This window comes from Bombina bombina, chromosome 8 (assembly GCF_027579735.1).
Source record: "Bombina bombina isolate aBomBom1 chromosome 8, aBomBom1.pri, whole genome shotgun sequence".
Classification (NCBI taxonomy): domain Eukaryota; kingdom Metazoa; phylum Chordata; class Amphibia; order Anura; family Bombinatoridae; genus Bombina; species Bombina bombina.
In genome coordinates this window covers 80,609,231-80,753,409 of record NC_069506.1, presented here as the reverse complement: position 1 = coordinate 80,753,409, position 144,179 = coordinate 80,609,231, and the positions used below count along the sequence as shown (strand labels likewise).

At 39.4% G+C, this 144,179-nt stretch overlaps 1 protein-coding gene across 1 annotated transcript; it reads right to left on the bottom strand.

The window, feature by feature from the left end:
* Positions 1-32,503: 32,503 nt before the first annotated feature.
* SLC45A1 (solute carrier family 45 member 1) lies at positions 32,504-107,780 on the bottom strand. Its single transcript, XM_053689884.1, has 9 exons — positions 107,697-107,780; positions 98,427-98,840; positions 69,702-69,794; positions 69,289-69,513; positions 47,783-48,516; positions 45,135-45,288; positions 38,869-39,045; positions 35,091-35,296; positions 32,504-32,928 (listed from the first exon to the last, which is right to left on the bottom strand). Exons 2-9 carry the CDS (start codon positions 98,818-98,820, stop codon positions 32,662-32,664), a joined length of 2,250 nt encoding a protein of 749 aa, XP_053545859.1. The 5' UTR covers positions 98,821-98,840; positions 107,697-107,780; the 3' UTR covers positions 32,504-32,661.
* Positions 107,781-144,179: the final 36,399 nt, after the last annotated feature.

Here is a 144,179-nt window from a genome sequence, read left to right as displayed (position 1 = left end):
GTGACTATGAATCCCAAAAAGAAAATTAAATTAAGGTTGAAAACTAACTCCAAAGTAACTTGTAAGACCTGGAGCTCCTCAAACACACGTCCTACCGCAACAGCTATAGGCTCCGCCACCCACAAATCTTAACTTTTTCATGCCAATTGATATTGCCACAGCTGGGACAACAGTAAATAACATGTGCGTCACCACAGTCTCCGAAGCTGTTGTTGGATGTATACAAAAACACTGATAAAGTATTCCTTTAGGAGCGCTAAGAGATGGCTACCGGAACACTCCAGGAACTTCACAAGAGTGGCTGTATTGTGTTTCTGGTGATGTTTGAGACATCTGGGTAGTGTACAGGGAGGGCAAAAATCGTCTCCATCTCTGTGCACCACAGGACAGGACGTCCTTGTCATCCATAAGCACATTAAATTGCTGGCATTTTCGTTGCTTCAAGAAGTTCAGTTTTTGTGGTGATAGATAGTACAGAATTAAATAAACTTTGGTTTCCTACCATACTCAAGACAATCTTGTATTTCAAAATTCGTACTTGCTGTGGGAAACAGTGGCCTGTCCATACCAGGAAGATGATTTAGACAGAAGTAACGAGCTCTGCTTGCAGGTGACACATGTTTATCGTCAATCATCAAAGGGGTTGCGTGCAGAATACGGCTGATGGCCCCTTATTCACATGTTTGTCCAGAGCCACCACATTTGCAAACAGCCAGAAGAAAGGTCGTTTCTCACCAGCCTTAAGTTGAGCTTCATTTACCAAATGCTGATATTCAAAAAAATAGACAAACAGTGCCTTAAATAACACATTTGCGATATGGATTCACCAGAGCAAAGTCATTGCAAGTAGTAAGTTCCCACGATAACAAAATTAAAATGCCACAACTATGCAATCTTCACCTTCAGATTATTATTGTCACACTCCATTGTACTCCTCTGCCCAGCTCCCTGCTCTTGTTTTTGTTGAGGGTCCTGGAGCCTCTGCTGAAAAGGCCTATGGATAATAAAGTGTACTGGGTGTCTGTTCAATGTTTTTTTTTATTTCCCGGTTGCAAGTAATTATCTCAGTGTTTCTAAAATCAATGCCTTTACTGTAATCTTTTATTCAAAAGGATGACATATCTCCTCTTTCATGCTGTTGTTTCGGTTGAGGCTCCGGGACCCTCGTATTAAAAAGGCCTGAGCATAAATAAGTGTCACGGCTGTGTAATCAATGTTTTTTTCTAATTTCACGGTTGCAAATAATGATCTGTGCGTTTCTAAAATCAATGCCTTTACTGTAATCTTTTATTCAAAAGGATGACATATCTCCTCTTTCATGCTGTTGTTTCGGTTGAGGCTCCGGGACCCTCGTATTAAAAATGCCTGAGCATAAATAAGTGTCACGGCTGTCTAATCAATGTTTTTTTCTAATTTCACGGTTGCAAATAATGATCTGTGGGTTTCTAAAATCAATGCCTTTACTGTAATCTTTTATTCAAAAGGATGACATATCTCCTCTTTCATGCTGTTGTTTCGGTTGAGGCTCCGGGACCCTCGTATTAAAAAGGCCTGAGCATAAATAAGTGTCACGGGTGTCTAATCAATTTTTTTTTCTAATTTCACGGTTGCAAATAATGATCTGTGGGTTTCTAAAATCAATGCCTTTACTGTAATCTTTTATTCAAAAGGATGACATATCTCCTCTTTCATGCTGTTGTTTCGGTTGAGGCTCCGGAACCCTCGTATTAAAAAGGCCTGAGCATAAATAAGTGTCACGGCTGTCTAATCAATGTTTTTTTCTAATTTCACGGTTGCAAGTAATGATCTGTGGGTTTCTAAAATCAATGCCTTTACTGTAATCTTTTATTCAAAAGGATGACATATCTCCTCTTTCATGCTGTTGTTTCGGTTGAGGCTCTGGGACCCTCGTATTAAAAAGGCCTGAGCATAAATAAGTGTCACGGGTGTCTAATCAATGTTTTTTTCTAATTTCACGGTTGCAAATAATGATCTGTGGGTTTCTAAAATCAATGCCTTTCCTGTAATCTATTATTCAAAAGGATGACATATCTCCTCTTTCATGCTGTTGTTTCGTTTGAGGCTCCGGGACCCTCGTATTAAAAAGGCCTGAGGATAAATAATTGTGTAACGGGTATCTAATGAATTTTATTTTTGATTTCACGGGTCATATAAATGATCTCTGGGATTCTAAAATCAATGCCTTTCCTGTAACCTATTATTCAAAAGGATGACAGTACTACCAAAATACAGCCAATGAAGGGCCTTAGGAAGACTGAGCCAAGGTTGGATTGTAGTATTTGGTTAGGCTAATCATGATGGCCATGTAGACCACCACCACCGAGAGTCCTGGAAGTAACAGGGATGAGATGAAAGAGCTAAGAATAGTAGAACTTGAAACAACAGAGTTAGCCATGGGTGCTAGTGCAAAACCGCTTGGCTTTTTTTTGGCTTTGGGTGCGGCTATTCATGCAGGCCATATAGAGCTGCCACCATTCGGTGTCGTATCAGCTATTAAACTAATAAGAACAGTACTACCAAAATACAGCCAATGAAGGGCCTTAGGAAGACTGAGCCAAGGTTGGATTGTAGTATTTGGTTAGGCTAATCATGATGGCCATGTAGACCACCACCACCGAGAGTACTGGAAGTAACAGGGATGATGAGATGAAAGAGCTAAGAATAGTAGAACTTGAAACAACAGAGTTAGCCATGGGTGTTAGTGCAAAACCGCTTGGCTTTTTTTTGGCTTTGGGTGCGGCTATTCATGCAGGCCATATAGAGCTGCCACCATTCGGTGTCGTATCAGCTATTAAACTAATAAGAACAGTACTACCAAAATACAGCCAATGAAGGGCCTTAGGAAGACTGAGCCAAGGTTGGATTGTAGTATTTGGTTAGGCTAATCATGATGGCCATGTAGACCACCACCACCGAGAGTACTGGAAGTAACAGGGATGATGAGATGAAAGAGCTAAGAATAGTAGAACTTGAAACAACAGAGTTAGCCATGGGTGTTAGTGCAAAACCGCTAGGCTTTTTTTTGGCTTTGGGTGCGGCTATTCATGCAGGCCATATAGAGCTGCCACCATTCGGTGTCGTATCAGCTATTAAACTAATAAGAACAGTACTACCAAAATACAGGCAAAGAAGGGCCTTAGGAAGACTGAGCCAAGGTTGGATTGTAGTATTTGGTTAGGCTAATCATGATGGCCATGTAGACCACCACCACCGAGAGTCCTGGAAGTAACAGGGATGATGAGATGAAAGTGCTAAGAATAGTACTACTTGAAACAACAGAGTTAGCCATGGGTGTTAATCCAAGACTGCTTGGATTTATTTTTGTATTGGGTGCGGCTAATCATGCAGGCCATATAGAGCTGCCACCATTCTGTGTTGTATCAGCTATAAAAATAATAAGAACTGTACTATCAAAATACAGACAATGAAGGGCCTATGAAGACTGAGCAAAGGTTGGATTGTAGTATTTTGTTCGGCTAATCATGATGACCATGTAGACCGCCCGTAACAGGGATGAAAGTGCTAAGAATAGTACTAATTGAAACAACCGAGTTAGCCATGGGTGTTAGTCTAAGACCACTCGGCTTTTTTTGGGGTTTGGGTGCAGCTAATCATGAAGGCCAGATAGACCTGCCACCATTTGGTGTTGTAACAGGTATGAAAATGCAAAGAACAGTACTACTTAACACAACCTACTTACCATGGGTCCCAGAGCATATGTTTGGTTGTTATATTTTGTAAGGGTAATCATGCAGGCCATATAGACCTCCACCGATAGGGTGAGTATGAGTAACAGCTATTAAAATGCGAAGGACATTACTAATTAACACAACATAGTTACCATGGTTCGCAGACCAAGAGCAGATGTCTTATTATTATATTTTGTATGGGTAATCATCCAGGCCGTATAGACCGCACCAAATAGGGGGAGTTACAGAGATTAAAGTGCTAAGAATGGTAGTACTTAAAACACAACCTTGTTAAAATAGGTAGCAGACCAATTGTCTTATTATTATAATTTTTCAGGGTAATCTGGCAGGCCATATAGAACTCCCCCAATAGGGGGGGGGGGGGGCAGGGATTAAAGTGCTAAGAAAAGTACTAATTAACACAAGCTAGTTGGGTCCAAGAACACATGTTTGATTATTAGAATTTATTAGGGTAATTATATATCTAACAAATCTATCTATTTCTCTTCTATCGATTCTATCTAACTATCAATCTATGTATATCTATCTATCCTATCTATCACTATCAATCTATCTTCTGTCCGGGATGTTTTGAGACAGCCACTTTGGGAATGTTAGTTGATATAGACCCATTATGGCTTAAAAGCAGACTCTGCATCAACTATGTAATTTTCCATGGGAGTTTTGCCAGGGATCCCCCTCTAGCATGCAACAGTCCAGGTGTTAGTACCCTTGAAACAACTTTTCCATCACTATTGTGGCCAGAAAGAGTCCTTGTAGGTTTTAAAGTTCGCCTGCCTATTGAATTCAATACCGGAAGTTCGAGTCCGCCGTTCGCGAACCGAATATTTTAGGTTCGCGACATCACTAATCAAGACATGTAGTTTATCATTTATCTTGTTCATGCAACCTTATTTATATAGGTCGCACGAAACGCTGTTTGAAAACATTGAACAGGGATATATGAATCATGGTGTTTCGGGACATTTTGCTTTGACCCATGGCAAGGATCCAAGCAGCCTGAGAGTGAAAGCCATTGATTGGATTAAACCACATCCAAGAGGAGGTTACCGAGTACACCTACAGCAATATCTCTGAAATTTCCTCTGCAATTTTCAAGCTCACACCTACTGCAATATCTCTGAAATTTCCTCTGCAATTTTCAAGCTCACACCTACAGCAATATCTCTGAAATTTCCTCTGCAATTTTCAAGCTCACACATACAGCAATATCTCTGAAATTTCCTCTGCAATTTTCAAGCTCACACCTACAGCAATATCTCTGAAATTTCCTCTTCAATTTTCAAGCTCACACCTACAGCAATATCTCTGAAATTTACTCTGCAATTTTCAAGCTCACACCTACAGCAATATCTCTGAAATTTCCTCTTCAATTTTCAAGCTCACACCTACAGCAATATCTCTGAAATTTCCTCTGCAATTTTCAAGCTCACACCTACAGCAATATCTCTGAAATTTCCTCTGCAATTTTCAAGCTCACACCTACAGCAATATCTCTGAAATTTCCTCTGCAATTTTCAAGCTCACACATACAGCAATATCTCTGAAATTTCCTCTGCAATTTTCAAGATCACACCTACAGCAATATCTCTGAAATTTCCTCTGCAATTTTCAAGGTAAATCAGACTGATATCTCCAATCAAGACACTGAGTGTTTTTGTTTTTCCTTATATCTGTTGGGCTAATATGGACTTGGTTTTAACCTTTATTATTGTACATTTTAATCTTCCCTCCCCCCCCCCTCTACTCTTTTCCAAGACACACCTCCCCCTATTCCTTCACTTTATCAAATGGAAGTTTTACCTTTACCACTCTCTTTGTTACAGCTCACACCTACAGCAATATCTCTGAAATTTCCTCTGCAATTTTCAAGCTCACACCTACAGCAATATCTCTGAAATTTGCACCCACTAGCCCCCGAAGCCTCCCTCCACCTCCCACCCTGGTGTTTACCTTAATATATAAACACCTCCTAACAGCAATTAGGTGCAGCTGTCGCTAACGAACCAGGTTAGAGACAAAAATTTACACTCACAGCCTCTGTACTGACACTTTACCATATTCTGTTACACTCTCCCAACCCTCATTTTCTTGCCACACACTTCACCCACTCTCAGCTTACCCTGCCTTATAGCAGACTTATTTCCCTTACCTTTCGTGTCCATTACCTCTCCCTTAAATTGTAAGCTTGAGAGCCTTTCTACCTGCAGGACACTTTGTATTTAAAGTGAACTACTAATGATTGTGCTCAAGGGCAGGGCATTCCTCTCCTTTTGTATAACTCATTATTGCACCTACAACTGTAATGCACCCCAATACTGTACTTGTTTGTTTGTAATGCATCCTTGTAATGTTTTACTATTACTTGTATAGAGCTGCGTAATCTGTTGGCGTTTTATAAAAACCTGATAATAATAATAATAATATTCACTCTCAGGCAGCGAGAAACCTTTTGGATATATTCTCTTGACTCCCTGGAACCAAGGGGGATGAATAGGGATATAGATTTAACTGCTTTTATAGTAGATCAGTAGTAGCTATCCTGATGGTAACAAATCCCCTTGGCTTCTGGGAGCCCCCTTTTTTCACCTATATGTGTTTTTACTAATTGCATAAAGGTGTATATTTATACTAGTGCCTTTTTATGAAGGTTTTCATTATTTTATATGTTTTTTATTAAGGAGAATAAATGACATTTTGTATCCTTTTAAGGTTATATTGTACACTATTACTGGTTGATTGAACAACCGGGTTTACATGAACCTATCGTTTTCTGTAAGCAAATTTTCCTACTCCCCATCCCCGCACAGTCAAGTAATCTGGATAACATCTGGCCCAATTTTTTTTTGCCATTTCACATAATCTTTGTTCACATTTTTGTGTGTCAGACACAATCCTTGTAACCCGTTTGAACTGACTTTTAGGTAGGGCCTTAAAAACATTTGGTGGGTGATAACTAATATATGTCAATGAACTGTTTGTATCTGTTGATTTTACATATAGCTCTGTCTTCAACTCACTATTCTAATTGTACTCTGTAGTGTCTAAAAAGTTAACATTAATCTCACTTGTAGTCAAAGTGAATTTCAGACCTGACACTGAATTATTTAAATCATCTACAAATGCCAATAGGCTACCAATATCGCCCGGCCACACGCCAAATATGTCATCTATGTACCTCCACCAGGAGGCACCATAGAGCATGAACAGACTATGTATATGCACAAAGGGCAAAATTACATATGCGATGCCGGCTTTTACACGGTTTTGGTATCACATATACAGAGCCGCATATAAATGCGGCGCGTATATTTTACCTGTTGTCTGCAATTTTTACTCCCATAAGCTAACATAGAACTGCGTCGCAAATCGGTATCACATATTCAGCGCACGGACTTACGTGGTGAAAATGGAAAAGTTTTACTCCATTTTCACCTTGCCACACATAGGCAGGCCCAGCAAGACTTGTGCTGAGTATGTGAGCCCTGTAAACCCCTGAAAATAGTAACTAACACCTAACTCATGCGCAATATCTATCTACCTCCTGAAAATAACTAACACCTAATGCAAATCAGCCAATAGGATTTCAGTAGCTCTCATCCTATTGGCTGATTTAAATTTGAATACTCAAATCATCCAATAGGAATGCAAGGTACCCCATATTTAAAGCGTACCTTGAATTCAATCCTCAGTGTGTGGCGGTGATCGTACGAAGAGGATCTCAATGCTCCATGGCTCCGTGGTCGTCGGTCTTCAGTTCCGTCATCGCCGGTCTTCAGTTTCGCAGTCACCGATCTTCAGTTCTGCGCTCTGCTCCGTGCTGGCTTGTTCCTGGAAGAAGATAGAAGATATCGCCGCTTGGAAGCAGACTTCACAGTACCTATCTGGGAATTAGACTTAGGCTTTAGGGGTTAATAGTTTAATTCAACATATTGCGTTGAGGGGGGTTGTCGGTTTAGGGTTTAATAGTTTTATTATTAGTTCCGATGTGGGTTTGATGGCGGATATAGGGGTTTTACATGTCGGGGTTTATTTTTGGGAGCCGGGTTAGACTTTGTTTTACGGGGGATTTTAAAAAATATATATTTTCTTAGGCGCCGGCAGTTTCTAAAGTGCCGTAAGTCTCTGGCGACTCCAGAAATTTGTATTTACGCTAATTTCTGGACATCGCTAGTTTATCCGACTTACTTCACTTTGTGAACTGTTTGCGGGGTTTATGCAATACCCCGATGTGCGAGGTGAAATTACGGGTTTCAGTAGTTAGACTGAAGCTTGCGCTGCATATGTAATCTTGCCGAAAGTGTTCTTTATAACTGTTTATAAAAATATTGCCATATGTCAGGGCAATATTGGAGCCCATGGCAGTCCCTTGCTTTTGTAAGTAAAATTTAGAGCTAGAGGTTTTCCAGATTATTTGATTGAACAACAAAAATATGAGATTATGGATAGAAAAAAAACAAGATAAAACAGTGGATTGATTCATCTTTGTTACAAAGTGTAATGATCTCAGCAGTAGAATAATGAAAATATTGAGGAAACACTTTTGTGTTTTAAAAGAACTCAATCCATTTGTTTATTCATTTTCTAAATTTCCCTAAGCCTGCCTATAAGAGGAATAAAATGAATGGTTCATATAGAACCAGTTGTAATCCCTGTTGCAGTAACTTTAATTTACTGGTTACAGGAGAGGTTTTTTTTATTACCCTACAAAACTACATTTAAAATGAAACAATTTTTAACCTGCAGATCCAGTTATATTATATATTTGATAAAGTGTCCGTGTGTTTTGAATTATGTAGGTGAGTCCTGCAGAGAAGCAAGAGAACGAATCATGGAGCACAAATTTAATATTAGATGCAGGAATAAAGATGCCCCTGTCTCCTCCCACATCTTGGAAGTTGGACATAACATCAGTCAACTTCGCTTTCAAATTATTTAAAGGGTAGATTGCCCTAGAAGAAGAGGAGACAGAGAACATCTTTTAAATATGAGGGAAATGTACTGGATTAACAAATTGGATAAATAAGTCTCAAAAGGCCTCAATAAATATTTTGACTGGACATTATTCAGATGATAATTTATTACATTTTGGAGGAATCTGCAATTTAAAATTTTGCAATTAGGTTAGAAGTTGTGCTATGTAATTCTTTGTTTCTTGTTTTTAATTTTTGTAAATATACTTAAAAGGTTTTTTATTATTTTTACTTTAGGGATGTGAGATATGTATGTATAATACCACCAAGATGGCGTTGTCCATTTAGAAATAGAATATGCAATATGAAAATGACCACAAGATGGTGATATTGTACAATAGGATGTGGATGTTCACTTATTTATTTTGGAAGTATAAAAGAGAGCTTTATTTGTATATACTGTATGTAGACACGAATAAGTACCTAGTATAGGCCCAAAACATTGTTACTATTGTTTTGTACAGTGGACCATGAAAGAGAAATAAAGGTCCCTTTTTAATTTTATCTGAGGCTGGAGCTATCTTCATTGAAACTAAAGGTTTGGTGCTGTTTCCCATACTTTTGAATTTTCAACTATTAATGGTGACTAGGGATGGGCGATTGTTTTGCAACATTTGAAACACATTCATTCGTTTGTTTCAAATTTTTAATGTTTGTACAACATTCTAACATTTGTTTAATTTAATAGTATTTCTAATATTTTCTTTAAATGTAATATTCTTTTCGAATTTTTCTAATAATTTGTTTTGAATTATGCAATATTCGAATTAGAAAAATTCAAATCGATATACTTATAATAGTATTTCTAATGCTCTCTTTAAATGTAATATTCAAATTATACAATATCTGAAATAGAAACATAAAAATTGATATATTTGTATCAATTATGTATCAATTTTCTAAATTCCCTACAATATCAACTATTGAACCTTTTAAATAGTATTTTTTAAATCGAATGTTACATTCTAAATTTCAAATGTGGATATTCAATCAATATATGAACATTCAAAAACAAAAGTAATATTCATTCTACCAAGCGAATTACACTTTCAGCACATCCATAATGTGTGACTAGAACAAGGGCATCTACAAAAGATACTCTTGTCAACTTGAATTCCGACAACACTTTAACTTCTAATGTATTAGCCTTATTCTTTAGGAATTCTGATACCGTTTTTTTTAATTATTATTAATTTGCTCCATTAACAGGTTAATGTTTTAAGTGTCTAACAGGTTAATGTTAGACACTTGAAATTTAGCATCTGCATACTTAAACCCAATTTTTATCTTTCATGATTCGGATAGATCACGCAGTTTTAAGCAACTTTCTAATTTACTCCTATTATCAATTTTTCTTCATTCTCTTGGTATCTTTATTTGAAAAGCAGGAATGAAAGCTTCTGAGCCGGCCCATTTTAGGTTCAGCACCTGGGTAGCGCATTCTGATCGGTGGCTAAAGGTAACCACCAATTAGTAAGCACTATCCAGGGTGCTGAATAAAAAACGATCCGGCTCCTACACTTTACATTCCTGCTTTTCAAATAAAGATACCAAGAGATCAAATAAAAATGTATAATAGAAGTAAATTAGGAAGTTGCTTAAAATTGCGTGATCTATCTGAAACATAAAATAAAAAAATGTGGGTTTAGTATCCCCTTAAAGCAATATAGAAGAATATAAAAATAAAATGGAATATAAATATTATAAAATAAATATTGTACAGCTTATGTTTTTTTGTTGTTTTGTATTAAACTAGCAAGAAGGGGTGATATATTTATTGTGCAAGGCACAGTCCTCAGTGACATTCACATTATATTAGCCACCACTGGATGTTTCTGAATGATTAGGTTATATGTCAGGTCCGGACATATAGTGCTATCACTATATGTTTAAAGGGACACTCAAGTCAAAATTAAACTTTCATGATTCAGATATAGCAGCAATTTTAAACAACTTTCCTATTTACTTCCATTAACAGAATGTGCACAGTCTTTTTATATTTAAACTTTGAGTCACCAGCTCCTACTGAGCATGTGCAAGAATTTACAGAACAATGCATTTGTGATTGGCTTATGGCTGTCACATGGTACAGGGGGAGTGGAAATAGACAAAACTTTTAAAATTGTCAGAAAAAAAATCTACTGCTCATTTGAAGTTCAGTTTTTTATTTATTATTAAATTTTATATATAAAAAACCTTTGTTTCGTCTGTTTACTCCTGCCCCGATCCACTTCCTTATTTGGCCCTGTTGACGTAGCGATCGCTTCAACCAGCCCGCCGCGTCACTACCAAGCTCGTGCACAAGACTGGTTTCAAACTGCGCATGCGTATTGTAAGAGCATTCGCACATGCATGGCAATTTCAAAGAACGTAGCACTGTTACATTGTATTCACAGGAAACAACAGTTTCAGTGCTATTCTACGCTCTACATTTCTTCGCTTTATGCGTGTTACAATATGACAACGGAAAGCATACAGCGTAATACGCATGCGCATATCATGCATGCGCATGAAGTATTTGACAAGAGCCGCAATTAGATGCATGCACTATTGTTACCGATGACGTGGGTAGAAAGGGGCAGGACGCCACGGGGAAGCAAAGGAATTGGAGAAAAAAGACAAAAAAAATGTCAATCAAATGGGGGAAGATGTCGGGCGGACAGTTGCGGTGAAACGGAGGGTAATTGAGAAATAAAAAATACAAGTACAAAATTATTTATAAAGATTTTGATGAATGAACATGATGTTTATTTTACATGTTAATGATACTAGGATCGAGTGAGGCGGACTTGACCTTCACTTTAAGATCACAAAAATAAATATATCAATATATTGATATATATATATATATATATATATATATATATATATATATATATATATATATATATATATATAAAACTGTTGGTACCCATATGCGCCTCTGGAAGCGCAAATTTCTGGCAATAACAGTTTCTTCTTGGCGCTGAGCCTTTGAAAAATTAGTTAGAAGAAGAAAGTACTGTATCACAATATGTAAAATCATGTATTATAATGGTGTTCGCTTCAGTCTGTATGGCGAAATATACAACACGCAATTGAAGCCGAAATTTCAGTTCCCTATTGGCGCAAAGCAATGATAAATAAGAAACTGGGCATATTTGTAGGTCAGGCTGTTAAATTACGCCTATTACTAATGTATATTGTTGCACTCGGAAGCGCGTCCATGCACCTAGGCGAATGCAAGCGGAGTGCGAAGAAGTTTCTTTCAGATTTGCGCAATTATAGGTGCAGAGTGCTTTGATGAATATGACAATCAGTTCGTATGCGCTATTTTGGACGGAATTAAAGGAGAATGGCTTTGATAAATCTACCCCTAAGTGCTATTGCATTGTCTTGTTATTGTCATGCATCTAACCCGCTCATTGCCGTGTCGCTGCGGCTCACGGATCTCCTCTGTCTCACGTCACGTTGGCTAGCAACGTGACGCAGTATCTGACACACCTCCTGATGTCAGAGTCTCTCTGCCTTCAAATCTCGGCGGGAGATTTTACTCGGGGCCCGTTTGTTCTCTCCCTTCACGCCAGACCGGACCTGAGTGAGTATTTTTCTGTAGTCTGATCCTTCCCTGTCAGACTTTCCTTTGCCTGATCCTCTCTTCTGTTTATGGAGACTATTGTCCTTAATCTGAATCCTGGAGTCAAACCTGCTAAAAGGAATACTTCTCTCAGTTTGTTTGCTAACCTACTTAAAGGGACATTTGCTTTATTCTAACCTGCTAAGAGGAATACTTGACTTTGTTTGTTTGCTAACCTGCTTAAAGGGACATTTGCTTTATTCAAACCTGCTAAAAGGAATACTTGACTTTGTTTGTTTGCTAACCTGCTTAAAGGGACATTTGCTTTATCCAAACCTGCTAAAAGGAATACTTGGCTTTGTTTGTTTGCTAACCTGCTTAAAGGGACGTTTGCTTTATCCAAACCTGCTAAAAGGAATACCTCTCTCAGTTTGTTTGCTAACCTGCTTAAAGGGACATTTGCTTTATCCAAACCTGCTAAAAGGAATACTTGACTTTGTTTGTTTGCTAACCTGCTTAAAGGGACGTTTGCTTTATCCAAACCTGCTAAAAGGAATACCTCACTCAGTTTGTTTGCTAACCTACTTAAAGGGACATTTGCTTTATTCTAACCTGCTAAGAGGAATACCTGACTTTGTTTGTTTGCTAACCTGCTTAAAGGGACATTTGCTTATCCAAACCTGCTAAAAGGAATACCTGATTTTGTTTGTTGATTAACCTGCTTAAAGGGACATTTGTTTTATTCAAACCTGCTAAAAGGAATACCTGACTTTCTTTGCTAACCTGCTTAAAGGGACATTTGCTTTAATCAAACCTGAGTGGGTCACATACTGGATATTTCTCAGTGTGTTAGGGTGTGTTTTACTTTTCACGCTAGCAGTTGGGTTGAATCCTGGGCTGATCCTTTACGGCTGACAGTTATCTTGCATTTGTTGATTATACAAATCTACTGTGTTGACTGGTCCTTTAATCACACCTATGCCTTATGGCCCATCATTTGAAAGATTCATTGTAAAAGGGGTGGGGCATGAGCAAAAGTGGGGCCTAATTGGTTAGTAGGTGGAGCCTGGGGACAGTGTTTTGATAAAGGTGGTGTTAAGCTATGATTCAACAGGGTTTCAGAAGTCCCAGACAAGGGCCTAGTTTCCATTGAGGTGGTAAATTGTGGAAACTGATGATAATAACAGTTTTCTCCATTAAAGTCTATGGACAATTTTTAAGTTACCACCAGTTTCCAAACGTTGCCACCTCAATGGAAACTAGGTAAAGGTGTTGAAATGGAAAGGGCTATATTGTATTTATGTGTAACAATGGCTGGTGCAGAGTCTCCAAACACACTCCAAAGGAAGAACAACAGGGTGCAAGTTATTTTTTTTTGAGTATATATATATATATATATATATATATATATATATATATATATATATATATATATATATATATATATACAGTCGTATACAAAAGTTTAGGCACCCCTGACAATTTCCATGATTTTCATTTATAAATAATTGGGTGCTTGGATCAGCAATTTTATTTTGATCTGTCAAATAACTGAAGGACACAGTAATATTTCAGTAGTGTAATGAAGTTTATTGGATTAACACAAAAAGTGGCATCAAAACGAAATTAGAGAGGTGCATAAATTTGGGCACCCCAACAGAAATATTGCATCAATATTTAGTAGAGCCTCCTTTAGCAGAAATAACAGCCTCTGGACGCTTCCTATAGCCTGTAATGAGTGTCTGGATTCTGGATGAAGGTATTTTGGACCATTCCTCCTTGCAAAGCATCTCCATTTCAGTTAAGTTTGATGGTTGCCGAGCATGGACAGCCCACTTCAAATCATCCCACAGATTTTCAATGATATTCAGGTCTGGGGACTTGGATTGCCATTCCAGAACATTGTACTTGTTCCTCTGCTTAAATGCCAGAGTAGATTTTGAACAGTGTTTTGGGTCGTTGTCTTGATGAAATATCTAGCCCCGGCGTAACTTCAACTTTGTGACTGATTCCTCAACATTATTCTCAAGTATCTGCTAATATTGAGTGGAATCCATGCGACCCTCAACTTTACTCAAATTTTACTGTGGGTAGCAAGTGTTTGTCTTGGAATTCTGTGTTCTTTTGCTGCCATGCGTAACGCCCCTTGTTATGACCAAATAACTCAATCTTTGTTTCATCAGTCCACAGCACCTTCTTCCAAAATGTTTGCATACCTCAAGCGACTCTGTTTGTGGCATGTGTGCAGAAAAGGCTTACACCACATCACTCTCCCATACAGCTTCTCCTTGTGCAAAGTGCGCTGAATTGTTGAATGATGCACAGTGACACCATCTGCAGCAAAATGATGTGGTAGGTCTTTGGAGGTGGTCTGTGGGCTGTTTTGACCATTCTCACCATCCTTTGCCTCTCTGATATTCTACTTGGCCTGCCACTTCTGACCTTAACAAGAACTGTGCCTATGGTCTACCATTTCCTTACACTGGACACTGACAGCTTAAATCTATGCGATAGCTTTTTGTAGCCTTCCCCTAAACCATAATGTTGAACAATCTTTCGGCTAGATTACAAGTTGTGCGTTAGGGTAAAAAAGCAGCGTTAAGAGGTCCTAAAGCTGCTTTTTTACGCCCGCTGATATTACGAGTCTTGAAGGTTTAGGGTCACCGAACACTTCTTTGGCCTTTTTTTTTTATTTTGGGTCTTCAATAGCGCCGGTATTATGAGTTTGTCCTGGGAGGCCAAAAAGTAAGTGGTACATCCTACCCTGTCAAGAGTCCTAATGCATTTAAAAGTCAGTAGTTATGAGTTTTATGGTACAACGCCGTAACATAAAACTCATAACTAAAATGCTAAAAAGTACACTAACACCCATAAATTACCTATTAACCCCTAAACTGAGGCCCTCCCGCATCGCAAACACTATAATAAAAAATTTAACCCCTAATCTGCCGCACCCAACGTCGCTGCCACTATAATAAACATATTAACCCCTAAACCGCCACACTCCCGCCTTGCAAACATTAGTTAAATATTATTAACCCCTAATCTGCCAGCCCTAACATCGCCATGACCTACCTACACTTATTAACCCCTAATCTGCCGCCCCTAACGTCGCCGCCACTATATTAAAGTTATTAACCGCTAAACCTAACTCTAACCCTAACACCCCCTAATTTAAATATAATTTAAATAAATCTAAATAAATATTCATATCATTAACTAAATAATTCCTATTTAAAACTAAATACCTATAAAATAAACCCTAAGCTAGCTACAATATAACTAAAAGTTACATTGTATCTAGCTTAGGGTTTTTATTTATTTTACAGGCAAGTTTGTATTTATTTTAACTAGGTAGAATAGTTATTAAATAGTTATTAACTATTTAATAACTACATAGCTAAAATAAAAACAAATTTACCTGTAAAATAAAACCTAACCTAAGTTACACTAACACCTAACACTACAATATAATTAAATAAATTAACTAAATTAAATACAATTAGCTAGATTAAATTAAATTAGCTAAAGTACAAAAAAACCCGAACAATAAATTACAGAAAATAATAAACAAATTACACCTAATCTAATAGCCCTATCAAAATAACCCCCCCCAAAATAAAAAAACCCCCATAGCCTAAACTAAACTACCAATAGCCCTTAAAAGGGCCTTTTGTGGAGCATTGCCCCAAATAAATCACCTCTTTTACCTGAAAAAAACATACAAACACCCCCCAACACTAAAACCCACCACCCACACAGCCAACCCCCCAAATAAAATACTATCTAAAAAAACCTAAGCTCCCCATTGCCCTGAAAAGGGCATTTGGATGGGCATTGCCCTTAAAAGGGCAGTTAGCTCTTTTGCCGCCCAAACCCTAACCTAAAAATTAAACCCACCCAATACACCCTTAAAAAAAACCTAACACTAACCCCCTGAAGATCGACTTACCGGGAGACGCTTTCATCCAAGCTAGTCCAAAGTCATTAACGAAGCCAGGAGAAGTCTTCATCCAAGCCGGGCGAAGTGGTCCTCCAGATGGGCAGAAGTCTTCATCCAGACGGTATCTTCTATCTTCATCCATCCGGCGCAGAGCGGGTCCATCTTCAAGACATCCGACACGGAGCATCCTCTTCATCGGGAGTCTTCTTACTGAATGAAGGTACCTTTAAGTGACGTTATCCAAGATGGCGTCCCTTAGATTCCGATTGGCTGATAGAATTCTATCAGCCAATCGGAATTAAGGTAGAAAAAATCCTATTAGCTGATGCAAAAGATTGAAGTCCTATCCAATCAGCCAATAGGATTGAGCTTGCATTCTATTGGCTGTTCCAATCAGCTAATAGAATGCAAGCTCAATCCAATTGGCTGATTGCATCAGCCAATAGGATTTTTTCTACCTTAATTTCTTGGATGATGTCACTTAAAGGTACCTTCATTCGTCATTAGTCCGTCGGCAGAAGAGGATGCTCCGAGTCGGATGTCTTGAAGATGGACCTGCTCTGCGCCGGATGGATGAAGATAGAAGATGCCGTCTGGATGAAGACTTCTGCCGGTCTGGAGGACCACTTCGCCCGGCTTGGATGAAGACTTCTCCCGGCTTCGTTGAGGACTTCGGCCCGGCTTGGATGAAGACGTCTCCCGGTAAGTCGATCTTCAGGGGGTTAGTGTTTAGGTTTGGTGTATTGGGTGGGTTTTATTTTTAGGTTAGGGACTTTGGGTGGCAAACTGCACTTTTAAGGGCAATGCCCATCCAAATGCCCTTTTCAGGTTTTTTTAGATAATATTTTATTTGGGGGGTTGGTTGTGTGAGTGGTGGGTTTTACTGTTGGGGGGGTTGTTTGTATTTTTTTTTACAGGTAAAAGAGCTGATTACTTTAAGGCAATGCCCCGCAAAAGGCCCTTTTAAGGGCTATTGGTAGTTTAGGCTAGGTTTTTTATTTATTTTGGGGGGGCTTTTTATTTTAATAGGGCTATTAGATTTGGTGTAATTAGTTTAAATATCTGCAATTTTTTTATTATTTTCTGTAATTTAGTGGGTTTTTTTTTTACTTTAGCTAATTTAATTTAATTTAGCTAATTGTATGTAATTTAATTGTATTTAATTTAGTTAATTTAGTTAATTATAGTTTAGTGTTATGTGTTATTGTAACTTAGGTTAGGTTTTATTTTACTGGTACTTTTGTATTTATTTTAGCTAGGTAGTTATTAAATAGTTAATAACTATTTAATAACTATTCTACCTAGTTAAAATAAATACAAACTTGCCTGTAAAATAAAAATAAACCATAAGCTAGATACAATGTAACTATTAGTATTTAGTTTTATATAGGAATAATTTAGTTAATGATAGGAATATTTATTTAGATTTATTGTAATTATATTTAGGTTAGTGGGTGTTAGGTTTAGGGTTAGACTTAGGTTTAGGGGTTAATAACTTTAATATAGTGACGGCGACGTTGGTGGCAGCAGAATAGGGGTTAATAATATAATGTAGGTGTCGGCGACATTGGGGAAGGCAAATTAGGGGTTAATAAATATAATATAGGTGTCGGCGATGTTGGGGGCAGCAGATTAGGGGTTCATAAGTATAATGTAGGTGGCAGCGCTGTCCAGAGCGGCAGATTAGGGGTTAATAATATAATGCAGGTGTCAGCTATGTCGGGGGCGGCAGATTAGGGTTTAATAAGTGTAAGATTAGGGGTGTTTAGACTCGGGGTTCATGTTATGGTGTTAGGTGTAGACATAAATTTTATTTCCCCATTGGAATCAATGGGGCTGCGTTAAGGAGTATTACGCTGCTTTTTTGAGACAAAACTGCTCGTTAGCACCGCATAACCTCTAACGCAAAACTCGTAATCTAGGCGCTTGATTTTAGGTAATTTGAGAGTTGTTTTGAGGCCCCCATGTTTCCACTCTTCAGAGGAGAGTCAAAGAGAACAACAACTTGCAATTTGCCACCTTAAATACCTTTTCTCATGATTAGATGCACATGTCTATGAAGTTCATGGCTTAATGGGCTCACCAAACCAATTGTGTGTTCCAATTAATCAGTGCTAGGTAGTTATAGGTATTTAAATCAACAAAATGACAAGGATGCCCAAATTTATGCACCTGCCTAATTTTGTTCTGATGCATATTGCACATTTTCTGTTAATCCAATAAATCTCATTTCACTACTTAAATATTACTGTGTCCTTCAGTTATTTGACAGATCAAAATGAAATTGCTGACCCAAACACCCAATTATTTATAAATGAAAAATCATGGAAATTGTCAGGGGTGCCTAAACTTTTGCATACGACTGTATATATATATTTGTGTGTGTGTGTGTCTAAATATGTGTATGGGTATATGTATGTATGCATGTATGTATGTATGTGTATATATATGTGTGTCTGTAGACATGCTTATATTATATACCTAAACATAATATGTGTATATATACACATATTAACACATAAATATATGAAAGTATATAATCATATACATATATATTTACATTGCGGTCTATGGGAATACACAGTTCCCATAGACCGCAATGTAAAGGCACTTTTCAGTGACGTTTTTTCTCTAATACTCCACTCCCACCAACTTTAAAGCCCCAAATCTGTCTAGTGCAGTTTTTTTTAATTAAAAAAAAAATGCTACATTTAAAAAACAAAACAAACAAACTACAATGCCCTCTATTTTAAGGGCATTTGGGGCACTTTTAGAAAATTAACCAGAGATCGCAGTAGCAACAACCAACCACTTGTAATGGCTGGTTAATATTGCGCTCCCAAAACGGGCAAATTATTTAGCGCTCCACTTTGTAATCTAGCTCCTTACCTGCAATTAAAGGTGTTTAGCTTCACGCAAAAGGAGGCTTTTTCAGTTATTTACCAGTGCTCAGCTTGCATATTCACCCAGAAATTTTATCTGGCACTTTTACTGCAAGTATAATTTGTTTAGATACCCAGACTCGTGTATACGGTGGGACATTACACAACTGGAGCTTTCCTAGTCTTTTTTTTGCCCTTTTTTAGTCATCTCTCTGGCAAAGGTATTCAGCTAGCTGGAGGTTTGCAAATGACCCCAAAGTTAACACCTTTTAGATGCAATATTATTGTGAGTACCAAGTTGTAAATTATTGTGAAATTGTATAATTGATACTATTGACTACAGATTATTTTTATTATCATAAGATATTTGTAGAGTGACGACAGATTCTGCAGTGCTACAACATGGGTCTAATATGTATGGTAACAATTATGGGAGATAAAGGGATTAAGGGTCCTGCCACAAGCTCTCATAAAGGTGATCTACAAAAGAGCTAGGCTTGTAGGCTTACATGCTAAGGGGGTTAAAGGGACGAGAAACTAAAATAAGAAAATGTTAGTGTATATTGTATGCATCTCTCAACAGTAGACTCTTTTAGGAGCGCTTGAAAGTTTGAGAACTAGGGTAGAGTCTTGTGGAGGCAGAGAGTTCCACAAGATCTGGAGAAGTCTTGTAGATAGTAGGAGAGAAGGAGGTCATGAGCAGAGAAAAAGGGGACGGGATGTGAGATATAGGAGATGAGGTTGGAGATATAGGGGGAAGCAGTGTTGTTTAGTGCATTGAATGTCAGAGTCAGGATTTTGTGTTGTATTCTGGAGGTTAGAGGAAAATAGTGAAGGGATTGACAGAGAGATGCAGCAAGCGAGGAGCGACATGAAAGGAAGATCAGCCGGGCAGAGGCATTTATTATGGATTGTAAGGGAGATAGATGACAGCTAGGGAGGCTGGAGAGGATGAAGTTGCAATAGTCAAGGCGGGAAATGAGTAAGTCTTAGTTGTGTCTTGTGTGAGGAAGTGGCTAATTTTGGAGATGTTTCTAAGGTGGAAGCAGCAGGAATTAGCCAAAGACTGGATATGGGGAGTGAAAGAGAGATCTGAGTCAAGTGTGACCCCAAGACATCGGGCATGCGAGAATGGGGTAATGATGTTATTTTCAATAGTTATAGAAAGTTGGAGGGTAAGGATTTTGGAAGAGGGGGGATGAGAAGCTCTGTTTTGGAGAAATTCAGCTTAACCCTTTCACTACCAGTACTTTCAGACAAAAACTTGCACAAAATACCAGAGCATTTTTAGCATTTTTGCTATCACTCAATTTAAACAGAAATAGAGCCTTTGTTTTTTAATTTTTTTTTATTTACCTATCAAATCTATATATTTTTTTTTTAAGTAGACAACCCAAGGTATTGATCTAGGCTTATTTTTGTATATTTCATGGCACCATTTTGTTTAAATGTTTTTATTGATTTTTCATATCAAAACATCATAATACAAATACACTTCAAACAGGAAGCAATACAGGTTCAATCTGTAAAAAATTCACATTCGTTATATACTTATCGGGATTTTACTCCGAATAATATTATTTTCATATCCAACATAGTATCCTATTCCAAACAGATAGAAACAACTCTCACACAATATCTCTTCTACCACTGGCCTTTTATATGGCAGTCCGTCCTATCCTTCTAAACCTTTCAATATGCATAATATATGGTTCTCACATTTCAATGAAACGGTCTTTAGTGTTTAAGAGTTCTGCTGTGGCACTTGACATATTGTAGTGGTATTCTATTCTCTTTTCAATATACTCAAATGAAGGGATATCCATCTTCCAAAACTTAGCTATACACATGCGCGTGACAGTACAGATCATATTGACTCATTTAGAATGCCTCTTTAGATGTCCTTCTAGTGGAAAATGTAAAAGGGCCTGTTCTGGAGAAAGGGCTATATCTGCTTCAAATATTATGCTTAAGTAATTTGAGATGTAATCCCAAACCGCTTGACCCCCCAACAATGCCACCACATATGTAGATATGTCCCCACTTCGTCACATCCTCTGTAGCATCGATGATGCGCACGCTCTTCATCTTTAACCTATCTAGTGGGATAGATGTACCACCTGTGTATTACTTTGAGGTAGTTTTCTTTTAAAGTAGCATTAGGGGAGAGTTTAAGACCTCTCTGGATATTTTCTGTCCATGTCTCTACTGACCAAGATCTGCCTAAATCCTTTTCCCATTTTAACATGCCATAATTTTTTTAATCTTTTTCTTTGACATTGAAAATTTGGTATAGTAAAGTAATTATGCCCCTCTTGTATTCTTTAGATAAGCCCAAAGACTCATATGCAGTGTTATGCTCTCTCTTTGTGTTTCCTAATATCTCCTGTACCCTTGATTTGAGTTGTAGGTATTGAAACCATAGATTTCTATCAGGTTCCCCTAGTTCTTCATACTGCTTAAAAGTTAGTATCTTACTATTTACAAGTGTATCTGCAATACGATATAAGCCCTTATTTTCCCATTTTCCCTGAAATTGTGAACTTATTATTGACTTGATGGGTATTAAGGGTATAGCCTGAGATCGGCTATTAATAATTGTATGAGTTCTGGTCAATTTGTCCCATAAAATGATTGTGTGATGTATTGCCACATACTGTCACGGGGGTTGAGGTCTGTCTTGTTTGTCTGCCCATAGCAGTCTGTCTAGTATGCCTACCTCCATGATATCAGTTTCTAGTTGAACCCATTGTTGAGTCTTTGTTGTTTTATGCCATCGGATGGTTTGGGCCATTCTAGCTGCATAATAATAAGATCTTAGGTCTGGGAGCCCCACTCCTCCCCCTGATTTATGTCTGGTCAGAGTGTCCTTATTAATTCTTGCCCTTTTCCCCTGCCATATAAATTTGAGGATTTCCTTCTGCATCGTTTGTAACTCTGATAACGGCACATTCATTGGGAGAGAGCAAAATAAATAGAGGATTTTAGGTAGTATCGTCATTTTGATGGACATAATCCTTCCATATAATGACAGTTTATGTTTAGCCCAATTGGTCAACAATGTCTTAACCTGATTAAATATAACTTTATAATTTTCTCTGTAAAGACTGTGCACATTTCTTGAAAGGTAAACACCTAAATATTTGATGGATGTTTTTGCCCAGGAGAAGGCAAAGTTAATCTCCAAAAGTTTTTTCGTGTGATTAGGTAGATGGATATCCAGGGCCTCACATTTACTCTCGTTCACCTTATAACCTGATAGTGGGCCAAACTTACCAATCTCTGAGTATATTACTAGGAGGGAGAGTAAAGGTTTAGTGACCGCAAGGATGACATCATCCGCAAACAGTGATATTTTGTATTCGTTTACACCTAATTTAATTCCTGATATGTTGGGGTTGTCTCTAATTCTCTGGGCTAATGGTTCAATACACAGTGCGAATAATAACGGAGACAGTGGGCAGCCCTGTCTAGTCCCATTTCTGATTGCTATTTGCTTCGATTGGTATCCCGACAGTCTTATAAACGCATCTGGAGTATAGTACAACTTTTTTAACCCCATGTAGAATGGACCCCTTATTCCTACCTTATTTAGGACTGCTAGCATATACTCCCAATTGATTCTGTCAAATGCCTTCTCCGCATCCAGGGTAAGGAACAGAGAAGGCATTCCTTTATTTGATGCTAGATTTATCAAGTCTATAATCTTTCTTACATTATCTGGGGCCTCTCTCTGAGCTATAAATCCTACCTGGTCAGTATTTATTAAATTTTTTATGTGGATAGCCAATCGGTTTGCGAAAATTTTGGTGAAGAGCTTAAGGTCTTGATTTATTAATGAAATTGGCCTATAGTTTTGACAATATTGTTTACATTTCCCCGGTTTTGGAATAACTGTCACCCTTGCAGTCAACAAATCCTGTGGTATATCTATGCTGAAAAAGATAAACACAGCGCATTCCTTCTAAGAGTAAAAGTTTTTATTTGAACAAAAAAGCGCTAATAAAATCACACTTACAGAATAAAAGACATTTCATGCACATAATACAATATGTAGCCAACCGCTCTACTCCGCCGTCTAACGGATCATCAGTAGGACAGGAACTGGATGGGATAAGCCACAAACGAGACTGGCGCCAGTAAGCACCCGTGGGCACTTCCGTCTAACTGAATAGATCCGGAAGCGTGCGTGACGTCGAGAGTTGATGACCTCAACGCGTTTCGTCCTATAACGTTAGGACTTTCTCAAGAGGATGGATGTCACTCATTGAGGTCATTAACGCTCGACGTCACGCACGCTTCCGGATCCATTCAGTTAGACGGAGTGCCCACGAGTGCTTACTGGCGCCAGTCTCGTTTGTGGCTTATCCCATCCAGTTCCTGTCCTACTGATGATCCGTTAGACGGCGGAGTAGAGTGGTTGGCTACATATTGTATTATGTGCATGAAATTTCTTTTATTCTATAAGTGTGATTTTATTAGCGCTTTTTTTTGTGCAAATAAAAACTTTTACTCTTAGAAGGAATGCGCTGTGTTTATCTTTTTCAGCATCTCTAATCTCGGACACTCTAACAAGGAAGTTTCCTTCAAACCACAGCTGCTTCGACCAAACAGGCACGGTTCAAGTGTGACACAGTACTTGGAGTCTCATTTGAGCTACATATTACCGATAACTACGGTGCCACAACAAAGAGAGGAGGGGGACAAAATCACCTGATTCCAAAGATTTTCACATCGACCTTGCAACTTTGTGGTCGTGAGTACCAGGACTATTGACTGACTTTATAGGATTGCCTAGAGATACGGTACTGTGCAACCACATTGTGCTCATCCCTCCTCCTTTTTTCCTTCCCTTTCATCATCCTCATTGACTCAATCCCTACCCATTAGCTTTGAGCATCATATCATCCTCTCTGAACATCAATATTTGTTATTTTAACTACCATTTGATCATTTTCATTCCTTTACCGCAATCATTGCTTGACAGACTGCACGAAGTAGGGAGCGCTGATTTCCTTTGCTTTTTAGTCCATCTTTTATCCTGTGGTATATCTATGCCTTGCAAAATATTATTAAAAATAATTACGGGGTGGAGCCAACTATCAAACAGGGCAGACGCAGGTTTTGTGAGCTCCTGCTTTAACAATCTTTGACAATCTTTAAAAGCTATTTAATCACCCTAAAACGCTACTCCTGCAAAGGTGACACCAGCCCTTATCATAAGCATAACAATCCACACTTGGGAGATTGACTGAACCTCATATTAACCCAGAATGATGGACTCTGAGATCATTGAAGCCTTCGCCATGCTGAGTTATCGCATGGATACGCAGTTCAGCATTCTACTCAAGTGCATATCACTAAAGAGTGAGACAACTCCTGATGTAACAGCTGGAGATATTAACATCTCTCACCCTTGGACTGGGACTACATACCGGCAGGATTCAATGGCTGACCCGGACATCATTATCCTCCCCCGACAGCCTGTAATCACATGTGACCTCTCCGTTACTTGCCTCGCTTCTGCCTTGGAGCGGCCGGCCGAGGTAGGGGCTCAGGTAAACTCAACTCCGTCTATTACTATCGAGGATGTCCCTTCCAATGTCTGGGACTTACCAGCTACGCACCCGCCCCTTCTTAAAGAGGAGACCGATATAGAGGGGAGAGAACGGCATTTAGCAGCAGGCTTGTGTAACTGGTTTGAGCTGTGGCCTAGTGATATGAGCAACGAGCCTGGGCACTTACCGCACTGCAAATTACCCTGGCACAGAGATAAACCAAACCGGGACTTGAGTGATTTCACTGCCCTCCAGAGCCCTTACTTACCTATCGGCTGCCATTTGATCCCTCTACTCCGAGCCCAGAGTTTAGCACATGGGACACTATCTGGAAACAGGCATCATTTCCAGGTTCAGATATCCACAACGCGACAAATACAGGAGTTGTTGCGGACTGGGATAGGCTAACAACACTTACATATACAGAGAGATGCCATCTTGTCTGACACTGAACTTACCTCCCAGTTCTGCATACCAGTCACTTAAACTAGCGTTTTATGCATATAGCCCTATACCTAAAAAAGCTGAATGTTATATGACTTTTTGATAATGGTTTAACTACTTGTAATATTTATGTTCCATCTACAATTGAGATACCCTCTCTATACCTCATGCAACTTCAGAAAGTCTCACCCTGCACTAGCTGTGAGACCTCCATGTAGAGTCCTTAGATAATCACCTCAGTTATTAATATTTATTCATCTCTAATTGATGTTTGAGGGTGATGTGGTTTTGTTTATGATAATTTTGCTGGGCTTGTTTTTTTTTTTTTTTTCCTTGTTGAAGATAGTTCCAGTTACCATTATATCTTATTCTAAGATGAACCCTTGCTTTACTGGGCTCTGCAGGAAGTTTTGATGGGGTAATATAATGTTTATGCTTGTTTCTCTCATTGGCTATTGCTAGTGGGGATCTACTGTTATATAATATCCTCAGCAGAACTAGCTCTACGGTACAGTACAAACTCTACCACTTTATAACCCAGACTATTATGCCTGGGTAAGATACTAGCCTGTACTAGCAATATAGATACAAACCACTATCCCACCTTATTACTTATCATATGCAAGCTTATTCATTCTTATTGTTTTATGTTTTTGAAGTTCACATAACTTGAATATTTAAATTTTGTTATTTGGGCCTTATAGTTATGTCATGATAAACCAGCTCACATTCCTCCTTATTTATTGTTGCATATTAAGTTTATTTGTTAGCTAGCAATCTTATCACACTATATGCCATTGCTATGGCCTTAGGCTAGTGGAAGTATAGCTCCAGGAAGATTGCCCTCTGACTAACATCTCCCCCGCATATTCTTCACACTATTCCACTTTTATATGCAATGAGTATTTTCATCCTCCTTCTTTGAGTCCCCCTCCTCATATAATTAAATAGCCCTTTAGCCTACACCTCTATAACGTGTGTAGCCCCAGGAAGATTGTCCTCCGACTAACATCTCCCCTACATATTCTTCACACTATTCTACTCTTCTACGCATTTTTGGTCCCTGCATACAATTTACCTAGGTACCATACTAATATTTAAGCTCCTGAAACTAGTATTTACCTTATTGGAGGTGCAACACCCTACTCTCTTTAGCTAGTATATATACCCTTGTTTTTATTTTTATGCTCATCACCTGTTACTATATAGTCTAATAAGCTTGATTTTTGTCCATATGTCAGAGTCTCAAATCGTGCTGGCCTCAGCTCCTAGTGAAACCATATTCTTTTATTTTAACATTAGCTTAGCTAGTAACTTTGAATTACACATATTCTATAGTATGCATACCACTTCTCTATAATTTATCTGCCATGAGTATTTTCATCCTCCTTCTTTGAGTCCCCCACCTCATATAATTATATAGCCCTCTAGCCTACACCTTTATAACGTATTGATTGGCTCCGCCCTCCCATCTCCCCTTTATTATAAGCGGCTTTGGTCCGCTGCTCCCCCCCCCTTATATACAGGCCTATGGGAGGCCTGACAACAGCCAACTCCCTACCTCTTACTTTTATTTAACTTCTAGAATGCCTTTATTGCAGAGTGGGGACCATTAGTTTTCAGTTGCAAAAAAAAAAAAAATGAGGCAACTATATATGTTCCAGTCACACATGTTTTTTATTTACAGTTTTACATTTCATATTAGAGATCACAATAGCAGTATTACAACTTATGTTCATCCTTATTTTTCTGTTTTTGACCTAGCTATTTATCTCATGCCACTGATCCCAACTTCCATACATGTATGGCACTACTATGGATGGGACGCTGTGATAACAAATACTATTCTAGCACACCAATGTCTTAATTAATTCTTGTTTACTCTTCATATGTGAAATGTATAAGTTTTTTTTTTGTATCTACTGTTCTGTGATTGGATATATTCTTTACGTTGTTAATTTTCAATGCCTCAATAAAAAATTATTTTAAAAAAAAAATAAAAAAAATAATTACTAAATGTGGTACTACAGATTTTTCAAGGTCCTTATAGAAGGAGCCTGGAAACCCGTCCGGGCCTGGGGCTTTATTTCTCTTTAATCCTTTAATAGCTAGGTTAACCTCCTGTAATGTTATAGGCGCATTGAGCAAATTAAGATCTTCTTGGGATATTTTTTTTAATGTGCTACTCTCCAGGAAATTATCTAATTCTTTTTGTTTATCTACACCAAGTTTAGGTTGTGGCAAGTTATAAAGTGAATTATAATAGTTAGCAAATTCATTAGCTATCTGTCGAGGGTAATTGGTTACTGATCCATTTGCTAACTGTATTTGTGGAATAGTGGAAGCTCTGGTCATATCTTTCAATTTGTTTGCTAATAATTTGTCAGGCTTATTCCCATACGTGTAGTATCTCGTATCAACTGCTTTGAATGAGGAAATCACCTCTTTGTCAAGTAACAGGTTGAGTTCCTCACTTTTCTTTTTTAATACTTTAGATGGGCCTCCCTTGGGATTTCTCAGTGTCTGTTCTCGAATTGTGGAGCTCTCCTTCCTCAAATGTTCTATTGTGTAATTATATTGTTTTTTAACTTTGGAAGATTCAGCTATAATCAGGCCCCTAATGGAAGCTTTCAGAGCACTCAAATTATGTTTGGGTTGGATGTAGAGCCCTCATTTATTTTCATGAATTTGTTGATATGTTTCTCAATTTGGTGTTTAAAAACTTCATTCTGGAATACTTTGGGATGCAGGGTCCAGGACCTTACTCTGCCTGGATTTAACACTCCTTCTAAATCTATTCTCATCATATCATGATCTGACCATACACAACTACTAATAGTAGCCTGCGTAACTAAGGGTAGTATGATTTGACTTATTAATATCAAGTCGATTCTAGAACGTGTGCCATGTACTGATGAGTAATAGGTGTACTCTTGGGCTCCTCCATTTACTGCTCTCCAGCTATCCAATAAGTTGTGGTCTAGTAGTAAATCCCTTACGATTTGCTGATCTGGGGTCTGTCTTCTATGCTTTTTAGAGTCCGTTGATGTCCTGTCTAATCTATCATCTAGAGTCATATTAAAGTCGCCCCCCATGATTATTTTATATCTCTTCCAGGATAGTAATAGCTTGCTTACTTTGGTGAAAAATGGCCCTTGGTGATCATCAGGGGCATAAATGTTCACTAACAGGATTGGTGTGTTATGTATCAAGCCCCGTACTATGAGGTATCTCCCTTCCCTATCAGAGATTATTTCTTCCTCTTTAAAGTTAAGGGAGGCATGTAAAAGTATGGAGACACCACATTTCTTCTTATTATTGATAGCACTCTAAAATGGCTTTCTTCCTCTTTATATTGGAATTAAGGCCCCTGGCATTATGTGAAATTATTCTAATCTGCATATTGTTTTTTTTATTTCTAAGCTTAATAGTATTTAGGAGGCCTTTATACCTGTAGTCTAATTGGGCTGAAGATGTGGGACCTTTGCACGTTGGGAGGATACCTTCATATTTGGAGTCTCTTAATGAACCTGTTTTTCGTGACTGCTGTAACTTAACCTTTAGAACCAAACAATAAAACATACAACAATTAAATATAACATTCAAACTGGGTGCCTTAAACTGCACCTGGGAAATTGTTGACCTTTTGGTCAGTATTCAACTCTGGAGTAATCTTCTTATAAATTTCTTACTTTCTATCATCTGACATTATATTGAGGGAGAAAATATAGCAGCAAAAAGGAAAACAATAATAGAGATAGACAAAAATAAAAAACAAAAGATAGAGACTATACAATTTACCATTACAACTTATGGACTCATGTCTCTTTCACGTATACCTTACAATCAGTCCAACAGTGGGAGGCAAAGTTCCTATTATTTTGATCCTTATCACCATGACTTTAAAAGGATGCCTTCCTCAAGGAACAGGAGGATTCTCTTCGTTATTGGAGTTCTGATCTTCACTGGAGGGTGTAGCTGGTTTTGATTTTTTTGCATTACCTTTTTTAGTGACCACAGACCACTCTCTGTGAGGTATTCCTCTCACTGTCTGCTGTGTGGCCTGCTTCGTAGGTTCTTCCATTATTATTTCCAGCTTGTTCAGTATTATTTGTCCTTCTTCCAGAGACGAGCAAGAGTATAAGGTATTCTGGTGAGTAAAGATCAACTTGAAGGGAAAGTTCCACCGATACCTTAATTTCTCTCTGTTAAGCGCCTCCACAATCGGCTTCATTTCACGCCTCTTTCTCAATGTTATGGGAGATAAGTCAGTATATATTTGGATATTGTGACCTTCATATGTGATAGACTTAGCTTGTCTTGCTGCTTGTAAAAGCATTTCCTTGACATGGTTGTAATGTAACTTAATTATAATGTCTCTGGCTTTGGATTGGGAGGGTCTGGTGAGGGCTCTGTGGATTCTATCAAATAGTAATATGCTGATTTCTGTATTTAGAATAAGTTGGTGAAATATCTCTGTGACATCTGCTTGGAGATTTTTGTAATCTTCTGGGAGATTCCTGATTCTCAAATTTGATCTTCTAGATCTGTTTTCTAAGTCTTCCACCTGCTCTTCAAGCTTTTTAATATATATAGCATGATCTAGCAGGGTGTGTTTGATTTGGGGAATCTCTTCCGTGATATCATCAATCTTGTTCTCTAGCTCTGTTGTCCTTCCTCCAATTTCTCTTATGTCCTTCTTGAGGTTATATATTGCTGTTTTCAATTCTTCATGGAAGAAGGCTTTGATCTGGGTTAACAGTTTGTTGTTTGGGATATCCTTTCCCACTTGGTTATCTTCCTCTGTTGGTTCTGCCTCAGTAGGTAGCTTTGTTGGAGAGGCTGCTTTATCTATGAGTTTAAGTTTAAGTTGCGACTTGGATAAGCAGTCCTTTACTGTTTGGTTCCTGCATTTCATCTTGAAGAATCACTCCAGGTTGAATTTGTATATGTTTAGTCAAACATTGCAAGCTTTAAATATCTCTCCAGAGTGTTGCTAATATTTCTTAGTATCTCAGGGTCTTCTGTTCCAATGTCAACGTGACAACATTAACCACAGAAAGTCTCGCTAAAAGTATCCCAATCTCGCCTTGGTGAGGTGCAGAATCAAGTTAGTGAGATGTGAGATGTTATCTGCTGTGGCTTTTTTTTAGAACTACTTAGGTTGAGAACCCTGAATCTGATGTTAGTGACTTCTCATGCTCTCTGCCTATTTAGGCATACAGTTAATTAGTCTGCAGCTTTTGGTTGCTTTCTGCTTTGTAATCTTCCCCAAGTGTCTCTCCCCTATGCTGCAGGGATGCTCCGGTTATGGTATAAACTCACTCTCTAAGCAAGATTTTATGATAAAGTGATATAGTGAGTAGGTGTGTAGTACAATCTTAATAATGATAGTGCATCTAAAATGGCGACTTTCCCGCCACTCACGCTTATGTTGCTGAGCCCTGGTGCAGTCTAAAAAGCATATATGTAGTTTCCAGAAGATATTGTCACCTTCTTTTTGCCTGATCCCCTCAGCCCTCACTTCCAGGCAATAACTCCTGAGGCCTCCTCCACCTCCTCAATTATTATACCTTCCGGTAAGCTGCTCCAATTTAAAAGCTTATTTTTGGCTTGTTGTAGCCAATCCTTGGGTCCACTTAGTGTAATCTGGCCGGTTGGATGGTAGGGACTTTAGTTATATTGATTTTGGCCCCTTGCTGCACTTCTTCCGGCCTGAGGTAGGCCGCATCCACGGCCTTTCCTAGTTTTGCCCTGGTCCTGGGAACCGGCTCGCTCGAAAATGGCTCCAAAATATCCGAAATTTGCCCTGCTGCTTCCCAGTAGTGTCTAGAAGCACACATGACTTAATGTGTAGAGCTAGCAGTGCCAAAACAGCTTTAATAATACTCAATTTTGTAATCTCTGCATGGAGCTCCAGCTAAAGGCTTCCTCTCAGTTTGCTGGCTAGATCCGCCCCCCTTCATGCCACCATTTTATCGCCAAATGCCAACAAATAAAAAAATGTGGTTTCACAAACTTCAGGTTTCTCACAGAAATTATTTACATACTGCTTGTACAATCATGGCACAAATATTTGTAAAAGTTTCTCTGGGATCCCCTTTGTTCAGAAACAGCAGACATATATGGCTTTACCATTGCTTTTTGGTAATTAGAAGGCCTCTAATTGCAGCTGCGCACCACACTTCTATTATTTCCAGGAGTGAAGGGGTTAATTAGGTAGCCTAAAAGGTTAATGTTAGCTTTAGTGTAGAGATTAGCCTCCTACCTGACACTCCCAACCACCTGATCCCTCCCAAACAGCTCTCTAAACTCCCCCACCCGCCCCACTGGTAACCCCCATCTTAGGTACTCGTAGATAGTCTGCCAGTATGAAAAAATAAGGCGCTTTTTTTTTTTTTTTAAATAAAATGGTTTTTTTTATATATATTTCTCCAGTGTTGGTTCCAACCTCACCCCCCAAACTCTCTAATCCCCCTCTAAACAGCTCTCTAAACCTCCCCCCTCTAACTGTTAAGCACCATCTTAGAAACTGGCAGCTGTCTGCCAGTACCTATAAAACCATTTTTTAAATATTTTTTTTAATAGTTTCTGTAGCGTAGTGTAACCCCCACCTACCTCCCACCCATGATCTTTATTTAGTGGGCCCCCAAACCTCCAGATCCCCTTTTCTGTAGTGTAGCTGCCCCATCCCTCCCTGATCCTTTTTTTTCTTTCCGTAGGGTAGGGACCCTCCCACTTCCTGCTGGGTCGTCCATCCACCACCCGACTCCCATCCACACCTCCTGCCGGCTCCAGCAGAAGATCGTTACAGACAGTGACACACACAGTGTCACCGTCTGTAACGATCAGGCATCTGCCCTTATATGGAGGCGGAGCACCGATCAGCCCTACGGCTCCATATGCGGGAGATGCCTGAAGCTTCAGGAGCTCCAGCTCTCGGCTGTGACTTAACACCTGAGAGTGCTGGAGCATCCTGAAGCGACAACGTATATATACGTCATGCGGTACGATAGCCAAAGCACCGCAAAACATATATATATAGGTAGTGAAAGGACACCCAGGATGAAATATTAGAAAAAGACAGTTAGTGGCATAAGTTAGTAAGGAAGGGGGTAGGTCTGGAGCAGCGAGGTAAATTTGGGTATCATCAGCATACAAATGATACTGAAGCCCATGGGACTTTATTAAGGAACCAAAGGATGGTGTATAAATTGAGAAGAGAAGGGGACCAAGGATAGGATCTTGTAGTACACCAACAGAAAGTGGTAAAGGGTCAGAGGATGAACCAGAGAAGGTTGCAGTAAAAGTCCAGTTAGGGTTTGGAGCAGCTCATTTTAATATCTAAAGGAATAAAAACTCAGACATACCCCCATTCTGTACAGTAAATGCATATAAAGAAAGCTTACCAATAGATTTTGTGATACAATTTTCTTTTTATTTTGCTCAGTATTTTAGCTCATATTTTATGAAATTATAATCAGAATATTTGGCAAAAAAACAAACAAACTCAAGGCAACTCAATATCCTTTGAGTGTTTTATTTCAAGTTTTAAAAATATTAATGTTCATTTGTCAGATATTGATCAAAAGAGGTTGCTGTTCTTCTTCATAATCTCCACTTGGTGGTACTTCATAGATGACAAATAAGGAAGAATAGAAACAACCAACAAATGATATGATGCTTGAAAAATACATCACGCCATTAGCACTTCCAACCATGGAGGTTAAAGGTCCCATTATAACTGAAACAAGAATCTGAGCCAGAAAATACTGACAGCTTAGCAAAGATATATCTACACCCATTCCACGTTTGGTTCCGTCCGAGCTGGACCCCACAAACTGAAAAATAAATAAATATATAAATATAAAAATATAAATTCTAAAGTACTTATAATAAAGTAAAATAATTTAATATACAATGATCTGCAACATTTGTGTATACAGTATTTTACAATACAGTTAAAAAGAATAAATACTTTATTCTTTTTATATCCGTGTATTATCTAGATATTGTCCTGTTAAAGTTAGTGTATTTCAACTTGTGGTGTATATATGGAATTTTCCAGGATCATTGCTTAGGCTAAAAGCCATAAAGAAGTCTATTGGTTGCATTTCTGTATCTCTTAAAGGGACAGCACACAGTAAATGTTTCTATCATTTAATATATCCCCAATGATCCATTTACCTGCTGCAATGTATTAAATGGTTTACAAATGTCTCTATTACCTTTATTTTGTTATTTGAAATGTATGCTTTTGCCTGTTACATCCCCACCTATACTGAATAATTCAAATCTTAAAGGGATATGACACATTTTCTTTTGTGACTTAGATAGAACATACATTTTTTTAAAAAAAGTTTCCAATTTACTTATTTTATCAACTTGGCTTCTCTCCCATGGTATTTGTTGTTGAAGAGATACCTAGGTAGGTGTTTGGTGCTCCAGACATGTGCACGCTCCTGAGCTTACAACTCTGCTTTAAAAAATAAATAAATGATAAAAAAAAAAAAAAAAAAAAATGATAATAGAAGTAAATTAGAAAGTTGTTTAAAATTGCATGCTCTATCTGAATTATGCAAAAATGTGGGTTTCACATCCCTTTGGGTAGTGTTTATAGAAAAGTTATGTAAACAAGAAGGTTTAGGACAAATTAAACTCACAATGAGTGGTTGGACAGAGATAATAAAATACACATTTTTCATTGTCCTCTCTAAGTATAGAGAAATAGGATATGGAGGATATTGTTTAAATACAGATAGATAAGCTAATGAGGTCTGCTTTCCCTGGTAGCGCAGCCTCTTTGATTAAGTTGTGGTTTCAATTAGCAGAGAGGGATATTTAACGTACAAAATATACCTTTTACATATGTTTTATACTCAGCTGGTATAAGAAGTCATTGTAAACACATTAAGTGGAAACCAATTTTTCAGTATAGTGCCTCTAAGTCTTTTGTATTCCTCAAAATAAGTTGATTATTCTCCTTAAATAGTATAATAAGCATCAATTACTATATACATATATACTATATACATATATACAGACACACACACAAAATGTGTTCTCTGTCTACACATATGATTCATAATAAATTAGCTACATGGATATTTTAAAACCTGTCCCATTAGACAGGGCCATTATTTTCATTTCTAGGGCCCTGGGCAAGAGAAATTGATGGGGACCCTCAGCCCAGCCCTCTTATTTCCCTCCCCCTATATGCCCCGCCCCTGTCCCAACAGTCATTGTGTCCTATATAAACAATAACACTATATATTACACCTGATACCATAAACAATTCTTCATAAACTAAATGCAGGGTGTACATTGCACTCTCATATCCTTAACCCTGATGACCAAAGTGCAGGGCTTGTGCACCTCTCGCTTTGCTAAAAGGGCCGGCCTGCCATTAGGTATAGCTGAGAAGAGGAGTTGACAAGCACGTACAATAAATGTCACACACAGCAACGTACAGGGGTTGTGCACAATTTACAGACCCACCATTCTCTATGTTAATTAAATTTGCTTATACTTTGTAACTCTAAGTGTATGACTAGCACTTCTATACAAATCATTCAGTTAAAGGGACATGAAACCCAGCATTTTTCTTTTATGTTTCAGACTGACCAAACCATTTTAAACATCTTTCTAATTTATTCGATTATCACATTTACTTCATTCTATTGGTATCCTTTGTTGAAGGGGCAGCAATGTACTATTGGGAGTTAGCTGAACATATTGGTAAGAGGCATATATGAAAAGCCCCCAATCAGTAGCTACCTTCCAGTAGTGAGCCTATGTAGGTATGCTTTTTAATGAAGGATACCAAGAAAACGAAGCAAATTAGATCATAGAAATAAATTAGAATTTTTTTTTAAAATTGCATGCTCTTTCTGAAGCATGAAAGTTTAATTTTGATTTTACTGTCCCTTTAAAATGTACACAAGCAGTCCAAGATAACTTCACATTTGCATATAATAAATATCTGTAATAATATTTGACTTACTTTTTTATTCTGGTAGTAATCACAGAGCAGAGAATATGGCAGTATACAAAGTGTGGAAAATAAGATTCCGTGGGTTATACATAAAGATAAGATTAGATAGATGTTGGTAGACAGTGTGGCTATACCGGTGCCAAGTCCAAAAGCAAGATATGCTATAAAGTACAGGGTGCGAACACTGAAATATTCTTCAAGCTTTTCTAATATGGCTGCAATAAAAAATAAAAAATAAACGTTAAAAAGTGCATCTCTCAGTTACATGCAAATAGTTCAGGTGACAATGATTTAGGATTAGGTCAGTGGTTGGTTTTTATTTATTGATGTCACTGAGGGGACATTAAAGTAATTTTTCATTTTATAGGGCCAATTTATCAAGGGCCGAATGGCCCCTGATACCCCTGTTTTTCGTAAGACCGCTACTCCTTAACTGGTCCGCTGCCTCTGAGGCTGCGGACATCAATCCGCCCGATCCTATACGATCAGGTTGATTGACACCCCCTGCTAGCGGCCGATTGGCCGCAAATCTGCAGGGAGCGGCATTGCACATGCAGTTTACCAGAAAATTATAAATGCCGACAGCGTATGCATTCAGCGATGTCTGGTGGACATGATACGCTACAGCGTATCATGTCTGCCAGACATTGGTAAATCGGCCCCTAAGTATGGCATACGTCATCAATTAAAGGGACATGAAACCCAGCATTTTCAGAGAGAACATACAATTTTAAACAACTTTCCAATTTACTTTTGTTATCAAATTTGCTTCATTTGCTTCATTCTTTTGGTTTTATTTGTTGATGGAGTTGCAGTGTACTACTGGGAGCTAGCTAAACACATTGGATGAGCAAATGACAAGAGGCATATATGTGGTAATTATGGATGTACATTCTATATTTTTTATTTTTCTTTAATGAAAACGTTTTATGGTGGAATAAAGCTTTCATTCAATGACCCTTTAATGAGCAACTCAGTTTTCTGTATTAATAACCAGTTATTTTTCTTCCTTTGTACAAATATTACTTTTTGATCATACAGTTTTAACTAAAACTACAACCTACTAAGCTGTATTGTTGTTAGATCAAGGCTCCTATTACTTATGTTACTCTCATGTCAGATACAGATCACTTCAGGATATGTCACTCAGTGAAGCTGGATAATTAAGTTTTGAGTTGATTTAAAGGGACAGTCTACAATATAGTTTTTATTATTTTAAAAGATAGATAATCCCTTTATTACCCATTCCCCAGTTTTGCATAACCAACACAGTTATATTAATATACCTTTTATCTCTGTGATTACCTTGTATCTAAGCCTATTCTGACAGCCCCCTGATCACATGACTTTTTAGTTATTATCTATTGACTTGCATTTAGTACTGTGTTGTGCTAACTCTTAAATAACTCCCGTGCCTGAACACAGTGTTATCTATATGGCCCACATGAACTAACAGTCTCTTGTTGTAAAAAGCAATTAAAAAAGCATGTGATAAGAGGCAGCCTTCAATGGCTTAGAAATTAACATATGAGCCTACCTAGCTTTAGTTTCAACTAAGAATACCAAGAGAACAAAGCAAATTTGATGATAAAAGTAAATTGGAAAGTTGATTAAAACGACATGTCCTATCTGAATAATGAAAGTTTAATTTTGACTAGACTGTCCCTTTAAGTACTTTGTTGACTAACAGCAAGAAATGCTAAATCTCATTTAAAGGGACATTACATTGTTTGACATTGCAATTTAAAATGTTTAAAGGGACATGAAATCCAAATATTTTCTTTTATGACACATATACGATTTTAAACACTTTTTACTTCTATTATCTTATTGGGTTTCTTCTCTTTGTATCCTAGCTAGCTCCCAGTAGTGCATTGCTGCTGCTTCAACAAAGGATACCAAGGGAATGAAGCAATTTAGATAATAGAAGTACATTAAAATCACATGTTCTATCTGAGTCATGAAAGAAAAAAACTTTTTTTATTTTATTCTCTTTTCCTTTAATTTAACTTTAAAAATTGTAGAATTTTAAATTCTCCTGAGTTTCTATAAAGTAAAGGGTGTTGCCAGGTTAAAATAATCTAATTATTATTATTAATATTATACTTTATTTATGAAGCGCCATCATATTCCGCAGCGCTGTCTATGGGTACAATTCATTTAAATAAAATAATAATATAAAACTTCTAAGAGACAGGACAGAATTTACAAACACATACAGGAGGAATCCAGGGCCCTATTCCCGTGGGAACTTACAATCTAGAAGGGTAGGAGGTTGAGAAACAGGAGGTGAGGACTGCAAGATTGAGAAAGATGTTAATGCAGAGTTAGATGAGGGAGATGATGTTAGGTAAGAGAAATATTATTGAGTTGGGTGGTCGGCTTCTCTGAACAGAAAAGTCTTCAGAGAGCATTTAAAAGAAGACAGATTAGGGCAAAGCCTGACAGCACGAGGGAGAGTGTTCCATAGGTTAGGTGCTGCACGACAGAAGTCCTGCAGTCTAGCATGAGAGGAGGTGATAGTCGCAGATGCAAGGAGTAGGTCATTGTTGGATCTTAGTGGGCGGGCTGGAGTATACTTGTTGATTAGAGAGGATAGGTAGAGGGGAGCGGTGTTGGTGAGCGCTTTGTATGCAAGGGTCAGAATTTTGAATTGAATTCTGCTGTGAATGGGGAGCCAATGAAGGAACTCGCAGAGAGGTTCAGCAGATACAGAGCAACGGGAAAGGTGGATCAGCCTGGCAGAGGATGGATTGAAGGGAGGAGAGGCGGGAAAGAGGAAGTCCAGTAAGTAGGTTATTGCAGTAGTCAAGTCGGGAAATAACAAGGGAGTGGATTATTTGCTTTGTGGTGTTAGCACACAGAAAAGATCAAATCTTGGAAATGTTGTGTAGATGATTGCGGCAGCATGTAGAAAGCGATTGGATATGGGGAGCGAAGGATAGATTTGAGTCAAGTGTAACTCCGAGGCAGCGGACTGAGTGATGCCGTCAACAGGGATAGAGAAGTCACAAGTCGGCGTAGAGCTTGAGGGGGGGATAAGAAGGAGCTCAGTCTTGGACATGTTAATCTTAAGTGGTGAGTCTGAGGCCATCCAGGAAGAAATACCAGATAAGCAGTTGTTGACATGAGAAAGGACAGAGGGATCAGTTAAAATTAGTATTTTTTGTGCAAGTATGCACCCTTTCCACCGCATGTTAAAGACTGTTTGTATTACAAGTTAAAAGTAAATGCAACCATAATAAGGAAACAGTTATAAATAAACAACCATTCAATAAAAATTAACAAAGCAACAAATATAAATAAGACATTGGTTCCATCAGCATCAAGTCAAGTGGAAGATCATAGTATTTAATATAAAATTATATTAAAAGGGACAGTGTACCCTAAATTTTTCTCCCCTTTAATTTGTTTCCAATGGTCCATTTTACCTGCTGGAGTGTATTAAAATTATTTACAAAAAATCTTTACCTTTATATTGGCATTTGAAATAGCTGATTGTGTCTCTGGTATAATTTTTCAGTTGTTCTCTCTGTGTACATAAACCCATTGCACGCTCAACCCATTTTAATGGTTTGTGGTTTCAAAGTACAGAGCCAGCTATTTAATATACAAAAATAAACATGAAGAAGCAATTGTTTATACATTTTATACTCTGCAGCTGGTCTAAAAAGTCACACATTAAGGGAAAACAATTTTTTACTGTACATTGTCCCTTTTACACAGTGCAGGATTTTTTTACCCCATTAGACAAATTGCAATACTCTTTTAGAAGCAGGTGTGTTACCTGAATAAAATGCAGCACTAAAAGCATATATACACATTCCCCAACAACCCATTGTGACACCAGCATTATATTTCTGGTATTCCTCTGATGTGTGAGGGGCTTTCGGGTTCCCTTGAAATATCACTTCTCCCATGAAATCTGTGTAAAACAGAAGCATTCCTTCAAAGGACAGCCATCCTGTAAAACAAACAAAAACAAATATATAAAACTGATCACTAAGCTTAAAGATACACTCAAAATTAAACTCTCATGATTCAGATAAAGCAGCAATTTTAAACAACTTTCCAATTTACCTCCATTAACAAAATGTGCACAGTCTTTTTATATTTACACTTTTTGAGTCACCAGTTCCTACTGAGCATGTGCTAGAATTCACAGAATATACGTATATGTGTTTGTGATTGGCTGATGGCTGTCACATGATACAGGAGGAGTGGAAATAGACATAACTTTGAAATTTGTCAGAAAAAAAATCTACTACTTATTTGTAGTTCAGTCTAAGAGGCCAATTTATCAAAGCTTCAACTGATAATACGATGGAATCTCGCGTCAAATTAGACGCAAAGTTGATACGCTGTAATTAACAAAGTGTCAAGATCGTCAAATGTTGAAATGTGTGACGTAATATACACTCACTCGATATCAATCCGACGCAGATCGATGCTTGCGTCATTCCAGATGTTTTTCGAATTAAGATTCAACTGTATTTTACCCTCTTCCGAATTTATCAAACATTCAACAGGTACACTCGCGTCTATTCCGCCGCAGCGCACCTATAGTTCAAACCGCCACCCTTGAGGCCGCGAATGCCATAGAAATCAATGGGAGTTTGAAAACACAGAAAGGTTATGTTCGATGCTGCAAAAGAATGAAGCATATTACAGACATTCCAACCTGCAAAAACTCCCCCCCCCCCCCCATCTCCCAGTTATATCTTGGACACCTTGAAACCCTAAATAAGATAGGGACTTATCATTAAAGTAGCTTCCCACTAAAGTCACATTAAAAAAAAAGTAGCTTTATTGCACAACCACATACAACAAACCTATTTTCCAGAGATCGTACGCTTGTTGAATGCATAAATATTTTAGAATACGAAGTTTAATTACGTGCAGTAAATAAGGTAGTATTTGTGTTTTTATTTTATTAAAATCAGTGGAGGCTTTTTGGTTACTGATGCTTTGAGGTTTCTATAACGTCCCAGCAACTAAAGGAATTCCTTAAAGAAACACTTTTCCGGATTTGGACCACATTGGATCATGGTACTTGGAGTTTCAGGGAGATTGCATTCCATTTGCTGGCATCAGGGAGTCGCTATTACAATCAGGGAGACTCCCTGAACTTCAGGGAGAGTTGGGATGCCTGATATTACATAATAAAAGTACTTATGGATTATGTTACATGTGAGACATAAAATATATGTGCACAATTGTATATTGTTTTATGCAATATTCATGTTTTATATTGAAAGATGTTTGTTTAATTGTATTTGTTTTATATGGTGCTTGTAATAATTTTCTATAAAAATGCAACTCTCTGTTGTGAGAGCATAGGACTCCTATTTTGTAATAATTTACTATGAGAATGCAACTCTCTGTTGTGAGAGCATAGGACTCCTATTTTGTAATAATTTACTATGAAAAAGCAACTCTCTGTTGTGAGAGCATAGGACTCCTATTTTGTAATAATTTACTATGAGAATATAACTCTCTGTTGTGAGAGCATAGTACTCCTATTTTGTAATAATTTACTATGAGAATGCAACTCTCTGTTGTGAGAGCATAGGACTCCTATTTTGTAATAATTTACTATGAAAAAGCAACTCTCTGTTGTGAGAGCATAGGACTTCTATTTTGTAATAATCTACTATGAGAATGCAACTCACTGTTGTGAGAGCATAGGACTTCTATTTTGTAATAATTTACTATGAAAAAGCAACTCTCTGTTGTGAGAGCATAGGACTTCTATTTTGTAATAATTTACTATGAGAATGCAACTCACTGTTGTGAGAGCATAGGACTTCTATTTTGTAATAATTTACTATGAGAATGCAACTCTCTGTTGTGAGAGCATAGGACTCTAATTTTGACATGGACTTATGATCCTGAAGGATTGTGGGAGATCATGGGTGGAGCAATGAGACTGTTTTTGTTTTACCTCATAACCATTGAGGATTCTGTGAAGTGCACACCCATTCTCCTTATTTCCTGTTTAACAGGTATGCCTAAAGAAATACCACACAAAACACCTCAGGTGTAAAAGAGATATTCTATGTACAGCTTTATTACATGTGCACACTGTCAGATGGGAGAAAGAGAGATATGTTAATATTGCTTTATTTAATGAATCTGTTGATCTGTAAATATGTCTGAGGTAATCAACATAAGATTGTAAGGCTCCAGTTACTTCTAAATTATTTTATTAATGTATTATTCATTCCAGTTACTTCTAAATTATTTTATTAATGTATTATTCATTCCAGTTACTTCTAAATTATTTTATTAATGTATTATTCATTCCAGTTACTTCTAAATTATTTTATTAATGTATTATTCATTCCAGTTACTTCTAAATTATTTTATTAATGTATTATTCATTCCAGTTACTTCTAAATTATTTTATTAATGTATTATTCATTCCAGTTACTTCTAAATTATGTTATTAATGTATTATTCATTCCAGTTACTTCTAAATTATTTTATTAATGTATTATTCATTCCAGTTACTTCTAAATTATTTTATTAAAGGGCCATGATACCCACATTTTTTCTTTCATGATTTAGAAAGATAATGCATTTTAAACATATTTCTAATTTACTTCTATTTTCTAATTTGTTTTATTCTCTTGATATTCTTTGCTGAAAAGCATATATAGATATGCTCAGTAGCTGCTGATTGGTTGTTGCACACAGAAGCCTCATTTGATTGGCTCACCCATATGCATTGCTTTTTCTTCAAATAAGGATATCTAAAAAATGAAGCAAAATAAATAATAGAAGTAAATTGTAATGTTGTTTAAATTTGTATTCTCTATCTGAATCATGAAAGAAAGATTTTGGGTTTAGTGGCCCTTTAATGTATTATTCATTCCAGTTACTTCTAAATTATTTTATTAACCCTTTGAGTGCTAAGCACTTTCCCACCTGGGTGCTAAGATTTTTTAATGTTATTTTTATTTTTTTAACAATTTTTTATTTTTATTTTTCAGACCCCCAAGACTTACACTGTTGGAAAGGTTAGACGGTTACCTTTCCAATGGTGGGTCTTGGGGGTCTGTAGCTGCTTAGATGCCTGAGATACAGGCTTCTAAGCAGCATGCCCCCTGCTCCTATACTTAAAGGGACATGAAACACAAATTTTTTCTTTCACGATTTAGAAAGAACATGCAATTTTAAACAACTTTCTAATTTACTTCTATTATCTAATTTGCTTAATTTCTCTTGATATAATTTGCTGAAAAGCATATCTAGATAGGCTTAGAAGCTGCTGATTGGTGGCTGCACACAGATGCCTTGTGTGATTGGCTCACCAATGTGCATTGCTATTTCTTCAACAAAAGATATCTAAAGGATGAAGATAATTAGATAATAGAAGTAAATTTGAATGTTGTTTAAAATTGTATTTTCTATCTGAATCATAAAAGAAAAAAAATGGGGTTTAATGTCCCTTTAACATTAAGTATAAATAAAGTTGCGCAGTGACGTCATCATGTAGTATTCATTGCAAATACTTTGTAAATTATTTTATTAATGCAGTATTCATTGGTGTTAAATGCTATATAATGTTAATGTTAATATAAAATGTGTATTGGTAACAGCACTGTCTGACACAGAGACAGTTATTTACAGTTAAATGTACTTTATATGCAGAGAATTTGATACATTATTGTTTTCTATTAGAAAAGATTTATTACATGTCCTGTTATGTATGACATTCCCTTGTATAAAGATAAGAATGTAAAGTTTGTGAGATTGATTTACATGAAAAGTGATAGAGGAATACTGTAGGGAAAAATACATTTGTGCATATTTAATATTTATGATAAATAAGCACAAATTACATGTTACTTGGTTATTAAGATTGCAAAACTTTATTGTTTGAATGTAATTGCAAAACTTTATTGTTTGAATACAATTGCAAAACATTTATTGTTTGAATAAAACTGCAAAACTTTATTGCTGGAATACAATTGCAAACAAATATATGTTTAAAAAAAAATATAACCATTGAGGATTCTGTGAAGTACACACCCATTCTCCTTATTTCCTGTTTTAACCGGTAACATTTAATCTGTTTACTGGCCTCCTGAATGGAGTCTGTAACATTACATCTTTGTGTCTCATTACAAAGCAAGGGGACAATATTATTGCTTCAAATTTGGTGCACTAGTAGATATAGGGATACAAATGAAATTAATACATTTACATAATATAGCTAACTTTCGTTTTTGGATAAATCTATTTGCACTATGATTAACGCATGTAATACAAGTCCCACTCTCCACTTTGCACCAAATTTGACACTTTTCGCACCAAATTTGACGCAAACTCATAAACAACCCACACAAACTAGTGAAGTTTTCCACCACTTTTGATTGGGAAATGCATAATCACATGATTTATGACATCAGCCAATCTGATTGAAATATACATTTTTGACTATCAAATGAATCAAATAGTTTGATACTTGTGTCATTGATTACTCATCAGAACTTGTGCCATTTGTCATTTGTTACATTGTGTATTATACTTTGAAAGTATGTATATGTGAAATTAGTATTAAAGTTAAACATTGATGATGACATTAGGACACACAGTGTAATATTTTAGACAATCATTTTAAAAATCGAATGATGTTTGATTCAATATAATGTTAAACTGATGGCTCAAAGGGATAGTCCACCTAACATTAAACTGTCATGAATCTGATACAGCAGAAATTAAAATCACCTCTTTACTGTCATGCTATTTTCAGTATATTTCTTCCTTCTCTTGACTTTCTTTTTTATTAGAAATGTCATGTTATATGCCAGCCCATTTTATAATACCTGTGTAGGGGTGGTGTTTAAAACTAGACTGCAATCAGGAGGAGTTACACAGGTGCAGAGAGAAAACTGGCCCAGCTCTTAAAATCTTAAAATATCAATTGATTGCAAATAAACACATATGATATCCTGAGTACATGTTATATTCACAATTATTCTTGATCAGAATAATAATATATTTACACTATATACATATAGTGGTATAAATAAATACAGAGAAATAAAAAACAACATTGTTTATAACAAAAAAAGGAATTTAGGGACATGTAAATATGTTTTCAAAAGATTTCTGAAATAACATACATACATATATACACACACAGAAGTATGTGCAAAGATATATGTACAAATTCTAGCATTAATAATCATTAAAAAAAACAAAAACATGAGATAGGCATATCATGATTTCTAGAAATACAAATATACATTAATTTATATGAAAATATCCTATATTAGTTTTTTTATAACAAATAAATTGAAAATAACTATTGTTGAGATATTATTGTTTGTAAAGGTATAAATCTAGCTATTTCTTGGACATTAACAGATGAAAAATAAAAGATTAGCTTTAGAGAAATGTGCTTGTTCATGGACAGTAATGAAATGGTATAAATAAAGTTGGAAAAAACAGAATAACTGCGACATCGATGACTTTTATTTATCAACAGTCCGATGCTCATCGCTCTGTACTTGACGCGCATGTTTTTAATAAATAAGGGCATTGTATGTAAATGTCTGGCGAGCGTATTGACGCCAGCGAATGCACAGAGATTGACGCTTTGATAAATCGGCCCCTAAGTGCTATTACATTGTCTTTTTATCATGTATTTGTTGATTATGCAAATCTACTGTATTTACTGGTCATTTAATGTAAAACTTTGTTTGGTTCCTTTTGGAAATAAATAATAAATAAATCATAATTTTACATTTATAAAGTTTTATTTATTTATTATGATGAAATAGTCACCAATGCCCCCAAACTTCTAAAAGCAAAAGGTTAAAGGGATGTGAACTAAAAATGTTACCCCAATCCAAAGTCAGATATTTTTTAATAACTAAACCTAAAATATAAAATCTTACAGTTAGTGCTACACATTTATTTTTTCTATTTTAGAAATTCAGAACTAGATTTGTTGTAGCTCATACCCAAGTAACTAGGAAAACTAATAAAGCTGATATGCTTAGCTGTGGATACAGAAAATAGATAATTAATGAGAATTACCTAGGAAGTGATTAATGCATAGGTTACGTAGTGCCTTAGGCATATGGCAGATGGATGAACACAGTAGTCTCATTGATAGTGGTCGCTGAGACATCTCAGTAGATCCATTAAGCTCACTCTCATACTTTGCACCATTCAGCAATATATTAGCCACCTGCACCATAAGAACTCCATATCAGCATACAATACAGAAATACCTAGAAATCAAACCATGTAACAATAAGTCATGCAGAATTACCTTAAGATTTCCTCGTTGACAAGAATAGCAACTATCATAACACAAATGTTTACATTTCTCTGCTTGAACCAAATTTGTTAGAAAAACAATGTTACTCAAACTAGATACTGACTCAAAACATTTTTTTTTACGGAGAGTGATGTTTTAGGATTAAAAATCTAATAGTTGTAGCATTACATTTTTAGACATTACTTTCACAGTGCTGAACCCAAATTGTGTGTTTTTGGCGTAGGCATAGGTAGGGGTACAAGTTTGCATTTTGATATTTGAATGATAGAACAAATGTTCACCTTGACATCCATTCTGCTGGTCAAAGGTTTCAAATATTAGATATAAGAAATACAAATTTAAATGTAGTTTTCAGTTGCTTAATCTGAACATTATTTCCCATAGACATATTTATATATTTATATTACAGTATATGTTAAAAATGAAGATTCAGAGTATAAGGTTTGATAACTGATTTTGTTTCTGCATAACATTTAACACATAATAAAAGATGTACTTTTATTTACATCTACTCCAAACAAAATAGAAGAACGACGTTTAGGGTGTTATCCCTTAATCATGTTGTACAACATGATTAAGGGATAACACCCAAAACGTTGTTGTTCTATGTATGTTTGGAGTAGATGTAAATAAATATACATCTTTTATTCTGGAGTGCTGCCATCTGCCTCTTTTTTTACATTGTATTTGGGACTTGTTGGTGTGGAGTCCTGAATGGCGTTGTCACCCGTTTGATACAAAGGTGCTGGAGAGTATATATATATTCAGCATTTATCATTGCACAAGCACTTCTACCACCCCTGCACATTCGAGGCCAACCAGCAGGGGGTGTCAATCAACCCGATCGTATCCGAACGAGCTGATTGCTGTCCGCCACCTCAGAGGTGGCGGATGAGTTAAGTAGCAGCGGTCTTATGATCGCTGCTTCTTAACTTCAGCTTCAGGTGTGCCTGAAGCGATGCGGGTCAGAAGCAGAATCCGCTGCTTCATAAATAGACCCCTTTATATAGAAAACAATGATTTCAATTGAGTATTATATATACTGTATATGTCTTTATTTTAAATGAATAATTATTGGTAAAAGCAATACAAAGGGATAGAACGTTAAAAATTTAAATACACATGGTTGCATTTTACTTGTTAAACAGCACCATTTTTGCTAAATACTTCCATTAGCAAATATGCATCTAGAAAACATTGTTACTGTTTCAGCGGCATACGCACATATGCTATGTGTGACTACAGCATCAGGATTAAATCACCATGCCTAAGAGCTGAATCCTCTTCATAATCTTTATAAATCATTATATTTACACTTTTAAAGAAACACGATTGCCCATGTTCTTGATTGTAGAAAATAATTTGGATTTCACAGAAAAAAAATCAATAAAAATATTTTGCAAATTATTTCACTATTGTACTTTTTACATTTTTCATTTGACCTCTTTATTTGTTTTTGCTAAAAAATAAATAAATCATATTTCCACTGCAAATGAGTATTGATTTGGGTAGAAAATAAATGTACAATTCAACAAGAACTGAAACTCATTGGCAGGAAAAAACAAATCAATCTTTATTGTGAAGTATTTGTTAATATTTTCCCTAAAACCAAACTTACTTGGAGAGATGCAGGTTAAAGTCACAAACTAACTCATCTTGAAAATAATGCTAAGGAAACAAATATTTTAATCAACTAAACATGGGTTTATGTATTTACCTACAGGGGCTGACCTGTGGGATGTGTTAGATTTGCTTGAGGATAGGCTTTGAGATAATCTAAGTTAGGACTCTGTTTATCAATGTTTAGTTAAGGTAATGTCTCCAAATAGGGAACCTGTCCATCCGTTATTGCCTCGAGTTGGCAGTATTATATTTATCACCAGTGAGTGGGAGGAAAAGTTAAAGGGATAGTCTAGTCAAAATTAAATTTTATGATTTAGATACAGCATGCAATTTTAAGCAACTTTCTAAATTACTCCTATTATCAATTTTTCTTCATTTTCTTGTTATCTTTATTTGAAAAAGCAAGAATGTAAGCTTAGGAGCTGGACCATTTTTGGTTCAGCACCTGGGTAGGGCTTGCTGATTGGTGGCTACATTTAGACACCAATCAGCAAGCGCTACCCAGATGCTGAACCAAAAATGGTCCGGCTCCTAAGCTTACATTCTTGCTTTCTCATATGAACCTGCACTGCAAGAGCTCCAAAGCTGCATTGAGCAGCTTGATATATGGAGTCCTATATCACAGAAATTAATCTTGTGTTATTAAATGAAAAAAAAACTATATTGATTTTTCTTATAGATTTTGAGACATTCCAAATAAAATTAAATGCATTTCTAAATATTTAACAAGACAATAAATGTATTGTTGCATAAAATATCACATCAATTTTAAGTTTACCTGTTGGCTAAATGTCACATTTCGCCTCCTGCTACTTTCAGAACATGTTCCAGTGATTATATCTGGGATAGCTAACGACTGCGGCCGTTTCAAAATTCCAGACGATCGATTCTGTTTTGCATCAAGAGATCCAACACTTAAATGTTCTCTTTCGGTTCCAGGCGTTGAAATATTCTCTCCAGAGTCCAAGACACCATTCCCACTGCAGTACAAGCTTTCAGGTATTCGAGGAAGACTACTGGCTTGTCTAGGTAAACTACTAGAAGGTGCTAAGTAGCACTCATGCCCTCCTGTAAAGCAGTCTATAAGGACGCTGTCTATATTTGTGGTTCCAAAAGAGGAAGCAAATTCATTTATTCCAGTTAAGGAATTGTCTCTACTAAGAAAGCTTCCATACTTTGGTGTGAGAGGGCTAAGTGGGGAGATTGGACTTGTAAAACTTGCATACAAATGGGCTGAGTTCCGGGAACTAGGGTTCAGATTTTCACTTTCTTCAAAAAATACAGGCGGTGAAGGAGGCAAAGGAAGACTTGGACTTTTCATTACCTTCTTCTTTTTTATGAACGATTGGATAGTTTTTTCTGGAATGCTAATTAAAGTTAAAATTGTGGTGATGGTCAGCGCTATTGAAGTGAAGATATAAATAACTCTCAATTGTCCACCCATTGCTTTTCCAAATCTTGTATTGTTCCAGTTTATTCCACCAACGACATAGCCAAATCCACCACCAAGTCCTGCAAAAGTACATTACATTTAAACTGTACAAAATAAACCATAGAATAAGTATATAATATTCTTAATTGATATTAAGATTGCTTTAAAGGGACACTGAACCCAAAAAAAATTATATCGTGATTCAGATAGAGCATGCAATTTTAAGCAACTTTCTAATTTATTCCTATTATCAAATTCTTTTCATTCTGTTGGTATTTTTATTTGAAATGCAAGAATGTAAGTTTAGATGCCTGCCCTTTTGTGGTGAACACACTGTGTTGTTCTTGCTGATTGGTGGGTAAATTCACCTACAGATAAACAAGTGCTTTCCATGGTTCTGAACCCAAAAAATAGCTTAGATGCCTTCTTTTTCAAATAAAGAAAGCAAGAGAACAAAGAAAAATTGATAATAGGAGTAAATTAGAAAGTTGTTTAAAATTGCATGCTCTATCTGAATCACAAAATAAAAAATTTGGGTTCAGTGTCCCTTTAAAAAAAGACTTAAAGGGATATTAAACCCAAGTATTTTCTTTTGTGATTCAGATAGAGCATACCATTTTTTAAAATAGTTTCAATTTACTTCTATTATCAAATTTGCTTTGTTCCCATGTTATTCTTTGTTGAAGAAATATTGAGGTAGGTGTCTGGAGCACTACATGTCAGGAAATAGTGCTGTCATCTAGTGTCCATGCAAATGGGTAACATTCTGCAAAACTGCTGCTATATAGTGCTCCAGACACGTGCACTTCTGAGCTTATGTCCCTGGATTTCAACAAAAGGTACCAAGAGAATGAAGAAAATTTGATAATACAAGTAAACTAGAAAATTGTTTAAAATTGCATGCTCTTTCTGAATCATGAAAGACATTCTTTGTTTGTTTTTTGTCCTGTTAAAGTGTAGAATGTATTAATTTTCCAATATTATTATTAGGTAATAATTGTATGGGTGTATAACTGGGCAAAATCTTACCATCTATCAATTCTTCTGTTAGGTTAATGGATAGAACCTTGTCATTTTTCTCTTTAGAGGGACACTCAATTCAAAATTAAACTTTCATGATTCAGATACAGCAGCAATTTTAACCAACTTTCCAATTCACTTCCATTAACACACTGTCTTTTTATATTTACATTTTTGAGTCACTAGCTCCTACTGAGCATGTGCAAGAATTTTACAGAAAATATGTATATGCATTTGTGAGTGGCTGATGGCTGTCACATGACACAGGAGGAGTGGAAATAGACACATATTTGAAATTTGTTAGAAAAAAATCTACTTATTTGAAGTTCAGACTAAGGGGCCGATTTATCAAAGTCTGACGGACATGATACGCTGTAGCGTATCATGTCCGCCAGATATCACTGAATTTTGACAGCGAAACTGCTTGTGCAATGCTGACCCCTGTAGATTCGCAGCCAATCGTTTGCTAGCAGGGGGTGTCAATCAACCCGATCTTATAGGATCGGGCGGATTGATGTCCGCAGGCTCAGAGGCAGCGGACCAGTTAAGGAGCAGCGGTCTTAAGACTGCTGCTTCATAACTGCTGTTTCCGGTGAGCCTGAAGGCTTGTGTGGAAACAGAGGCATCAGGGGCCATTCGGCCCTTGATAAATCGGCCCCTAAGTGCTATTGTATTGCATTGCATATTGCATTGCCCTGTTATTATGCATTTGTTGATTATGCAAATCTACTGTATTTACAGGTCCTTTAACTACTGATTTTCTTAAAAGGGACAGAAAACTCTAAACATTTCCATCAAGCATATACAACAATGCTTATGGCATGTTAATGAAAAGTGACACATCTCATATGCATAACAACAAAAAAAGCTCACTACAAGGATATCCATTATACAAAAAACAAAAACTGTAGAACGTTTCAAAATGCCATAGCGAAAAAAAACAACCCTGTTTATCCCTATAATTAAAATGTAGTTTTAGCCTTCTGTGATCTTTGCTTTCAAACACATTTAAAAGTCCATCACCAACTTATAGTGCCTTTAAAAATGTATTTAATTTTAAAGGGACAGTATACACCATTTTTCATATAACTGCATGTAATAGACACTACTATAAAGAAGAATATGCACAGATACTGATATAAAAATCCAGTATAAAACCTTTTAAATATGTACTTAGAAGCTCCTAATTTAGCACTGTTGATGAGGTGAGGCTGGGACACCCAGTGAAAGGGGCTGAGAAAACAGGAAGGGCAGACCCCCCATATATGAAAAGAACACAAACAGGAGCAAGCAGGAGTTTGTAGACATCAGTATATATCTAAAACTTTTGGGCTTAGTTAGGAGTCTGAAAATCAGAACAATGTTATGTAAAAATAAGCAAAACTATAAATTTTTAAAAACAACACCCAGAAGTCACTGTTGCCTCTGGTGCTTTCCCTGCCCTCTAAATGTGCTCTCCAGTACATTACTACTGAAGCAGCTCTAGAATGGTTACAAGTGTTCAGTATTTGAGTAAATGACAATTAAGTTCGCTGTTGTCCAGTATTTAACCAGACAGTCCAGTATTTTAGCAGGCTTTCTAGTAAAATCTTCATAAAAAAACTGGACACGTAAATGTTTTCTTTTTTGTTTTAAAGTCTCTGGGGCCCATTTATCAAGCTCCGGATAGAGCTTGAGGGCCCGTGTTTATGGCGAGCCTGCAGGCTCGCCAGAAACAGCAGTTATGAAGCAGCGGTCTAAAGACCGCTGCTCCATAACCTGTCCGTCTGCTCTGAGCAGGCGGATAGACATCGCTGCAATTCAACCCGATCGAGTACGATCAAGTTGATTGACACCCCCCTGCTGGTGGCCGATTGGCTGTGAATCTGCAGAGGGCGGCGTTACACCAGCAGCTCTTGTGAGTGCAATGCTGAATACGGAGAGCGTATTGCTCTCCGTATTCAGCGAGGTCTGGCGGACCTGATCCGCACCGTCGGATCAGGTCCGCCAGACCTTTGATAAATATCCCCCTCTGAGTGTTAGCTAAAGGTAAAAGATCTCCTTTCCCTCAGCGCATTACAAATCACTTCTGTTTGTGTGTTACTGTTAATCAAAGAGGTCAAATTATTTATTGGTATGTTACTTGCAGCCAAGGGGTAAAATAACTACTAAGTTGAGAAAAATATGTATAGTGACATCAAAAAGGTAGAGATTTGTGGCAGAATCTGGTGAAAGGCTCAAGAGTCTTACGCCTAGATAACAAGTTTTGCGGTAACAGGGGTGCGGTGCTAACTTGCACGTTATTCTCACCGCTCACTTCCCTGCAGTGCTGGTATTACAGGTTTTTACAAACCCGGCGTTAAAAGGCAAGAAGTGAGCGTAGAGCAAAATTGTGCTCCATACCGCACTCCAATACCAGCGCTGCTTAAGTGAGCGGTGAGCTGGTTATACGTGCTCATGCACGATTTCCCCATAGACATCAATGGGGAGAGCCGGCTGAGAAAAAGTCTAACACCTGCAAAAAAGCAGCGTAAAGCTCAGTAACGCAGCCCCATTGATTCCTATGGGGAAACACATTTTATGTTTACACCTAACATGAACCCCAAGTCTAAATACCCCTAATCTCACACTTATTAACCCCTAATCTGCCGTCCCTGACATCGCTGACACCTACATTATACTTATTAACCCCTAATCTGCCACTCCGGACATCGCCGCCACCTACATTATACTTATTAACCCCTTATCTGCTGCCCCCCTCATCGCTGACACCTAAATTATATTTATTAACCCCTAATCTCCCCCCCAATGTCGCCGCAACCTACCTACATTTATTAACCCCTAATCTGCCGCCCCCAACGTCGCTGCCACTATTCTAAATTTATTAACCCCTAAACCTAAGTCTAACCCTAACCGCCCCTAACTTAAATATAATTTAAATAAATCTAAATACAAATTACTATCATTACCTAAATTATTCCTATTTAAAACTAAATACTTACCTGTAAAATAAACCCTAAGCTAGTTACAATATAACTAATAGTTAAATTTGTATTTATTTTAACTAGGTAGAATAGTTAGTAAATAGTTATTAACTATTTAATAACTACCTAGATAAAATAAATACAAATTTACCTGTAAAATAAAACCTAACCTAAATTACACTAACACCTAACACTACACTACAATTAAATCAATTCCCTACATTAAATACAATTAAATACATTCAATTAAATTAGCTAAATCACAAAAACAAACACTAAATTACAGAAAATAAATAATAAATTACAGATCTTTAAACTAATTACACCTAATCTAAGAGCCCTATCAAAATAATAAAAGCCCACCCAAAACAAAAACAAAAACCTAGCCTAAACTAAACTACCAATAGCCCTTAAAAGGGCCTTTTGCGGGGCATTGCCCCAAAGGAATCAGCTCTTTTACCTGTAAAAAAAAATACAAACAACCCCCCCAACAGTAAAACCCACCACCCACACAACCAACCCCCCAAATAAAAGCCTAACTAAAGAAAACTAAGCTCCCCATGGCCCTGCAAAGGGCATTTGGATGGGCATTGCCCTTAAATGGGCATTAAGTTCTATTGCTGCCCAAAGCCCTAACCTAAAAAATAAACCCACCCAATTCACCCTTAAAAAATCCTAACACTAACCCCGAAGATTCACTTACCGGGAGAAGTCTTCATCCAAGCGGCAAGAGGTCCACAACAAAGCCGGCAGAAGTGGTCCTCCAGACTGGCAGTAGTCTTTATCCAGACGGCATCTTCTATCTTCATCCTTCCGACGCAGAGCGGCTCCATCTTCAAGACATCCGGCGCGGAGCATCCTCTTCAAACGACATCTTCTTCAGAATGAATATCTCTTTAAGTGATGTCATCCAAGATGGCGTCCCTTAGATTCCGATTGGCTGATAGAATTCTATCAGCCAATCGGAATTAAGGTAGAAAAAATTCCTATTGGCTGATTGGATCAGCCAATAGGATTGAAGTTCAATCCTATTGGCTGATTGCATCAGCCAATAGGATTTTTTTTACCTTAATTTCGATTGGCTGTTGTCACTTAAAGAGATATTCATTCCGAAGAAGATGTCATTTGAAGAGGATGCTCCGCACCGGATGTCTTGAAGATGGAGCCGCTCCGCGTCGGAAGGATGAAGATAGAAGATGCCGTCTGGATGAAGACTTCTGCCCGTCTGGAGGACCACTTCTCTCCGTCTGGAGGACCACTTCTGCTGGCTTCGTTGAGGACCTCTTGCCGCTTGGATGAAGACTTCTCCCGGTAAATGAATCTTCGGGGGTTAGTGTTAGGATTTTTTAAGGGTGTATTGGGTGGCTTTATTTTTTAGGTTAGGGCTTTGGGCAGCAATAGAGCTAAATGCCCTTTTAAGGGCAATGCCCATCCAAATGCCCTTTTCAGGGCAATGGGGAGCTTAGGTTTTTTTAGTTAGGCTTTTATTTGGGGGGTTGGTTGTGTGGGTGGTGGGTTTTACTGTTGGGGGGGTTGTTTGTATTTTTTTTTTACAGGTAAAAGAACTGATTTATTTGGGGCAATGCCCCGCAAAAGGACCTTTTAAAGGCTATTGGTAATTTAGTTTAGGCTAGTTTTTTTTTTTTTTGGGTGGGCTTGTTTTATTTTGATAGGGCTATTAGATTAGGTGTAATTAGTTTAAAGATCTTGTAATTTGTTTTTTATTTTCTGTAATTTAGTGTTTTTTTTGTGATTTTGCTAATTTAATTTAATTTATTTAATTGTATTTACTGTAGGGAATTTATTTAAAGGGACATAATACTCATATGCTAAATCACTTGAAACTGATGCAGTATAACTGTAAAAAGCTGACAGGAAAATATCACCTGAACATCTCTATGTAAAAAAGGAAGATATTTTACCTCACAATTTCCTCAGCTCAGCAGAGTAAGTTCTGTGTAAAAAGTTATACTCAGCTGTTGCTCAGCTGCAGGTAAAAAATAAATAAATGAAGAAATGAACAGCAGCCAATCAGCATCAACAGTGCTGAGGTCATGAATTCTTTTGCTGTGATCTCATGAGATTTCATGGTAAACTTCCTTACACTGAATAGGGAAATAAGATGAGTGTGCACAAAAGCTCGCTCCTTCTGCTGTCCCGGGACAGACATACTGATTTGTTGCTTAGAAGTCCTTTACAATGGGATGTGGCTACTGAGAAACTTTTGAGGTAAAATATCTTTCTTTTTTACATAGAGATGTTCAGGTGATATTTTCTAGTCAGCTTTTTACAGCTATGCTGCATCACTTTCAAGTGTTTCAACATTTGGGTATTATGGCCCTTTAATTGTAGTGTAGTGTTAGGTGTTAGTGTAACTTAGGTTAGGTTTTATTTTACAGGTACATTTGGATTTATTTTAGCTAGGTAGTTATTAAATAGTTAATAACTATTTAGTAACTATTCTGCCTAGTTAAAATAAATACAAACTTGCCTGTAAAATAAAAATAAACCCTAAGCTAGCTACAATGTAACTATTAGTTATATTGTAGCTAGCTTAGGGTTTATTTTATAGGTAAGTATTTAGTTTTAAATATGAATAATTTAGGTAATGATAGTAATTTGTATTTAGATTTATTTAAGTTAGGGGGTGTTAGTGTTAGACTTAGGTTTAGGGGTTAATAAATTTAGAATAGTGGCGGCGACGTTGGGGACGGCAGATTAGGGGTTAATAAATGTAGGTAGGTGGCGGCGATATTGGGGTAGCAGTTTAGGGGTTAATAAAATGTAGGTGGTGGCGATGTCTGGAGCGGAAGATTAGGGGTTAATAAGTATAATGTAGGTGGCAGCGATGTTGGGGGCAGCAGATTAGGGGTTAATAATATTTAACTAGTGTTTGCGAGGTGGGAGTGTGGCGATTTAGGGGTTAATATGTTTATTATAGTGGCGGCGATGTCGGGTGTGGCAGATTAGGGGTTAATATTTTTATTATAGTGTTTGCGATGCAGGTGGGCCTCGGTTTAGGGGTTAATAGGTAGTTTATGGGTGTTAGTGTACTTTTTAGCACTTCAATTATGAGTTTTATGCTACGGCTTTGTAGTGTAAAACTCATAACTACTGACTTTAAAAGTAGTTCAGTGCCATTTCACAAAGCTACTCCATCTATTCATACCACAAAACATTTTTAGAACAAGGACTATATTTACCATAACTCACAGTTTTCTAGATCGTCTTATAACTTAGGTAGCATTAAATTAGATCTTGAGGGAGACATCAGTAGTTCTGCTGTAAGGTTATGTACATAACAGGTCGCTTTAGGAGGAAGACTAGAGGAAGGGGGGGATGCAGAGGTGGTTTTAGAGATGAAAGTCAAGAGAAATACCCCAGTAGGAACCATCCTCAAAAATACCCAGGAAGTCTTAACAAGGCAGTTAATGAAATTATGGTTGTGAATCGTTAACACTTTTCCTTATCTCTCTCCCATATTAAACTTTTGAAAAAAAGGTCTATTATTTTGTTTCTTTTTGGGTTTTGATAGAGCTGTCTTTTTAAGAACCTGCAGTTTTATTAAATAAAGCTGGTATTAAATAAACGTTGGGCAGGATGTGATATGACTGATGATTTGAATTTTCTTCAGGATAAGGTGACTATTTAATTTAGGGGGGGGGGCTTTATAATTAACAGTGTGTTAAAGGTGATGAGATTGAATCAAGTCCTGTGAGCTCTAATTTAAGACCTGGTTCCTCATACATACCCCATCTTCCTTTGGTGCCAATTTTTCAGACATTTGTAAGATGTTTAGAACTGGAGACTAAATGATGTGGTTTTGGATAATTTGTATAAGACTTAAAGACATGCTCTTAAATAATAAATGTCACGCAAGATGGTGATAAAACCCTCAGATAAGGACCAATTCATTTATGTAAAGAAAGCATACAGACAGCTTCTAAACAAAGCGCAATATGCACTGGTATACACACAGGCATTAGAGAAATAATATCATTAGTTTCTCTTCATTTTAAATGCCAATCAGAAAGGAATCATCTTGAAATATGGATCTGATTTTCTTTTTAAAAGAAATCAATTAATGTAAAACATCATTTCTCCTGTTAAGTGTGGTCAGTCCACGGGTCATCATTACTTCTGGGATATTAACTCCTCCCCAACAGGAAGTGCAAGAGGATCACCCAGCAGAGCTGCTATATAGCTCCTCGCCTCTACGTCACACCCAGTCATTCTCTTGCACCCAACTAATAGATAGGATGTGTGAGAGGACTGTGGTGATTTTACTTAGTTTTTATGACTTCAATCAAAAGTTTGTTATTTTAAAACAGCACCGGAGTGTGTTGTTCATTCTCAGGGAGAATTTGAAGAAGAATCTACCTGAGTTTCTATATGATTTTAACCGGAGTAGTTAAGATCATGTTGCTGTTCTCGGCCATCTGAGGAGTGAGGTAAACTTCAGATCAGGGGACAGCGGGCAGGTTCACCTGCAAAGAGGTATGTAGCAGCTTATTATTTTCTGAGAATGGAATTGACTGAGAAAATACTGCAAATACCGATATAAAGTAAGTTCAGCCTTAAATGCAGTAGTAGCAACTGGTATCAGGCTGTCATGTATGTATATTTTCACTTCAGTATTCTGGGGAATGGCACTTCACCGGAATGATACTGTATGAATAAAACCTTAGCCTATATTGCAGTGAGAACGGCTAGCAGTAGGTTTTCTGTGACAATTTATTTATTTGAGGTTAAACGTTTTGCTGGCATGTTAAATCGTTTAATTTTCTGAGGTACTGGGTGAAAAATTGTGTTGGGCACTAATTATCCACTTGGCGGGCATTTTATTTAATTTATGACAGTTTACTGATCTCCCTCACTGTTGTGTGTGAGGAGGAGGGGCTTAATTTGGCGCTTTTACTACGCATCAGGAATTCAGTCACAAGTCTGTTTTTCTTCCCTGCATGATCCGGTTCGTCTCTACAGAGCTCAAGGGTCTTCAAAAGTTATTTTGAGGGAGGTAATCACTCACAGCAGACCTGTGAGATAGAGCTTTGACTGTGATAAAAAACGTTATATCTGTACATTTTTTTTCTGCTATTTAAGGGTTAGTTATCCATTGCTAATGGGGGCAATCCTTTGCTAAGTTTGTATTTTTACCGGAAAGAATTTGATTATAGTTTATCCGTTTTATTGTTACTCAACTGTCATAACTTTCTGTGCTTCTTAAAGGCACAGTACGTTTTTTCATACTATTGAAAATTAAGTTGAAAAGTATTTCCAAGTTGCTGGTTTATTTGCTAGTGTGTTTAACATGTCTGACTCAGATGAATATCTCTGTGCTATATGTGCTAAAGCCAAAGTGGAGCCCAATAGAAATTTATGTACTAATTGCATTGATGCTACTTTAAATAAAAGTCAATCTGTACAAATTGAACATCATTCACCAGACAACGAGAGGAAAGTTATGCCGACTAACTCCCCTCACGTGTCAGTACCTGCATCTCCCGCTCGGGAGGTGCGTGATATGGTAACGCCGAGTACTTCAGGGCGGCCATTACAAATCACATTGCAGGACATGGCTAATGTTATGACTGAAGTTTTGTCTAAATTACCAGAACTTAGAGGGAAGCGTGACCACTCCGGGGTGAGAACAGAGTGCGCTGATAATACTAGGGCCATGTCAGATACTGGGTCACAGTATGCGGAACATGAGGACGGAGAGCTTCAATCTGCAGGTGACGGTTCTGATCCCAATAGAGTGGACTCAGACATTTCTAATTTTAAGTTTAAGCTTGAAAACCTCCGCGTTCTATTAGGGGAGGTATTAGCGGCTCTGAATGATTGTAACACCGTTGCAATTCCAGAGAAATTATGTAGGCTGGATAGATACTATGCGGTACCGGCGAGTACTGACGTATTTCCTATACCTAAGAGGCTTACAGAGATAATTACTAAGGAGTGGGATAGGCCCGGTGTACCCTTTTCCCCCCCTCCTGTATTTAGAAAGATGTTCCCAATAGACGCCACCACACGGGACTTATGGCAGACGATCCCTAAGGTGGAGGGAGCGGTTTCTACTCTGGCTAAGCGTACCACTATCCCGGTGGAGGATAGCTGTGCCTTTTCAGATCCAATGGATAAAAAATTAGAGGGTTACCTTAAGAAAATGTTTGTTCAACAAGGTTTTATATTGCAACCCTTGCATGTATTGCGTCTGTCACGGCCGCGGCCGCTTTTTGGTCTGAGTCCCTGGAAGAGACTCTTGACTCAATTACTATCGAAGAGATTTCAAACAGGCTTAAAACACTTAAGCTAGCTAATTCATTTGTTTCAGATGCCGTAGTACATTTAACTAAACTTACGGCTAAGAATTCCGGATTCGCCATTCAGGCATGCAGAGCACTGTGGCTAAAATCCTGGTCAGCTGACGTTACTTCTAAGTCTAAATTACTTAACATACCTTTCAAAGGGCAGACCTTATTCGGGCCCGGTTTGAAAGAAATTATCGCTGACATTACAGGAGGTAAAGGCCATGCCCTGCCTCAAGACAGAGCCAAACCTAGGGCTAGACAGTCTAATTTCTTCTGTTAAGTGTGATCAGTCCACGGGTCATCATTACTTGTGGGATATTAACTGCTCCCCTACAGGAAGTGCAAGAGGATTCACCCAGCAGAGTTGCTATATAGCTCCTCCCCTCTACGTCACCTCCAGTCATTCTCTTGCACCCAACGACTAGATAGGATGTGTGAGAGGACTATGGTGATATATTTAGTTTTTATATCTTCAATCAAAAGTTTATTTTATAATAGCACCGGAGTGTGTTATTCCTTCTCTGGTAGAATTTGAAGAAGAATCTACCCGAGTTTTTCTATGATTTTAGCCGGAGTAGTTAAGATCATATTGCTGTTTCTCGGCCATCTGAGGAGAGGTAAACTTCAGATCAGGGGACAGCAGGCAGATTAATCTGCAAAGAGGTATGTAGCAGTTTATTATTTTCTGACATGGAATTGATGAGAAAATCCTGCCATACCGTTATAATGTAAACTCAGCCTTGAATGCAGTAGATGTAGCTGATATCAGGCTGTCATGTATGTATATTTTACACTTCAGTTTTCTGGGAAATGGTACTTCTCTGGCTTTTAAACTGTATACATAGACTTAACCTATTTTGCAGGGACTTGCAATAGGTTTTAAATGACAATTAATTATTGAGGTAAAACGTTTTTTTGCTGGCATGTAAAAACGTTTTTTTCTCTGAGGTACTGGGTGAAAAAATGTTTTGGGCACTTTTTTTCCACTTGGCAATAGTTTTGATTTAAATTAGAGCAGTTCACTGATCCCTCTCACTGTTATGTGTGTGGGGGAGGGGCCATTTTGGTGCTTTCACTATGCATCAGAAAAACTCAGTCAGAGGTTCATTTTCTTCCTGCATGATCCGGTTCATCTCTACAGAGTTCAGGGATCTCAAGAGTCTTTTTTGAGGGAAGTAATCATTCACAGCAGAGCTGTGCTGATTGTATTGACTGTGATATAAAAAACGTTTATTTGTGTATTTTTTTCTGCTGCCTGGGTTAGTTATCATTTGCTGAGGGGAACAATCCTTTGCTAAAACTGTATATTCTGACAAAGATTGATGCTATAACTTAATTATTTTATCTGTTATAATATTTTCTGTGCTTCTTAAAGGCACAGTTCGTTTTCATATTATTTGTAAATTACTTTGAAAAGTATTTCCAAGTTGCTGTTTATTTGCTAGTGTGTTAAACATGTCTGATTCAGAGGAATATCTCTGTGCTATATGTGTTAATGCCAAAGTGGAGCCCAATAGAAATTTATGTACTAAATGTATTGATGCTACTTTAAAAAATAGTCAATCTGTACAAATTGAACATATTTCACCAAACAACGAGGGGAGAGTTATGCCGACTAACTCGCCTCACGTGTCAGTACCTGCATCTCCCGCTCAGGAGGTGCGTGATATTGTAGTGCCGAGTGCATCTGGGCGGCCATTACAAATCACATTACAAGATATGGCTACTGTTATGACTGAAGTTTTGGCTAAACTACCAGAACTAAGAGGTAAACGTGATCACTCTGGGATGAGAACAGAGTGCGCTGATAATGCAAGGGCCATGTCTGATACTGCGTCACAGTTTGCAGAACGTGAAGACGGAGAGCTTCATTCTGTGGGTGACGGTTCTGATCCAAATAAACTGGACTCGGACATTTCAAATTTTAAATTTAAGCTTGAGAACCTCCGTGTGTTACTAGGGGAGGTATTAACGGCTCTGAATGATTGTAACACAGTTGCAATCCCAGAAAAAATGTGTAGGTTGGATAAATATTTTGCGGTACCGACGAGTACTGACGTTTTTCCTATACCTAAGAGACTTACTGACATTGTTACTAAGGAGTGGGATAGACCCGGTGTGCCTTTCTCACCACCTCCTATATTCAGAAAAATGTTTCCAATAGACGCCGCCACACGGGACTTATGGCAAATGGTCCCTAAGGTGGAGGGAGCAGTTTCTACTTTAGCTAAGCGTACCACTATCCCAGTGGAGGATAGCTGTGCTTTTTCAGATCCAATGGATAAAAAATTAGAGGGTTACCTTAAGAAAATGTTTGTTCAACAAGGGTTTATATTGCAACCTCTTGCATGTATTGCGCCTGTCACGGCTGCAGCAGCATTTTGGTTTGAGTCTCTGGAAGAGACACTTCAATCATCCACACTAGATGACATCACACACAAACTTAAATTCCTTAAGTTAGCTAATTCATTTATTTCAGATGCCGTAGTACATTTAACTAAACTTGCGGCTAAAAATTCAGGATTCGCCATTCAGGCACGCAGAGCTCTGTGGCTAAAATCCTGGTCAGCTGATGTTACGTCTAAATCTAAATTGCTTAATATTCCTTTCAAAGGGCAGACCTTATTCGGGACAAGGCCAAAGCCAAGGCTAGACAGTCCAATTTTCGTTCCTTTCGTAATTTCAAAGCAGAAGCAGCATCAACTTCCTCTGCACCAAAACAGGAAGGAGCTGTTGCTCGCTACAGACAAGGCTGGAAACCTAACCAGTCCTGGAACAGGGGCAAACAGGCCAGAAAACCTGCTGCTGCCCCTAAGACAGCATGAATTGAGGGCCCCCGATCCGGGACCGGATCTAGTGGGGGGCAGACTTTCCCTCTTCGCCCAGGCTTGGGCAAGAGATGTTCAGGATCCCTGGGCGTTAGAGATCATATCTCAGGGATACCTTCTGGACTTCAAATCCTCTCCCCCAAGAGGGAGATTTCATCTGTCAAGGTTGTCAACAAACCTAACAAAGAAGGAAGCGTTTCTACGCTGCGTACAAGATCTTTTATTAATGGGAGTGATCCATCCAGTTCCGCGGTTGGAACAAGGACAAGGGTTTTACTCAAATCTGTTTGTAGTTCCCAAAAAGAGGGAACCTTCAGGCCAATCTTGGATTTAAAGATCCTAAACAAATTCCTAAGAGTTCCATCGTTCAAGATGGAAACTATTCGAACAATTTTGCCCATGATCCAAGAGGGTCAGTACTTGACCACAGTGGATTTAAAGGATGCTTACCTTCACATACCGATTCACAGAAGTCATTACCGGTATCTAAGGTTTGCCTTTTTAGACAGGCATTACCAGTTTGTAGCTCTTCCATTCGGACTGGCTATGGCTCCAAGAATCTTCACAAAGGTTCTGGGCACTCTTCTGGCGGTACTAAGACCGCGAGGAATTTCAGTAGCTCCGTACTTAGACGACATACTGATACAAGCTTCAAGCTTTCAAACTGCCAAATCTCATACAGAGATAGTACTGGCATTTCTAAGGTCGCATGGATGGAAAGTGAACGAAGAGAAAAGTTCTCTCTTTCCACTCACAAGAGTTCCCTTCCTGGGGACTCTGATAGATTCTGTAGAAATGAAGATTTACCTGACAGAGGACAGGTTAACAAAACTTCAAAATGCATGCCGTGTCCTTCATTCCATTCAAGAGACCAGAAATTCTCTTCTATGGTGGCTTTATCGGCCACATCTGTCCAGGGGAATGCCATTCAGCAGGCCAGACTGGTCAATTGTAACAACAGACGCCAGCCTACTAGGTTGGGGCGCTGTCTGGAATTCTCTGAAGGCTCAGGGACTATGGAATCAGGAGGAGAGTCTTCTTCCAATAAACATTCTGGAATTGAGAGCAGTCCTCAATGCTCTTCTGGCTTGGCCCCAGTTAGCAACTCGGGGGTTCATCAGGTTCCAGTCGGACAACATCACGACTGTAGCTTATATCAACCATCAGGGAGGGACAAGAAGCTCCCTAGCAATGATGGAAGTATCGAAGATAATTCGCTGGGCAGAGTCTCACTCTTGCCACCTGTCTGCAATCCACATCCCGGGAGTGGAGAACTGGGAGGCGGATTTCTTAAGTCGTCAGACTTTTCATCCGGGGGAGTGGGAACTTCATCCAGAGGTCTTTGCCCAAATACTTCCACGTTGGGGCAAACCAGAGATAGATCTCATGGCGTCTCGACAGAACGCCAAGCTTCCGCGCTACGGGTCCAGATCCAGGGATCCGGGAGCGGTCCTGATAGATGCCTTGACAGCACCATGGACCTTCAGGATGGCTTATGTGTTTCCACCTTTCCCGATGCTTCCTCGATTGATTGCCAGAATCAAACAGGAGAAAGCATCAGTGATTCTAATAGCGCCTGCATGGCCACGCAGGACTTGGTATACAGATCTGGTGGACATGTCATTCTGTCCACCTTGGTCGTTACCCTCTGAAACAGGACCTTCTGATTCAGGGTCCTTTCAAACATCAAAATCTAACTTCTCTGAAGCTGACTGCTTGGAAATTGAACGCTTGATCTTATCAAAGCGTGGTTTTTCTGAGTCAGTTATTGATACCTTAATACAGGCTAGGAAGCCTGTCACCAGAAAGATTTACCATAAAATATGGCGTAAATACCTATATTGGTGCGAATCCAAAGGTTACTCTTGGAGTAAGGTTAGGATTCCTAGGATATTGTCTTTTCTACAAGAAGGTTTAGAAAAGGGGTTATCCGCTAGTTCCTTAAAGGGACAGATCTCAGCTCTGTCCATTCTGTTACACAAGCGTCTGTCAGAAGTTCCAGACGTTCAGGCTTTTTGTCAGGCTTTGGCCAGGATTAAACCTGTGTTTAAAGCTGTGGCTCCACCATGGAGTTTAAACCTTGTTCTTAACGTTTTACAGGGTGTTCCGTTTGAACCCCTTCCTTCCATTGATATAAAGTTGTTATCTTGGAAAGTTCTATTTTTAATGGCTATTTCCTCGGCTCGAAGAGTCTCTGAGTTATCAGCCTTACATTGTGATTCTCCTTATTTGATTTTTCACTCGGATAAGGTAGTTCTGCGTACTAAGCCTGGGTTCTTACCTAAGGTAGTCACTAACAGGAATATCAATCAGGAGATTGTTGTTCCATCCTTGTGCCCAAATCCTTCTTCGAGGAAGGAACGTCTTTTGCACAATCTGGATGTAGTTCGTGCCCTTAAATTTTATTTACAGGCAACTAAAGATTTTCGACAAACGTCTTCCCTGTTTGTCGTTTACTCTGGTCAGAGGAGAGGTCAAAAAGCTTCTGCTACCTCTCTCTCTTTTTGGCTTCGTAGCATAATTCGTTTAGCTTATGAGACTGCTGGACAGCAGCCTCCTGAAAGAATTACAGCTCATTCCTCTAGAGCTGTGGCTTCCACTTGGGCCTTTAAGAATGAGGCCTCTGTTGAACAGATTTGCAAAGCTGCAACTTGGTCTTCGCTTCATACTTTTTCCAAATTTTACAAATTTGACACTTTTGCTTCCTCGGAGGCTATTTTTGGGAGAAAGGTTCTTCAGGCAGTGGTTCCTTCTGTATAAAGAGCCTGCCTATCCCTCCCGTCATCCGTGTACTTTTGCTTTGGTATTGGTATCCCACAAGTAATGATGACCCGTGGACTGATCACACTTAACAGAAGAAAACATAATTTATGCTTACCTGATAAATTCCTTTCTTCTGTAGTGTGATCAGTCCACGGCCCGCCCTGTTTTTTAAGGCAGGTAAATATTTTTTAAATTATACTCCAGTCACCACTACACCCTTGGCTTCTCCTTTCTCGTTGGTCCTTGGTCGAATGACTGGAGGTGACGTAGAGGGGAGGAGCTATATAGCAACTCTGCTGGGTGAATCCTCTTGCACTTCCTGTAGGGGAGCAGTTAATATCCCACAAGTAATGATGACCCGTGGACTGATCACACTACAGAAGAAAGGAATTTATCAGGTAAGCATAAATTATGTTTTTCGTTCCTTTCGTAATTTCAAGGCAGGAGCAGCATAAACTTCCTCTGCACCAAAACAGGAAGGAGCTGTTGCTCGTTACAGACAAGGCTGGAGACCTAACCAGTCCTGGAACAAGGGCAAGCAGGCCAGAAAACCTGCTGCTGCCCCAAAGACAGCATGAATTGAGGGCCCCCGATCCGGGAACGGATCTAGTGGGGGGCAGACTTTCTCTCTTCGCCCAGGCTTGGGCAAGAGATGTCCAGGATCCCTGGGCGCTAGAGATCATATCTCAGGGATATCTTCTGGACTTCAAATCCTCTCCCCCAAAGGGGAGATTCCATCTGTCAAGGTTGTCAACAAACCAAATAAAGAAGGAGGCGTTTCTACGCTGCGTACAAGATCTGTTACTAATGGGAGTGATCCATCCGGTTCCGCGGTCGGAACACGGACAGGGATTTTACTCAAATCTGTTTGTGGTTCCCAAGAAAGAAGGAACCTTCAGACCAATTCTGGATTTAAAGATCCTAAACAAATTCCTAAGAGTTCCATCGTTCAAAATGGAAACTATTCGGACAATTCTACCCATGATCCAAAAGGGTCAGTACATGACTACAGTGGATTTAAAGGATGCTTACCTTCACATACCGATTCACAAAGATCATCACCGGTACCTAAGGTTTGCCTTCCTAGACAGGCATTACCAGTTTGTAGCTCTTCCATTCGGGTTGGCTACGGCTCCAAGAATCTTCACAAAGGTTCTGGGGGCTCTTCTGGCGGTGCTAAGACCACGAGGAATTTCGGTAGCTCCATACCTAGACGACATTCTGATACAAGCTTCAAGCTTTCAAACTGCCAAGTCTCATACAGAGTTAGTACTGGCATTTCTAAGATCGCATGGGTGGAAGGTAAAAGAAAAGAAGAGTTCTCTTTTTCCACTCACAAGAGTTCCTTTCTTGGGGACTCTTATAGACTCTGTAGAAATGAAGATCTACCTGACAGAAGACAGGTTAACAAAACTTCAAAACGCTTGCCGTGTCCTTCATTCCATTCAACACCCGTCAGTGGCTCAATGCATGGAGGTGATCGGCTTAATGGTAGCGGCAATGGACATAGTACCTTTTGCACACCTACACCTCAGACCGCTGCAATTGTGCATGCTAAGTCAGTGGAATGGGGATTACTCAGATTTGTCCCCTACTCTGAATCTGGATCAAGAGACCAGAAATTCTCTTCTATGGTGGCTTTCTCGACCACATCTGTCCAGGGGGATGCCATTCAGCAGGCCAGATTGGACGATTGTAACAACAGACGCCAGCCTGCTAGGTTGGGGCGCTGTCTGGAATTCCCTGAAGGCTCAGGGATCTTGGACTCAGGAGGAGAGTCTCCTGCCAATAAACATTCTGGAATTGAGAGCAGTTCTCAATGCCCTTCTAGCTTGGCCCCAGTTAACAACGCGGGGGTTCATCAGGTTCCAGTCGGACAACATCACGACTGTAGCTTACATCAACCATCAAGGAGGGACAAGAAGCTCCCTAGCGATGATGGAAGTATCAAAGATAATTCGCTGGGCAGAGTCTCACTCTTGCCACCTATCAGCAATCCACATTCCGGGAGTGGAGAACTGGGAGGCGGATTTCCTAAGTCGTCAGACTTTTCATCCGGGGGAGTGGGAACTTCATCCGGAAGTCTTTGCCCAAATACTTCAACGTTGGGGCAAACCAGAAATAGATCTCATGGCGTCTCGACAGAACGCCAAGCTTCCTCGTTACGGGTCCAGATCCAGGGATCCGGGAGCGGCCCTGGTGGATGCTTTGACAGCACCTTGGACCTTCGGGAAGGCTTATGTGTTTCCACCCTTCCCGATGCTTCCTCAATTGATTGCCAGGATCAAACAGGAGAAAGCATCAGTGATTCTAATAGCGCCTGCGTGGCCACGCAGGACCTGGTATGCAGATCTAGTGGACATGTCATCCTGTCCACCTTGGGCTCTGCCTCTGAGACAGGACCTTCTGATTCAGGGCCCCTTCAAACATCAAAATCTAATTTCTCTGAAGCTGACTGCCTGGAAATTGAACGCTTGATTTTATCAAAACGTGGATTTTCTGAGTCAGTAATTGATACCTTAATACAGGCTAGGAAGCCTGTTACCAGAAAGATTTACCATAAAATATGGCGTAAATACCTATATTGGTGTGAATCCAAAGGTTACTCTTGGAGTAAGGTTAGGATTCCTAGGATATTGTCTTTTCTACAAGAAGGTTTAGAAAAGGGTTTATCCGCTAGTTCCTTAAAGGGACAGATCTCAGCTCTGTCCATTCTGTTACACAAACGTCTGTCAGAAGTTCCAGACGTTCAGGCTTTTTGTCAGGCTTTGGCCAGGATTAAGCCTGTGTTTAAAACTGTTGCTCCGCCATGGAGTTTAAACCTAGTTCTTAACGTTTTACAGGGCGTTCCGTTTGAACCCCTCTATTCCATTGATATAAAGTTGTTATCTTGGAAAGTTCTGTTCTTAATGGCTATTTCCTCGGCTCGTAGAGTCTCTGAGTTATCAGCCTTACATTGTGATTCCCCTTATCTGATTTTTCACTCGGATAAGGTAGTTCTGCGTACTAAACCTGGGTTCTTACCTAAGGTAGTCACTAACAGGAATATCAATCAAGAGATTGTTGTTCCATCCTTGTGTCCAAATCCTTCTTCAAAGAAGGAACGTCTTCTGCACAATCTGGATGTAGTTCGCGCCCTAAAATTCTATTTACAGGCAACTAAAGACTTTCGACAAACGTCTTCCCTGTTTGTCGTTTATTCTGGTCAGAGGAGAGGTCAAAAAGCTTCTGCTACCTCTCTCTCTTTTTGGCTTCGTAGCATAATACGTTTAGCTTATGAGACTGCTGGACAGCAGCCTCCTGAAAGAATTACAGCTCATTCCACTAGAGCTGTGGCTTCCACTTGGGCCTTTAAGAATGAGGCCTCTGTTGAACAGATTTGCAAGGCTGCAACTTGGTCTTCGCTTCATACTTTTTCCAAATTTTCCAAATTTGACACTTTTGCTTCTTTGGAGGCTATTTTTGGGAGAAAGGTTCTTCAGGCAGTGGTTCCTTCTGTATAAAGATCCTGCCTGTCCCTCCCGTCATCCGTGTACTTTTGCTTTGGTATTGGTATCCCAAAAGTAATGATGACCCGTGGACTGACCACACTTAACAGGAGAAAACATAATTTATGCTTACCTGATAAATTCCTTTCTCCTGTAGTGTGGTCAGTCCACGGCCCGCCCTGTTTTTTATGGCAGGTTTAAATTTTTAAATTATACTCCAGTCACCACTGCACCCTTTAGCTTCTCCTTTCTCGTTGGTTCTTGGTCGAATGACTGGGTGTGACGTAGAGGGGAGGAGCTATATAGCAGCTCTGCTGGGTGATCCTCTTGCACTTCCTGTTGGGGAGGAGTTAATATCCCAGAAGTAATGATGACCCGTGGACTGACCACACTACAGGAGAAAGGAATTTATCAGGTAAGCATAAATTATGTTTTCAAATACCAGCATGATTGTGATGCTAATATAACTTCTCCATACTATAGATTGAACTTGTGTCCTTGGTTGAAATGGGAGGTAACTTGGATAAAAAAAATTGCTACACAGGGAGGCTTGGTGGATGCTAACTTTAAAGGGATACTAAACCCAAATGTTTTTCTTTAATGATTCATAAAGAGCAGGCAATTTTAAGCAACTGTTTAATTTACTCCTATTATCAATTTTTCTTTGTTCTCTTTGTTTAAAAAGCTGACATCTAAAGCTTAGGAGCCGGCCCGTTTTTGGTTCAGAACCTGGGTTATCCTTGCTTATTGGTTTGCTAAATGTAGCCACCAATAAGCAAGCACTATCCAGGGTGCTGAACCTAAAATGGGCTGGCTCCTAAACTTTCCTGCTTTAAAATAAAAATAGCTAGAGAACGAAGAAAAATTGATAATAGGAGTAAATTAGAAAGTTTCTTAAAATTGCATGCTCTATTTGAATCATGAAAGAATTTTTTTTTTATTTAGTGTCACTTTAAGAACCCTGACCCACTTTAGTTTAAATGAAAAAGCTGAATCTGTCTGTTACGTGGGAAATTAAGCAATCATAAAAAGTTGATCTGCCATGTATCTCTAACAAGTTATTATAAGTACAATGTCTTATTTAAAGTTACATTAAATATATTGGGGGGCATACACACATTAGGATCGGAGGACCCCCTCTGCTGCCCTGGTGGGAGGGGCAAAACATGTCATTCTAGTAAGCTGGCATTGGGGATTGCTCCAAGCTGACAGTTATAGTCACCTAAATCCACATGGAAGCTTGTCATTGTGTGGGAGTGGAGGCATCTAGCAGGACTATGAAGTCTCACCTCACAAGAATATTTTTTTTTTTTTTTTACCAGAACAGAAATATCCATCTTATAGAAAACAAAAACTGTAATACATTTTAAAAATGCTTTCTTTTAGATTAAATAAAATAAAATATACAATTCTGACCATTTAAATGAACTTCCCTACAAAAGTTAGCAAAAAAGAAAAAAAGGAACAAATAGTGAATACCTCCAAGCAAAGCGTGAATATTAAGGCCTCGGTCTTGATCTTCTGGGCTGCACACATCCATCATGTAAGCATGACTAGGATTATCAGCAGAATCTGCACTAAAGTCCATGAGTACAACACCACAGATTGTGAGAATAAGTCCCCATTTATGGTGACTTGTTGTATCAGCAATGGCCAGTCCCATATCCCGTCCATTGAGCAGCAGAGTAAGCCCAAACAAAGCTCCTAGGAAAAGAGCATAAACTATTTACTCTTGTTCATGAAGAAATTTAATTTTTATTAAAACATTTTATGTCTTTTTAATTATCTATGATGTAATTACAGTACATTAATTTTCTCTAAGCATCTAAATAAGAGGTTTCTTTTGTAATGTGAAAGATAAAATTTTGAAAACCACAAAACTGAACACGTACCTATGGCAAGAACTAGAATGAATGGTCTTCTTCGCCCAAACCTTGATGTGCACGAATCACTCCATGCCCCTAAGAGAGGCTGCAGCATAAAACCTTAAAAACAAAATTGTGCACGTGGTATTGAATAACATCGACTCAGATCTAATTCTGCATGTGTGGTGTGTGCAGCATGTAAAGCATTTGCATTTGTTGAGACTGCTGGCATTGCTGCCGCATGAATCTGAAAAACTGCTGTTTTTAAAGGGACACTGAACCCAAATTTTTTCTTTTGTGATTCAGATAGAGCATGACATTTTAAGCAACTTTCTAATTTACTCCTATTATCAAATGTTCTTTATTCTCTTGGTATCTTTATTTGAAATGCAAGAATGTAAAAACGTGCTGTGCAGAGTTCTGAACCAAGAAAAAAGCTTAGATGCCTTCTTTTTTCAAATAAAGATAGCAAGAGAACAAAGAAAAATTAATAATAGGAGTAAATTAGAAAGTTGCTTAAAATTGCATGCTCTATCTGAATCACAAAAGAAAAAAATTGGGTTCAGTGTCCCTTTAAGTTAACAGAAGCAGTTGTATTTAAGAGCCGTTTTAGTGAATACATCTCTGGAAAATGCAAATAAAAAGTCTGTATAGGAACATACGTCTTACCTTCAGCAACTATAAGGATAAAAAGCAAGCAGGCCACACTTCAAAACAAAAGCTCTCTTATCTACCGGCGTTCTGTCTAAATTTGCTACCTCAATGTGTGTATGCGCACAATTAGGTGATTGCACTCCATATATGTTGTGGAATGTGATTACGTAATAACAAGGTTTTGAGCAATGAGCAGATAAAGTTTTCTCCTTCATCAAAATTTGCTACCACATTTCTGCGCATGCACTCATGTACTACGTCATCCCATTCATGAGGAATAGGGGAGTAAGAGTAATTTCTCTTGTAAGATGTATCGAGTCCACGGATTCATCCATACTTGTGAGATATTCTCCTTCCCTACAGGAAGTGGCAAAGAGAGCACCCACAGCAGAGCTGTCTATATAGCTCCTCCCTTAGCTCCGCCCCCCAGTCATTCTCTTTGCCTGCTTAACTGCTACGAAGGGTAAAGTAAGTGTGGTGACAAAAATGTTAGTTTTTATTTTCTCAAGCAAAAGTTTATTTTAAATGGTACCGGTGTGTACTATTTACTCTCTGGCAGAAAAGGGATGAAGATTTCTGCAAGGAGGATGATGATCTTAGCATTTTGTAACTAAGATCCACTGCTGTTCTCACAAGGGCTGACGAGTACAGGAAAACTTCAGTTGGGGGAACAGTTTGCAGGCTTAACTGCATTAAGGTATATTCAGTCTATTTTTTTCTAGACAGACTGTGTTATTTCTAGAAAAGGCTGGAAATATCCCCATGAGGGAAAGGTAAGCTGTATTCAGTGAAAAGGAATCCAATTTTGCATAAAGGGCTCATAGTTACTGGTGACACTGATAGGAAAAAACGTTTTGGTTTAATTGCAAAATATAATGTTTTTTGAGGTACCTTAAGGGGTCTTTGTGGCTTATTTAAGGGTTATTAACCCACATGGCTAGTTTAAGAAACACTCTGTTGTGTTTCTTTTAGGCCCCATAACATCAAGTGAGGTGGGAGGGGCCTATTTTGTCGCCTCAGTTGCGCAGTTTCTTTACCTCAGAAGCATCCAGCTACTTCTCCAGAGGCTCCTACTGTATTTGAGGGCTGTAAAGAGGTTTTGTTCCCCACAAATCGTTTCTAAAGGGCAGGTAGGCGCCACAGCAGAGCTGTGGCAAGGTGCTGAACGTTATTTTACCGGTTTTGACGTTTTTTCAATCCGGTTTTTACATTAAGGGGTTAATTGTTTATTTGCATAGTTGTGCAAAGTTACTAAGGCTTTATGATGCTACTGTAAAAATGTTGTTTTGTTTACTGCTTTTTTACACTGTTTTGCAGAGTTTGTTCAGCTTTTTTTCTCTTAAAGGCACAGTACCGTTTTTGTCTAAAGTGTTATTTACTTTCCAAGCTTACTTGTTACATTACAATCCTGTTTAACATGTCTGACACCAAGGAAAATCCTTGTTCAATGAGTTTGGAAGCCATTGTGGAACCCCCTCTTAGAATGTGTCTCACTTGCACTGATATGTCTATAAATTATAAAGAGCATATTTTAGCACTTAAAAATATTGCAATAGATGATTCTCAGACAGAAGGAAATGAGGGTTTAGCATCTAGCTCTCCCCAAGTGTCACAAATAGTAACGCCCGCACAAGTGACGCCAAGTACCTCTAGTGCGTCAAATTCATTTACTTTACAAGACATGGCCACAGTTATGAATAAAACCCTCACAGAGGTTTTCTCTAAACTGCCTGGTTTACAAGGAAAGCGTGACAGCTCTGGGTTAAGAACAAATGCTGAGCCATCTGACGCTTTAGTAGCCGTATCCGATATACCCTCACAATGTTCTGAAGTAGGGTTAAGGGATTTGATATCTGAGGGAGAGATTTCTGATTCTGGAAAGACGCTCCCTCAGACAGATTCTGATATGACGGCCTTTAAATTTAAGCTTGAACACCTCCGCTTATTGCTCAAGGAGGTATTGGCTACTCTAGATGATTGTGACCCTATAGTGGTCCCAGAGAAATTGTGTAAAATGGACAGATACTTAGAGGTTCCTGTTTACACTGATGTTTTTCCAGTCCCTAAGAGGATTGTGACTATTGTTACTAAGGAGTGGGATAGACCAGGTATTCCGTTCGCTCCCCCTCCTGTTTTTAAGAAAATGTTTCCCATATCTGACACCATGCAGGACTCGTGAAAGACAGTTCCTAAGGTGGAGGGAGATATTTCTACTCTTGCTAAGCGTACAACTATAGCTATCGAAGAGAGTTGTGCCTTCAAAGATCCTATGGATAAAAAATTAGAGGGTCTCCTAAAGAAAATTTTTGTTCATCAAGGTTTTCTTCTCCAACCTATTGCATGCATTGTTCCTGTAACTACTGCAGCTGCTTTCTGGTTTGAGGCTCTCCAGGGGGAGACTCCATTAGAGGATATTATGGATAGAATTAAGGCCCTTAAGATGCCTAATTCTTTCATTACAGATGCCGCTTTCCAAATGGCTAAATTAGCGGCAAAGAATTCAGGTTTTGCCATTTTAGCATGCAGGGCGTTATGGCTTAAGTCCTGGTCTGCTGATGTGTCATCAAAATCTAAACTGTTGAACATCCCTTTTAAGGGAAAGACCCTATTCGGGCCTGCACTGAAAGAGATTATTTCAGACATCACTGGAGGGAAAGGCCATGCCCTCCCTCAGGATAAAACAAATAAGATGAGGACCAAACAAAATAATTTTCGTTCCTTTCGGAACTTCAAGGGTGGTGCCGCTTCAGCTTCCCCTGCAGCAAAGCAAGAGGGGAATTCTGTCCAATCCAAGTCAGTCTGGAGACCTAGCCAGGCTTGGAACAAAGGTAAACAGGACAAGAAGCCTGCTGCTGCCTCTAAGACAGCATGAAGGGGTAGCCCTGATCCGGGACTGGATCTAGTAGGGGGCAAACTCTCTCTCTTCGCTCAGGCTTGGGCAAGAGATGTTCACGATTCCTGGGCTTTAGAAATTGTGTCCCAAGGATATCTTCTTTACTTCAAAGACTCCCCCCCAAGGGGGAGATTTCACATTTCTCAATTGTCTGCAAACCAGACAAAGAGAGAGGCGTTCTTACGCTGTGTAGAAGACCTACATACCATGGGAGTGGTCCGCCCAGTTCCAAGTGCGGAACAAGGGCTAGGTTTTTACTCCAACCTGTTTGTGGTTCCCAAAAAAGAGGGAACTTTCAGACCGATCTTGGATCTCAAAATTCTAAACAAATTCCTCAGAGTACCATCTTTTCAAGATGGAGACTATTCGGACTATTCTTCCTCTGATCCGGGAGGGTCAATATATGACTACCATGGATTTAAAGGATGCGTATCTACACATCCCTATTCACAGAGATCATCATCAATTACTCAGATTCGCCTTTCTGGACAGGCATTACCAGTTTGTGGCCCTTCCTTATCTAGACGACATCTTAATTCAGGCGTCGACTTTCCAGCTAGCCAAGTCTCACACGGACATCGTGTTGGCTTTTTTTTTTGAGATCTCACGGGTGGAAGGTGAACATAAAAAAAGAGTTCTCTCGTCCCTCTCACAAGAGTTTCCTTCCTAGGGACTTTGATAGACTCGGTAGAAATGAAAATATTTCTGACAGAGGTAAGAAAATCAAAACTTTTAATCACTTGCCGAGCTCTTCATTCCATTCCTCGGCCATCAGTGGCTCAGTGTATGGAGGTAATCGGACTCATGGTAGTGGCAATGGACATAATTCCTTATGCCCGCCTACACCTCAGACCACTGCAACTATGCATGCTCAAACAGTGGAATGGGGTTTATGCAGATTTATCTCCTCAACTGCATCTGGACCAAGAGACCAGAGATTCTCTTCTCTGGTGGTTGTCTCAGGACCACCTGGCTCAGGGAATGTGTTTCCGCCGGCCAGAGTGGCTCATAGTAACGACAGATGCCAGCCTGCTAGGCTGGGGTGCAGTCTGGAAATCCCTGAAAGCACAGGGCTTATGGTCTCGGGAGGAAACTCTCCTCCCGATAAACATTCTAGAACTGAGAGCGATATTCAATGCGCTTCAGGCGTGGCCTCAGCTAGCTGCGGCCAAATTCATCAGATTTCAGTCGGACAACATCACGACTGTAGCCTATATCAATCATCAAGGAGGAACACGGAGTTCTCTAGCGATGATGAAGGTAACCAAAATAATCCGATGGGCGGAGGATCACTCTTGCCATCTCTCAGCAATCCATATCCCAGGGTTAGAGAACTGGGAGGCGGATTTCCTAAGTCGTCAGACTTTTCATCTGGGGGAGTGGGAGCTCCATCCAGAAGTATTTGCCCAGCTGACTCAGCTATGGGGCACACCAGAATTGGATCTGATGGCGTCCCGACAGAACGCCAAACTTCCTTGTTACGGGTCCAGGTCCCGGGATCCCCAGGCGGTACTGATAGATGCTCTAGCAGTGCCCTGGTCCTTCAATCTGGCTTATGTATTTCCACCGTTTCCTATCCTCCCATGTCTGGTTGCCAGAATCAAGCAGGAGAGAGCTTCAGTGGCCACGCAGGACTTGGTATGCAGACCTGGTGGACATGTCATCTGTTCCACCGTGGACTCTGTTTAATAAAGAGAAGGACAGAAAAAGTAAAGCATATTGGGCACACTTGTTGGGGGTCAAAACCAATGCTGTGCGTAGTGTGGTGTGTCGTGTATTTGTTAAAACTTAACTTTTATATCAATTGTATTAAAAAAAAAAGAGTGGATTTTTCCACCAGTGAGAATAAAACAACAACCAAATAAATAAAAATGTGTCCGAGTGATACTCGGTACGCAAGAGCTCCTCTCTAGTGTGATACAGTGATCAGTCTGTATCACAGAGTCCGGTGGATAGCTTAAACAATAAATGTGAGTATCCTCAACTATCCGCTCGAACATATGTGAGTACCAATATCATCAGTGATGTTTAATAAATATATCACTTTGTTCTTATCTATTCGAAAACTTCCTTATCACACATTGACTTTCTGTATGATTATTGGAATGATATACTTGTCAGAACCACTTGTATGTGGATACAATATGATTACCACACAGTTAATATGTAGATATATATGTTCAAGGTGTTTACTGTTAGTAAAAGAAGATATATTTATCTTGTGCTATTCCACTTAGAGTCTCCCCCAATAACCCAAATTATCCATTAATTGTATTATAGGGTATTCCCCCAAATTAGAAATATATGGGTTAATATAAGGGAATATATGACTCAGGTTGTATTAATTCCACAAAGGGTCTGAGCTTATGAAAGCTTGTAAGAAGCGGTTAGCCTACATTTATCTACTCCACTATCATGAGACTAAACATAGTCTAAGTCAATAAAGTGTATTAAGTTAACTATCGCTTAGTCAAGCAAGCACTAGTAGAATTATAACGGAATAGCTTCCAGAATTAAGTGGTACCACAAAAATTTAACTATAACAATAGCCTAAATATGAGCATATCGCTCCAACAGGGTCGGGCTGAAAGCAGCCTAAGTTAGTAACATTATAGGCTAATATTTGTAAGTTAAATAAGCAATAGTTTTAAATTCTAAAGTTTAAGGTTAAGGATAAGGTGCCTAAAAGAGGCCAACAATTAAAGCTAAAACAGCCGGACTGTAGGAGAGGAGCAGTGCGAACGCCTGATGTGCTTTTTCACCGTGGACTCTGCCAATGAGGCAGGACCTTCTAATCCAAGGTCCATTCAAGCATCCAAATCTAATTTCTCTGCGTCTGACTGCTTGGAGATTGAACGCCTGATTCTATCAAAGCGTGGTTTCTCTGAGTCGGTCATTGATACCCTGATTCAGGCTAGAAAGCCTGTCACCAGGAAAATCTATCATAAGATTTGGCGCAAATATCTTTGTTGGTGTGAATCCAGGGGTTACTCATGGAGTAAGATTAGGATTCCTAGAATTTTGTCCTTTCTCCAAGAAGGATTGGAGAAGGGATTATCAGCTAATTCCTTAAAAGGACAAATATCTGCTTTGTCCATTCTTTTACACAAACGTCTGGCAGATGTCCCAGACGTTCAAGCATTTAGTCAGGCCTTGGTCAGGATCAAGCCTGTATTTAAACCTGTTGCTCCGCTATGGAGCCTAAACTTGGTTCTTAAAGTTCTTCAAAGGGTTCCGTTTGAAGCTATGCATTCCATAGATATTAAGCTTCTATCTTGGAAAGTTTTGTTTTTAGTAGCTATCTCTTTGGCTCGAAGAGTTTCTGAGTTATCTGCTTTACAGTGTGACTCACCTTACCTTGTTTTCCATGGAGATAAGGTGGTTTTGCGTACCAAACATGGGTTTCTTCCTAAGGTTGTTTCTAATAGGAATATTAATCAGGAGATTGTTGTTCCTTCTCTGTGTCCTAATCCTTCATCAAAGAAGGAACGTCTGTTGCACAATCTTGATGTGGTTCGTGCTTTAAAGTTCTACTTACAAGCAACTAAAGATTTCCGTCAAACATCTTCATTGTTTGTTGTTTATTCTAGTAAACGGAGAGGTCAAAAGGCTACGGTTACCTCTCTTTCCTTTTGGCTGAAAAGCATCATCCGTTTGGCTTATGAGACTGCTGGCCAGCAGCCTCCTGAAAGAATTACTGCTCATTCTACTAGAGCAGTGGCTTCCACATGGGCTTTTAAAAATGAGGCTTCTGTTGAACAGATTTGTAAGGCGGCGACTTGGTCTTCGCTTCATACTTTTTCCAAATTTTACAAATTCAATACTTTTGCTTCTTCGGAGGCTATTTTTGGGAGAAAGGTTTTACAAGCAGTGGTGCCTTCCGTTTAGGGTACCTGTCTTGTCCCTCCCTTCATCCGTGTCCTAAAGCTTTGGTATTGGTATCCCACAAGTATGGATGAATCCGTGTACTCGATACATCTTACAAGAGAAAACAGAATTTATGCTTACCTGATAAATTTCTTTCTCTTGTGATGTATCGAGTCCACGGCCCGCCCTGTCTGTTTAAGACAGGTAGTATATTTTTATTTAAAAAACTTCAGTCACCACTGCACCCTATAGTTTCTCCTTTTTCTTCTTAGCCTTCGGTTGAATGACTGGGGGGGGGGCGGAGCTAAGGGAGGAGCTATATAGACAGCTCTGCTGTGGGTGCTCTCTTTGCCACTTCCTGTTAGGAAGGAGAATATCCCACAAGTATGGATGAATCCGTGGACTCGATACATCACAAGAGAGAGAAATTTATCCGGTAAGCATAAATTCTGTTTTTTAAGGTAATGTATCTTTCAAATGGAAACTCTCTCTAGCAAAATAATATACAGCTGTAATGTTTCATTCCTTATTGCAATATTTAAATACTATATATGAAAATGTAAGCTTGAAATTTTAAGGGTACATTCCTTCTTACCCTCCCATGACAGGACCAGAGGCTTGTAAGACAGGTGGCTTGGCATGAATGCCCTTTACAATTCATTTTTTCTCTCTGTGAGAGATTAATACAGACATGAAATGCTTGATATTGCTTTATTTGATCCTCAGTACAGCTACAAGCAATTAATCAGTAATTAGCAATGTAACTATTTAGTCACTCTACCTTTGCTCAGACATTGGGTTATGTTTTCAGTTCAGCACATATGTGTTTAGTACATTAGACCCAATATTTTTTTCATGAATTATATAAAGCATACGATTTTAAACAACTTTCCAATTTACTTCTATTATCAAATTTGCTTCATTTTCTGGGTATCCTGTGTTGCAGGAGCAGCAACCCAATACTGGGAGCTAGCTAATCATGAGCCAATGATGAGAGGTATATATGTTCAGCCACCAATCAGCAACTATCTCCTAGTAGTGCTTTGCTGCTCCTGAGCCTACCTATGTATGCTTTTAAACAAAGCAAATTAGATAATAGATGTAAATTGGAAAGTTGCTTAAAATAGCTTGTTCTATCTGAATCATGAAGTTTAATTTGACTTTACTGCTCCTCTAAGACTGACTTCCTTGTTTCTACTCTTTCTTCTTTACAGACTAAAAGCAAGTTTCTATTGAGGTGGTAACATTTGGAAACTGGTGGTAACATACAAAAATTCCATAGACTTTGATGTATATAATTGTTTTACCACTAGTTTCCAAACGTTACCACCTTAATGGAAACTAGCCAAAAGTCTGTTTGCTGAGCATTTATCATTGTAATTCTCCCACTTTTACGCCTATAAATACGCTGTCGGAATTGTTCTTCTATTTATCAAAGCAAAATACGGCTAAAAATAAGCAAATACGACCGCAAAATTCTCCCACTCTATTCTTTCTTGCCTAGGCGCACATGTGCACTAAAGAAAGCACAAAAAGCCCTTTTTTTAAGTCGTATTTTTAAAAATACGCCTTTCTAATAACCCAAATTCAGATTAATCATTATTTTGCGCCCTAGGAGAACCTAAAATTCTCCTACAAATACGACCACGAAAGTTTTAAAAAGAAAATTATATATTTATTTTATTACATTAAAATTAAATTAGGTTTGTATTTAAATAATGAAATACACAGTTAAGGGTGGTTTAAACAAGTTAGATTTCAATAAAAAAAATAAACTTAGGTTCTATACAAAAATCAAGTCTATTTAGGAGTATTTCTAACGATAAATAAGGCACATATATAATACTAATGGAGAGATTTATCATTAATCCGCCGCATCTCGCCTTTGGAAATTGGCGTGAAAATACTACAGTTTTTATGATAAATATGGGCGCACATGTACGCCTCTCCAAAAGGCGAGCTGCGGAGAACTGAAAGTCATATTTTAAGAATAAATGATAAATGGAGCCCTATAAAGCTATACGTTTGTCTGTGCTTAAACCCTTGTGCCATATGGATGTAGGTACTGCTGGTTATGTATCAAAAAGACACTAGAAGCTTGTAGGAATGCAGCATTAGGGGTAGATGCTTTCTACCGTCAATGTTTCCGCTGCTCCTTAACTCATCCGCCACCTTTTAGGTTGCGGAATGTAATCATCCCAATCCGATCCGTATTATTGACACCCTGTGCTAACGGACGATTGGCCACAAATGTGCAGGGGGTAGCATTACACAGCAAGCATTTCACAAGTATCTTTACTTATACAAATGCAACTGCAAGCATTTAAAACACACAAATCCCTTGTAATACAGTAGTCAGCACACATCATTATCTTCTCCGAATTTCTGTGAGTATACGTTGGCAACTAATCTCGCCTTGTATCTGTGGATATTTCCTTCTGCATCATATTTTTGTGGCTTTAAAGGTCTATTTGCTTCCTACAGTTTTGTGAACCGGGGGGAGCTCAGTGAGTGTCCAGGTTTTATTTTTCTGAAGTGATTTAATTTCTTCTTTGGCTGCCTTTCTCCATTGATTGTCTTCCCTTTTTTTTGGCAATTTTTCTATCTTCCCAGGATGTTGGTTTGAGTGTTCCATGAGTCTTAGTGATGTTTGACAGCTTGCAGGGTGGTATCCCTTTCGTCACCTGTTGATCTTCTGATTTCTGGTTGTTCAATGTGTTCTACTGTTTTGTTCTACTGGTTTGTGAGTAGCTAAGTTGTCTATTGTAAGCTCCACTTCTTGTTCTGTCTCCTGCACAGCTTCACTTTGGTCAGCATATTTTGCTGGTTCAGTGGGCAATTTCTCTTCATGGCTTTCCAGGGAATTTTTTTCTGACGTTTGTCTTTCATCAAAATAAACACTGCTGCTTATTGTGATCTTGTTGGTCTTTGGGTAAAGGATTCTATATCCCTTACTTTGTTCACTGCAGCCCATCAGAATGCCTTCTATGGTTGTGTTCTCCAATTTGTATGCTTTGTATGCTTCACATCTGAAGACTCTAATATGTCCCATACTAGGTTTTGATCCATTTTACATTTCGTATGGGGTACTTTTAATAGTTTTTGATGGTAGCCTGTTCTGTAGGTATGTTGCAGTCATTATTGCTTCTCCCCAGTACGGATTAGGTAAATTGGCATCTAAAAGGATGCTTCTGTCCATTTCTATGAGGGTGAGATTTTTCCTTTCTGCAACACTATTTTGCTCAGGAGTGTATGGTACAGTTGTTTGGTGTACAATACCTTGTTTCTTTAGCCATGATTTCACTTCCTCACTCATATATTGTCGGTAGGTATTATTATTTCTGGTTTCCATTGAAATTTGTTGCTGAATGTAGCTATAAATTCTTGAAGTTTTTCTGAAGTCTCACTTTTGTGCGTGGTTGTGTACCTGGAAAATTTGTTGATCAAGGTCAGTAAATATCTGTTCCCACCATGTGTGGGGGTTTTCAATGGCCCACACATGTCACTGGGTATGAGTTCCATGGGGTGAGTGTGTTTTCTTTGACTAGTTTGTGGAAGGGGTGTACACATGTGGCCTTTGCTTTGATACATGTGCACTTCATGAGCACATTGCAAGGCAATATTATTATGTCTTCTGATAAACCTCCCTTTGCAAGTTCCTTTATGGCTTCTGGGTTTCAATGCCTCGATCGTCTGTGCCACAAGTTGATACATGTGTTATGTGGATTATGAATGGTTGTTTTGACTTGCTCACTTTCAGTGATGAGTTTGTACAGGTGTTCATTCAACCTTCCTTTTGCTAGGATGTGTCTTCAGTTTGAATTGTGCATTTGTTGCCTTGGAACTGGACAATGAGTCCATTGTTGGCAAGGGTTTTCACAGATAGGAGGCTTCCTTCTAGACTAGAGACATTCTTTATGAGGATGCTTTGCTTACCTCCTGATGGTGTGATGCAAATAGGAAAAGTATTACAGTGGAAGGTAGCGATCAACAGTACCTGATACTGTTGACCGCTACCTTCCACTGTAATACTTTTCCCATTTGCTAGGAAGATTTTGTCTTTTGGATTGAAATCAATTTCTGTTAAGAATGTCTCATCACTTGTCATGTGACTTGTTGCCCCTGAGTCAATGCACCATCTGTGTCGTGCACTATTCTTTACTAGTCACTTTAAAGTTACCACTCCACAATGTGGCTGTGGTTTCTTTTGTGGCTGTCTTAGCTCTATCTCTTGTGGGTGGCTCTAGCCTTCGCTGCTTAGCTTTCCAGATTGAGCAGTTCTTTTTCAGGTGATCAGCCTTTTTGCACCGAAAACACACTCTGGTTTCTCTGTTTGCTTTGTGCCTTTTTGCACCTTCAGAGCTACTTCTGATCTCTCCTATTCTTCACCATGCATGTTTTCCTTTCTTCTATTGTATTCATCAATTAATTTTCCCTTAGCGTATTCTTATGTTAGCTCCGGCTCAGGTCTAGTTTCTAAAGCGTTGATAAGGGCACCATACGACTCTGGAAGGCTGCATAGTAACAATGCTACCATGTGATTGTCTTTAATTTCTTCTAAAATTGCACGTAGCTGTTGCACAATCCCTAGCATAGCTTCACATGTTCACGCATTTCCTGACCTTTTTCCAGCCTCATCTTATACAGTCTGCGCAGCAGATAGAGTTTACTGTTTAAGTTTAAACACTCATGCAGATTTAGAAGTGCAGTCCACATACCTTTAGCTGCGTTTTCTTTTCTTATATAACTGAGTTGATCGTCCTTTTATAACATAGTAACATAGTAGATGAGGTTAAAAAAAAAAGACCGAAGTCCATCGAGTTTAACCTATCCAAATCTAAAATACTTACAAAAAGCTCCAGTTAGGCTTGAATAATCCCACTAAAAGGTGACCCATTTAATACGAGCAATCAAATATATGAATTTCTCTTGTAAGGTGTATCTAGTCCACGGATCATCCATTACTTGTGGGATATTCTCATTCCCAACAGGAAGTTGCAAGAGGACACCCACAGCAGAGCTGTTATATAGCTCCTCCCCTCACTACCATATCCAGTCATTCTCTTGCAACTCTCAACGCGCATGGAGGTAGTAAGAGGAGTGGTGAAAAATACTTAGTTTATTTCCTTCAATCAAAAGTTTGTTATTTTTAAATAGTACCAGAGTTGTGCTATTTTATCTCAGGCAGAGATAGAAGAAGAATCTGCCTGAGTTTTCTATGATCTTAGCAGGTTGTAACTAAGATCCATTGCTGTTCTCACATATGTCTGAGGAGAGAGGTAACTTCAGAGGGAGAATGGCGTGCAGTTTACTCTGCTTGAGGTATGTGCAGTTATAATTTTTTCTAGGATTGGAAATGCTAGAAAATGCTGCTGATACCTGATAAATGTAAGTTAAGCCTGAATACAGTGATTTAATAACGACTGGTATCATGCTTGCTCTCAGTGGTAATACCCTTATAGAAATGCTATATAAAAAGTTTCCTGGCATGTTTAATCGTTTTTTATATATGCTTGGTGATAAAACTTTATTGGGGCCTAATTTTTTCCACATGGCTGGCTTTATTTTTGCCTAGAAACAGTTTCCTGAGGCTTTCCACTGTTGTAATATGAGTGGGAGGGGCCTATTTTAGCGCTTTTTTACGCAGTTAAAATTACAGACTGAGACATCCAGTTTCCTTCCTCAGAAGTTCCCTGAATGCTACAGGACATCTCTAAAGGGTCTAAAATCGTTTATTGGGGAAGGTAGGAGCCACAGTAGAGCTATGGCAGTTTGTTGTGACTGTTAAAAAAAGTCTATGTCGTTTTTTTGATCCGTTTTTTTTGAACTAAGGGGTTAATCATCCATTTGCAAGTGGGTGCAATGCTCTGTTAGCCTATTACATACACTGAAAAATTTCGTTTGTCTAACTGCCTTTTTTCACTGTTTTTCAAATTTTGACAAAATTTGTTTCTCTTAAAGGCACAGTACCGTGTTTTCCAAGCTTGCTAGTCTCATTGCTAGTCTGTATAAACATGTCTGACATAGAGGAAACTCCTTGTTCATTATGTTTAAAAGCCATGGTGGAACCCCCTCTTAGAATGTGTACCAATTGTACTGATTTCACTTTAAGCAATAAAGATCATATTTTGTCTTTAAAAAATTTATCACCAGAGGAATCTAACGAGGGGGAAGTTATGCCGACTAACTCTCCCCACGTGTCAGATCCTTGACTCCCGCTCAAGGGACTCACGCTGAAATGGCGCCAAGTACATCTAGGGCACCCATAGCGTTTACTTTACAAGACATGGCGGCAGTCATGGATAATACACTGTCAGCGGTATTAGCCAGACTACCTGAATTGAGAGGTAAGCGAGATAGCTCTGGGGTTAGACGAAATGCAGAGCATACTGACGCTTTAAGAACCATGTCTGATACTGCCTCACAATATGCTGAAGCTGAGGAAGGAGAACTTCAGTCTGTGGGTGATGTTTCTGATTCAGGAAGGATACCTGATTCTGATATTTCTACATTTAAATTTAAGCTTGAACACCTCCGCGTGTTACTTAAGGAGGTTTTAGCTGCTCTGAATGACTGTGACACAATTGCAGTGCCAGAGAAATTGTGTAGACTGGATAAATACTATTCAGTGCCGGTGTGTACTGATGTTTTTCCAATACCTAAAAGGTTTACAGAAATTATTACTAAGGAATGGGATAGACCAGGTGTGCCGTTCTCTCCCCCTCCTATTTTTAGAAAAATGTTTCCTATAGACGCCACCACACAGGACTTATGGCAGACAGTCCCTAAGGTGGAGGGAGCAGTTTCTACTTTAGCAAAGCGTACTACTATCCCTGTCGAGGACAGTTGTGCTTTTTCAGATCCAATGGATAAAAAATTAGAGGGTTACCTTAAGAAAATATTTAGTCAACAAGGTTTTATCCTACAGCCCCTTGCATGCATTGCCCCTGTCACTGCTGCTGCGGCGTTCTGGTTTGAGTCTCTGGAAGAGGCCTTACAGGTAGCGACTCCATTGGATGACATACTTGGCAAACTTAGGGCACTTAAACTAGCCAATTCTTTTGTTTCTGATGCCATTGTTCATTTGACTAAACTAACGGCTAAGAATTCTGGTTTTGCTATACAGGCGTGCAGGGCGCTATGGCTTAAATCATGGTCAGCTGACGTGACTTCAAAATCTAAGCTGCTTAACATTCCCTTCAAGGGGCAGACCTTATTCGGGCCTGGTTTGAAGGAGATTATTGCTGATATCACTGGAGGAAAAGGCCATGCCCTTCCTCAGGACAGGTCCAAATCCAGGGCCAAACAGTCTAATTTTCGTGCCTTTTGAAACTTCAAGGCAGGTGCGGCATCAACCTCCTCTAATGCAAGACAAGAGGGAACTGTTGCTCAGTCCAAGGCGGTCTGGAGGCCTAACCAGACCTGGAACAAAGGTAAGCAGGCTAAAAAGCCTGCTGCTGCCTCTAAGACAGCATGAAGGAACGGCCCCCTATCCGGTAACGGATCTAGTGGGGGCAGACTTTCACTCTTCGCCCAGGCGTGGGCAAGAGATGTTCAGGATCCCTGGGCGTTGGAAATTATATCTCAGGGATATCTTCTGGACTTCAAAGTTTCTCCCCCAAAAGGGAGATTTCACCTTTCACAATTACCTGCAAACCAGATAAAGAGAGAGGCATTCTTACACTGTGTACGAGACCTCCTAGTTATGGGAGTGATCCATCCAGTTCCAAAAGAGGAACAAGGACAGGGTTTTTACTCAAATCTGTTTGTGGTTCCCAAAAAGGAGGGAACCTTCAGACCAATTTTGGATCTAAAGATCTTAAACAAATTCCTCAGAGTTCCATCATTCAAGATGGAAACTTTTCGTACCATCCTGCCTATGATCCAGGAGGGTCAATATATGACTACAGTGGATCTAAAGGATGCTTATCTTCACATTCCGATACACAAAGATCATCATCGGTTTCTCAGGTTTGCCTTTCTGGACAGGCATTACCAGTTTGTAGCTCTTCCTTTTGGATTAGCTAAAGCCCCAAGAATCTTCACGAAGGTTCTAGGGTCGCTTCTGGCGGTTCTAAGGCCGCGGGGCATTTTGGTGGCCCCTTATTTAGACGACATCCTGATACAGGCGTCAAACTTCCAGATTGCCAAGTCTCATACGGACATAGTACTGGCATTTCTGAGGTCGCATGGGTGGAAAGTGAACGAAGAAAAGAGTTCTCTATCCCCACTCACAAGAGTTTCCTTCCTAGGGACTCTGATAGATTCTATAGAAATGAAAATTTACCTGACGGAGTCCAGGTTGTCAAAGCTTCTAAATTCCTGCCGTATTCTTCATTCCATTCCGCGCCCTTCGGTGGCTCAGTGCATGGAAGTAATTGACTTAATGGTAGCGGCAATGGACATAGTGCTGTTTTGCACGCTTACATCTCAGACCGCTGCAACTATGCATGCTCAGTCAGTGGAACGGGGATTACACAGATTTGTCCCCTCTACTAAATCTGGATCAAGAGACCAGGGATTCTCTTCTCTAGTGGCTATCTCGGGTCCATCTGTCCAAAGGTATGACCTTTAGCAGGTCAGATTGGACAATTGTGACGACAGATGCCAGCCTTCTAGGTTGGGGTGCAGTCTGGAACTCCCTGAAGGCTCAGGGATCGTGGACTCAGGAGGAGTCACTCCTTCCAATAAATATTCTGGAATTGAGAGCGATATTCAATGCTCTTCAAGCTTGGCCTCAGTTAGCAACTCTGAGGTTCATCAGATTTCAGTCGGACAACATCACGACTGTGGCTTACATCAACCATCAAGGGGGAACAAGAAGTTCCCTAGCGATGTTAGAAGTCTCAAAGATAATTCGCTGGGCGGAGATTCACTCTTGCCATCTATCAGCTATCCATATCCCAGGTGTAGAGAACTGGGAGGCAGAGTCGACAGACGTTTCATCCGGGGGAGTGGGAACTCCATCCGGAGGTGTTTGCACAAGTGATTCATCGCTGGCGCAAACCAGAACTGGATCTCATGGCGTCTCGACAGAACGCCAAGCTTCCTTGTTACGGATCCAGGTCCAGGGACCCCAAGGCGACGCTGATAGATGCTCTAGCAGCGCCCTGGTCTTTCAACCTGGCTTATGTGTTTCCACTGTTTCCTTTGCTCCCTCGACTGATTGCCAAGATCAAGCAGGAGAGAGCATCAGTGATTCTAATAGCGCCTGCGTGGCCACGCAGGACCTGGTATACAGATCTAGTGGACATGTCATCCTTTCCACCATGGACTCTGCCTCTGAGACAGGACCTTCTACTTTAGGGTCCTTTCCACCATCCAAATCTAATTTCTCTGAGACTGACTGCATGGAGATTGAACGCCTGATTTTATCAAAGCGTGGTTTCTCTGAGTCAGTCATTGATACCTTGATACAGGCACGAAAGCCTGTCACCAGGAAAATTTATCATAAAATATGGCGTAAATATGTTTACTGGTGTGAATCCAAGGGTTACTCATGGAGTAAAGTCAGGATTCCCAGGATATTATCCTTTCTCCAAGATGGTTTGGAAAAAGGATTGTCAGCTAGTTTCTTAAAGGGACAGATTTCTGCTCTGTCTATTCTTTTGCTCAAGCGTCTGGCAGATGTTCCAGACATTCAGGCATTTTGCCAAGCTTTAGTTAGAATCAAGCCTGTGTTTAGACCGGTTGCTCCGCCATGGAGCTTAAATTTGGTTCTTAAGGTTCTTCAAGGAGTTCCATTTGAACCTCTCCATTCCATAGATATCAAACTTTTATCTTGGAAAGTTCTTTTTTTGGTAGCTATTTCCTCGGCTCGTAGAGTCTCCGAGTTATCTGCCTTACAATGTGATTCTCCTTATCTGATTTTCCATGCGGATAAGGTTGTCCTGCGTACCAAACCTGGGTTTTTACCTAAGGTGGTATCTAACAAGAATATCAATCAAGAGATTGTTGTTCCATCATTGTGTCCTAATCCTTCTTCAAAGAAGGAACGTCTATTACACAATCTAGACGTGGTTTGTGCTTTAAAGTTTTACTTACAAGCTACTAAAGATTTTCGACAAACATCTGCTTTGTTTGTGGTTTACTCTGGACAGAGGAGAGGTCAAAAGGCTTCGGCAACCTCTCTTTCTTCTTGGCTAAGAAGCATAATACGCTTAGCCTATGAGACTGCTGGACAGCAGCCCCCTGAAAGGATTACAGCTCATTCCACTAGAGCTGTGGCTTCCACCTGGGCCTTTAAAAATGAGGCGTCTGTTGAACAGATTTGCAAGGCGGCGACTTGGTCTTCACTTCATACCTTTTCAAAATTCTATAAATTTGACACTTTTGCTTCTTCGGAGGCTATTTTTGGGAGAAAGGTTTTACAGGCATTGGTACCTTCCGTTTAAGTACCTGCCTTGTCCCTCCCTTCATCCGTGTACTTTAGCTTTGGTATTGGTATCCCACAAGTAATGGATGATCCGTGGACTGGATACACCTTACAAGAGAAAACACAATTTATGCTTACCTGATAAATTTATTTCTCTTGTGGTGTATCCAGTCCACGGCCCGCCCTGTCATTTTAAGGCAGGTAATTTTTAAATTTAAACTACAGTCACCACTGCACCCTATGGTTTCTCCTTTCTCTGCTTGTTTTCGGTCGAATGACTGGATATGGTAGTGAGGGGAGGAGCTATATACCAGCTCTGCTGTGGGTGTCCTCTTGCAACTTCCTGTTGGGAATGAGAATATCCCACAAGTAATGGATGATCCGTGGACTGGATACACCACAAGAGAAATAAATTTATCAGGTAAGCATAAATTGTGTTTTTGTTTATAGACAGAAATGTATCCAAACAATTTTTAAATGTATCCTTTGGTAATGAGTTCCACAATTTTATTGCTCTTACAGTGAAAAAACATTTCCGTTGTAAGAGATTAAATTTCCTTTGCTCCAACCTTAAATTGTGACCTCTTGTTAAAAACAATTTTCTTGGAATAAACAACTGCTTTTGCTTGCCTGTTTTTTTTTTTTTTGTCCCATTCTTCTGGGTTTTCAGTGGGTCTGTTTGTATTCAGTACCTCCCATACATCATCTTTGGATAACAGCATTTCAAGCTTAAACTTCCACACATGGTAGTTGGTATTGTTGAGCTTTGCTATTGCATATTTTACATCTGAACCACTTGCCATCTTTCAGTAAATTGGATGCAGCTCTTGTTTCCTCACACAGTGTTTACTTGGATCATAGATGCAACACTTACTGACCTGTAGTTTTCCTTCGGTGTCTGGGGCCATAACCTTTTGGTTATGTATCAGAAAGACACTGGAAGCTTGTATAAGTAAAGCCTAATGCTGAATTCATACAAATGTAACAGCAAACATTTAAAACACACCAATCACTTGTAAAACAGTAATCAGCAAACAGAGAGAAAAACAAAAAAGAAAAAAAGAACAAACTTCCTTCCTGTTAGTAAATAAGTTCACAGGTATATACAAGTTGTAATCTGAAATAACCAGCGCCATCTACAGTCAGAGTGCTGTTAATATATGTAGTACAGTACATGCTGTTGTATTTCCCAACAGGTACTATGTCACACAGTACTTTGCCCAGAGCACTGTGTTGACGTAGTACCAGGGGTCAAGTCGGGCGGGAACACATGAGAACGGAGTTCCTGCACTATTTTTGCAGGAGAAACTAAGTTCCCTCTGGACAAAGAACAGAAATGCTTCAGTAAACACTACTGCTGCTGATAGGAGGAGCTAGACAATGTCTGGTTAGAGGGATAGTGAGATCCTCTAGTAATGGGCAGTAACATTTCCTACAATACCCTAAATGCAAGCCTGTCAGTGGTCCTGCTGTGTGATCCCCCTGCACTGTGTGGAACACATTGTGATTACATTTCTGTGTGGCTTGCTCTGGGGTTATTTAGCTCCCCTCAAAGTGGTGAGACTTTGTGACAGAAGAGGATTCTCAGGCCCAGAGGCAACCACTCAACCCTTTATTGTATTTAATTTGCTTTCATTAACCCAAGTGTATAGATAGACATATAAATACAGTGTGTGTATGTGTGTGTGTGTGTGTCTATATATAAAACAATATTAATTGTGAGGGGGTGAAAGTCTTGGTGAGTTCCCACACTTTTTTTTTGTAGGACTTGACCCCTGCGTAGTATATATGTCCAGCACAGAGGATCATGTTGCAGTTCTTGCTGTGAGCTTAGACAGCGGGAGCCGCACACATGTGGCAGAAGGCATTTGCTTTAAAGAGACATGAAACACAACATTTTTCTTTTATGATTCATACAGAACATGTGGTTTGAATAACCAATTTGCTTCTATTATCTAAATTGCTTAATTCTCTTGGTATCCTTAGTTGAAAAGCATTACTAGGTAGGCATTACATGGTCCCTTTAATATTGACCATGCTCCCTTACCATATGAAGCCAGATTGCTGATTGTTACAGAGAGTGACACTGTCTGTGTGGAAGAGGTGGGAGGGAAGGAGGGAGGCATGTGGGCAGTCCAGCACAGGAGTTGGTATGGGGGGCGGGGTTCCCTGCACTACAGAAAATGCTTTGCAGGGAGAGGTAGTGATAGGTCCCTTAACGCTATTATTATTGTTTGGAGAGGGAGGTGTGACCCTACACTACAGAAAAAAGTGATTTTGGTCCCTAGACAACATAAAAAATATACAATATATAAAATGTATAATAAAATATAAAAAATATGGGGGAGGGTTACATAGCTGTTGGGGGGGATAAGGGAGGTGGGAAGTTCCTACACTAAAGACATTTATAATTTGGAAAAAAAATATATATTAGCCCTAAACTGCATACTGGAAGACTGTCTGACAATATCTAAGATGGTGGTGACCAGTGGAGGGTGAGGAGGGAAGGAATCTGTTTAGGAGGAATCAGGGGGTGGGGGGTGTCTGGAGGAAGGGTAATCCCTACACTACAGAAAATATTAACTGATTACCCTTTCACTGCCAGGACTTTCAGAAGTGTGGTGCATGAGAAATTATACCTTTTGGGTTTATGTTTGTTTATGAAATAGCTGGGTTTGTTTTTGAAACCACATGGTTGCAGGAAAATCAGTTTCTATACACACAAATGCTTATCTCTGTGTATATACCAAAGCCCAATACTTAATATTTTATTTCTTATCTCTCCTACTCACACAGTGTAATTTCTTCTTTTTCTATAGCAAATACTTAAGTCTTTATATTTTCAGCATAGGTGGTGATACAACAGCAAAAACATATTTCAAATTCCAAAATAAAGGTAAAGGAGCTATTTATAAACAATGTAATACAAAGGGGATAAACATATTACAGTACACTGTTCCATTAAATGAGGGGGCAATGGAAGTTAAAGAAGAATGGAAGGAATGTATAGAAGAAAATAATAACCACCCTCCCAACACGACCCTTAGGGCTCGATAATTGAAAGCTCTCTGGGTTGGCGAGATTATTAAAGAATGCTCGCCAGTCCTTCTATTTCCCTGGTGGAATGATCTAAATACTCTTTTTACCCTGAAAACAGGGTGTCTCGCTAAGGTAAACTTACATTCTTGCATTTCAAATAAAGCTACCAAGAGAATGAAGACAATTTGATAATAGGAGTAAATTAGAAAGTTGCTTAAAATGTTATGCTCTATCTGAATCACGAAAGAAAGAAATTGGGTTCAGTGTCCCTTTAAGGTCTAGAACCATCCCTGCCTCTGGCCTTCCTACTTGTAATTCTGTTACTGCACCTTAAAAGGACAGTCCACACCAATTTTCCTATAACTGCATGTAACAGACACTATTATAACGAAGAATATGCACAGATATTGATCTAAAAATCCAGTATAAAACCTTTTCAAAACTTAATTATAAGCTCCCAATTTAGCAAGGTTAGGCTGGGGCACCCAGTGAAATGGGCTGTAAAGCAAAAAGAGCAGACACCCCCCCCCCCCTCCACTGCATATGAAAAGACCCTTTAGACAAACAGGAGCAAGCTGGAGTAGGTAGACAACAGTCTACTTCTAAAACTTTGGGGCTTGGTTAGGAGTCTGAAAATCAGCACAATGTTATTTAAAAATCAGCAAAACTACACATTGTTACAAAAACACTACCAGATGGGCTATATAAATGGATCATCAACAAAACATTAATGCAAAGAAATATCTAGTATACAATATCCCTTTAAAAGTAATTCTGCTGCAACCAGATTCTAGCTTACTCACTATTGTGAACTATTGCTATCTTTGCTCTCCTGACTTATGTCTTAGATGTTACCTGGATCCATTTGCAGATCCTCCATTTGCACATAACCTGTCTCTTATATTTTCTAGGGTATCAGTTTTGTAATTTGTTTCATATGGTACAGCCAGTGTAAGTGAGTGGCTGAATGGACTGATCACCTGGAGCAGTGGCAGTGTGTATTGTCATTTGTTAAACCTTACTATGAGTGGCACTTGGCTATTAACTACCTGCTCTCAGTTTCCAGTCCTTATTTTGTATGGTGTATCCACATAACCCCATTTTCTTGTTATTTTCTTTTTCTCAGACTTTTAAACTTTCAAGGGACATTAAACACCTCAAGATTTTAATATAAATTGTTTAATTGCATGTAGTAAAATAACTTTGCAATATACTTTCATTTTCTCCTGTTAAGTGTGGTCAGTCCACGAGTCATCATTACTTCTGGGAATATTATCTCCTCCCCTACAGGAAGTGCAAGAGGATTCACCCAGCAGAGCTGCTATATAGCTCCTCCCCTCTACGTCACCTCCAGTCATTCTCTTGCACCCAACGAATAGATAGGATGTGTGAGAGGACTGTGGTGATTTTAATTAGTTTATTACCTTCAATCAAAAGTTTGTTATTTTATAATAGCACCGGAGTGTGTTATTCATTCTCTGGTAGAATTTGAAGAAGAATCTACCTGAGTTTTTTCTATGATTTTAGCCGGAGTAGTTAAGATCATATTGCTGTTTCTCGGCCATCTGAGGAGAGGTAAACTTCAGATCAGGGGACAGCGGGCAGATTAATCTGCAAAGAGGTATGTAGCAGTTTATTATTTTCTGACATGGAATTGATGAGAAAATCCTGCCATACCGTTATAATGTAAACTCAGCCTTAAATACAGTAGATGTATCTGGTATCAGGCTGTCATGTATGTATATTTTACACTTCAGTATTCTGGGGAATGGTACTTAACTGGATTTATACTGTATGCATAGACTTAACCTAATTTGCAGGGACTTGCAATAGGTTTTTAAATAACAATTAATTTATTGAGGTTAAACGTTTTTTTGCTGGCATGTAAAATCGTTTATTTCTCTGAGGTACTGGGTGAAAAAATGTTTTGGGCACTGTTTTTTCCACTTGGCAATAGTTTTGTTTAAATTTAAACAGTTTACTGATCTCTCTCACTGTTATGTGTGAGGGGGAGGGGCCATTTTTGGCGCTTTTACTACTCATCAAAAAACTCAGTCAGAGGTTCATTTTCTTCCTGCATGATCCGGTTCATCTCTACAGAACTCAGGGATCTTCAAAGCTTGTTTTGAGGGAGGTAATCATTCACAGCAGAGCTGTGAAGATTGTAGTTGACTGTGATAAAAAACGTTTATTTGTGTATTTTTTCTGCTGTCAGGGTTAGTTATCCTTTGCTAATGGGAACAATCCTTTGCTAAAATTGTATATTTCTTACAAAGATTTGATGCTATAATTTATTTATTTCAACTGTCATAATTTTTTCTGTGCTTCTTATAGGCACAGTTCGTTTTCATATTATTGTAAATTACTTGAAAAGCATTTCCAAGTTGCTAGTTAATTGCTAGTGTGTTAAACATGTCTGATTCAGAGGAAGATACATGTGCTATATGTGCTGATGCCAAAGTGGAGCCCAATAGAAATTTATGTACTAACTGTATTGATGCTACTTTAAATAAAAGTCAATCTGTACAAATTGAACATATTTCACCAAACAACGAGGGGAGAGTTATGCCGACTAACTCGCCTCACGTGTCAGTACCTGCATCTCCCGCTCGGGAGGTGCGTGATATTGTAGCGCCGAGTACATCTGGGCGGCCATTACAAATCACATTACAGGATATGGCTACTGTTATGACTGAAGTTTTGGCTAAATTACCAGAACTGAGAGGTAAGCGTGATCACTCTGGGGTGAGAACAGAGTGCGCTGATAATATTAGGGCCATGTCAGACACTGCGTCACAGGTGGCAGAACATGAGGACGGAGAACTTCATTCTGTGGGTGACGGTTCTGATCCAAACAGACTGGATTCAGATATTTCAAATTTTAAATTTAAGCTGGAAGACCTCCGTGTATTACTAGGGGAGGTATTAGCGGCTCTGAATGATTGTAACACAGTTGCAATACCAGAGAAAATGTGTAGGTTGGATAGATATTTTGCGGTACCGGCGAGTACTGATGTTTTTCCTATACCTAAGAGACTTACTGAAATTGTTACTAAGGAGTGGGATAGACCCGGTGTGCCGTTCTCACCCCCTCCGATATTTAGAAAAATGTTTCCAATAGACGCCACCACACGGGACTTATGGCAAACGGTCCCTAAGGTGGAGGGAGCAGTTTCTACTTTAGCTAAGCGTACCACTATCCCGGTGGAGGATAGCTGTGCTTTTTCAGATCCAATGGATAAAAAATTAGAGGGTTACCTTAAGAAAATGTTTGTTCAACAAGGTTTTATATTGCAACCTCTTGCATGTATTGCGCCTGTCACGGCTGCAGCAGCATTTTGGTTTGAGTCTCTGGAAGAGACACTTGAATCATCTACACTAGATGAGATTACACACAAACTTAAAGCCCTTAAGTTAGCTAACTCATTTATTTCAGATGCCGTAGTACATTTAACTAAACTTACGGCTAAGAATTCCGGATTCGCCATTCAGGCACGCAGAGCACTGTGGCTAAAATCCTGGTCAGCTGATGTTACTTCTAAATCTAAATTGCTTAATATACCTTTCAAAGGGCAGACCTTATTCGGGCCCGGGTTGAAAGAGATTATCGCTGACATTACAGGAGGTAAAGGCCATGCCCTGCCTCAGGACAAAGCCAAAGCTAAGGCTAGACAGTCTAATTTTCGTTCCTTTCGTAATTTCAAAGCAGGAACAGCATCAACTTCCTCTGCACCAAAACAGGAAGGAGCTGTTGCTCGCTACAGACAAGGCTGGAAACCTAACCAGTCCTGGAACAAGGGCAAGCAGACCAGGAAACCTGCTGCTGCCCCTAAGACAGCATGAATCGAGGGCCCCCGATCCGGGACCGGATCTAGTGGGGGGCAGACTTTCTCTCTTCGCCCAGGCTTGGGCAAGAGATGTTCAGGATCCCTGGGCGTTAGAGATCATATCTCAGGGATACCTTCTGGACTTCAAATCCTCTCCCCCAAGAGGGAGATTTCATCTGTCAAGGTTGTCAACAAACCAAACAAAGAAGGAAGCGTTTCTACGCTGCGTACAAGATCTTTTATTAATGGGAGTGATCCATCCAGTTCCGCGGTCGGAACAAGGACAAGGGTTTTACTCAAATCTGTTTGTAGTTCCCAAGAAAGAGGGAACTTTCAGGCCAATCTTGGATTTAAAGATCCTAAACAAATTCCTAAGAGTTCCATCGTTCAAGATGGAAACTATTCGAACAATTTTGCCCATGATCCAGGGGGGTCAGTACATGACCACAGTGGATTTAAAGGATACTTACCTTCACATACCGATTCACAGAAATCATTACCGGTATCTAAGGTTTGCCTTTCTAGACAGGCATTACCAGTTTGTAGCTCTTCCATTCGGATTGGCTACGGCTCCAAGAATCTTCACAAAGGTTCTGGGTACTCTTCTGGCGGTACTAAGACCGCGAGGAATTTCGGTAGCTCCGTACCTAGACGACATTCTGATACAAGCTTCAAGCTTTCAAACTGCCAAGTCTCATACAGAGTTAGTACTGGCATTTCTAAGGTCGCATGGATGGAAAGTGAACGAAAAGAAGAGTTCTCTTTTTCCTCTCACAAGAGTTCCCTTCTTGGGGACTCTGATAGATTCTGTAGAAATGAAGATTTACCTGACAGAAGACAGGTTAACAAAGCTTCAAAATGCATGCCGTGTCCTTCATTCCATTCAACACCCGTCAGTAGCTCAATGCATGGAGGTGATCGGATTAATGGTAGCGGCAATGGACATAGTCCCCTTTGCACGCCTACATCTCAGACCGCTGCAATTGTGCATGCTAAGTCAGTGGAATGGGGATTACTCAGATTTTTCCCCCACTCTGAATCTGAATCAAGAGACCAGAAATTCTCTTCTATGGTGGCTTTATCGGCCACATCTGTCCAGGGGGATGCCATTCAGCAGGCCAGACTGGACAATTGTAACAACAGACGCCAGCCTACTAGGTTGGGGCGCTGTCTGGAATTCTCTGAAGGCTCAGGGACTATGGAATCAGGAGGAGAGTCTCCTTCCAATCAACATTCTGGAATTGAGAGCAGTTCTCAATGCCCTTCTGGCTTGGCCCCAGTTAACAACTCGGGGGTTCATCAGGTTTCAGTCGGACAACATCACGACTGTAGCTTACATCAACCATCAGGGAGGGACAAGAAGCTCCCTAGCAATGATGGAAGTATCAAAGATAATTCGCTGGGCAGAGTCTCACTCTTGCCACCTGTCTGCAATCCACATCCCGGGAGTGGAGAACTGGGAGGCGGATTTCTTAAGTCGTCAGACTTTTCATCCGGGGGAGTGGGAACTTCATCCGGAGGTCTTTGCCCAAATACTTCGACGTTGGGGCAAACCAGAGATAGATCTCATGGCGTCTCGTCAGAACGCCAAGCTTCCTCGCTACGGGTCCAGATCCAGGGATCCGGGAGCGGTTCTGATAGATGCTCTGACAGCACCTTGGACCTTCAAGATGGCTTATGTGTTTCCACCCTTCCCGATGCTTCCTCGATTGATTGCCAGAATCAAACAGGAGAGAGCATCAGTGATTCTAATAGCACCTGCATGGCCACGCAGGACTTGGTATGCAGATCTAGTGGACATGTCATCCTGTCCGCCTTGGTCTCTACCTCTGAAACAGGACCTTCTGATCCAGGGTCCATTCAAACATCAAAATCTAACTTCTCTGAAGCTGACTGCTTGGAAATTGAACGCTTGATTTTATCAAAACGTGGGTTTTCTGAGCCAGTTATTGATACCTTAATACAGGCTAGGAAGCCTGTTACCAGAAGGATTTACCATAAAATATGGCGTAAATACTTATATTGGTGCGAATCCAAGAGTTACTCATGGAGTAAGGTTAGGATTCCAAGGATATTGTCTTTTCTACAAGAAGGTTTGGAAAAGGGTTTATCCGCTAGTTCCTTAAAGGGACAGATTTCAGCTCTGTCCATTCTTTTACACAAACGTCTGTCAGAAGTTCCGGACGTTCAAGTTTTTTGTCAGGCTTTAGCTAAGATCAAGCCTGTGTTTAAAACTGTTGCTCCGCCATGGAGTTTGAACTTAGTTCTTAATGTTTTACAGGGTGTTCCGTTTGAACCCCTTTATTCCATTGATATCAAGTTGTTATCTTGGAAAGTTCTGTTTTTAATGGCTATTTCCTCGGCTCGAAGAGTCTCTGAGTTATCAGCCTTACATTGTGATTCTCCTTATCTGATTTTTCATTCAGACAAGGTAGTTCTGCGTACTAAACCTGGGTTCCTACCTAAGGTGGTCACTAACAGGAATATCAATCAAGAGATTGTTGTTCCATCTTTGTGTCCTAATCCTTCCTCGAAGAAGGAACATCTGCTACACAATCTAGATGTAGTCCGTGCCTTGAAATTTTATCTACAGGCAACTAAGGATTTTCGTCAAACGTCTTCCCTGTTTGTCGTTTATTCTGGCCAGAGGAGAGGTCAAAAAGCTTCGGCTACCTCTCTCTCTTTTTGGCTTCGTAGCATAATACGATTAGCCTATGAGACTGCTGGACAGCAGCCTCCTGAAAGAATTACAGCTCATTCTACTAGAGCTGTGGCTTCCACTTGGGCCTTTAAGAATGAGGCTTCTGTTGAACAGATTTGCAAGGCTGCAACTTGGTCTTCTCTCCATACTTTTTCCAAATTTTACAAATTTGACACTTTTGCTTCTTCGGAGGCTGTTTTTGGGAGAAAGGTTCTTCAGGCAGTGGTTCCCTCCGTATAAAGAGCCTGCCTGTCCCTCCCGTCATCCGTGTACTTTTGCTTTGGTATTGGTATCCCAGAAGTAATGATGACCCGTGGACTGACCACACTTAACAGGAGAAAACAAAATTTATGCTTACCTGATAAATTCATTTCTCCTGTAGTGTGGTCAGTCCACGGCCCGCCCTGTTTTTTTATGGCAGGCTAAAAAATTTTTGGATTATACTCCAGTCACCACTACACCCTTGGGCTTCTCCTTTCTCGTTGGTCCTTTGGTCGAATGACTGGAGGTGACGTAGAGGGGAGGAGCTATATAGCAGCTCTGCTGGGTGAATCCTCTTGCACTTCCTGTAGGGGAGGAGATAATATTCCCAGAAGTAATGATGACCCGTGGACTGACCACACTACAGGAGAAATGAATTTATCAGGTAAGCATAAATTTTGTTTTTTATTTTGTTCTCATTTCTTGTAATTTTATTCTGAACGTTATTGGCTTTCCAATTCATGTTAAACATGGAAATGCAGATTCAGCTATATTCCACACAGTCATTAGTTGCACACTATAGAAAGCCATTTATAACCATTCCTAACTGGCCTCAGCAGAAAAGGTAACCTAAGTTACAATATGGCTGCGCCCACTGCTTTATAAACATTAACTTTAGCCTTATTTTTTTCCAATATTTAAACAACTAATATAATTCTTTAAAAAAAAACAAAACAAAAAAACATGTACAATTTATTCTCAGGCTAATCTTTGCTCTGAATACATCATTCAAGCAATGAACTATTAAGTGTTCAGTGACCCTTTAACTGCTAGCCTGATTACTGAGTTATGTGGCTGTTTTTAACAAGAGTTATTCATTGTGAACCCCCAGCTTTTCTTCTGAATTATGTCACCCTCAACGTGGGCCACCAGCTTTGATTTCTATGTAAACCCTTCCTCTGAGTTTACGTCTGCCATAGTTAAAACCACAGTCTGCCTCTGAGTCCTGCAAACCTACCAGAGTGCATCTACCTTCCTGTACTCATTTCTCTCCACTCGTTTGCCTGTATCCTTCACCAGTGCCCTCTGAACTCATATTCATGCCTTGCATTGTTTTTCCTAATGTATAAATGGCAAGTTTTACCTATGTGTGAATTAAAAAATACATAATTATGTAGATAACATTAAGCCTTACCCAATATTGGACTGATAAACCACACCATGCTATAGAATTCATCCGGAAGACCCATCTGTAATAGCACAGGAGTGACATATGCAGTTTCCATTGCATAACAGAACTCGATTCCAAATAAAATACATCCATTAAATAAAAGTTCCAAAAAAGATCTTCGAGGATAAAGATCTACAAAATCAATGAGGTCAAGAGGACAGGGGGTATTGGGAGGAGGAGGAGGTGAAGGCCGGATTAGTTTTCTCCTCTTTGGATGCCTTTTAAAATTGTTAGCTCTATGGCTGATATGACCTGTAACGGATGTGGTGTAGCCCCATGCCTGGGACCTCCAAAACTCTTGAGAAGACACGTTTGGAAGGATGGTATCAGCTGGTGGAGACATTACAGATGTAGACATTATGGCCGGATATGTTATTTCTGTGAAGAAAAAAAAAAGTAAAGTTATTATTTTGATAAAAGAAGAACGCAGTGTCATGTCTCAAAAAGTAATTTATTTTATAAAACATTTTTTTTTATATTACACCTATGCAAATTACTATGGATAAAAAGTAAAAGCAACAAAAATGTTTTGTTTCTTATGTGGTTAATAAATACATTCTTTATTCAAAACCAACCCTATTCAAACAGATCCTAAATATTAAATACATTTCTTGCACCTCCCTCTAATCATGGCTGCTGCCATTATGAAACCTAGGTTACATTACAGGTATCAGTTGCTGCAAATGTGCAAACAGGTCAGCACTGGAATGTAGTGAAAGATAGATTTTAACATGGCGGTACCCATGGCTAAAGGAAGGAGAGGAATTGCCTACAGTCTACTCCAGAATTTGTATTGTTTAAAAAGATAGATTATCCCTGTATTACCCATTCCCCAGTTTTGCATAACCAACATTGTTATAATAATATATTTTTTACCTCTGTGATTACCTTGTAGCTAAGCCTCTACAGACTTCCCTTTACTTCAGTTCTTTTGACAGACTTGAATTTTAGCAAATCAGTGTCATAAATAACTCCACAGTAGTGAGTACAATGTTATCTATATCGTTAACATGAACTAGCGATGTCTAGCTGTGAAAAAAACCCTGTCATTATGCACTGAGATAAGAGGAAGCTTTCAAGTGCTTAAAAATTAGCATATGAACCTACCTAGGTTTAACTTTCAACAAAGAATACCAAAAAGAACAAAGCTAATTTGATGATAAAAGCAAATTGGAAAGTTGTTAAAAATTCCATGCTCTATTTGGATCTTGAAAGTTTAAATTTTGACTAGACTGTCCCTTTAATATTATGCTTATGCAATGTATTTAGTGTTTAATATCCCTTAAGGAAGACATTTTCCATACTAGTGTACACTAATTACTGTCTATTCATGATACTACGTATATTATAGAGGTCATTGTTTATTTCTCTTTACATGTTTTTTAATAGTCATAGTTTATATGCATTTTATTATCACTATTTTTATTACAGTTATCTTAGAGTTCTCATCACTACCAAGTCAACTGCCATCAATTCAAGCATAGTCCTTTGGAATAGTAAATTCAAAAGTGGAATTTTTGAAAACCTTGGGATTGTCAAAGAATAACCAAGCCCTCCACCCTCAGACAAAACTATTAAACTTTTTATAGAACATCAGAAAATATAGTTGATGCTGTGAAAAATCATCTACGCACCTGGTTACTAGAGAAGAAACTAGAGAAGAAAATAGTTCCTAGCGCACTCATTATATAATAAAACTTGAAATAGCCAAAAGTCTTCTACAAAATAAAGAACAAGATATAAGGGTGATGGTAAAAAAAGAGAAGCTGATTTAAAGATATATATATTATTTTGTAGAGGTTTGGTGGAGTAGCACTCCGTTTGTAGAAAAAGTGGAAAGGAGAGAAAAAAACAGAAATATCTGGACACAATTTAGTGAAGCATTTTATGCCCAAATATGCCCGGACAATTTCAAATAAAACTGCTGATATGAGGTATACCAAGTGCCTGGGGGGGATATGTGTCCCTTTCTGTATTAATGCTGTAGATTCCGTAGGTAAGCAGAAAATAAATCCACAAAATCGAAGGAAATAAATTATGTAGAGACAGGGGAAGTGCACTATTTCACTGTACAGACAAATGTGCTGTATTCCACTAGCTCAGATTATTGCTTGCAAGTATTAGGTCTACTCCATATATTTCTGGTTTTGTCTTCTTTCTACCTTTCTTATAAACAGTGCTATTCAACCAAACCACTACAATAAAACATAATAATTGTATATATACAAAAATAATAATTAAAATTAAATTCTGAAGGGGGGGGGGTTGTGTTTCACAACTTTCAAGATAACTCCTATTTCAACATTCAATTGGGAGCTTAAACTCCAAGGGACATATTTATCAAGCTCCGTATTAGAAGTCATGTAAACTAATAAAAAATCTAGAGTCTAAGGGGCATATTTATCAAGCTCCGTATTAGAAATCATGTAAACTAATATAAAAACTAGAGTCTAAGGGGCCGATTTATCAAGCTCCGTATTAGAAGTCATGTAAACTAATATAAAATCTTGAGTCTAAGGGGCCGATTTATCAAGCTCCGTATTAGAAGTCATGTAAACTAATATAAAATCTAGAGTCTAGGGGGCCGATTTATCAAGCTCCGTATTAGAAGTCATGTAAACTAATATAAAAACTAGAGTCTAAGGGGACATATTTATCAAGCTCCGTATTAGAAGTCATGTAAACTAATATAAAATCTAGAGTCTAGGGGGACGATTTATCAAGCTCCGTATTAGAAGTCATGTAAACTAATATAAAATCTAGAGTCTAAGGGGCCGATTTATCAAGCTCCGTATTAGAAGTCATGTAAACTAATATAAAATCTAGAGTCTAGGGGGCCGATTTATCAAGCTCCGTATTAGAAGTCATGTAAACTAATATAAAATCTAGAGTCTAAGGGGCCGATTTATCAAGCTCCGTATTAGAAGTCATGTAAACTAATATAAAATCTAGAGTCTAAGGGGCCGATTTATCAAGCTCGCCGGAAACAGAAGTTATGAAGCAGTGGTCTAAAAACCGCTGCTCTATAACTTGTCTTCCATATTGAACTTTACAGAGCTTAAAGGGACAGTATACACTCATTTTCATATAACTGCATGTAATAGACACTACTATAAAGAATAAGATGCCCAGATACTGATATAAAAATCCAGTATAAAACTGTTTAAAAACGTACTTAGAAGCTTTCAGTTTGGCTCTGTTGAAAAGGCAGTTGGAAAGCCCACTGCAAGTGGGAAATAAGACCCTCCCCCCACCCCCTTCTTTTACATATGAAAAGACCCTTTACACAAACAGGATCAAGCTGGAGAAGGTAGCTGACGGTATTCAAATAAAACTTTGGGGCTTGGTTAGGAGTCTGAAAATCAGAGCAATGTTCTTTAAAAATAAGCAAAATTATACATTTTTTTTAAAAAACAAACTTTATGGGCTTTATAAATAGATCATCTACAAAACATTTTTGCAAAGAAAAAATGAGTGTATAATGTCCCTTTAAAGAGACCAACATTTTTCTTTCATAATTCAGAAAGAGCATAAGATTTTAAGCAGCTTTCCAATTTACTTCTGTTATCAAATTTTCTTTGTTTTCTTTTTATCCTTTGTTGAGCAGCAGGGATATAAGCTCAGGAGTGTACAGATGTCTGCAGCACTATATGGCGCATGTTTGGCAAAAATGTTATATATTAGCAAGAGCACTAGATGGCAGCACTATTTCCTGTGATGTATGCATCAGACATACCTATGTATTTCTTCAGCAAAGAATAACATGAGAATGAATCAAATTTGATGATAGAAGTACATTGGAAACTTTTTTAAATCTTATTCTCTATCTGATGGCATTTTGGTAAAATATATATCTATATACAGTATATATATAAAATTATTTAGGTAGAGATATATACATATACTGTGTATATATATATATATATATATATATATATATATATATATATATATATATATATATATATATATATATATATATATATATCTATATATATCGGAATATCTATTTAGAAATACATAGAACATATTCTGCTATGTGCAGAACATTGGAATGTGTAATATTTACATTAAATACAAAGTTAAAACCTTTATTACATATGAAAATTGCATAAATATGCTATTATATATTTTCATCTACTTGACGGCAAAGGAATCCAATGCACTTATATATATATATATATATATTTATTTATTTATACATGTATATGTCTGTATATACACATATAAACTACCGATTGACACCTCCTGCTAGCGGCCGATTGGCTGCGAATCTGCAGGGGGCGGCATTGCACCAGCAGTTCACCAGAACTGCTGGTGTAATGATAAATGCCGACAGCGTATGCTGTCGGCATTTATCGATGTGCAGCAGACATGATACGCTACATCGTATCATGTCCGCTCGCACTATGATAAATATACCCCATGGTTTATATATATATATATATATATATATATATATATATATATATATATATATATATATATACTGTATGTATGTATATATATATATATATATATATATATATATATATATATATATACATATCCATCTTTAGATATGTGTATGTATGTATCTCAATGTTAAAGCCCTTTGCCTGCCTTTTTTTTATTTTTTACTTTTATAACTTTTGTGTGCAATAATATTTATTAGATAGTGTTATTATAAGTGTAACTTTACTTTGTAATGTATTTGTGATGTGTTTTGTGACACTTTTTAGTTTCACAAAACTGTTAAGCAGAGCTCAAAAGTCGCGGTAATCATTCTAGCGTAAATCACGATTGTGCTCAATCGATTATGTTTACTTTCAACTTGTAATAAGAGCGGAAAGACTGATGAGCTCAAACCTTTGCGATATACCCCATATTGCTCGGGTGCAAACATTTGCGCTCCACTTGTAATCTAGCCCACTGTATATTACTTTGCTTTCACTCTTCTGTCCAGTTCATTTTAAGCCATAAAAATAATTAAGTAAATAAAAAATATTATATGGTCCCTCATTCTAAAAAAGTCTGATACCCTCGTTACTTAGAATTAGTATAAGAGACAATGTGTTTGCTAATTTAAATAGAAGCTAATGCCCCACAGTCTATCATCTAGGAACATCTCCCCCACTAGCTCATTTGTAGCTGATATTAATGGGACATGAAACCCCAAAATTTCCTTTAAGATTCAGATAGAGAATACAATTTTAAACAAATTTCGAATTGTCTTTGTTCTTTTGTATCTTTTGTTGAAAAGCAGGGAGTGCACATGTGTCTGGAGCAATATATGACAGCTGTTTTGCAAGATTGTTCTCCATTTTGTTAGAGCACTAGAAGGCAGGCATATTCCCTCCCATGTAGTACTCCAGACAACTACCTAGGTATCTCTTCAATAAAGAATAACATGAGAACAAAGCAAATAGAAGTAAATTGGAAACTTTTTTTTTAATTTGTATACTCTGAATCACAAAAGAAAAATGTTGGGTTTCATATCCCTTTAATTAAAAAAATAATATAGGCCAGTAAGCGTGTTCAAAAATGTGGTTTTTGTTATACCTTTGAGAACAAAGTTGAAAAATGTAGTCCAACATTTGTTCATTTATAGGTAGATAAGTTTATCTATACTATAATCGCGTTTGTAATGCGTTCATCAGTGTTGCCAGTTGCGTACGTATCCTCAAAGGAATGTTGGCTACGCGAGGCAGCCAAAAGAATCCACCTGGATGCATCAAAGCTGCATCCCGGTGGATTCTGAAAATGGCAGGGTGGTGAAAGAATCCATATCAGGTGGATTCTTTCACCACCATGCCATTTTCGGAATCCACCTGGATGCAGCGTAAGCAAACACGAAGCCTTAACCACAACCGCCCGAACAAAATATTGAATAAACACATAACCGCACCGCAAGAAATAAATAAAAAACACGTAACCACCCGCACGAAGTATAACCAAAAAAACCTACCCGCCCGCACGAAGTGTAACAAAAAAAAACTAACCTCCTGCACAAAGTATTAACAAACACCTAAATCGCAAACCCCCACATCGCAAAATAATAAAGCCCCTAATCCGTAAATAACATAATTAAAATATTAACCCTTTAACTGCCAACCCCTCACATCGCAATAAACCCAATTAACCTATTAACCCCCAAACCGACAAACCCCCACATCGCAATAAATCTAATTAACCCATTGCTCTAAAAAAGGCAATCAGCTCTTTTCCAGACCATTAAATCCCTAATATAAAAAAATTATCCTAACACTAAGCTCAAAATAGGTACTCACCGTTCCTAAATTCCGGCGGAGAAGGTCTTTTTCCAGGCGGCTCCATCATCTTCTATCTTCATCCGGAGCGAAGGCAGCGCAGTGCGGAGCTAGCTTCCCCAATTCGTGGATTCTCAGCGGCGTCCTCAGCGATGTGGAGGCTCCTCTTCGTGCGATCATCCGTCGCACACTGAAGATTGAATGCAAGGTACCCCATATTTATTGGGGTACCTTGCATTCCTATTGGCTGACATTTTGAAATCAGCCAATAGGATGAGAGCTACTGAAATCTTATTGGCTGATTTGAACAGCCAATAGGATTTCAGTAGCTCTCATCCTATTGGCTGATTTCAAAATTTCAGCCAATAGGAATGCAAGGTACCCCAAATTGAATGCGGTACCTTGCATTCAATCTTTAGCCTATGATGGATATCGGATGAAGAGGAGCCTCAATGCCGAGGACCGCTGCCGCCGAGGATCCACTCGCCGGGGAAGACAGCTCCGCACCTCCGCTCCCGCGCTGCCGGTGATGATGCAGCCGCCTAGAAGAAGACCTTCTCCACCGGACTTCAGGAACGGTGAGTACCTATTTGGGGCTTAGTGAGGATTTTCTTATTTATTTTTAATGGGCTGGAAAAGAGCTGATGGGTAGTTTAGGTTTAGGTTTTTTTAGTGTTAGTTTTTTTTTGGGAGGGGTTTGGTGGGTGGGGGGTTTTACTGTTAGGGGGGGATTTAGTAATTTTTAAATGTTAAAGAGCTGTTTACCTTAGGGCAATGCCCTACAAAAGCCCCTGTAAGGGCTATTAGCAGTTTAGTATTAGATTAGGGGTGTTTTTATTTGGGGGGGATTTTTTATTTTTATAGGGGTATTAGTTTAGGTTTACATTTTTTATTTTGGATAGCTTTGTTTATTTTTTTTGTAATTTTAGTTTTGGGGGGTTGTAGTTTTTTTTTTAATAGACTGCCCTCTGGGCAGGCTTATTGCCTAGTTAACAAATAAATGAATTAAATAACAAGTGCTGTATTTCTTCATTCTATTAATTAACACATTTTGGACAAAATAATTTAACTTTGTTGTTTGTCAAATGAATAATGGAAACATTTTTGCTAACTGGTCTACGTTATTTCTCTGTATGGTAATAATTAGTTTAAATCAGCTACAAGTGAGCCAGTGCGGGAGATTTTCCTAGAAGACTATAATGCATTAGCTTCTATTTAAATTAACAAACACCATGGTCTACATTTACTTTGATCACTTGTTCTATTTTGTAATTCAGCTCCCTATAATACCAATTGAATTGGAGGGAATGGAAAGACTCAGGCTTAGTGAATCTTGAGATTATTATGTTTAACAAATTGTAGAATTCTGTACACAGTAGCAATTCAATTTCCTCACAAGACCAAATAATAAAAAAAAGCATTACATTTCATTAGGTTTATGAATGCTTTAGAGTTTTTCCAGTCATACCAGTTATTTCATTATTCTGTAAAAGCTACACACTGAAGAGTCAAGAAATGTGCAATCATTAGAAGGCATGTAAGCTAATATAGAGTCTAAATAAATCTAGTAAAACTGAATCATAGGTCAAAATTTATTAGGTGGTCAATATGATTTATTTTACCCCCAAAATTATTTTCTCTAGCCCCAAAATGCTATAGTTCTGTTTCAGATACAGTTGGTTAAACAATCAAGACTGGTATTTATGCCTCTGGTCCACTCTTTATATCCATATAGAGCAGGGCAGAGGACAGTGGCTATACAACTTTGACTATGTCTTTAACATTTTAGTCAACCAAATTGTGAGAGAAAAATCTGTAAATGTGTGTGTAGATATATATATATATATATATATATATATATATTTATTTATATTATCTGCAAAATAAGGTTGTTCTTTTATAAGTGTGACCTTTTATATACAAGAACGATCACTTCTGTTTCTGCCTTTATGTACTTATGTTCTATACAACCTGGAATATTGCAGTAGTCTATGGTACAGAAAAACAACAAATGAGCAAGCTGCGTAAGCTACTCACATTACAATTATTACTGCAGTATTTTTTTAACAAATGAGAGAAAATGTCTTACTACATATTTACAATTTGGAAGCCAATTGATGCTGAAATTAGACTGCGGCCTATGCTATAGCAGAAATACACAAAGTATCACATTAAACCACAAGCTGAGTCAGCATGGGAGGTTACTAAGAGTTTAGGCTTTATGTGATCTGGGCCTGTACATCTTCTATGTAATAAAACACTGGGAAGGTTATAGAGAAAAATAATTAGCAGGGTTTTCTTTGGGCTTTCAATTTTCATCAAAAGAATGGGAATCTGTTAAAAAAAACAACAACCCCCCCCTCCCCGAAGAAAATGCTCTGCAGAGGGGGACTGAGAAAATCTAGCAGCATGCTAGAAGGAAAAAATACCTATTTGTGATCCTTATGTTGTATTTTTTAAACACATAAACAATATATATATGAGAATACTGTTGCAGAAATAGCAGGTATAATATTAACAAATACTGTGTAACACTGCACGCTATACATAATATTGGCCTAAGTGCTGCATTTATAAATAGCTGTTGTTTGTATTGAAATAAAATGTAATTATAATTTGCAGAAAGGATGACATATTTTGGCCTAAATAAAAATAAATTAGTAGGAAAATAACAAGGATTTATAACAACATCTTTCTGCATACAAGCATGTGTGATGCTGGATAAATTGTAGCTTTATAGACAAAAACATAATCACACTTCCTGCCTCACTTTGCATCATTTTGTTAGATTAATTGGGTGCTGCTGGCAAATGAAAGTCTTTTATGCATGGTGAACATTATTTCCCAATAAGACAGATGGATGCTCTTAAGGTACCAGAGGAAGAACAAAGGACAAGCACCTTCTATAAAGGTGTAAGAAGAAACAGAATGGTATCTTAGTGTAAATACAGTGGTCCGCAGCACGTTAGCATTTATGATATATTACCTGATATTTAAGATGAAGGAGCATTCTTTTCAAATGCCCATTTACTGCATAGATAATGCTAGACAGGGATTCCCAGGCTGGCACTGCTGTATCCTCCCTCCTTCCATCCAAGATTGTTCCTTCTGGCTGTGTAGTGATGGGGGAGGTGTATCTGCTGACATCACTGCTATGTGTTTTTTTTCTCTCTACAGTCTGATGTGCTTGTCTCAGTTATTTCACCATTATTTTGTTTTTCCAGCAGGTGCACTGACTTATAAACACCTTATGAGGACAAACGTATATATATTCCCCCCCCCCCCCTAAAGCCTAAACATGCATATAGCACAACAGATTACCAATAAAGTGATCCATTTTATGTATTCCATATAATGTGTTGTCAGTATTCTATGGCAGAGATTAACAAGCTTTTATTGTTTTGATTTGTGCTTCATTTGACTAATTTAACTGCATATGGCATCCTAAAATATGTTGTAGGCAATATCTGTCCTCCAGTGATGATAACAGACCAGAATATGAGAATTAACTGCTTCAAAACACATGTTTAATGAGAACCTGTTACTTAGATTCAGTCACATGCTTTAAGGGGACAGTCTAGTCAAAATTAAACTTTCCAATGTACCTAAGTAGGCTCATATGCTAATTTCTAAGCCCTTGAAGGCCGCCTCTTATCTTAGGGGAACTTTGACAGTTTTTCACAGCTAGAGGGCGTTAGATCATGTGTGCCATATAGATAATATTGTGCTCATGCACATAGAGCTACCTAGGAGTCAGCACAGATTGGCTAAAATGCAAGTCTGTCTAAAGAACTAAAATAACGGGACAGTCTGCAGAGGCTTAGATACAAGGTAATCACAAAGGTAAAAAGTGTATTATTATAACTGTGTTGGTTATGCAAAACTGGGGAATGGGCAATAAAGGGATTATCTATCTTTTTAAACAATAACAATTCTGGAGTAGACTGTCCCTTTAAGTAATGATATCATGCCCTGTTTGGACTGCAGGTGATGGCGGAACAGGACCAGCGACCATGGAGCCCTCCAGCATGGAGATTCTCTTCGTACGATCATTGCCGCACCTGTTTAAATATGGGTCTCCTTGCATTCCTATTGGCTGAAAAATTTAAATCAGCCAATAGGAAGAGAGCTACTGAAATCCTATTGGCTGATTAAATTAACCAATAGGATTTCAGTAACTCTCATCCTATTGGCTGATTTGAATTTTTCAGCCAATAGAAATGCAAGGTGCCCCATATTTAAACGGTACCTTGCATTCAATCCTCAGTGTGCGATGAAGATCGTACGAAGAGAATCTCCACGCTGGATGGCTATGCGGTCACCGGTCCTGTTCCGCGGTCACCTCCGCTCTGCTCCGGCTTGGTCCTGGATGAAGATAGAAGAGGTCACCGCGCTGGATGCAGATATCGCCACTGAAAGAAGACTTCACTGCCTGGAAGAAGACCTTCTCCGCTCGACTTCAGGAACAGTGAGTACCTATTTAGGGGTTAGATTTAAGCTTTTTTTTTGGGGGGGGGGGGGGGATTTATTTTTAAGATTAGGGATTTAATGGGCTTGTAAAAGAGCTGAATGCCCTTTTAAGGGCAATGCCCATACAAATGCCCCTTTAGGGGCAATGGGTAGTTTAGGTATTTTTAGTGTTATTTTTTTATTTTGGGCATTTTGGGTATTGTTAGGGGGGGACTTAGTATTTATTTTAAATGTAAAAGGGCTATTGGTAGTTTAGATTAGGGGGTGTTTTTATTTTGTGAGGGGGTTTATTTTCATAGGGATTAGATTTCAATTTTTTATTTTTGATAATTTAGTTTATTATTTTCTGTAATGTTAGACTTTTTTATTTTTTTGTAATTTTAGATTAATTTAATTTAATCTTAGTTTTTTTTTTTAAAGTAATGTTAGGTAGTTTATTTTAATTATAATTTAGTATTTTTTTATTCTATGTAATTCTATTTAATTTAGGGGGTGTTAGGTTAGGAGCTTAGTAATTAAATTAGTTAAAAAAGAGAGAAAGCACAGGAGCGCACAAACACCTCTAAGTGCAGATTATATTGAGACCTTTATTGTATGTGTCCTGTATAAAAAACACACTCACACTTTAAAAATATGATAATAGCAATAAAACGATAGTAAAACGGACTGCAAACCGGCTCAGGCGTCTTCTCCCCGTTACACGGAACTTCAGGGTAGTGTGTCCACTAAATGCTGATGAGGGTGTGTCCCAAAAAGCAACCAATCGGATGTCTGACAGCTCTCACACCTTCTTCCAGAACGGCTTGTTTGTTGTAGGTGTGTGCAGATACACGATCTTGGTTTTAAAACTGTTTGGAGTTCAGTTTCTTATTGGGTGGCTAAACCAGATAATTGTCCATACTGGATCAATGCCATATGTTGCAGTCTTATATATAGGAACAAGCTCATAAAAATGAATAAAGTTCCTATACAAGAAACAGCCCTCAGCACACTTTGTGTCTGTTAAATGATATACAAACACGCTGGTTGCTTCACAGGTACCGGATTCTGTTCACTCTATATTAGAAAGCAGCCCTCTGCACACTCTGTGTCTGTTATAAGAGATACAAACACATAAATTGCTTCACAGGTACCAGATTAAATAAGTTATTTGCGTTGTGGGGGGTTGGCGGTTTAGGGGTTAATAGATTAAGTTAGTTTATTGCGATGTGGGGTTTTGGCGGTTTAGGGGTTAATAGTTACTTTGCGATGTGGGTGAATGGCGTATTAGGAGTTAATACTTTTATTAGGTAGAATGCGAAGTGGGTAAATGGCGGATTATTGGTTAATAGTTTTAATAGGTAGATTGCCATGTGGGGGTTGGCGGATTAGGGGTTAATAGTTTTATTAGTTATTGTGGTGGGGGATGGAGGTTGACAGGTAGATAGATATTGAGCATTTTTTAGGTGTTTGTTAATACTTTTAGGCAGTTATGGTGCTCACATACTCAGCGCAAGGCTTGCTGCGCCTGCCTATGTGTGGCGAGGCTTCTCCATTTTCGCTGCATAAGTCCTTGCGCTGAATATGTGATTCTATGTTAGTTTATGGGAGTAAAATTAGCAGGCGACGGATGAAATATACGCGCCGTATATGTGATAGCAATACCGGACTAAAAACCCTACTGTGTATATCAATTGAAGAATTGAACTAAAGAAACAAACACTGTTAAACTGTCTAGTAACACATTAAAGGGACACGAAACCCACATTTTTTCTTTCATGATTCAGATAGAGAATACAATTTTAAACGACTTTCTAGTTTACTTCTATTATCTAATTTGTTTCATTCTCTTGGTATCATTTGTTGAAGGAGCAGCAATGCATTAATGGTTTCTAACTGAACACATTGCTGAGCCAATCACAATCAATATATATATGCAGCCACCAATCAACAGCTTGAATCTAGGTTCTTTGCTGCTCCTGAGCTTGCCTAGCTAAACCTTGTAGCAAATGATAACAAGAGAAGGAAGCAAATTAAATGATAGAAGTAAATTGGAAGGTTGTTTAAAATTGTATTCTCTATCATTAAAGACATTTTTTGGGTTTCATGTCCCTTTAATAATGGTCCTGTATATTAAAGGTACAGTAAAGTCAAATCCAAATGTTAATGATTCAGATAAAGCATTACATTTTAAGAACTTCCCAATTTACTTCTATTATTAAATTAGCTTTATTCTCATGGTTTTGTTAAAGGGATGTGAAACACAATTTTTTCTTTCATGATTCAGACAGAGCATGTGCTTTTAAACTTCTATCTAATTTGTTTTTGTTCTCTTGATATCCTTTGCTGAAAAGGATACCTAGGTAGGTTTAGGAGCTGCTGACTGGTGGCTGCACATATATGCCTCATTTTATTGGCTCACTCAATGTGTTACCTAGCTCCCAGTAAATCATTGCTGCTTCTTCAACAAAGGATACCAAGATAACAAATCAAATTTGATAATAGAAGTAAATTGGAAAGTTGTTTAAAATGGTATGTTCTGTTTTAATCATGAAAGAAACCTTTCTCATTCTATGGCAGCAGTGTTTGCAAGTATGTATAACTGTTATAAATGTTGTTATTGCAAACACTGCTACGAGATGGCTAAATACACGTGCACGCTCCTGAGCTCACCTCGGGTTGCTCTTTAACAATACCAAGAGAATTAAACAAAAACATAATTTATGTAAGAACTTACCTGATAAATTCATTTCTTTCATATTGGCAAGAGTCCATGAGCTAGTGACGTATGGGATATACAATCCTACCAGGAGGGGCAAAGTTTCCCAAACCTCAAAATGCCTATAAATATACCCCTCACCACACCCACAATTTATTTTAACGAATAGCCAAGTAGTGGGGTGATAAAGAAAGGAGTAAAAAGCATCAACAAAGGAATTTGGAAATAATTGTGCTTTATACAAAAAAATCAAAACCACCATAAAAAGGGTGGGCCTCATGGACTCTTGCCAATAAGAAAGAAATGAATTTATCAGGTAAGTTCTTACATAAATTGTGTTTTCTTTCATGTAATTGGCAAGAGTCCATGAGCTAGTGACGTATGGGATAGCAATACCCAAGATGTGGAACTCCACGCAAGAGTCACTAGAGAGAGAGGGATAAAATAAAAACAGCCATTTTCCGCTGAAAAAAATTAAATCCACAACCCAAAATATGTTTATTCTCATAAATGAAAAGAAAAAACTTAAAATATAAGCAGAAGAATCAAACTGAAACAGCTGCCTGAAGAACTTTTCTACCAAAAACTGCTGAAGAACTTTTCTACCAAAGAAGCAAATACATCAAAATAGTAGAATTTAGTAAATAGAGGACCAATGTATGCAAAGAGGACCAAGTTGCTGCTTTGCAAATCTGATCAACTGAAGCTTCATTCTTAAAAGCCCACGAAGTAGAGACTGATCTAGTAGAATGAGCTGTAATTTTCTGAGGCGGGGCTTGACCCGACTCCAAATAAGTTTGATGAATCAAAAGCTTTAACCACAATGCCAAACAAACGGCAGAAACCTTCTGACCTTTCCTAGAACCAGAAAAGATAACAAATAGACTAGAAGTCTTCCTGAAATCTTTAGTAGCTTCAACATAATATTTCAAAGCTCTTACCACATCCAAAGAATGTAAGGATCTCTCCAAAGAATTCTTAGGATTAGGACACAAGGAAGGAACAACAATTTCTCTATTAATATTGTTAGAATTCACAACCTTAGGTAAAAATTTAAATGAAGTCCGCAAAACCGCCTTATCCTGATGAAAAATCAGAAAAGGAGATTCACAGGAAAGAGCAGATAATTCAGAAACTCTTCTAGCAGAAGAGATGGCCAAAAGGAACAACACTTTCCAAGAAAGTAGTTTAATGTCCAAAGAATGCATAGGCTCAAATGGAGGAGCCTGTAAAGCCTTCAAAACCAAATTAAGACTCCAAGGAGGAGAGATTGATTTAATGACAGGCTTGATACGAACCAAAGCCTGTACAAAACAGTGAATATCAGGAAGCTTAGCAATCTTTCTGTGAAATAAAACAGAACGAGCAGAGATTTGTCCCTTCAAGGAACTTGCAGACAAACCCTTATCCAAACCATCCTGAAGAAACTTTAAAATTCTAGGAATTCCAAGAGAAATGCCAAGAGAATTTATGAGAAGAACACCAAGAAATATAAGTCTTCCAAGCTCGATAATAAATCTTTCTAGAAACAGATTTATGAGCCTGTAACATAGTATTAATCACTGAGTCAGAGAAACCTCTATGACTAAGTACTAAGCGTTAAATTTCCATACCTTCAAATTTAATGATTTGAGATCCTGATGGAAAAAAACGGACCTTGAGACAGAAGGTCCGGCCTTAATGGAAGCGGCCAAGGTTGGTAACTGGACATCCGAACAAGATCCGCATACAAAAACCTGTGAGGCCATGCTGGAGCCACCAGCAACACAAACAATTGCTCCATGATGATTTTGGAGATCACTCTTGGAAGAAGAACTAGAGGCAGGAAAATATAAGCTGGTTGATAACACCAAGGAAGTGTCAACGTATCCACTGCTTCCGCCTGAGGATCCCTGGACCTGGAAAGGTACCTGGGAAGTTTCTTGTTTAGATGAGAAGCCATCAGGTCTATTTCTGGATGACCCCACATCTGAACAACCTGAGAAAACACATCTGGGTGGCGGGACCACTCCCCCGGATGTAAAGTCTGACGGCTGAGATAATCCGCTTCCCAATTGTCTATACCTGGGATATGAACTGCAGAAATTAGACAGGAGCTAGATTCCGCCCAAGCAAGTATCCGGGATACTTCCTTCATAGCTTGGGGACTGCGAGTCCCACCCTGTTGATTGACATATGCCACAGTTGTGATATTGTCTGTCTGAAAACAAATGAATGGTTCTCTTTTCAACAAAGGCCAAATCTGAAGAGCCCTGAAAATCGCACGGAGATCCAAAATATTGATTGGTAACCTCGCCTTTTGAGATTTCCAAACCCCTTGTGCTTTCAGAGATCCCCAGACAGCTCCCCAACCTGAAAGACTTGCATCTGTTGTGATCACAGTCTAGGTTGGATGAACAAAAGAAGCCCTAGAACTAAACGATGGTGATTTAACCACCAAGTCAGAGATAGTCGAATATTGGGATTTAAGGATATTAATTGTGATATCCTTGTATAATCCCTGCACCATTGGTTCAGCATACAAAGCTGGAGAGGTCTCATATGAAAACGAGCAAAGGTTCCGACAGGCTGAAACCAATTTTAAACGTCTCTTGATTGTTAGAGACAGAGTCATGGACACTGAATCCATCTTAAAACCTAAAAAGGTGACCCTTGTCTGAGGAATCAAAGAACTTTTTGGTAAATTGATCCTCCAACCATGTTTTTGAAGAAACAACACTAGTTGATTCATGTGAGATTCTGCAGAATGTAAAGACGGAGCTATTACCAAGATATCGTCCAAATAAGGAAACACTGCAATACCCCGCTCTCTGATTACAGAGAGTAGGGCACTGAGAACCTTTGAAAAGATTCTTGGAGCTGTCGCTAGGCCAAAAGGAAGAGCGACAAATTGGTAATGCTTGCCTAGAAAAGAGAATCTCAGAAACTGATAATGATTTGAATGAATCGGAATATGAAGATTTGCATCCTGTAAGTCTATTGTGGACATATAATGCCCGTGCTGAACAAAAGGCAGAATAGTCCTTATAGTCACCATTTTGAAAGTTGGTACACTTACATAACGATTCAAAATTTTCAGATCCAGAACTGGTATGAATGAATTTTCTTTCTTTGGGACAATGAATAGATTGGAATAAAACCCCAGACCCTGTTCCTGAAACGGAACCGGCATGATTACCCCTGAAAACTCCAGGTCTGAAACACACTTCAGGAAAGTCTGAGCCTTTACTGGATTTGCTGGGATGCGTGAGAGAAAAAATCTTCTCACAGGAGGTCTTACTGTGAATCCTATTCGGTACCCCTAAGAGACAATACTCAGAATACATTGATTTTGGACAGAATTTGTCCAAACATCCTTGAAAAATCTTAATCTGCCCCTACCAGCTGAGCTGGAATGAGGGCCACACCTTCATGCGGATTTGGGGGCTGGCTTTGGTTTCTTAAATGGCTTGGATTTCCAATTTGAAGAAGGTTTCCAACTGGAAACAGATTCCTTGGGGGAAGGAATAGGTTTCTGTTCCTTAATTTGTCGAAAGGAACGAAAACGGTTAGAACCTTTAGATTTACCCTTAGGTCTTTAATCCTGAGGCAAAATAACTCCCTTCCCCTAGTGACAGTTGAAATAATCGAATCCAACTGAGAACCAAATAACTTATTACCTTGGAAAGAAAGAGATAGCAATCTAGACTTAGAAGTCATGTCAGCATTCCAAGATTTAAGCCACAGAGCTCTTCTAGCTAAAATAGCTAAAGACATAGATTTAACATCAATTTTGATGATATCAAAAATGGCATCACAAATAAAATGATTAGCATGTTGAAGCAAGCGAACAATGCTAGACAAATCAGAATATAAATAGGCTTCCTTAGATAAGATTCAAGTTTCCTATCTAAAGGAATAGTACTACGTTTAGCAAGAGTAGAGATAGCCCCATCAACTTTGGGGATCTTTTCCCAAAACTCCAATGTAACTGCTGGCAAAGGATACAATTTTTTTAAACCTTGAAGAAATAATAAAATAAGTACCAGGCCTATTCCATTCCTTAGAAATCATAACAGAAATAGCATCAGGAACTGAAAAAACCTCTGGAGTAACCACAGGAGGTTTATAAACAGAATTTAAACATTTACTAGTTTTAGTATCAGGAGGACTAGTTTCCTCAATATCCAATGTAATCAACACTTCTTTTAACAAAGAACGAATATACTCAATTTTAAATAAATAAGTAGATTTGTCAGTGTCAATATCTGAGGAAGGATCTTCTGAATCAGATAGATCCTCATCAGAGGAGGATAATTCAGTATGTTGTCGGTCATTTGAAATTTCATCAACTTTATGAGAAGTTTTAAAAGACCTTTTATGTTTATTAGAAGGTGGGATGGCAGACAAAGCCTTCTGAATAGAATCAGCAATAAAATCTTTTAGATTCACAGGTATATCTTGTACATTAGATGTTGAAGGAACAGCAACAGGCAATGTACTATTACTGATGGACACATTATCTGCATGTAAAAGTTTATCATGACAACTATTACAAACCACAGCTGGAGATATAATCTCCCTACGTTTACAACAAATGCACTTAGCTTTGGTAGAACTGTTATCAGGCAGCAGGGTTCCAACAGTGATTTCTGAGACAGGATCAGATTGAGAAATCTTGCAAAATGTAAAAGAAAAAACAACATATAAAGCAAAATGATCAATTTCCTTATATGGCAGTTTCAGGAATGGGAAAAAAATGCAAACATTATAGCCCTCTGACATAGAAAAAAGGCCAGAGGCATATAGGAATTAAGTTTTAAATAATGAAATTATTTGGCGCCAAGTATGAAGCACAACATAACTGAATTTTTTTTGGCACTAACAACATCCGGAAATGACACACTCGCGTCATTAACGACGCAACCTTGTGCAAGGAACTCGGCGTCAACTAAGATGCTGGAAATTACGAATTTGCGTCATTGGACATACCTTCGCGCCAAGAATGACCCAATAAACTTTGGCATTTTGCGCCCTCACGGGCCTAATTTTGCCCACGAAATTTGAAAGAAAAAAAAGCAGTCAATTTGAAAAAAGACTAAGCCCCAGGTAAGAAAAATATTTCCTAAACATGTTTTTCCCCAAATATGAAACTGACAGTCTGCAAAAGGAAATATACATAAACCTGACTCATGGCAAATATAAGTACAATACATATATTTAGAACTTTATATAAATGCATAAAGTGCCAAACCATAGCTGAAGGTGTCTTAAGTAATAAAAACATACTTACCGAAAGACACCCATCCACATATAGCAGATAGCCAAACCAGTACTGAAACGGTTATCAATAGAGGTAATGGAATATGAGAGTATATCGTCGATCTGAAAAGGGAGGGAGGAGATGAATCTCTACGACCGATAACAGAGAACCTATGAAATAGATCTCCCGTGAGGAAAACCATTGCATTCAATAGGTGATACTCACTTCACATCCCTCTGACATTCACTGTTCTCTGACAGGAATCGGGCTTCAAAATGCTGAGAAGCGCATATCAACGTAGAATCTAGCACAAACTTACTTCACCACCTCCATAGGAGGCAAAGTTTGTAAAACTGAATTGTGAGTGTGTTGAGGGGTGTATTTATAGGCATTTTAAGGTTTGGGAAACTTTGCCCCTCCTGGTAGGAATGTATATTCCATACGTCACTAGCTCATGGACTCTTGCCAATTACATAAAATAAATTTATAATAGAAAAATTGGAAAGGTGTTTACATTTTCATGCTCTATCCAATCCATTTTAGTTTGACATTAGTGCCCCTTTAAGGTAGATAGGGAAACCTAAGTTAAAAGATCGTTCTGCTCATTACTTTATGGGAACAAATATAGTTTTAAAAATACATCTGCATCTTATTATTAAGCTAATATTAGCTTTTAATGCATCATTATGTGTAGTATTTAATGATATTAGACTTTAAAGGGGCATAAAACCCAACATTTTTCTTTCTTGATTTAGACAGTGCATACAATTTTAAACAACTTTATATCTCACTTCTATTATTACATTTTCTTATTTTTCTTGTTATCTTTGTTGAAAAGCAGTAGGTAAGTTCAAGAGTGTGCATGTGTCTTTAGTACTATATAGCTGCAGTTTTGCAACAATGTTATTCAGCAAGAGCACTAGATGGCAGCACTATTTCCTGTTATGTAGTGCTTCAGGCATGCGCACGCTATCTATCTTGATATCTCTTCAACTAAGAATAACATGAGAACGCAAATTTCATAATATAATTAAATTTGACATTTTTTTAAATTGTATTTTCTATCTTTCCCTTTAATGATTATTTCAGCCACCCTGTTTGTTTCTCATAAAATGTTTCTCATAAAATGTTCATGCCCCATTGATGCCCTCATTGTGTCTAGCACTTGTGTTTAGTGCCCCTTTAAAGGGACATTATACACTCGATTTTTCTTTGCATAAATGTTTTGTAGATGATCCATTTATATAGCCCGTACAGTTTTTTTTATGTATAGTTTTGCTTATTTTTAAATAAAATTGCTCTGATTTTCAGACTCCTAACCAAGCCCCAAAGTTTTAGGAGAATACTGACGTATACCTACTCCAGCTTGATTCTGTTTGTGTAAAGAGTCTTTTCATATGCAGAGGAAGGGAGAGGGGTAGGGAGTGTCTGCTATTTCCCACTTAAAGTGGGTGTTCTAGCTACTTTTTTAACAGAGCTAAACTATGAGTTTTTAAGTAAGTTTTTAAATGGTTTTATACTGGATTTTTAGACCAGTATCTGTGCATATTAAGGCTGTGACACACTGCAAGCGGAGCGACGCGAGGCGAAGCAGCTGCTTTGCTCCGTGTCGCATTGCTTCTAAAGTTCAGATATTTCATCTGTGAACGCTCAGTTACGCGACCTGACGCAGCAGAGTGCTCAGAGATGAAAAGGCAGGACACACTGAGCGCACACAGCTGCAGGTACACGCTGCGCGTCGCTCCGCTTGCAGTGTGTCACAGCCTTTATTCTTTATAGTAGTGTCTATTACATGCAGTTATATGAAAATTTGTGTACATTGTCCCTTTAACTACTGATTAACTACTGATTGTTCAAGCCCCTTTAATCAACCTGCACCCTAAATTCCACTAATATCCACATTTACCACAATAATTCATTATAAATCTTGATTGTATCACTGATCCTTCTTTACTTTAATGAAACATAAGGCAACAAAACACTTTGCTCAGTTAAATTTAATTATACATCATGCAAATATTTTCTTAAAGGGACAGTCTACACCAGAATTGTTATTGTTTAAAAATATTGATAATCCCTTTATTACCCATTCCCTAGTTTTGCATAACCAACACAGTTATATTAATATACTTTGTACCTCTGTGATTACCTTGTATCTAAGCTTCTGCAAACTGCCCCCTTATTTCAGTTCTTTTGACAGACATACATTTTAGCCAATCAGAGCTGGCTCACTGGATCTCCACGTGCGTGAGCACAGTGTTATCTATATGAGACACATTAACTAACACCCTCTAGTGGGGAAAAACTTTTAAAATGCCCTGAGAGAAGAGGCGGCCTTCAAAGGGCTTAGAAATTTGCATATGAACCCCCTAGGTTTAGCTGTCAACTAAGAATACCAAGAGAACAAAGCAAAATTGGTGATAAAAGTAAATAGGAAAATTGTTTAAAATTACATTCCCTATCTGAATCATGAAAGTTTATTTTGGACCAGACTGTCCCTTTAAAGGGAATCTAAAGTAAGATATGTATGTGTTCATAGTGTGTATGTACTGCATGTATGCATGTGTATTTGTGTGTGTGTATATATATATATATATATATATATATATATATATATATATATATATATATATATATATATATACATATATTTAAACAAACTATCTAAAACTAGCAGCTGTTTTATAATTTGTTCAATAATAAGTATAAATATTATTTAGTATACATATTTATACTGTATATATATATTTTTATAAAGATTTGGTATACTCTACACTAGGTGGCGCTCTCCAGCAAACTTTGAATATATACACACACTCTGCATTACACATGATCTTAAAGGGCCATGATACCCAAATGACACTTTGCAATAGTAAAAGTACTAAAAGAAGGTTTTTAAAAAAATGTTTTATCACCACAAAGTATGTGTGCCTAGTGCACACACTGATTGGTAGGCATTCATAGTCCACAGCACATAATTATCAATCAGCACCAGTTTATAGGGACAGTGTAATATTTTTGCCCCTTTAAAGGGACAGTCTACAATATAATTTCTATTGTTTTAAAAGATAGATAATTCCTTTATTACCCATTCCCTAGATTTGCATAACCAACACAGTTATATTAATATACTTTTTTACCTCTGTGATAACCTTGTATCTAAGCATCTTCTGACAGCCCCCTCATCACATGACTTTGTTTTTATTATCTATTGACTTGCATTTAGTATTGTGTTGTGCTAACTCTTAACCTTTTAGCGTTGTTATGACGTTCTATTTTGTCCTAACCTCGCTGGGCTTTAGCGCTGTTAGGACGAAATAGAATGTCCTAACCAATTGACTGTCCTGAAGCCAGCAGTGCTTCCAGGATGTGATCACGGTCTGGAGGGCGTGCCTAGCGCCATGACCTGATCCCATCATTGAAATCTCGCGACCACTGGATTTCAATTTGTTTACTTCCGAGCATTGTTCTGATGTAGACAACTTAACCCTGTCATCAAAGGGTTAAATAACTCCCCGGACGTGAACACATTGTTATCTATATGACCCACATGAACTAGGAGTATCCTGTTGTGAAAAGCAAATAAAAAAGCATGTGATAAGAGGCTGTCTGTAGTGGCTTAGAAACAGGCAGAGATTTAGAGGTTTAAATGTTATAAAGTATATTAATATAACAATGTTGGTTGTGCAAAGCTGGGGAATGGGTCGTAAAGGAGCTATCTTTCTTTTTAAAAATTTACAATTTTAGGGTAGACTGTCCCTTTAATGTATTCCCAATTATCCATTTAACCTACTGGAGTGTATTAATTTGTTTACAAATAGCTCTTCACTTTTATTTTTTTCATTTGAAATAGCTGATTTTGCCTATGCTGAACAGTTCAGAAGTAAAATTCTGGTTAAAAAAAAAATCAACAACAAGTAAACAAGAAGATTTAGATAAACTAATGCTCCCGGGGGCTTTTTTTTAAAGCAGGAATCTAGGGCCCGATCCGATATGCAGCATCGCCCGCAAAAGCCAGCGACGCCGAAATTTGCGCTGGTTTGGTATCCTATATACGGCGTAACCTAGAAGTTACGCCCGTATATTTCTGCCGTCGCCCGTAGTTTTTTGGGCCATAGGCAGGTATACCAAACCAGCGCAGTTTGGTATCCAATATACAGCGTAAGGACTTACGCGGCGAAAATGGAGAAATCTTACTCCATTTTCACCTCACCACAAAATGCAGCCGTAGTAAGCCTTACGCTGTCTATTGGAGCCCCGTAACTCCCTAAACTGCCTGCTAAATAAAACCTAACACCTAACGCATGCACAATGTCTATCTACCTGTCAACCGCGATCCCCCGCCGCAATCCCTAATAAAGTTATTAACCCCTAAACCGCCGCTCCAGGATCCCGCCGCCACCTAATAAAGTTATTAACCCCTAAACCGCCGCTCCCGGACCCCGCCGCCAGCTATATTAAATCTATAACCCCCTAATGTGAGCTCCTACCCCGCTGCCATCTACCTTACCTACCCCCTAAAGTGAGCTCCTACCCCGCCGCCATCTATTTTAAAAATATTAACCCCTAATTTAATCCCCCTACACCGCCGCCTATATTAAACACATTAACCCCTAATCTAATCTATGGAGGTGCTGGCAAGAAGAGCCTTATGGTTAAAATCTTGGTCAATAGACATGGTATCAAAGAATAGGTTATTGACTCTTTTTTTCCTTCCAAGGGGAGATACTATTCAGTTCAAACTTGGACTCTATTATCAAGACGGTTACTAGAGAGAAAGGAGCTTTTTTTCTCCCTCAGAAGAAGAAATTCAAGGGAAAGAACAGGCCAGGTAATCGGTTTTGTTCCTTTCATGCCTCAGGAGATCCAAAGTCCTCCTTTTTTCAAAAGCCTTATACCTCCAAGCTGGCCTGGAAGCCTGGCTCTTCATGGGCAAAGAACAAGCAGCCCAAGAAATCTAACACCAATACCAAATCTGTACGAAGGTGCTACCTCCACACCAGAATATGTTCTGACTAAGTTTTTTCAGAAGGCCTGGTTCAGGTCAGTCCAAGACCCCTGAGTTCAAAACATAATTTCTCTTGTAAGGTGTATCCAGTCTACGGATCATCCATTACTTGTGGGATATTCTCATTCCCAACAGGAAGTTGCAAGAGGACACCCACAGCAGAGCTGATATATAGCTCCTCCCCTCACTACCATATCCAGCCATTCTCTTGCAACTCTCAACACGCATGGAGGTAGTAAGAGAGAGTGGTGAAAAATAGTTAGTTTATTTTCTTCAATCAAAAGTTTGTTATTTTTAAATGGTACCGGAGTTGTACTATTTTATCTCAGGCAGAGATAGAAGAAGAATCTGGCTGAGTTTTCTATGATCTTAGCAGGTTGTAACTAAGATCCATTGCTGTTCTCACATATGTCTGAGGAGTGAGGTAACTTCAGCGGGAGAATGGCGTGCAGTTTACTCTGCTATGAGGTATGTGCAGTTACAATTTTTTCTAGAATTGGAAATGCTAGAAAATGCTGCTGATACCGGATGAATGTAAGTTAAGCCTGAATACAGTGATTTAATAACGACTGGTATCATGCTTACTCTCAGGGGTAATACCCTTATAAAAATGCTATATAAAACGTTTGCTGGCATGTTTAATCGTTTTTTATATATGCTTGGTGATAAAACTTTATTGGGGCCTAATTTTTTTCCACATGGCTGGCTTTATTTTTGCCTAGAAACAGTTTCCTGAGGCTTTCCACTGTTGTAGTATGAGTGGGAGGGGCCTATTTTAGCGCTTTTTTGCGCAGTTAAAATTACAGACTGAGACATCCAGTTTTCCTCAGAAGTTCCCTGAATGCTACAGGACATCTCTAAAGGGCCTAAAGTCGTTTATTGGGGAAGGTAGGAGCCACAGCAGAGCTGTGGCAGTTGGTTGTGACTGTTAAAAAATGTCTGTCATTTTTTTGATCCGTTTTTTGAACTAAGGGGTTAATCATCCATTTGCAAGTGGGTGCAATGCTCTGTTAGCTTATTACATACACTGTAAAAATTTCGTTTGATTGACTGCCTTTTTTCACTATTTTTCAAATTTTGACAAAATTTGTTTCTCTTAAAGGCACAGTACCGTTTTTTATTTGCTTGTTAACTTGATTTAAAGTGTTTTCCAAGCTTGCTAGTCTCATTGCTAGTCTGTACAAACATGTCTGGCATAGAGGAAACTCCTTGTTCATTATGTTTAAAAGCCATGGTGGAACCCCCTCTTAGAATGTGTACCAATTGTACTGATTTCACTTTAAGCAATAAAGATCATATTCTGTCTTTAAAAAATTTATCACCAGAGGAATCTAACGAGGGGGAAGTTATGCCGACTAACTCTCCCCACGTGTCAGATCCTTTGACTCCCGCTCAAGGGACTCACGCTCAAATGGCGCCAAATACATCTAGGGCACCCATAGCGTTTACTTTACAAGACATGGCGGCAGTCATGGATAATACACTGTCAGCGGTATTAGCCAGACTACCTGAATTTAGAGGTAAGCGAGATAGCTCTGGGGTTAGACGAAATGCAGAGCATACTGACGCTTTAAGAACCATGTCTGATACTGCCTCACAATATGCTGAAGCTGAGGAAGGAGAACTTCAGTCTGTGGGTGATGTTTCTGACTCAGGAAAGATACCTGATTCTGATATTTCTACATTTAAATTTAAGCTTGAACACCTCCGCGTATTGCTCAAGGAGGTTTTAGCTGCTCTGAATGACTGTGACACAATTGCAGTGCCAGAGAAATTGTGTAGACTGGATAAATACTTTGCAGTGCCGGTGTGTACTGATGTTTTTCCAATACCTAAAAGGTTTACAGAAATTATTACTAAGAAATGGGATAGACCAGGTGTGCCGTTCTCTCCCCCTCCTATTTTTAGAAAAATGTTTCCTATAGACGCCACCACACGGGACTTATGGCAGACAGTCCCTAAGGTGGAGGGAGCAGTTTCTACTCTAGCAAAGCGTTCTACTATCCCTGTCGAGGACAGTTGTGCTTTTTCAGATCCAATGGATAAAAAATTAGAAGGTTACCTTAAGAAAATGTTTATTCAACAAGGTTTTATCCTACAGCCCCTTGCATGCATTGCTCCTGTCACTGCTGCTGCGGCGTTCTGCTTTGAGTCTCTGGAAGAGGCTTTACAGTTAGCGACTCCATTGGATGACATACTTGGCAAACTTAGAACACTTAAGCTAGCCAATTCTTTTGTTTCTGATGCCGTTGTTCATTTGACTAAACTAACGGCTAAGAATTCTGGTTTTGCTATACAGGCGCGCAGGGCGCTATGGCTTAAATCATGGTCAGCTGACGTAACTTCAAAATCTAAGCTGCTTAACATTCCCTTCAAGGGGCAGACCCTATTCGGGCCTGGTTTGAAGGAGATTATTGCTGATATCACTGGAGGAACAGGTCATGCCCTTCCTCAGGACAGGTCCAAATCCAGGGCCAAACAGTCTAATTTTCGTGCCTTTCGAAACTTCAAGGCAGGTGCGGCATCAACTTCCTCTAATGCGAAACAAGAGGGAACTGTTGCTCAGTCCAAGACGGTCTGGAGGCCAAACCAGACCTGGAACAAAGGTAAGCAGGCCAAAAAACCTGCTGCTGCCTCTAAAACAGCATGAAGGAACGGCCCCCTATCCGGTAACGGATCTAGTAGGGGGCAGACTTTCACTCTTCGCCCAGGCGTGGGCAAGAGATGTTCAGGATCCCTGGGCGTTGGAAATTATATCCCAGGGATATCTTCTGGACTTCAAAGCTTCTCCCCCAAAAGGGAGATTTCACCGTTCACAATTATCTGCAAACCAGATAAAGAGAGAGGCATTCTTACACTGTGTACGAGACCTCCTAGTTATGGGAGTGATCCATCCAGTTCCAAAGGAGGAACAAGGACAGGGTTTTTACTCAAATCGGTTTGTGGTTCCCAAAAAAGAGGGAACCTTCAGACCAATTTTGGATCTAAAGATCTTAAACAAATTCCTCAGAGTTCCATCATTCAAGATGGAAACTATTCGTACCATCCTACCTATGATCCAGGAGGGTCAATATATGACTACAGTGGATCTAAAGGATGCTTATCTTCACATTCCGATACACAAAGATCATCATCGGTTTCTCAGGTTTGCCTTTCTGGACAGGCATTACCAGTTTGTAGCTCTTCCCTTTGGATTAGCTACAGCCCCAAGAATCTTCACGAAGGTTCTAGGGTCGCTTCTGGCGGTCCTAAGGCCGCGGGGCATATCAGTGGCCCCTTATTTAGACGACATCCTGATACAGGTGTCAAACTTCCAAATTGCCAAGTCTCATACGGACATAGTACTGGCATTTCTGAGGTCGCATGGGTGGAAAGTGAACGAGGAAGAGTTCTCTATCCCCACTCACAAGAGTTTCCTTCCTAGGGACTCTGATAGATTCTATAGAAATGAAAATTTACCTGACGGAGTCCAGGTTATCAAAGCTTCTAAATTCCTGCCGTATTCTTCATTCCATTCCGCGCCCTTCGGTGGCTCAGTGCATGGAAGTAATCGGCTTAATGGTAGCGGCAATGGACATAGTGCCGTTTGCACGCTTACATCTCAGACTGCTGCAACTATGCATGCTCAGTCAGTGGAACGGGGATTACACAGATTTGTCCCCTCTACTAAATCTGGATCAAGAGACCAGGGATTCTCTTCTCTGGTGGCTATCTCGGGTCCATCTGTCCAAAGGTATGACCTTTCGCAGGCCAGATTGGACAATTGTGACGACAGATGCCAGCCTTCTAGGTTGGGGTGCAGTCTGGAACTCCCTGAAGGCTCAGGGATCGTGGACTCAGGAGGAGTCACTCCTTCCAATAAATATTCTGGAACTGAGAGCGATATTCAATGCTCTTCAGTCTTGGCCTCAGTTAGCAACTCTGAGGTACATCAGATTTCAGTCGGACAACATCACGACTGTGGCTTACATCAACCATCAAGGGGGAACAAGAAGTTCCCTAGCGATGTTAGAAGTCTCAAAGATAATTCGCTGGGCAGAGATTCACTCTTGCCACCTATCAGCTATCCATATCCCAGGTGTAGAGAACTGGGAGGCGGATTTTCTAAGTCGTCAGACTTTTCATCCGGGGGAGTGGGAACTCCATCCGGAGGTGTTTGCACAAGTGATTCATCGTTGGGGCAAACCAGAACTGGATCTCATGGCGTCTCGACAGAACGCCAAGCTTCCTTGTTATGGATCCAGGTCCAGGGACCCCAAGGCAACTCTGATAGATGCTCTAGCAGCGCCCTGGTCTTTCAACCTGGCTTATGTGTTTCCACCGTTTCCTCTGCTCCCTCGACTGATTGCCAAGATCAAGCAGGAGAGAGCATCAGTGATTTTAAGAGCACCTGCGTGGCCACGCAGGACCTGGTATGCAGATCTAGTGGACATGTCATCCTTTCCACCATGGACTCTGCCTCTGAGACAGGACCTTCTACTTCAGGGTCCTTTCCACCATCCAAATCTAATTTCTCTGAGACTGACTGCATGGAGATTGAACGCTTGATTTTATCAAAGCGTGGCTTCTCCGAGTCAGTCATTGATACCTTAATACAGGCACGAAAGCCTGTCACCAGGAAAATTTATCATAAAATATGGCGTAAATATCTTTATTGGTGTGAATCCAAGGAGTAAATCCAGTCATGGAGTAAAGTTAGGATTCCCAGGATATTATCCTTTCTCCAAGAAGGTTTGGAAAAAGGATTGTCAGCTAGTTCCTTAAAGGGACAGATTTCTGCTCTGTCTATTCTTTTGCACAAGCGTCTGGCAGATGTTCCAGACGTTCAGGCATTTTGTCAGGCTTTAGTTAGAATCAAGCCTGTGTTTAAACCTGTTGCTCCGCCATGGAGCTTAAATTTGGTTCTTAAGGTTCTTCAAGGAGTTCCATTTGAACCTCTTCATTCCATAGATATCAAACTTTTATCTTGGAAAGTTCTTTTTTTGGTAGCTATTTCCTCGGCTCGCAGAGTCTCCGAGTTATCTGCCTTACAATGTGATTCTCCTTATCTTATTTTCCATACGGATAAGGTAGTCCTGCGTACCAAACCTGGGTTTTTACCTAAGGTGGTATCTAACAAGAATATCAATCAAGAGATTGTTGTTCCATCCTTGTGTCCTAATCCATCTTCAAAGAAGGAACGTTTATTACATAATCTGGACGTGGTTCGTGCTTTAAAGTTTTACTTACAAGCTACTAAAGATTTTCGACAAACATCTGCTTTGTTTGTTGTTTACTCTGGACAGAGGAGAGGTCAAAAGGCTTCGGCAACCTCTCTTTCTTTTTGGCTAAGAAGCATAATCCGCTTAGCCTATGAGACTGCTGGACAGCAGCCTCCTGAAAGGATTACAGCTCATTCCACTAGAGCTGTGGCGTCCACTTGGGCCTTTAAAAATGAGGCGTCTGTTGAACAGATTTGCAAGGCGGCGACTTGGTCTTCGCTTCATACTTTTTCAAAATTCTACAAATTTGATACTTTTGCTTCTTCAGAGGCTATTTTTGGGAGAAAGGTTTTACAGGCAGTGGTACCTTCCGTTTAAGTACCTGCCTTGTCCCTCCATTCATCCATGTACTTTAGCTTTGGTATTGGTATCCCACAAGTAATGGATGATCCGTGGACTGGATACACCTTACAAGAGAAAACACAATTTATGCTTACCTGATAAATTTATTTCTCTTGTGGTGTATCCAGTCCACGGCCCGCCCTGTCATTTTAAGGCAGGTCATTTTTAAATTTAAACTACAGTCACCACTGCAGCCTATGGTTTCTCCTTTCTCTACTTGTTTTCGGTCGAATGACTGGATATGGTAGTGAGGGGAGGAGCTATATAACAGCTCTGCTGTGGGTGTCCTCTTGCAACTTCCTGTTGGGAATGAGAATATCCCACAAGTAATGGATGATCCGTGGACTGGATACACCACAAGAGAAATAAATTTATCAGGTAAGCATAAATTGTGTTTTTCCAGTGCTACAGGATAGGCTTTCGGTCCAGGTCTCCTCAAGGACTATTCCTTCTATCTCATGTCCCTAAAAATCCTTCAAAGGTGGTTGCCTTTTTGCAATGTGTTCAGGATTTAGAGGCTATGGGAGTAATTATCCTAGTTCCGGTCAAGGGTTTTATTCCATTCTGTTCAATGTCCCAAAGAAAGAAGGAAGGGACTTACAGACCTGTCCTAGATTTAAAAGCCCTTAACATGTTTGTCAGGGTTCCCACTTTCAAAATGGAAACTATCCACACAATTTCACCCTTAATCCAACAGGGTCAGTTTATGGCTACTATAGACCTCAAGGATGCATATCTGCACATCCCTATCCACAAGAATTACTATTCATTCCTGAGATTTGCATATCTACTACCAGTTTGTTGCTCTTCCATTTAGTCTGGCTACAGCTCCATGCATCTTCACAAACGTGTTGGGTGCATTGTTGGCAGTGATCAGAGCTCAGAGAACTTTAATTGCACTGTATCTGGATGATATCCTAGTGCAAGCCCCGTCCCTGTCACTAGCTATTACTCATACTAACAAGCTTCTGTCATTTCTCCCACACCATGGCTGGGAAATCAATGTTCCCAAAAGCTCATTATATCCTGCTACAAGGGTAACGTTTCTAGGAGTCATAATAGATTCAGTCTTTATGCGTCTTTGTTTCTGTGGGTACCTCAAAATAAACCATCAGAAGGTGTGTCTCTCCATGCAAAGTGCTCCATTTCCATCAGTAGCTTAGTGTATGGAGGTGGTGGTTGCTTCAGACGCAGTTACATTTGCCTGTTTCCACTTACGACCCCTTGAATTATCTATGCTAAATCAATGATCAAAGAATTATCTACACTTGGAGAAACAGATTGCTCTTGGTTTCTCTGTCAGACAATCTCTCTCTTGGTGGACACAAAGTCTTCTCCTTTGATCCTTGGGACATCCTTCCTTTGTCCATGATGGGCTATTGTGACGACGGATGCCAGTCTTTCAGGCTGGTGTGGTTTGCGATTCTCGAAGCGCGCAGGGAGTCTGGTCTCCTCTAGAGGCAAGAAAGTTTGAGTGATTCGTCAGGCTCTTCAGTCATGGCCCCTATTGAAGGAGGAATTTTTTTTATCCATTTCCAGTCAGACAATATCACAGCGGTGGCATACATAAATCATCAAGGGGGAACCTGCAGTTCACTGGCAATACAGGAAGTGTCTCAGATTATGTCTTCGGCAGAGAGGAATCATTGCTCCCTATCAGCAATTCAAATACCAGGAGGGAACATCTGGGAAGCAGATTACCTCAGCCGTCAATTGGTCCATCCAGGAAAGGACATTTTTGATCTTTTAGTGTTCAAAAGGAGTTTACTGGGCATAGATCTAATGGCCTCTCACTTAAATCACAAACATGCAAGGTATTATGCAAGATCAATAGATCCAAAGGCTCACATGATAGATGCCTTGGTGTGTCCATGGGAATTTCGTCTAGCATACCGGTTTCCTCCATTTGTTCTTCTTCCAAGAGTGATTGCAAGATCAAACAGGAGTCAGCTTCTATAATATTGATTGCTCCAGCCTGGCCCTGTAGAACATGGTATGTGGATCTAGTTCAGATGTCCTTATCATGACTTCTTCCTCTAAGAAAAGATCTATTGTCATAAGGGCCTCTTTTCCACCAGGATCTCTAAGTTTAATGGCGTGGAGGTTAAACGCCTAGTTTTGAGACATAGAGGTTTCTCAGATTTGGTCACTGAAAGTTTGACTCAAGCCAGAAAGCCTGCTACACTAAAAGATTTTCACACAATTTGGAAGGGATATATTGAGTGGTGCTCTTCCCGAGGGTTTTCTTGGTATTCCTTTAGGATTCCTAGAACTCTTCAGTTTTTACAGGATGGCTTGACAAGTGTTTGTCTGCTAGCTTCCTAAAGAGTCAAATTTCTTAGCTGTTCTTTTTCATAGGAAGTTAGCTAAACTTCCTGATGTTCAGACTTTTGTCTAGGCATTAGAATTAGACCAGTTGTTAGACCTATTTCTACACTTTGGAATGTGAATCTTGTTCATTCTGTATTACAAGTTCCTCCTTTTGATTCAATGTATTCCATTGATTTCAAGCTTTAATCTTGGAAAGTGCTTTACTTGTTAGCAATCTCCTCAGCTAGGAGAGTTTCTGAGTTTTCAACCTTGCCCTGTTATTATCCATTTCTAATTATTCAGAAGTAAGAGCTTTGAAGTTCTATCTTCTAGCTAGTAAAAAATTCAGACAATCTTCTAGTTTGTTTGTTCACTACCCTGGGACTCGTAAGGGCCAGATGACTACTAAGGCAGCGTTGGCCTCTTGGCTCAAACAAGTGATTCACAAGGTTTACTTGGTGATGGGAAAGTCCTGTTATTCTACATTTCTAATTATTCAGAAGTAAGAGCTATGAAGTTCAATCTTCAAGCTATTAAAAAATTCAGACAATCTTCTAGTTTGTTTGTTCACTACCCTGGGACTCGTAAGGGCCAGATGGCTACTAAGGCAACATTGGCCTCTTGGCTTAAACAAGTGATTCACAAGGCTTACTTGATGATGGGAAAGTCACCTCCTAAGCATATCACAACTCATTCTACAAGAGCAGTTGAAACTTCCTGAGCTTTAAAAAATGATGCATCTTTGAAACAGATTTGCAAAGCTGCAGCATGGTCTTCTTTGCATATTTTCCTTACGTTTATCATTAAGGGTAAAACTTTCTAGTTCTTTACCTGCTACGTGGAAAAACACACACTTTAACCCCAATAACCCAATAAAAGACACAGACACCAGTTATGGGAGCAAAAAACCCCTTCCCCTGTCTGGGGAGAGGGGTTGTATTTATTAAACAAATAACTTAATTAAATAACCTAATAAACAAATAACGTTGGCTGGCAAGAAAAAAGGCACCCCTGTCCTACAACTCCAAAGCAAGGGGTGCGACCGCCCTAAGGGAACGGGGGACGCCCCCCAAACCCGACAGCCTAGGGGATTGTTTAGGAGGGATCGTGCAGGGAGCCACCAAGCGTCGGCCCTTGCGGCTGTCGTTATATGTGCTCGCCTGTCCCCCTCCTCTTATTACCCCCCAGGCTGTCCCTACTGGATGTTTGTCGCACCCCTTCTGCCGCCGCAACAGGAACATGACGCCATGTTCCTAACCAACTGAAGTTGAGGGACCCCCGAACTCTGCAGACAACGGTTCCTCAGCCAAAAGACTGTTAGTTCCGAAGGGGGGTCCCTAAAACAGAAAATTAAAGCACTTTGGACTTACAAAGGTCCGAGTGACTATTCAGCCCCCAGCCAAAGTGTTACTATTGCCAGCATCGCCTGCACGCCGTCAACTGGAACACACCCGCCATAACTGGAACCGAACATCTGTAACTTGGGAGGGAAGGGAGGGAAGACAGAAAACAGGTTAGTGACCCTACTTCCTGCCTACAGCCCTTAATATAGGTTGTGCAACAACTCCCTCTAGCTGTCAGACCAGCTACACACACACATGCATTAATGCACGTAGCAACTAAGTCAAAAGTTAACCCTTAAGTTGCTGCGTGCTTAATCAGCCCTCCACTTTCCTAAGGGTAAAACTTTCTAGTTCTTTACCTGCTACGTGGAAAAACACACACTTTAACCCCAATAACCCAATAAAAGACACAGACACCAGTTATGGGAGCAAAAAACCCCTTCCCCCGTCTGGGGAGAGGGGTTGTATTTATTAAACAAATAACTTAATTAAATAACCTAATAAACAAATAACGTTGTCTGGCAAGAAAAAAGGCACCCCTGTCCTACAACTCCAAAGCAAGGGGTGCGACCGCCCTAAGGGAACGGGGGACGCCCCCCAAACCCGACAGCCTAGGGGATTGTTTAGGAGGGATCGTGCAGGGAGCCACCAAGCGTCGGCCCTTGCGGCTGTCGTTATATGTGCTCGCCTGTCCCCCTCCTCTTATTACCCCCCAGGCTGTCCCTACTGGATGTTTGTCGCACCCCTTCTGCCGCCACCCAAAGAGGACACGGAACTCTTGCCGCCACTACAAACTCAGTGAAGCCAGAAACCGTCTGATGTTCCCCAAAAACAAATCATTCCCAACATCCGACAGGTGTATTTCGTCCCTCCGGAAAAGCCCTGGGGTGTCAATTCGGATGTTATCGTGAGTGATGACCTTACCCCCATCTGCTAACACAGCCTTGCTGATGTCCCCTATGAGCTTCCTCTTCACTCTAAAGCCTGCCTTGCGAGAGCTCATATGCCTCCAAACATTCCTGGAGATAATCTGGGACCACACAATCCTGACCTCAGGAAACTGGGTCGCCAACCATTTGATGTCTGCTATCATCATACTCGCCAAATCCCCCATGGGCATGGTCCCAACATCGTTTCCCCCCAAATGTAAAACAATCACATGAGGGCGCCCCCAGCGCCTTCTGGCCTCTGCCACTTGTGTCGGCAACTCCGACCACATCATCCCTCGCTTGCCAAGCCACCGGATTCCTATCCTCCTCGCTGGCAACCCCAACTGCAAACCTCCTGCGCTTGCCGCTGCACGCAAGGCAGCCCAATGGACATACGAATGCCCCACAATCCATACTCTCATGCACGGGCGCCCTCCACCTGTAACAATAAAGAAATAGAACCAACCTGGCTTCCTCAAACCTAACCAACAATAACAACTGGAACTTATCTAACGTATTAAACAACAACATCTCGCTTTAGCGGTCTTAAACTTGTCTGAAGCCCACCGCCCTAAGACCTTGATTTCCTTCTCTGACGACCCTGCCATGGCCGCGTCAGTGGCAGCCCCGATCCTAAACGAATGCGGGGCCACCACCGAGGGGTCCCATCCTAAACTCAAGACTACCTTTCTCAGAACCACTCTAAATTGAAAAACAGATAAGAAGGAACCGGTAGCGTGGACCAAAAACGCACCCTCAACCTTTGGCCTGACGTCTGTATACTTTTTACAGCACTGAACCGGGCAAATTAATGGCTCCACCTGCGATAGCAAATTGAGCCATTTCCCTTTCCCCAACTGATCCGTCTTGGATCGAGCCACAAATACCAGGACCACGTCCCTCTCAAGCCTAACATGCTCCATCAGCAGCGCAGACCCCCTAGCGCCCTTGGATGGAGCCACTAATTCGCTGACACGCAGCGCAGCGAAGTAAGCCAGAGCAAATGCAGCTGCAAAGAGGACAACCTCATACTCTGAACTGCAGACAATCGGGAGGACCTTCATCATACTCAACAGCCTATCCCTAGTTACTGGTTCTCTGATATCCTTTTTAACCACTGTAACCCTATGTGCCCCTTTGATGGCTGCCCTGGCCAGAAAAGACTTTGACATATCTGGGACTCCATATAACTTGGAAAAGAAAGAAACGGCCGCTGCCCTGCTGCCTATGGCGCCCGGCGCCACTCCTTTCTCATGTAAACACGCCACCCACTGCAAAAAGCTATGCACGCCTTGCGTGCTCCAGGATAAACCCTGCATGGACAGAAAGTCCTCCCATTCGGCCCAATACCTGCGGTATGAATGCCATGTTCTCGCCGCCAGCGACCCTTGCAGCAACCTTAGCGCAGTTCCCCAGAACTCACCACCTGCCAGAGATAAGCAGGACAAACGTCACCCCGCGCCTCAGCTGCAGGCGCAGATTCCCTAAACCTATCCCACTGACCCCTGGACAGCGAATCCGCTATCAACTTGCGGACCCCGGGGACATGTCTCGCCGTGAACATAATGTTATGTCGCAGACAGAGCAGGACAAGCTGACGCAACACGTTAACTACTGGGGGGGAAGAAGCCGATAGCCTGTTGATAGCGTGCACCACGCTCAGGTTATCGCACCAGAAAGTAACCGCCCGGTTCCGTAAGCGCCCGTGCCACAGCTCAACAGCTACTAAGATGGGGAAAAGCTCCAGCAGTGTCAAGTTTTTTAACAACCCTGTGCTTCCCCATGCGGCCGGCCACGGCGCCGCGCACCACGAACCCTCAAAATAGGCACCTAAACCATGATCCCCAGCGGCGTCGGTGTATAGGTGCAGCTGTTGGCTGCTGACTGGTTTGGGTAACCAAATCCTTATGCCATTGAAATCGCGCAGAAATGAGGCCCAGACTGACAGGTCACTCAAGATATCTGCAGAAATCCTAACCGGGGCCCTAGGTAATCTAAGTCCCCTGGTTGCCGCCTCCATTCTGCGATTAAAAATCTTGCCCATAGGAATCACCCTGGACGCGAAATTCAAGAGGCCAAGCAGAGACTGAAAGTCACGCAGCGTGGACCTCCCAGCCTCTCTGATGGCTAGAATGGCTGCCAATGCAGAATCAATCTTAGCCCTAGGCAACCTACATTCTCCCTTCGTGGTATCGATTTCGATACCCAGGAAGACAATACGCGTACCAGGCCCTTCCGTCTTTTCCGCTGCCAAAGGAACACCTAGGCGCGAAGAAAGATGAATCATATTAGCAAGCAACCTTGCGCAATCCCCAGATCCTGCCCTACCCATCAACAAGAAATCATCTAAATAATGCGCTACATGTTCCAGCCCGGACTCGCGAACCACTGCCCAATGCAAAAAGGAACTAAATAATTCAAAGTAAGCGCACGAAATGGCGCAACCCATTGGTAAGCAGCGGTCCACGTAGTACCGATCCTGAAACCTGCACCCCATCAGATAGAAACTCCCCGGATGGATAGGCAGGAGGCGAAAGGCAGATTCAATGTCAACCTTCGCCATCTCCGTCCCTCGCCCCAACCCTTGAATAACCGCCAACGCGGATTCAAAGGATTGGTAAGAAACAGACGTGTCTCCCTCATCGAGCGCGTCGTTCACGGACGCACCCTCAGGGTGAGACAAATGCTGTATCAGCCTGAACTTCCCGGGCTCTTTCTTTGGCACTACGCCTAGAGGGGAGACAACTAAGTTCCCCAAAGGGGGACTTAAATAAGGGCCGGCCATGCGCCCTAACTCTACTTCCTTGGCTATCTTATCCGCCACGGCCTGTGGATGTTGAGCAACAGATTTAAGGTTGCGAACTATAGGGGAGGAAAAAACGGGGCGCTTAACTGGAATGCAAAAACCATATGACAAACCGGATCTAAGGAAGCCAGCCGCTACCTGATCTGGATATTCCCTAAGCAAGCTACAAATTTCCCCTAGCCTCAGGGGTGTATGCGCCCTTTCCCGCAGCTTGCGGTCTAAATGGGGGCCTCCCCCCGCTTGAATCACGACGCCTGGAGCACTCAGAGCCCGCGTGGGCCCCACTGCAGTAGATGCAGATGTGACGAAAGAGACACTGGGTTCCTTTATCACACTGCTTCTCTTGGAACTTCCAACACTCTCTCCCCCCCCGCCGTCTAAACTGCCTATTCGGCATGCTAGGCAACGCCGGCCTCGTGGGAGTAACGACTGCGCTGTCTGATAGCTCCAGGCCCGAGAACAAATCCATTTCCTTCATTCCAAAATTAAGAATCGGATTAGATTCCAACCTGCGCCGGAACTCGGCGTCGTATTGACGCCATGCTGTCCCTTTACCTCTTGTATGAATGTCATCGATGACTTCCATATACTTGAGGATATTCAGGTTATGTTGAGGGTTAGCTTCCAAATAACAGGAAGCCAATACTCTGAAGCACCGCATCCATTCCTCGTATGTCTCAGGTCTCTTGGCTTTCTTGTCGCCAGACCCCTCTTCAACTCTCTCTTTCAGATCCTGCGCTAGCCTAGACAGCTCAAAGATCTTAACGTACCTCCCTTCCTTAATACGTCTAGCAATGCGAGGTTTGAGATGGGAATGGAGCGAATGCACGATGCACGGATAAGTATCCGATGTGCTGGCCACTAGCGACTTTGATGAGCAAGCCTGACTACCCGACTGGGAACCCAGGACTGACAGTCCCTGGGATCCACCCGGCGCCCCTAAGCTAACTGAGCCTACTACGCTGGCCCCCTTTGCGTCCGCTATCTTCCTAATGTACCTAAACAGCTTGCGCTGACCTTTGTCCTTGAAACCTGATGAACTATCAGAGTCCCCTGTGGAGAAACCATCCTCCCCCCTACAGTGTGGTGCAATCAAGGACTCACCAGCTCCAGTAGCTGCATCTGCTCCTGATGATGCAGGAACTGACACCAAAGGCGTAGGTCGAGGTGTCTGCCGTGCTGCGGGGATCACCACTGCAGCTGACGTCCCGGCTTGACTTGGAGTTGCTGCCGCAGCCTCAGCCGCGGCCGATGTAGATGCTGCCGATGCCATCGCAACCTGTAATACAATAGGGCAAGTGGGGGTATCACCGGAATCGACAATAAGGTTCTGTGCCCCCTGTCCCTGACTCTGTGATACACCTACCCCCTGCAAACTGCCTGGGCCCCTGGCTAAAAGTCTCTTTTTTAAGCTGGCCAAAATATTCATGTACCCCCCTGATTTATTTATGCGTTTCCCAGTGGGGGTTAAATCTACTGCTTGATGTCCCTTCTTAACTGCCCCTTGTCTCGTGCGTTTTGGCTTACTGACCCCTGCCGCCTTTTTGAGAGGACCTTTTCCCTTTTTGCCGGCCCCTGGCCCTTTCTTTAACTTACAGCCTCACCCTGAGCCCTATTGCCAGGACCGGATACCCCACTTACCTGGGAGGGTATCCGATTGCTGCCTGGCCTGTTGATTCCTGCTTGATGCGCAGCCTCCGGTCTCTGCGCGTGGGCTCTCTCTGAGCAAGATGGCGCCGAGACCCGGAGGGCGCGTGACGTCACCGGGGGCGGAGTCGGCGACGTAACACGCGCGCGCACATGGGAAGAAGACCGCATGGCTCCTAGAATATGCGGCGCAGACGGCCCCGCATTAGAAGGCCCTGGATCCGCCTCTCCACCACCGACTACCCTCTGACCGGCAGTCAGAGGAGGAGAGTCGGATCCATCGGACAGACCGGTCTCACTCAGAAGCAAGGGGGACATAGGGTCCCCCTCCACCATGTGAGGATCCGGAGCAGAAGGAGCAGCAGGACCGGTCCCCCCCATGCATGCAAGATGCAGGGGCTGAAAACGGCAAGCTGCTAGGAAGGATAGATGTTTGAGGGGGGTTACCCAAGGGGAAATAAGAGGCCCTAGTCAGTGCAGGGAAGAAAGAAGGGGAGGAAGAGAAAATAGGAACAGCAAGAGATGAAGAAAAAGAAACTACAGGAACAGAAGAAGGGGAGGAAAAAATTACAGAAGAAGAGACAGAAGAAGAAGGAAGGGATATAGAATAGGCAGGGAGAAAAGAGGGGGAGCAGGGAGAGAAGAGGACAGGAGAGCATGAGGAAAAGGCATAGCTGAGGCAACAGAGGGAGAGGGAGGAATGATATCACCCATAGTATAGGCTAATGTCCTCCTTCTCTTTTCAGGTGAATCCTGCTCTTCACAAAAACGCCTTGGAGGCCTGGAAGTGCGACGAGGCTTCACCATGCTTCCACCTGCAAGACAGAAAACAGGTTAGTGACCCTACTTCCTGCCTACAGCGCTTAATATAGGTTGTGCAACAACTCCCTCTAGCTGTCAGACCAGCTACACACACACATGCATTAATGCACGTAGCAACTAAGTCAAAAGTTAACCCTTAAGTTGCTGCGTGCTTAATCAGCCCTCCACTTTCCTTTGATGTATTTGCTTCTTCACAAGCAGCTTTTGGCAGGAAAGTCCTTCATGTTGCAGATAGGAGGTGGGAGGGATTTTAAGCTGTTGTATGGGTTCTTGACCTCCACCTAGCAGCAGAAAATATATTCCATATGTTATGGAGGACTATGAACCATTCTGAATTTTCTTTTTATCAGGTAAGCATAAGTTTTGTTTTTGCCAATCAGATTATTTATTTTTAATTGTTTTTTTTTTATATAGTTCAGACCCCTAACTCTCTATTGCTTTATAATAGAATTGTTGTGTTCCTTTTTCATACATATGTTTTTTTATCGACAAAATAAATACTTCCAACAGAAATACAAAGATACATGAAAACATTAGTTTAATAATAACAAAGAAAAAGTACTGATAAACAATTAACAATTTGCCGGTCATTCATTTCTATATAATGTCAGAGTAACTATAACTATCACATTGCCGTTGTGTCCCCCTAGGGTAGGTTTTATAACTTGTATGAATTTAAATTGGCACCTACTACCTCTATATATCCTGTGAAATAACTGCTACTTTAAATTTACAAGCAATATATGTATCCCAGATTGCCCTTATTTATAAAAATATAGGCTCTCTTTTACATTTAATGTATAAATATTCCTCAAAGTTTAAAATGTGATGGAATTAATGTAGCCATTGTGTTTCTGAATTTCTTTGCTTTTCCAGCATGCTGAAACCGCCATTGGTTGACTTAGAAACGCGTTACTGTTTTTATTTGTTTTTATTAAAGTAAGTTTTAACTTACCACTTGCTGCCATTCAATCATTTACCATTGAATGGTATAAGAGCATTTTGGGACACAGTATCCTGATCTACCCCATTGTTGTTGGAGCTTTGCTGGAGGCCAGTCTGCTGGATGACTGTTTGATTCCAGCCTCCACTACTTGTACTAAGAGGGGTGCTTACTTAAATGTGAGTGAAACATTTTATGTACATCTTCATACAAGTATATACAACACTAGGCCATGTGGCACTTCTGTTTCCTCTCATCATCCACAGATAACTGATTCCTGGATCTCGGCCCAAAATCCATTCACAGATAGCAGCCTGGACCTGGATTTCATTAAAACCATTTGGTTGCTTTCAAGAATATAACCTTCACTGATATATGGGACATTTTACTTATTATTTTTTTTTTCTCTTGATTTATTTCTCTTGTCTAATTGCAATACTTGTTTTTCCAATTGTTTAATGTTGCTGAATTGTTCACTATACTCTTATATACTAATTTGTATATTAACACACCTGTCATACTTATCTAGGGCGCCCCTTATATATATATATTTTTTTTATTCTAAGCATCTCTGATGTTTTTTTTACTATTGTATCCCACATTGCCTTGATAATGGAACATTGCTACCATAAATGTGACATTTTCCCAGGGGTGTGCCCATATCTCCAGCATTTATCACTTGTGGATTTAAATCATTTCTTGATTCTTGTAGGTGTAAGGTACCACCTCTGGATTTTTTTTGGCACAAAACCTGGTGTTGTTTTTTTAGTGAGAGAGTCTGTCTCAAAGGTTTTTGAAGGTTTTTAAAAGCAGTTAAGGGTCTTAACAGATATCTGTTATTAGGATGTCTCTTTATATATGATGGGGTTGATATAAGAGAAACCATTATCAGAATATTCCTTAACCTTTTTCTTCTAATTCAACGGGTGTATAAACTTATGTTCATCTCCTTATTAGTAAACCATCAAGGTTCTATCATTAACCTTAATCAGTTTTTCTATGTTTCCCAAACCCAGAGTGAACTCCATATTATCAGTGAGGGGAGCTAAGGGGGAGAACCTAGAGAATACATGTGGATGCTCCACTAATATCTTGTCCCATACGTTGAAGGTTTTGGCTATAAATAACAAGACAAAGAGCGACACGTCTCACACAGTCAATAGGGGGCGCACAATACCAAAATAAACACAAAATAGACTATTTAACAATATACAGTCTGAATAGATAATGGACTCTCAAAAAGTAAAAAGAGTTAATGAAATCTGCCACAGAAAATGTGCAAACATACAACAAGATTGGGTAGCAAATAAAGTCCCCAAAGTCCAAAAAGACTGTAATGCTGATATCTTTAGGACTGGTGTGCGGTGATATAATATTTCCAGTAATTGGAATTTGCACAGGCTGCACTCTCCCTTTTCCTTCCCCGGTTGGTAACTCTAAACAAGATCAAACAAAGAGAGGCGCCAAATGTCAGATGGATAAAAACATCAAAATGATAACATGAGCACAGGGTACTCTTATTTATGAGGAGCACACCAATGTGCTAGTAGGCACAGGCTTGTTATCGCAGCTAACCAGCTAGCTGATCCCTGGTACTGGGGCTGGATCACAGTGGGTGGAGACGGTCCATTGTGGTATTAGTCATGTGACGCCTGTCACCTGACACTGAGCGATACATTGCAACCTTTACTTTGGGCACCCTGCTACCATATGAGATAGACAGTTAGCTGTGATAACCAGCCTGCGCCTACTAGCACATTGGTGTGCTCCTCATAAATGTGAGTATCCTGTGCTCATGTTATCATTTTGACATTTTGATCCATCTGATATGCACATTTGGCGCCTCTCTTTGTTTGATCTTGCTTAGAGGTTTTGGCTATATTTGCATTTGTGCTTATTAGAAGGCATAATTGATGATTGTCAACCAAATTGACCTAAGAGAGTGGTCGCACTTAAATAATGTTCTATCTAAACTCAAATCTTATGGAAAAAATTTGTAAACCAATCAATGATCCTTTGCAAGAAAATTGCCTGTCTGTCCTTTATTAGGCGCAGAATCCTCAACCCTCCCAACTTTATAGGGATTGGCTGTGTGCGGGCAGGGGCGGGATTACACGCGAGTCAAAATAGCACTTGTGCGTAATGCTAAATTCTGCCAGGGGAATACAGCCCGCAGAGGCGAGCTGCGGCGTACAGGGGCACTATACTACTGAGCATGTGCACAAGCTCACATGGTATACGTAGTCTGTGATTGGCTGATGTCTGTCACATGATACAGGGGCCCGGAAAATGGGAGAAACAAATAAATTTGGAAGAAAAAAATCTACTGCTTATTTGAAATTCAGAGTAAGGGCTATTGCATTTTTTATTTATTATGTACTTGTTAATTATGTAATGCTACTGCATTGAGTGGTCCTTTAAGATTGTTAATACGTAATAGAAATTATTGCAATATGCATTATTCATCATTTTAAAATGATTTTACCTTTGATTTCTTTCTTTTACTTCATTTCTGCAGTATTCATCACAGTCCTACACAGAGGTTGTGGTCTCTACAAGAAGGCTCATCTAGCTAGATGCCATAAGACTTCTAGAGTAAAATGAGCTGGTTTATTATTAAAGGGACAGTCTACTACAGAATTGTTTTTGTTTAAAATTATAGATTATCCTTTTTATTACCCATTCCCCAGTTTTGCATAACCAACAAAGTTACATTAATATACGTTTTACCTCTGTGATTACCTTATACCTAAGCCTCTGCAGACTGCCCCCTTATCTCAGTTTTTTTGACCGACCTGCATTTTAGCCAATCAGTGCTGACTCTTAAATAACTCCACGGGAGTGAGCACATTTTTTATCTTTATGACACACATGGACTAGCAGTGTCTAAATGTCAAAAACTGTCAAAATGCACTAAGATAAGAGGCAGTTTAACAACTTAGAAATTAGCATATAAGCCTACCCAGGTTTAGCTTTCCACAAACAATACCAAGAGAGCAAAGCAAATTTGATAATAAAAATAAATTGGAAAGTTGTTTAAAATTGCATGTTCTATTGGAATCATGAAAGTTTAAATTGGATTAGACTGTCCCTTTAAGTGAATACCAGATAAACAGGGAGTTAGATTTGCTCAGAACAGACAGAATGTAACCTAAGTTGCCAACATGACTTATGTCCATGAGGGAAGTGGCTACACTGAGAATTTCCAAGTGCTCATTTTGATAGAAAAAAAGTAAGTTGTTTGCTGTGTTTTACACAATCTGTTTCTTTTTAAGTTTACTTTGATTTAACATATTTAAAAGGAGCAGTGTTTAATATCCCTTTAAAGGGACATGGAACCCTAAAAATTTCTTTTATGATTAAGCTAGAGAATACAATTTTAAACATCTTTCCAATTACTCCTATTATTTAATTTTCTTCCTTTTCTTTTTATCTTTTGCTGAAAGGTTTATCTAGCAAAGCTCAGGAGCAGCAAAGAACCTAGGTTCTAGCTGCTGATTGGTGGCTGCATATATATATATCTCATTGGCTCACCCATTTGTTCAGCTAGAAATCAGTATTGTATTGTGGCTCCTTCAACAAATGATACCAAGAGAATGAAGCAAATGTGATAAGTAAATTGGAAAGTTGTTTTTAAAATTATATGTTCTACCTAAATCAATAAAGAAAATTTTTGTGTTTCATGTCCCTTTAAGTATCACTGGGCTATGCCTGTAGACGTACTGCTTTCAGCTCTTCTCATTTGGTGCTATCTACCAATAGGAACAGCTAATAGTAGAGAAGGTAAGTTTAATTTTATGTATTTACATTAGCTTACTACATATACTAACCTAAGGAGTTGTGGATTTGGATAGTGGGAATGTCTTACATTAATTGGGACATATGCTGCTATGAATATATATATACATCTTTACCATCTCTATTTTGTTTTTAGGAGCTTATTGCAGCAATGCCAGATTGACCTACCAGAACACCAGGAGATTACCTGGTGGGCCGCAGCAGCTAGGGCTGGCCAGCTACAATTTAAGGGGGTGGGGTTGCTGGTGAGGTGATGCAGAACTATAACCTCTCTTTCTCCTGTTAAGTGTGGTCAGTCCACGGGTCATCATTACTTCTGGGATATTAACTCCTCCCCAACAGGAAGTGCAAGAGGATCACCCAAGCAGAGCTGCTATATAGCTCCTCCCCTCTACGTCACACCCAGTCATTCTCTTGCACCCAACTAATAGATAGGATGTGTGAGAGGACTGTGGTGATTATACTTAGTTTTTATATCTTCAATCAAAAGTTTGTTATTTTAAAACAGCACCGGAGTGTGTTGTTCCTTCTCAGGTAGAATTTGAAGAAGAATCTACCTGAGTTTTTTGCATGATTTTAGCCGGCGTAGTTAAGATCATTTTGCTGTTCTCGGCCATTCTGAGGAGTGAGGTAAACTTCAGATCAGGGGACTGCGGGCAGGTTCACCTGCAAAGAGGTATGTAGCAGTATATTATTTTCTGAGGAATGGAATTGACTGAGAAAATACTGCCAATACCGATATAATGTAAGTTCAGCCTTAAATGCAGTAGTAGCAACTGGTATCAGGCTGTCATGTATGTATATTTACACTTCAGTATTCTGGGGAATGGCACTTCACTGGGATAATACTGTATACATAAAATTTTTAGCCTAACTTGCAGTGGGAACGACTAGCAGCAGGCTTTCTAATGACACTTCATTTTATTTGATGTTAAACGTTTTGCTGGCATGTTAAATCGTTTATTTATCTGAGGTACTGGGTGAAAAATTGTTTTGGGCACTGTTTTTCCACTTGGCTGTCGTTTATTTTAATTTAAGACAGTTTACTGATCTCCCTCACTGTTGTGTGTGAGGGGGAGGGGCCTATTTTGGCGCTTTTACTACGCATCAGAAATTCAGTCACAAGTCTGTTTTCTTCCCTGCATGATCCGGGTCGTCTCTACAGAGCTCAAGGGTCTTCAAAAATTATTTTGAGGGAGGTAATCACTCACAGCAGACCTGTGAGATTGTGCTTTGACTGTGATAAAAAACGTTTATATTCTGTACATTTTTTCTGCTATTTAAGGGTTAGTTATCCATTACTAATGGGGGCAATCCTTTGCTAAATTGTGTTTTTACCGGGAAAAATTTGATTTTATAGTTTCTCCGGTTCATTGTTACTCAACTGTCATAATTTTTTTCTGTGCTTCTTAAAGGCACAGTACGTTTTTCATATTACTTGTAAATTGAGTTGAAAAGTATTTCCAAGTTTGCTAGTTTAATTGCTAGTGTGTTAAACATGTCTGACTCAGAGGAATATCTCTGTGCTATATGTGCTAAAGCCAAGGTGGAGCCCAATAGAAATTTATGTACTAATTGCATTGATGCTACTTTAAATAAAAGTCAATCTGTACAAATTGAACATCATTCACCAAACAACGAGGGGAAAGTTATGCCGACTAACTTGCCTCACGTGTCAGTACCTGCATCTCCCGCTCGGGAGGTGCATGATATTGTAACGCCGAGTACTTCAGGGCGGCCATTACAAATCACATTACAGGACATGGCTAATGTTATGACTGAAGTTTTGTCTAAATTACCAGAACTTAGAGGTAAGCGAGATCACTCTGGGGTGAGAACAGAGTGCGCTG

What these genes read in the sequence shown, in the direction of transcription:
- SLC45A1 (XM_053689884.1), bottom strand. Translation starts at nt 98,820, where the DNA reads ATGTCTACATCTGTAATGTCTCCACCAGCTGATACCATCCTTCCAAAC. An exon ending in CATTCTAGTTCTTGCCATAG is followed by an intron (nt 69,514 to 69,701) that starts GTACGTGTTCAG and finishes CTCTTTTCCTAG; the next exon opens with GAGCTTTGTTTGGGCTTACT. An exon ending in TAGTGCTGCATTTTATTCAG is followed by an intron (nt 35,297 to 38,868) that starts GTAACACACCTG and finishes TTTTTATTGCAG; the next exon opens with CCATATTAGAAAAGCTTGAA.